This window comes from Haemaphysalis longicornis, unplaced genomic scaffold (genome assembly GCF_048455015.1).
Source record: "Haemaphysalis longicornis isolate Haplotype H1 unplaced genomic scaffold, Haemaphysalis longicornis Haplotype H1 scaffold_2, whole genome shotgun sequence".
Lineage (NCBI taxonomy): Eukaryota > Metazoa > Arthropoda > Arachnida > Ixodida > Ixodidae > Haemaphysalis > Haemaphysalis longicornis.
In genome coordinates this window covers 292020180-292164358 of record NW_027526295.1, presented here as the reverse complement: position 1 = coordinate 292164358, position 144179 = coordinate 292020180, and the positions used below count along the sequence as shown (strand labels likewise).

The window sequence follows — 144179 nt, the reverse complement described above, 5'->3', positions numbered from 1 at the left end:
GAAATCGTTGTGGGTGCCGTTTACAGCTTCGCTTTCCAACAACCTTCAGAGGATGAATTGGCGCGCTTTTTTTTTTGTAATGGTGGTCCGTACGTCTTTTGCAAAAACTTGACGCTCATAGAATGCAGAGTAATGGCGGTCAGATATGCGGCCCACCTGTTTACAAAGTCGCTACAGTGGACTACCAGAAGACGATCAGCCTCCCAACATTGTTGCTCCTATCTCGAACAACTAAAATCTGCCTCCCAAAGTTTTCAAAGCCTCTCATCGAACGCTGCGTACCGTAATAGGACTTGGTTGCTGGCTATTCATTGTAAGGAGCTGCGTCCGCCTCTCAATCTTCCACGTTTATCCTCTCTCAGAACGTGCTCAGCGCTTCTTCTTCCTTCTCTTCTAATTGGCCGCCGTCCTCCTCGCTCTGATGGTGGACTGGCCACTGACCGCGCTTGAAGCGTTTCCTTCTCGAAGCTTCGTGCCTCTAGTTGGTTCATGACAGACGACTACAAATACTGCGTGAAGTACGAGGGTTGCTTTCGGATTTCTCGATGTACCCCGATACACAGCGGACTGCGGTGTGCATCGGCCACGTGCCTTCACACCTTCCCCTCAGGGTATACAGATGCCGCTTTTAGGGAGTTCGCATTCCGGACATTCATTCTTTTCTAGCTTCCGTCTTCAGAACCACCTAGACGATCCCGGAGACGAAAGATTCAGTCCAATGGATGAAGAAGGCGACGCACCAAAGCCTTAATCGAGGCATGTCCGGCCTTGTGGCGGGAGGGTGGGGGAGACCTCCAACCGTCCCTCGGATATATTCCGAACGAGAGCAGAGTGCAGAAGGAGACGTGCACGGACGAAGCAATACATAGTTCGTTTCTCTGCCATTCGAGGCTGAACATCCAATAGCCAGCCAGCCTCGGTTAATTTACTTCAAGTCCACCTCGGGCGAGCCCCATTTGAGGGGGTAATAAGGCCATCTAAGTGCCTTCTGTGCGTTTGCCGAGGCAGCGCTGGAAGCTCTAATTATTGTGCCGTCTACTTACCCCCGCCGTGAAAGCGCGCAGACCTTCACGAGAAACTATTCAAAAGTGTTCTTTTCCCCAAATTCACAAAATGCACTTTCAATTTGAAAGAACTTGTGAGCGCGGGCAGCCCACTCATTAAAGACAGGTCGAGACGTGCCTTAATTGCTAACAAATCGTAACAGTGACACGTGCACTGCTTCGCGACACTTTGGAGTAAAATAAAAGGCTTTCGGCTGCTTCGTGTGTAGCTGTTGTAATTACTCGCCCGGTCAATTAACCCCATTAAACGACAACCTTGAAAAGAAAGTTTGTCCTCTCGCCACTGAAGGGAAAATAAGAAACGAAAGTAATCAGAACGAAATTGTTCAAAGCCGCCACTCGGTCTTTTACAAGGCACGATACGGAGAACAAAAATGACGCGGAATGAAAATTGTGACATTCACGGCGCTGCGGTTTTCTCCTTTTACTTTTTTCTTGGGTTCGATCGCCTGTCGACGGGGGAAAATGTGAAAAGTTTTGAATTCAAGGGGAACTGATGACCGCGGTTTTTGAACAGGCTGCCTTGTCACCGCTACCGCTTGAGCGGCAAGCGCTGTCATTAACAGAGGAGTTCTAGCGCAGTAATTCTGTAGTGACATTTATGTGACCAGGCTGAAGTGTTTTCTCCGTGCTTCTTTTTTTGTTGGCCTCTCGAACTTTTACCGATCGAAGCTCATTCACCGCACACAAATTTTGGAGTTGCTGTTGTTTTTGTCCGTCAAATCTACATGCGTTTGAATTTACGCGCCTTTAATTTTTAATTTCAGCTTTCTGAAACGTCAAATTAAGCACATGCAGCATTAAAACAAAACAAGCGGTTAGCAAGGACTTGGAAGCACAAAGAAAAGTGAGGCAATGCAGCGATGGGCAGTAATTGCTTCCCCTAAGGTTTCTTAGTGTCCCCCTACTTGTCTTACTGCATACTGGCTCTCACTAAACTGTCAGAAACTGTCATCTTGGCAAGTTTCCGCAACCTTCGGCTGGCAGCCTCACAGGCAGACATTCCTGCTTAAGCGTGGCTCTGCAGTCAACTTATTCTTAAAACGGTTAGCGCTAGCTTGTTCAGTTGTACAACAACTACATATCGCGTGCGCTTACTGTTTTTGCAGTGAACTTCTGGTGCGGTGTGGTTGCGTGATGAAACGTAACTTGAAAGTATTTCATTTATTGGGGCCAAAGGCTGTATTTAATCAAACGCGAATAGCCCTGAGACGTCTCATCAAATGCGAAACGTGACCGTACTCGTACCCGCCCAAAAAATGCTCGCTATTGTAAATATTATATATATATATATATATATATATATATATATATATATATATGTACAGAAAGAAATGCTGGCAGTCTACAACGCCAAAGAAGGCATAGGGGAATGGTTAGGCTATTTTTTACCGTTAGTGACGTTACATTATTATTTCTTTTATTAATTACATGAGGAAGAAAAAAAAGAAAAACACGCGCCCAGAGTATGGACTTAACCCACGCCTTTCGATTAGATCTCGAATGCCTTACCAATGCATTCGAGATCTAATCGAAAGGCGTGGGTTTGGTCCCCACTCTGGGCGCGTTTTTCTTTCTTTCTTCCTCACGTAACTAATAAAAAAATAATAATGTAACGTCCCTAACTGTACAAAATAGTCTAACCATTCCTCTATGCCTTCTTTGGCGTTGTAGACTGCCGGCATTTCTTTGTGTATTTCCTAACGAGCCCCTCATTTCCAAACCCTATTCTCTTGCGAAAGCTTAGCGAGGGCCTCGGTTCTGGCCGCCTTGATGCCAAGGTAGCAAAGAGGGTTTCCCGCCAGTTACCCGCTTATGACAGGCTGTAGACGTTCGCTTCACGCCCCGGGGGTTGAAAAGAAGGTCCCCTTCTCCCCGTGTAGTCTGAGTGGCGCTGGCTACCACCCTCAAGCGTCAGACACAGTTGTAGTAAATATAAATACCCCAGAAAGTGAAGGAGAACACAGTCGCCCAGATAGCCGAATTGATAAGGCATTCGAGATCTAAACGAAAGGCGTGGGTTCGGTCCCCACTCTGGGCGCGTGTGTTTGTTTCTTTCTTCCTCACGTATGTAATAAAAAAATAATAATGTAACGTCACTAACGGTAAAAAATAGGCTAACCAATCCCCTATGGCTTCTTTGGCGTTGTAGACTGCCGGCATTTCTTTCTGTTTTTCCTAACGAGCCCCTCATTCCCAAACCTTATATATATATATATATATATATATATATATATATATATATATATATATATATATATACATATATATATATATATATATATATATATATATATATATATAATAGCCTCTTCACTCTTCAACGACCAGATTGAAGCTCTTCCGCTAACTGATCAGGAGAAACTAGTTCTCAATATTTTTTAAATCGTAAGGAAAATGATCTTAGTAATAGCAGTGTCCTTCAATTCTTGTCTGGTCACGAAGCTCCCGCCGAAGTTTCATTCAGGGACAAAAGCTGCCGCTAGGATCGCCCCTGTTAACGTCAAGGCTTCGCCGGCGGTCGACGACGCTTGCGGGCCGGCTGTTTCGCCGTCGGCAACGCGCCTACTTTCATCTGCTCTTCATTTCCACCTGTAAAAACGCGAGCGAAGTGTGCATCATGCATGTTTTTGAGTCAGTTGTTGTCGCGTAGCTCAGCTGTGAAATTGAGGCAAGACCACGGGTGTTACTAGGGCGTATATGTTGCAGTGTTCGTTCGTTGCGGCAGGCACCGCTACGTTCTCGCTTTGAGAAGGCGGATGTTAAGTTCGGGCTCCGCATGTAATTAATGATGGCCGCCGGTGGCCCATGTATTGGCGTCGCCTCCGCTGGTAGCTACTTTCCCGTGTCCCTTTCATGTAGCCGCACGGACGCCAAGTTCGGAGACGCGGAGAGCGTGTGTTGTGCCCGTCCTTTTGTGTGTCAAAGGACGGGGGCGATTAGCCTGCGTCGCAGGTGGCTGGGTCATTCGGCATAACAAGCTGACGGGAAGCCGGGTTATCGTATCTCGTAGTGTTGAAAGCGCGCGCGGTGTAAGTTTGGAAATCTTCGACTCCGGCGGCGGCGTGGGTCGTTGACGGGTCAATCGCCTCGGAGACCACCGAGTGGGCCTGAAGCGCGTCTTCCGGTGCGACTTGCGGCAGGCCGCGGCGCCCTTCGTCTGGGAGGGAATTAGCAACCCTCATTGTCCTGCGCGTCGCGGGACAATGGGGGCGTCGCGGGAGGCGCCGCGCGGAGGGAGGTCAGCCGCGCGAGGACCGCTCCGGGCCCTCGGCTTGGCTGTTGTTTGTGCAGATGCCGCCCGCTGAACGTAATGGATGGTTCACTTTAGGCCGCAGATGTCCTGTATTTCCTGGCCGGGTGTAACAGCGTGCGTAGGAAACGCACTTTGAGTGCATAAGAGAGAGAGGGTTGGGTCACGTGACCGCAGGTGGGGACACATGTGTGATTGGCTGGTTCCTGTGGCCAATCAATGGGTTTCTATTAATTGTTTAAAGGGTTTTTCTCTCTTTCTTTTACGCCCCCTTTTTGAAGGCGGGGTTTTTGTTATCAAAACCGAAGTGTTGGGTTTTCTCGGAGGTCGGTCGAGAGGGGATCTAGTTTAGTATAGATCTCGGCCGAACAGGCTGCTGCTGTCAGAGTGACAATGTAACCGTCACTCTGACCTGATGTAAACTTGGAGTAGTGTAAATAATGTAAATAAACCTAATATCCAGCAAGGAAGGCAGTCCTCATCCCTCACCCGCTCCAAGCATCGGTCGTCGGTCATCGGAGCGAGTCGAGATCGTCCTCTCGGCTCGCGCATCAAAAGAACATCACTATTTCGTCTCCATCAGTTCGCCAAGAAGATGGAGAGGCGAAATTTAACTGCGGACATCTGACGTTTTCAATTTTTGACTAGCCTTTGCAGCCGCCTGCATGATTTGAGTTAACTAGCGCCAGAATTAAATGTGTATTCAGCCCTGGGCGACATGATGCGCTGAGCAAATATAGGTGTGCAAACATACAGCACGTTGGGTTAGCGCTGTGTTTGCGCTATTTTATAGCGCGCTAATAATGTAAAAAAAATATTCGAGATTCGGAAAGTTAGCGTGGACAGCAGGGAAAAAAACGCTCACAAAATGGAAGCAGCATAATGGGCGCGCGGAGGGTCCGGGGTAGGAGTAAATGCTGCAGCCTTGAGCGACTTTCTCGGCTGTCCTCATAGGCATAAGGTGTCAACAGATAAAAACTCGCCCGCTCAGCGCCTGTGACTACCCTCCCACCCAAACGGCAAGTTAAAAAACATTGATTGATTGATTTATTATGAGGTTTAACGTGCCGACGCTACACAGGCAATGGGGCGCGCGGCGTAGTGTAGCGCTCCGGATTAATTTTAACCACTCAGGTATCTTAAACTTGCGCCGAAATCTCGAACACACAAGCGTTTTCTCTTTTCGCCTCTATCAGAAAAGCGGCTGGGAACCCGCGTCCTTGGGCTTATCAGCACAACGCCTTAGCCCCTGGGCAAGCGCGGCGGTCAAGTTAAAATATATATATATATGCAGGCAAAGATAGCCATGCTCCGCTTTCCAAATTCAAAATGTCTGATTGGATAACCAAAATCACAGTAGCTGCTGTCCCATCGTTGTTCAGCGCCTAAACGCGACAACATTTTGCAGACGGATTTTCTCGTTATGAGCGCGACCGTGGCTTGGTCTTCGCAAATTACGCCGGCAGGTTTTCAAATATCCGGGCTATGGCATCGACGCGGAGCTTGTGCTTCTCGCGCTGCAGAAGCACAGATTGCCCTCTTATTTTGAACTCATCGGCTCGAATGATGTCCGTAGAATCGAAATGTTTCTCAAGCACACGAACGGCCTTCGACTCGAAGCTGAAAGCGTCCGTCTCCTGTCGTGGAATGGCTCGCTTCCACCTGTCGCTTTGTTCGCGGTCGCTTGGGAGGCAGAACAGCGAAGCCTTTTCCGTTGTACTTCGATAGCCAGAGCGGCAACCAGGTACACAGCACGTCAGAGGCATGGTAGTTCACATAGTTTGCCCTTCGTGATGAGTGTAGAAAGCCATATCACACAACAAACACCAGCAAGCTCGCGCTCAAACGCACTTCAAATGCGGCCGCCGCCGTCCAAGCCGCCTGATGATGCTGACGATGATGATGATTAAAGGCCTCCCCTTTGAATCGGGGTGACGGCGTGCGCCATCTAGCCTATCTTAGTAGTTTGAATTTAAATTTAGTCCCTCAACTCGGATTTCTTTTTAATTCTGCCCTGCCGCTACCCCTGGCTGGGATGTTATTTTATCGACTTCCCTGCTTGTTTTCCAGCAATACTCTAGCCGCTGCTTAGTAATACCAGAGTCCTTCAATGTTTTTCATTGAAGGACTCTGGTAATACCTACTGCTGACCAGTTAATGCTTCCATCAATTGCGAAGCCCAGTGCCTCAGGAAGTAGGACTCTCCCCCCCAATTCTATCCGGCTGAATCTTTTGGCATCCTATTACTATGTGGTCGATTGTTTCTTTATCCCTGCCACATGCAACACATGTCTCATCCTGTGACGAATATGTGCTCATGTAAGTTCGAGTTCTCAAGTAGCCAGCCCGCGCCTCAAAGAGCAACGCACTACCTTCACTGGACTCGTAGCGCCACCGCGCGGGAGCTTTGGTCCCCATATAAAGCTCTCCCATAGCGTTACGGAGAAGTTTCGTGACCCGAAAAGCATTCAAGAACTCCCCAGAAAAAGAATTCGTTAGGTGCTTTGCTATTAATTAAGACCGAGGAGCAGTGGGAGACCGTTCTGCGCAGCTCCGATCCGGACGTACAGATCCGGGTTGTCCAAATGGCCGAAGACGCCGCCGGAGCCCAAGGACTTCTGGCCGCCGTCTGAGGGGGTGAAGAGGCTAGGCCTCCTTTGCTTCAAAACCATGTTGGACAAATAAATGTTGTTTCTCTCTCTCTCTCTCTGGTAATATCCAAGCGGTTTAGTTTCAACGTGACCAACTTCCCTCACGAAATACAGCTTGCACTGTAGAAAATCAGCCTCTCAATAGCCCGGACTATGGAGTACTATGTCATGTAATGTTCCCCCTCGATACAGAGATTGCTTTAGCAGAACCTCCTCCCCCAGCCAATGATTTTATAGAAGAAACGAGCTCCGTCACTACCTGCCCCAGGCAACGTCATTGGCATTTCGAAAACACCAACGGCCGACAACAAAGGTATCCTAGAACGAGGTCTAACTTTCTGTCCCACAAATAACCGTGTGAATGAATACGAGCTACATAAAGATCATACTGAATTTTCTCGGAGATTGAGTCTAAGCGAGTTTTTTCGGAAAAGCAGGACCAACCTGACATTAACGAATGCACCCTACACCCTCATAGCACTTGGACTCCAGATGTAGATCAATCTCCAGAATTAGATGTGTACTTAAAATCAGTATGAAGAGAAATATTGGCAACAACTAAGCGATCAAACAAGCGCAAGAACCTAACTACGTCGGAAGAAGTTACCCTGAATAGCTTATCATCCAGAACCGACATAGTCATAAAACCAGCCGACAAAGGTGGTAGTGTAGTTGTTTTGGTAAAATACAAAGATGAAGCTTATAGGCAGCTCAATAACCCTTGCTACTACAAGCCCTTAGATAACGATCCTAGCCAGGAATACAGCCTAAAAATCCTTCAGAGCCTCACAGATTTGCGATCTAGAGAATTATTAAGGACCACTGACTTAAATTTCATGAAACCGAATAATAAGCATGCAGGACGTTTTTACCTCCTCCCAAAAGTTCACAAAGTTCACGTAGAATTATTGTTCACTGCCGACATCCCTGGCAGACCCATAGTTTCGAATAACAATTCCCCAACCGAAGCATCATCTGTTTCTGAATCATTACCTATCCGACATTCCGACTCTTCTTCCTTCATTCGTTCAGGACACCCCCCCCCCCCCCTTTCCTCCGCATAATAGAAGAGATAAATAAGGGTGGGCGCCTACCCAGTGGAACCTTCCTTGTTACTCTTGAAGTTGCCACATTGTATACAAACATTCCTTTCGTCGAAGAAATTGGAGCTATTTCAAAAGCTGTATTAGAGAACCCGCACCAACATGCGCCAGAAGTGTACATAACTTTGTTAAAACTAGTTTTAACTCTCAATTATTTTGAATTTGACTCGTCTTACTTTTTGCAAGTTTTTGGAACCAGCATGGGTACTCCATTCGCGCCGACCTATGCCAACATTTTCATGGGATAACTTGAAGCCACTCTATTAAGCTCTTTTCCGCATAAACCTCAGGTTTACCTCCGCTACATAGACGACATCTTCGTGATTTGGGAACACGGTCGCACGACTCTAGAAACGTTTATATCTCATCTCAATTCTTCGCATCCGACTATTAAATTCTCCTGCCAGTATTCTGAAAAAGAAGTGAACTTCCTAGATACTACCGCCATTTTAGACAACGGTAAACTTAAAACCACGCTTTTTAGAAAACCAACAGACAGGCAGCAGTACCTAGATTATAAAAGCCATCACCCGACACACTGCAAGCAAGGGATCTTTGTAGGACAAGCCACCAGGCTTAGAAGAGTATGCAGTTATGGCAGTGACTACGTAGAGCACCTAGACGAACTTAAGTCCACCCTTATGAACAGGAACCACCCCAAAAGCTCGCTCGATCAGGCGTACCAACGCGCGTCTAATCTCAAAAGGGATGACGTGCTCAACAAATAGCTACAAAACGAGAGCGCCAGGCCGGCTGCCCTAATAACTAAATTTTCAAACGCCCTCCCAAACGTAAACAATATACTGCGGAAGTACTACCCCATTTTAGCCAGGAAAGACCGACTTAGAAAGACTTTCCCGGAAGCACCAAGGGTTACCTACCGGAGAAACAGGAATCTAAAAGATACTTTAGTGCATGCTAAAACAGGGCCTTCAAAGCAACCAGTCATAGCCAGCTGCTCCCGTCACAGATGCAAGACTTGCAGGCACCTGCAGACCGACTGCATTGTAAAAAGCACAGCCAGTAATTATGTCCACAAGATTAATTCAAGTTTTACGTGCACTTCATCCAACATTGTGTATATGTTGGAATGCTCAATGTGCCACAAACAGTATATAGGCGAAACGAGTCAACATATGAGCCTACGTCTTAATGGTCACCGGGCAGATACTCTTAGCAAATCCTCCATAGCTGTAGCGCAGCATTTCAACCAACCAGGCCACAATTTTGATGACCTTAAGTTGTATATACTTCAGTCAAACTTTAAGTCTCCTAGGGACAGGAAATACCGAGAATCCTATTTAATTCACTAATTCAACTCCATGGAACCTACTGGAATTAATGCGTCTAGAGGCAACTTGGAATCCTTGCGATATTCACCGGGAATACAGAATTAGGCATTGTCTTGCATATACCTTATCCAAAGACTATGACCCCTCCCTCTGGTCTTTACCTGGTCACCTAATTTCTTTTATTTTCATTCCTTAGCTTCCAGCTTAATACTCGCCCGCATCCCTCCCACCTTTGCTTTTGGAATTCCATTTTTAATTTTATTTCTCCTTTTTTTTTTGCTCCGCTTTGTCTTGTGCCCCGTACATCACTCTAACTTTTTCTTCCTGTTTTTGAGTTTCAGGACAGGCCTGTTCCAGGAATGTTGCCATGGGCGACAAGTGCCATTTCAGTTTTCGGGTTATTGCTTTTTCTTTTGTGGGTGGGTCTGTGTGGTTTCCCTCCCTGTTCTTTTTCCTCTTTTTTTCTTTTTTCCTTGACCTAGTTATTTCCCCCCTTCTCTACCTTCTCTTTTGACCTGAGGCTTGAAGATATTTTCTGATAAGGACGCCACTCTCACCGCCTGGTCTGCTTCCGGCGGTTCTGAGAACCTTTCGGTATGCCCCGCGGCGGGTCAACAAACACCCTCTCATCCTTTCTCTCCGAAAATTCCCCGAATATCAAACCCCGGCTGACTTCCCTGTGACCTACTTCACGGCTGAAACTATACAACCTTCTTTGCCCCTCCATATCTCCCCCGACATACTCCCAAACCAATCCGCTTTCTCAATTTCACTTCCATCTTTCCTTCTCTCCTCTCACCTGGAGACCTACCCCTATATAAAGCGTGCCAGCCAGGCGAGAGATTGCCCTGACGAAAGCAAGTCTCTTTGCTGAAACGTTGGCAACAATCGTGCTTTTACCTTGTTCAAAGTTGTCTTTTCGATATATATATATATATATATATATATATATATATATATATATATATATATATATATATAGAAATAAGGGTTGACAGTCGAGAAAACCTCGGAAAGCAAAGGGGAGGATGTGGTAGATCATTGAAACAGATTAGGAATTTGGAAAGAAAGAAAGAAAGTGAAGAAAAAATGCCCGCCAGGTGGGATCCGAACCCACGACCTCCAGAATACCGGTCTGGTGCGATAACCACTACGCTACCGGCGGGGCGATTTTCCCATTCACTTTCTGGGGTATTTATGTTAGGTATGTTTGTTTCCTGTGCTTGGGGGTGGTAGCCAGCGCCATTCGGACTAATCGGGGTGAAGGGGACCTTCTTTTTAACCCCCGGGTCGTGATATATATATATATATATATATATATATATATATATATATATATCGACGACTGACTGATGACTGAGTGACTCATCAACGCCCAGCCAAAACTGTTAGATCTAGAGACTTGCAATTTCGCGAGTTTATTTGCGTCATTGAGTAGGCGCTCACTAAGGCGGGCTTTTCAGAAATTGCACTCCTAAACGCGTAAAAGGGCGACATCGTGGTTTCCCGAATTCGTGATTTTCTCGGTCACCCATTCACATATCGAAGCGCTTTTTGTTTATATATGTATCCCGTAAGAATATCTAAAAAGTAGTTTTTCGATATCGCCCTAACCTACACTAGCGAGGTGATTCCGTATTTCGAAAATAAAATGGTGCTCCTAAAGATTCTCAAATAAATCTTTCGCCGATTCAGTTATCCAACTGATTTTTGCTAGCATATGTTACTCATACAAATGCACAGAACCATTTTTAAGGATTTCGCCCTGCGACGCCTATGAAAGGGCCAAATTGTTTTTTTACAAATGACACGGCTGACGAGCCAAAAAGGCCTAACAGGTTACGTAAACGTATAGCCAAACTCCTCTTTCAAACGGCTACAGATTTCAAGGGCACATTCTGATTACGGTTTGGAGGTCAATATTTCTGAAAATTTTACAAATTCAACCATGGGGAGAGTGAAAAGCGGTAAAATAGTTTTTCAGATATTAATTTTTTTACCGCGCGCCATTTGAGATATTGGTTTTTGTTGAGATAGGCAACTTACTCAGGCATCTAAACACTGTTCTACGACATTTTTCAATGCCACCTTCCCAATACATTGTATGCAGTGCCGTTTGGCCGTACGGGGCCGCTGCAGTGCTGCGAGGCCGATCTCCACGTTTGTGGTGTTAGTTTTCTGCGGAGCCGGTTGCGCGTGTGATGTAGTACGTACGCGTTGGAGGAGCATATGCCGTGGCTTGTTTGTAGTTACCGCAAGTTACTTTGTGAGTGTTTCTGCATGTGCAGCAAACGATGAGGCTAAGCGAATACGCTCATGCCTTTCGGGCGTCGGCCGGGACAGGCACATTGCAAAAGTCCGTCGTTGCGGTGGCGTGGACCCCATGGCTCTACGCGACGATGAGCTGACTGATGATGTGTGGAAGTTTCCAAGCGTCGACCGCGCTTACATTAGTGACTACTTAATCCACTCGACAAGTTTCATTACGCGGGAGCAACTAAAAAGCTACAAATCGTTAGAGTCGCATAACTACCTGACGAGTGGCTTTGTTCATCCGGCGAAGGTGAAAGTTATCGGCGATAGCAACGTTGTCGTTGTCACAAATGTGAGAAAATGCATGTAAACACTGCAGCGAGTGGCACCACGTTTGTGTCTTGTGTTTCCAAGACTCGAGACTGCTCGGACGGTCTAACTGCTGATTTTGCGCGTGCTCGGTCTTGGCGCTGCTTGTACCTAGACCAAAAAAAAAAAAAAACGCACTGTTTGTTAATTAATAGTGTGTACACTGCTCTGTGATTCTTTAACAATGAACAAGACTTTTCCGCACCTGTCACTCGCGGTTTCTACCGCAACTGTCGACGATCTGTGGCCCAAGTTCACGCTAGGTGCCCAGTCAGGATTAGTTTCGTCCATGATGTAATTAAATTTAAAACTTGACATGAAGGACCTTGCGAAGGTGTCACACCTGTCCACTGAAAAGTTCTACGACGCTTCTCTCACCTGTTAAAAAGTGGTCGCCGCAGATGCGGTAGTGGTTCGCAGTAACGTCGAGGTCAGCCCTGTGAATGCGCTGCAGCCACAGGGCTTTGCGCTTCAATTAAAGTTCCGCAGTTTTCGGGCACTCGTTAAGCTTAGGCTTCGGAATTGAAAAAAAAACAATTTGGCGCACATTCTCGTCGTTCCGACCATTTTTCGAATGGTTAGAGCAACCGTACACAGCGCAGTTGACCATCGTGAATGCGCGCGCAACACCACAAACACCACAAACGTGGAGATCGGCCTCGCAGCACCGCAGCGGCCCCGTTCGGTCAAACGGCAGTGCATACTATGTATAGAGACAAGCTGGATTTCGGGAAAACACTGTTTTTACACATTCTCAAATAACCACACAGCCAGCTGATATCTCCCATTCGTTTTTTCTTGAAAAGGCTGCCCATTTAATTGCCCAAAAACCAATTTCAGGATTTTATCCTAGCATGTGGATAAGAAGGCCAGCGAGATTTTTTAATCTGCATCCCTTTGGACGTAAAATTCAGTTGAGTTTTCCCGCATTCGCTTAGCGGTCGCCATCTTTTGACACCTTCGGCCACTACGCTTCCTGCAACCCCGCGCCTCCCGTAGGGAGCCCATGTGACTTATGATAAAACTGTACCGATGAGCATCGTTCATATCTTCTGAGATAGCACTTCGTACGATGAAGAATACCCCTCACCCAGCCGGCCTCCATCGTGTGTTCCCAGCGCAATCTCCTGCCGAATTCAAGTTGTGTTTACAACCTGGCACTCTTCCTCATATCATATTCAGAGTGGCTACTCGGAGCCTCTGAGCTGAGCGGACGTGCTTTTTACGCGCTCCTCCGTTTCGGAGGGATCAGCTTTCACCCCGGCAGCAGCGAGCATCTCTCCGGGACCGTCTGCGCCGCCGGCCCCGCAGACGATCTCGTCTGGCGGCACTATGCTGCCTCCCGGACAGCCCCCGCTTCAAGTCTGCGCACTGGATCCTGCTGCCACCTCTACGTACGAACCGGATGCCCCCATCCAGCTGGATGACCAAGGTGGGGAGTGGATAACCCCCGGGAAAGCCCGCAAGCCTAAACTCACCGCCCGCCCAAGCCTCGACCTACATGCAGTCGGATTTCACCTGCCAGCTATGCAATCCGACGCGCCAAAGGAGCGGCTCGAAATTCTCCCCGCCGCCATCCGAGCGGCGAAGCTACCGGCGCATACATGCGCCGATATTTCACTCCACTTACGCCATCGCGACCGCCTTGCTGTTTTCAAAACAGAGCACATCGAAGTTGTGAACCGCCTCCTCCGAGTACAATGCATCACCCTGGCCGGACGCACTCATCAAGTAGCTCCTTACCTCATGGCCCCCACCAACTCGTGCCGCGGAGTAATCCACGGAATTGCCCCCGATGCCACGCCTGACGACCTTATCCGGGACGTGGAATGCTACCAGTCCGACATCCTGTCCGCCCGCCGCATGGGTAATACAAGCTCTGCCATACTTACATTCTCGGGCATGCATGTTCCATTTTTCGTCTACTACCAACGCATCGAATTTCGGTGCCGTCCCCACAAGCCTCGTGCCCACCACTGCACAGTCTGCCTGCAATACGGACACCGCACGCTGGCATGTCCCGGCAACCAGCAGCGGTGCCCCATTTGCTCCACCGTCACCACCCGTCCCGACGAGCCACATTCCTGCACACCTTGGTGTCTTCATTGTGAAGGCCACCACGCCCCCTTCGCTGAAGTCTGCACCATCCGCAAGACCCGGGATGAGGCATGTGCCAACGCGGCCCAGAAGCAGCTCCTACGGCACAGACAGCTCGAAAAGTACATCAAAGCGCCTCACTACCAACGAAGGCACCACCCCCTGCACCGTCAAAGCCGCCCACTTCGTCCGTGGCACTGCCTCCGTCTGCCACGGGGGGGGGTCAGCGATCAAATATACCCCCTGCACCATCAGCCCCTGCACCTAAACCCACACTGACTGCACAAGCGAAGTGTGCGCCAGTGAATCGAGACCTGCCCCCGCCACCACCTGTCGCACTGCAGGTAGGGCCGCCGATTACACCCGCACTCGCCTCCCAAAGTTCCCTCACTTCTTTTTCGCGTCGACCAGCTCGAGCAGCGGCTTTCCGAGCTTACCTCGCGCGTAGTTGCCCTTACATCGCTAGTCGAGAACCAGCAAACACGTCTCGAGGCGCAAGACACGCACTTCTAGCCTCGAAACGCTCATTACAACGCTCACGGAGTCGCTTAACAACCTAACTGCCACCATAAGCAAAAAATTTGATGACGCGCCAACACCCATGGAAGACACAAAGCCAATCAATTAAACGCGCGCACCCGGTTTCCGCTTCGGTTGTTGGGGTGGCCCCCAAAATTAGGCCCGCCACCCTTCTCGTCCCACCCAACATTTCCGAATAAGCTCCCCTGTGGCACTAAAATTGGTACAGTGGAACTGCCGCAGCCTTTCTACGAATCGCACGCCTCTGCATCAATGGCTCCTTACGCTAGCCACACTCCCTCACTTTCTTCTTTTACAAGAGACAAGGCATGCAAAAGTCATCCCTGGCTATCGAGCTCTGCATGCCGACCCTATTAAGCCGCTATCGTCCATTTACATTCGTAGGGATATCGCATATGAACAGGAAGACGTCCCCTCCTCATTACTTCCATACGTTTCGGCCCTCTCCTATTACCCAGAGCCCCAGCAGCCACCCCATACTCTTGTGAATGTCTACAATCTCCCCAATTCCGCAGCCCTGCTCTCTCCTCTCTTTCGTTTTCTTCAATCCTTTCCCAAACGGCGTGACATAATCCTTGGTGGAGACTTTAACGCCCCAAACACCATCTGGGGATACTCGAACACCCTTCGTTCGGGCCGCCTTCTCCACGCACACACCATGAAGGGCTCATATACACTCATTAATACTCCAGACACGCCCACACGAGACGGATACGCGACACAACACCCCACAACACCTGACCTTACCTTTCACAACGGACCGAATCCACCGGCAAGCTGGCAAGTCCTTCCGGATACCCTTCTCTCCGTACACCACATCATTGAAATTACACTCATGCTCACACACAAACCTAAGAAACGAGTTGTCACCCATACTAACTGGGACCGCTTTGGCCGCATGCGAGCCCAAGAACCAACAACTAACTAGGACCTGTGGATACGATCGCTGAAGAGGGCGCAGTCTGAAACCACCACCACCACCGTGGCCGACCCGCCGTTGGACAACCCCGATCCACACCTTATGCGTATGTGGAGACGCCGCAAACGCCTTCTTAGTTTTATACGTAACCAACCCCACAACACACAGCTAAGGCATAGCCTAGACACCCTGAACACCGACATACTAATTCACTGCTCCACACTTGATTCAGCAAATTTCCCTCCACACTAAATCCCCTTGGTTTCTTCTCCGCTCCCTTCTTGGTCCTCAGCCGGCTCCCCTCCCCACTCTCCAAAAGCACCTTTCGCTACACGACGCTGACTCTCTTATCCGAGAGGTGACCGATTTATACATTCCGCCACCACTCCCTTCTCTCTACCCTGAGTACACAGGGCCTCCAAACAGTGATCTCGATCGCCCTTTCACATTACCCGAGCTGGAACGTGCTCTGGCTCAAAATAAAGCTGGTACCACTCCGGGCGCGGACCAGATCTCCTATTCCATCCTAAAAAACCTCCCTGACTCGGACAAAGAATTTCTTCTCTCCCAAATCAATGAATACTGGAGCACAGGTACGCTGCCTGAGGATTGGATTTCTTCCACCATCTCCCGCATCCCCAAACCTGGTAAGCCCGCCACCCTCCCAAACCTTCGCCCAATTTCTCTCACCTCTTGTGTCGGGAAAACGATAGAACGCATGGTTCTCGCGCGTCTCACAGACCTTCTCGACAGTACCAACTTCCTACCCAACAATCAGATCGGTTTTTGCCCCCATATGTCTACCCAAGACCTTTTTCTTCTTCTTCAGCAAACTTTCTTTCAGCCCTCAGGGCCTCAAGTTCATGCTCTCGTGACTGTGGACGTACGCAAGGCCTTTGACACCCTCCTTCACGACGCCATCCTTTCCCCGCTCCAAGACACTCATTGCGGCTCCCGCCTCTACTCTTATGTTCGTTCGTTTCTTCGCTCCCGACAGGCTCGATTCCGACTTGGGACCACTCTATCCCCACCCATCACCCTTACCCGCGGTACCCCTCAAGGTGCCGTACTATCACCTACCCTCTTCAACCTCGGCCTTGCCCCCCTTGCCAGAGCCTTGTCTGAGATCCCCAACCTTCAGTCGCTTCTATACGCCGATGACATTACCCTCTGGTGCACCCATGGGTCTCCGGGGGAGGTGGAACAAACGTTGCAATCTGGCCTTGACCTTATTTATCAGTTCTTTGCCTGCTCAGGCCTGCAAGCAGCTCCAGAGAAATCAGAGCTGCTTTTACTTTCCCCCACTAAATACCAACGATCTGTCAACCCACTCTTGTCGCTTACCCTCGATGGCACTCCCGTCCCCCGATCTTCATCCTGCCGGGTTCTGGGATTTCCCCTCCAAGACCACTCCTTCTCCCGTGTAATAAAGTCCACGATCACCACATGCCACCAAGTGACTCACTTGGTCCGACGGGTGGTCAAGCGGCGTGGGGGCATCGATGAACGCAGAGCCAGTCAGCTGGTAACAGCCTTCGCCCTGAACAAAATCTTGTACTGTCTCCCATACTGCACATTAACACAGGCACACATGCGAAGTGTTCAATCTGCCCTTAACACACTTTACAAAGCTGCCCTGCGTCTCCCAACACACGCCTCTACAGAGAAATTATACGCCACAGGTATCTTCCTTCCTCTTCCTGATCTTCTGCGCCTCCACAGGGATCGACAGCTGGGCCGTCTGTCTGGCTCCGCGCAGGGCAATTGGCTGCTTCAGCGGGCGGGCATCAGGCCCATTGACTTTCCCCTGCACACCCCCCAACGGCCCCTTCCCAGTAACCTCCGCTGTGCCCCCATTCCCTCCAACATGACCCCACACCTTCACGAGGGCAGACGGCAAGCTCGCGCGCTTTACCACGACCCCTTCCCTCCGGACACTGTCACATGCTACGTTGACGCGGCATATCCCAGCTTGTGGCTCCACTGCTTGCGTAATTATGTCCCGCCCCACTGACACCCCAATAACGTCCACAGCAGGCCCTTACTCCCATCCTACTTCTCCCTTAGCTCTCGAACTCGCGGCGACCGTTCACGCAACTAGAGAACTAACTTCCCTACCCCCTTCCCCCCGCTACCGCATATGCTTCGACTCCATGGCGGCTATTCGAGCTCTTCGCGACAACCGAATTGCCGAAGATCTGCATGACGACCTCTCTGAAACTCTCTCGCTCCTCTCCCCTGCCTCGGTCGCTGGGGTGTGGGTGCCGGGCCACTCAGGGATTATTGGCAATCAGCTGGCTCACCAACTAGCCCGCGAGATTACTAACCGGGCGCCGGTGATCCCTTCGCCTTTCCCTCCCATGGCGGACGACGCATATTTCTACAAGAAAACCCTCAAAGAGCACTACCAACACCTCCGGCACTCGCTACAGACTCTTCCGCCACCACACATTACCCTATCCATTGCACAAGTGCACACCCTTCGGGCAATCCAGCTGAACACCCTCACCACTCCGGCACGTCTTTACCACTACGGCTATCGCTCCGACCCATACTGTCCCAACTGCCCCGCTACGTACGCAAATGTTGAGCACATCCTTTTCTCCTGCCCCGCTGCCCAGCAGTCTCCTCATTACCCTAACCCCCCTCCTCCGAACTGGCGAGTGTGGTTGGCGTCGGTGGCCCTCGTTGACCAGCGAGCCATGATTCTTCTTGCGGAAGAGTACGACGCATAGGTCTTAATCTGACCAGAAATAAAGTTTTTTCTCACGCTCTCTCTTCAGAGTGCAAGTAAACCAAGCTCCCCCTTCTTCCATCCACTTTTTCCACCCTCGAGCTCTGAAAGAACCTGGTGACTAACAGCAATCTGGATGTCCAGACAATACTTCCTCCAGAGCGATGGCTGCCCGCTCATGCCATGGCTTTCTGAAATTGGGAACCACTCCCACTTCGCCGGCTCAATAAAACTTTTTGCAATCACTGACTCACTCGCTCGAGCGCACCATCTTGGTGCAATTTGTTTAGCGAGAGTTGGAGTAAAACACGAGTGCCAGTCGTTTCACATTACCACGACGCGCCCGAAGTTGGAGCCCATGTACTGACAGCAGACAGGCGCTCCCGAATGTGTACCACTTCCCAATGAAGTAGCCTAATATGACGACTAACAAATAAACGAACTTGTGTTATACCTATTGCTGTCCTTAATACCTTAATATAATGGCCCACCCGGGCACCGCCAGGTACTACCGCTAGTATATATATATATATATATATATATATATATATATATATATATATATATATATATATATATATATATATATATATATATATATATATATATATATATATATATATATATATATATATATAATGGGAAATGAGGGGCTCGGTGAAGTAAGACAGAAAATAAGGGTTGGCAGTCAAGAAAACCTCGGAAAGCAAAGGGGAGGTTGTGGTGGATCATAGAAACACATGAAGAATTTTTTGAGTCAGAAAGAAATTGGTAAAAAAATGCCCGCCGGGTGGGATCCGAACCCACGACCTCCAGAATACCGGTCTGGTGCGATAACCACTACGCTACCGGTGGGGCTGTTTCCCCACCAGTTTCTCGGGTATTTATGTTAACGTATTTTTGTTTCCTGTACTTGGGGGTGGTAGCCAGCGCCAAACTGTGGCTAAACTCTCGCTAAACTCTGGCGATATATATAAATATATATATATATATATATATATATATATATATATATATATATATATATATATATATATATATATATATAGAGAGAGAGAGAGAGAGAGAGAGAGAGGGGGGGGGGGCCTTGAGAAACAGGTGCAGGAAGACGTTTATTTGGAAGCTTTGCAGCCGTCACCGACTCGGAACCAGCCTCCGATGACGATGATCTTCAGAAGAAGAGGATGGGCGGAATATTGCTGAGGATGATTATGAGAGGAAGAAGATGAAGCACAGGATGGTGCCCACAATGTACGAGGCGGTCACTGTAAATAGGACACGATGCTGAGAACGTGCTCACATAATTTCCCCCTCCGTTTGAAGACAGCCTTCTGGCCGTGGTTCGTCAAGAGAAGCGACGCACAAAAGGCTTGATCCGTGATACGTGCACCATTTCTGTGCCACGGTAGCGACGATCCACAGAAGCACTGCACGGAGTGACGCGGTAGTTCACTGGCAATGTTTCTTCTAAGATGGTGCACGGGCCTGTGAAGCGATGAAGAAATTTTTCGCAGAGACCAGGTTTGCGTGTGGGCGTCCACAGTAGCACCTCGTCACCAGGGCGGAAGCGGACGGTGTGGTGACTGGAGTCGTAGCGGCCCTCGCGATCGTGTTGGCTGGCTGCCGTGTTGAGACTATCAAGTCGACGGCAGTTGTTGAGGCGGGATGTGAACTTGGCGTGTAACGGGCTGGAGCTATGTACAGGAGCACTAAAGACACTGGCGTCCAACATGATTGAGGGATCGCGGCCGTAGATGAGCAAAAAGGAAGAGTAACCGGTAGTCTTTTGAACTGCAGTGCTGTATAGAAAAGTAACGAGTGGTAGAATTGTGTCCCAGTTGGTGGGGTCTGGCCGGATGTACATAGAAATCAATTCAGAAAGAGTCCGGTGGAAGCGTTCAGTCAGACCGTTCGTCTGCGGATGGTAAGCGCAAGTGGTCTAATGAACTGTGTTTGCAGTACGGCGAACTTCTTCAACAGTGCTGGAGAGAAACGTCTTGCCGCGATCGCTCAAAAGAACACGTGGCGCGCCATGGCACAACACTATATGGCACGCAAGAAGAAGTCTGCTACCTCGGCTGCACAACCAGAGCGAATGGGTGCTGTTTCTGCGCAACGGGTTAAATGGTCTACGGCTGTTATAATCCACCGAAAACCGGCAGCCATGCAAGGCAAAGGTGCGTAAAGATATATGCCAACAGTGTGGAAGGGCTCCGAAGGGCAAGGAAGCGGCTGTAGAAGTCCGGCAGGCGGAGATGTGGTCTTTTCCCGCTGCTGGAAAGATGGGCACGAAGCGATTTAGCGGGCAACGTAGATGGAGAGGCCAGGCCAGAAGAAACGAGAGCGGACGCGTTCGGAAGTTTTATGGAAGCCTAGGTGACCCGCTGAAGCATCGTCGTGAGCGGCTTCTAATATCTGCTGTCGAATAGCGCGCGGTACAACGGGGACCCACCTGTTGCCCGACGAGTGGTGATTGGAATGGTACAAAACACCATTCAAAAATTGAAAGTGCTAAAGCTGCCGACGCGCCCGACTGTTCTGTGGTTGGATTGCACCGGTAAGCCGGTCGATTATCGTGTGGCAGTATGTGTCTGCTCGTTGAAGGGTAGGCAAATGAGACAGGCTGTTATCAAATGCTGTGTGCTTCGCAGGTGCGATAGGGAGGGCCGTATCGGGTGACGATGACGCGGAAGTTGTAGACGACTCAAGAGGGCACCGAGAAAGTGCGTCCGCGTCGAGGTGCTTTTTCCCGGACTTGCAAGTAACGGTGAAGTCATACTCCTGAGGTCGTAGAACCTAGCGTCCGAGACGCCCTGATAAATTTTTGAGTGTCTGCAACCAGCATAACGCATGGTGGTCAGTCACTACTGTGAAGTGGCGTCCGTAGAGGTATGGTCGAAATTTCTGGACGGCCCAAACCACAGCGAGACACTCCTGCTCAGTGATGGGGTAATTTTTTTCAGCAGTATTTAGGGAAGGACTGGCGTAAGAAATAACGCGCTCTCAATCTTTGCCATCTGACTGCAGTAGAACAGCCCCAAGTCCGTGGCCACTGGCGTCCGTTTGGAGAATTACAGGTCTGGACTCGTCAAAATGGCAGAGGACCGGCCCAGAGGTCAGCGCGGTCTTCAGCTGCTGGAAAGCTCTTTCATAATCATCCGTCCAGGCGAAGGGAGTTCCAGAGTTATGAGTGTGTTGAGGGGCGAAGCTATGGAAGCGAACTTCTGGACAAAGCGCCGAAAGTAAGACGCCAGACCAAGAAAGCTACGCAGAGATTTTTGCTGCTGGGGCCGTGGAAAGTTAACCACAGCAGCAATCTTGTCTGGGTCGGGCCGAATCCCGTCGTGGCTGACGACGTGTCCGAGAACTTTTATGCTTCGAGAGGCAAAACGGCACTTGTTGGTGTTGAGCCGAAGGCCAGCATTGGCAAGGCATGTTAGTACCTCATCCAGCCGTTGGAGGTGTTCAGAAAAGGTTGAAGAAAGAATAACAATGTCATCGAGATAACGTAGCCCCGGATAACAGTGTCGATCATCTGCTCGAAAGTTGTTGGAGCGTTACATAGCCCGAATGGCATCACATTAAACTCATATAGTCCATCAGGGGTGGCAAACGCTGTCTTTTCTTTATCCGCCTCATGCATTGAAATTTGCCAATAACCAGATCGAAGAACGATACCGGAAAAATATTTCGCTCCTTGTAAACAGACCAAGGCATCATCGATGCGAGGCATCGGATGAACATCTTTTCGTCTGATTCGATTTAGTACACGGTAATGAATACAAAATCGAACGCATCCGTCTTTTTTTCTGCACTAAGGCAACAGGAGATGACCAAGGACTTTTTGATGGACGAATAATTTTGCGCTAGAGCACGTCGGCGACGTTTTCATTAATCACTTTCCGCTCGGAAGAGGAGACCCGGTATGCCAGCGGCGAATGATCTCTGACCCGTCTGTTTGAATTCGATGAGTGGCTACGGATGTATGACCGAGTGTGGTACTCTGAGAATCGAATAGCCATTTGTGCCTTTGTAAAAGGTCCAGCAAAGAATTGGCTTCCGGGCAGAGGTGGGAGCTGATAGTGGCGGAAAAAGCAGGTCGTGGTGAGCCAGAGGGCGAATTCGAAACTGACGGAATACAACAGAGGGGAACAACAGAGACAGCTTCAGTGGTAGCGATAGTAGTGCCTTGCCGTAAGAGGATTGCCTTAGGGCTAGTATTCATGGCAACGAGCGCGGCAGACCCTTGCGCAAAGCGCACCAGACAGGTGGTTATTCCGATACCTCGTGGGAGAAGCCGAGAGCGGGGCACGATGAGCACGTCCCCTTCAGAACATTTGCCACCACGAACAAAAATGGTCCTCTCATATCCAGGGCTCAGAACGTAACCCGCACTAGCCACCAAGTGCTGCTCTTGGACATCCGACGTGTCCATGCGGTCTGTCACGGTGATTTCAATGTCCGGGTACTGGCAGCAGATGACAGCGGAAGCGGATGAGAGAAAGTCCCACCCTAAAATGAGTTCGTGAGAGCAACTGGACAAGACTGCGCACTGGACTTGGGGCCGAATTTCCCCATCAATACACGTACGGTACAGTATCCGGATGGTTCGAACACAACTTGGTTAGCACCGCACATAGTAGGTCCAGTATAAGAGGTTGTCACTTTCCTGAGCCGCGAACACAAATTTTAACTAATGATTGATATACTGGCTCCAGTGTCTATGAGGGCATCAACATCAAATCCTTTAACTTTTAGGTACAGTGTGTTCGACGGTTGCGCTGGAGGAGTTTTCGACCTTTCGAAGAATGCAGTCCCCCTCCGAAAATTGCAGGCGCTATTTTCCCTATTGGTGGCCCATGCGTGGGACGCGGAGCGAAGGGGTGATACCGCTGTTGATGTTGCTGGCCCTGCATATTATAAGGAAATCTCGAATGGCGGTTCGCCAAAATGACGTTGATGTGAGGCCGAGCACAGAGTTGTTCTGCCAGAGTGTACGGGAGACCTTAGAAGTGTATAAAGCCCAACCTTCTCCACCTGACTGGTTAAATGTGTTGGAAAGTGTGGCATGGCTTCGGCCTTTTTAACAATCGCACACTAGCAAGTGACGTGCTGGTGTGTTTTCATGCTCTGTATTCCTTTTTTTTGCTCGTATTGTGTATACCGAAGACAGGCAATAAAAAAAAGCTCCTGGCCGAGTGTTCTGGAGCGCTAGGAATGTCGCAAGTTCGAATCCACGAGGGTAGTGCTTTTTTTTGTAAGTTGATTTTTTTCGTTTGCGGCCGATGTTTTGTAAACTGAGTTCACCATTTTTGGTCCGTAACGTTCACTCCTCCACGAGCGAGTTCGCACAGACTGGCACTGACGCGCTAGCGAGTTCTCGTTGGCGTGCTGATTTTGCCACAAGCACAGACTACTTGCGGGCAGTGGGCACATGCCAGAATCAGCAGACCCTTTACCTGGTGCGAACACGCTTTTTACAATATAGGCATGAGTGAGGCAAGCTCCGAATATGCGGGAAAAGCGCATGGCATTTCAGCGTCTGCGGTGACGCGGAGGGCGTTCATCCACTGCGTAGGCCTCGGCTAGTGATTGCTACGATTCTAAGCCGTCCTGGGAGGCTTATGTTAGGCATTTTATAGCCGACAACATAGCAGAAGCGTGGTACGACGATTACTGAGATATCGAGAATACCCATCCAACGATGCCGTCGGATGTCAAGGATGTTGTTTTACAGAACCGAAACCGAAACTTGTTTGAATGCTAACCTTGGACATCGTTCAATCAAGGTGCATCTCCTCCTGTCATCACAGCCTTTAGTTGGTGCGGCCGCCACAGACCGCGCATGGTAGTTTTTCTTCTTTCGGGCTTTATAAAATAATTACCGACTTATCAGCCGGATAAACGATGAAAAGTGTGGTAATATGAGCCAGTCTACGCAGTGCAAGCAAAAACGGGAGCTTGACAAATTCACTTCAGTGTCCCTTTAATTTCAGCTGAAATAGCTGGTTCGGCAAGCTTATAAGATATGCCTAATTTGCGTTTGCTTTCACCGGCCTCAGCCCATCGCAGTGCTGCCAAATATGACATCCCAGGTTCTTTTGCGGGAAATGAGCTAGTGGGTGGCATGGCCATTCTAATCTTTCCTAAATATATAGCTTATTTCAGCAAAGTTTACGTTAACAGTGGTGTCAGTATCATTCTAGCAAGCGAATCTTTCCAATGAATCAAACTTAATTGTGTTTTGTTCTCATGGTTGCTCATGGCCCCTTCAAAGCGAGAACTGAGTGCCTCCCTCACCCAAAACGCGCGGCAGTACACATTCGCGAGGCTTACGAGAGCAAATCCCCGCTGTGCACGGAGTTCGAATTCTTGCGCCACCCGTTTGGGCACTCCAACGTGTTCTTACCGAAAGTGCGGAAGCCGTACAATCCTCGCTCTCGGTGCATGCCAGAGTGGTCCGAGTATGCGCCTCGCCTTGCGAAACTGCCGTAGAGTCGCCGGGATCCTTTGTCTTTTTCAAAGCAAAGCTTTCTACCTCTACCAGCCAATAGTTTCTTCGTGGCGTGCGCGACAAGAAGCTCCCAACGCGGCTGATGAGGGGGAGGGCGGTTTTCACTTGCGGAGCACAGCGCAGATGGCGTGGCGAATGGGCGCTATTACCCAGCGTTCCCCACGTGCAAGTGTCTGCTCACGCCGGCGGGCGCGTAGGCGGGACGGCTTTGTCGTCTGCCTTAGAAACGGTTGTTTTGGCGCAGCTTCGCGTCATTGCGCACATCCTTCGCACGGCTTGATTAACTTGTGCGACAGCACCCCCTGGGTAACCCGGACCCGAAGGAATTAAGTGGTCATACAGCAAAGATGCTTTAAGGATTGCTTTGCAGGGCGGGAACACAAAATGTAGAGACCACATGCAGACATCTGGCTGCTAGAGAAACGCAACCTTTTACGCACTGCTTGCCACGAATGGAACTCTGTTTTATAAACTGGTGAATACCAATTCGGTTGTGTTTTAAGGGGCATTACAAAAGGAGAAAGGAGCAACTGGTTCTAATAAATAGCGATTATAAAAGTTCCCTCAGCTTTCTCGCAATTCTCAAACTTACTAAAATAACCAGTTTAAATCTGTATAAATGGGAATCACTAAGCTCACATGTCGAATTGTTTCGGTTTCTGCGCTTGTGTCGCGCGGGGTGTAGCCCCGAGCTAGCACATCAGGATGGCCAGGTTCCGCTGAGTCTCACCCTTCGAAAGACGCTCCTCTCCGTTTTCTTCCTGCCGATGCACTATCAGGGCTACAGCGGCGGCGCCCGCCGCTCTACCTCGGCCGTGGCCGACGCTGCCGCGTTCGGGACGCCGCCCCACGAATTCCAGGTAATCCCCCGCACGGGGCACCTTGAGCAATCTTGGTGACGGTACTGGCGATACTGCGGACCCCGAGCCCCCAAGCATAAGCTGGATCCAACCGTGGCGATGTGTTTATAGGTGGAGGCTTAGAAACCACGAACGGTGGCCGTCGGAGCCCAGGTCAAGCTCCGGCGGATGGGCTCCCTGTCTGTTCACCAGGCAGGGAGCTCCGGGACCTCTTTGACTACCAGGGTAAGGTCAAAGAAGAAAGTACCCCCGTCTCCCTGCTTTTTCCTATGCCATATGGATAATTCAAACCCCCCCCCCAGACGTGATCGGCCCCCGAAAAGGGGCCGCACCGAAGTTTCCTTTCCATCCCTTCCAACAATCCACATTCCGAAACCTGACAACTATCCTCGATTCTTGGTTATCGAGGCAGTTGACAAAACAAACCCTGTTTCTTCCATGTCCGTATTCTTGATCACTAAGTTCCTGGAAGGCATCCTCGGAAAATCGTTCGATGCTAAGAAACTCCGTACCGGCGAAGTGCTAGTCAATGTCAAGACGCAGCAACAAGCCACTAACCTCCTGTCGCAAACCTGCATGGCAGATCTGGCCATCAGAGTCACTCCCCATCGTAGCCTCAACAGCTGTCAGGGTGTGATCTCGGAGACCGATTTGTTGAATGTGACCGAAGCCGATCTGTTGGAAGGCCTGAAAGATCAGGGTGTAACTGCAGTGAGGCGTATCACCATCAGACGAGACAATAAGGAAATCCCCACAAAGCATATAATCTTGACATTCAACAAATCAAAACTTCCTGAGCACATCAATGCTGGCTTCATTAGGTGTGGTGTACGTCCGTACATACCTAACCCGCGCCGCTGCTACAAGTGCCAGCGATTCGGGCACGCTACAACTTCTTGTCGCGGCAAAACGACCTGCGCGAAATGCGCCGCACATGACCACCCTACTGAAAACTGTGACTCTACTACCTTCACCTGTGCAAACTGTCAGGGGCCGCACGCAGCATGGTCCCGCAGCTGTGAAAAGTTTCAATTAGAAAAGAAAATCATTAACATCAAGGTCACTGAAAACATCACCTTCCCAGAGGCGCGGAAGAGGTTCGCCTCTTTCCCTCTGGGGAGGTACGCCGACGCAGCTCGCCGGGGGGCGGAGCGGCGTCTGGTTTCTGCGGGGACCCAGTACCGCGAGTCGGACTTGGTCCCGCCCCCGCCACCCCCCCCCCCCCCCCTGGGTTGCCTCAGGCAGCCCAACCCGCCTCCGCACCGCTCGCTGAGCCAGCAGCGGCTGTGGGGGCAACCACGTCTGGTGGAAGCGATGCTGCATCCTCCACTTCCACTCCAGCGTCCCAAACCACAGGCGAGGGCGCAGAGGAGATGGACATGGGGGAGCCAGCGGCAGCTCCCACCCCCACCGCACCGCCTGCGCCATCCGAGGCGTTCCTGAATCCCTCGGTGGTTGCGGGCAAGGAAAAGCGCGCCCCAAAGGGTTCGCGGTCCAAGGAGCCTGATCCCTCAGGCGCTCCGAGGACATCCGAGGATGAAATGGACGTCGGTCCGTTCTTGTCTGCGGTGCACCGCAAGGAACGCGTCCCGACGGCAAAGCCTCCCGACAAGCCGAAAAAGACGAGAGTCACAGCCCCGAAAGACGACACATAAACAACACAGTCCAGTAGCTCCGAACACTTCATAATGGGAAGAGAGAACATAGTACAATGGAACTGCAGAGGCCTTCTGAATAATCTTGACGACGTGTATGAGATTCTGCATACCAATCAGCCAAGTGTAATGTGTGTTCAGGAAACACATTTGAATTCTAAACACACAAATTTCTTGAATAGTTACCTGGTATACAGGCAAGACAGGGATGGCTGCACACACTCTTCTGGCGGTGTGGCCATAATCCTCCGGAAATCCTTAGCATGCCACCCTGTCACTTTAAACACTATCCTTGAGGCTGTAGCAATACGCTTAATAATATTTAATAGGTTGATAACGGTATGCTCCATATACATTCCTCCTGATGTTACACTTTTGAGCTCTGACTCCGAGGCGCTGGTTGACCAGCTGCCCGAACCACACATTCTAACAGGCGACCTTAATGCTCACAACTCTCTTTGGGGCTCTTCCAGAACGGATGCCCCAGGTCGTCTGATAGAGAAATTCCTTACATCTTCTGGAGCATGCCTTTTCAACAATAAACAGCCTACATACCATAACATAGGTCACAACACATACTCATGTCTTGACTTGGCTATTGGCTCCGCAGTTCTCTTTCCTCTTGTCGAGTGGGGAGTGGGAACCGACCCATATGGCAGTGACCGCTTCCCCACCTCACTAACATACATAGGTAAAGGCCTATGCAGTCCATCTTCCCATAATAGGTTCAATGAAGCACGAGCTAACTGGAATACATTTACAGAGACATCCAAACTACACCACACATCCATAGGACACCTACACGTTGAAGAAGCTACCCAACTCCTCACGGCGCACATCCTCGACGCCGCCGAAAAGTCCATTCCCCACGCCTCTGGTGCCCCGCGCAACCAGAGGAGGCCGTGGTGGAATGAGGACTGTAGGCGGGCGCGAGAGGCCCAGAACAAGGCGTGGGGTATCCTTCGTCGGTACCCCACGTCGGGTAACCTTATTTTGTTCAAACGGGCCAAGGCGTTTGGAAAACGTGTGCGCCGTGAGGCAAAACGAGAGAGTTGGCGTACATTCATAACATCAATAAACTCCTACACAGACACACGAAAAGTATGGACACATATACGCAAACTCAAAGGACAACAGACACACAGCCTGCCCCTGGTCAGTACAACAGGGGACACACTGGAAGACCAGGCTGACACACTCGCACAACACTTCCAACACGTGTCCAGTTCAGCACACTACACGAACACTTTCTTGAAACATAAAGCCTCTTGTGAAAAGAAGTCCCTACACGACAAAAACAAATCACAGACTTCTTACAACTCCCTGTTTTCACTACATGAGCTGAGGGCTGCTCTGAGCACGTGTAAACCCTCAGCTCCAGGCCCAGACAACATTACATACACAATGATACAACACCTACACGCAGACACACTTGAAGCACTTCTACATCTATATAATAAAATATGGCTTTCGGGGCACATTCCTCACGCTTGGAGGGAGGCCATTGTAGTGGCCTTCTTGAAGGAGGGAAAGGACCCGTCGTCCCCCTCAAGTTACCGTCCAATAGCCCTGACGAGCTGCCTGTGCAAGCTCTTCGAGAAGATGATCAACCGCAGGATCGTGTACTTCCTCGAGTACAATGGTCTTCTCGAGAGCTGCCAGGCAGGCTTTAGGGTGGGGCGATCGACAAACGATCAACTGGTTGCACTTGCCTCATACATCAAGGATGCCTTCGTACATAAGCAGTACTGCTTAACTGTCTTTTTCGACCTCGAGAAGGCTTACGACACCGCTTGGCGTTATGGGATCCTTAGTGACTTCAGGTCATTCGGTGTTTCGGGTAATATGTTGAACACCCTTGTTAGTTATTTGTCGGAGAGAACGTTCAGAGTAAGAGTTGGTTGCGCACTTTCAAAGGTTCACGTCCAAGAAAATGGCGTGCCGCAAGGTGGCGTGTTGAGTTGCACTCTCTTTATCGTAAAGATGAACTCTCTTGGAAAGGCACTGCCCCCAACAATCTCTTACTCTATGTATGTAGACGACGTGCAAATATCTTTTAAATCATGTAATATGTCAATTTGCGAACGTCAAGTCCAGCTTGGTGTCAAGAAGCTTGCCGGCTGGGCAGACAAGAATGGGTTTAAATTGAATCCTGCAAAAAGCTCCTGCGTTGTGTTCTCCAGGAAGCGTGGGGTCCATCCGGACCCAGACATTACTCTGAATGGCGTGTCGCTTCCTGTGAACAAGGAGCACAAGTTCTTAGGTGTTGTGTTTGACCAGAAACTCACATTCATTCCACACATCAAGAAACTTAAACATAAATGTCTGAAAATAATGAATATACTTAAGGTTCTCTCCCATCAATCGTATGGCTCCGACAAAGAACTCCTACTACGGCTCTATACTGCTTTGGTTGGGTCTCGTTTAGACTATGGCAGTGTGGTATATGGGTCGGCGACTAAAACAGCGTTGCGAATGCTTGACCCAGTGCTACACTTGGGGCTGCGGCTTGCGTCGGGTGCTTTTCGCACTAGCCCTGTCGAGAGTCTGTATGCCGAGTGTAATAAGTGGAGCCTTGAGAACCAACGGACGTACATGGACTTACTTTATGCTTTTAAAATTTCATCGCTGAATAACCATCCTTTTTATCCTGTCTTTAACGACACATCCACATCTGTGCTTTTTGTAAATCGCCCATCTGTTCCTCTGCCTTTTTCACTTCGAGTGAGAGAGCGAGCCTCGGATCTGAGCGCTTCGTTTTTAGACGTGTACAGATCATCCTTTTCAGACATTTTACCTCCTTGGAAAGTTCGTCCTGTGTCCTCCGACATTTCTTTTATGAAACTTGACAAAAATCGGGTACCGCGAGCTGCAATACTGCAGCACTTTCTGTCTCTGCAGTTTAAATACCCACTTGCAGAATTTTAGTGACGCTTCTAAAACCTCCACTATGGTCTCCTGCGCTGCTCATGGTCCGAATTTCAGTGCAGCCAGAACCATATGCGTCCACACAACAATTTTCTCAGCAGAAGCATATGGAATTTTATTGATTGTACGACACATACTTGAAAATCCAATTCCGAAGTATATCATCTACACAGATTCCTTGAGTGTTGTTCGCGCACTGTCATCGCATACACCACCCAAAAACCACATTGTTAATCTTGTATTTAACACTATCATGTCTGTGTATGCGCAGAAGCATCAGCTGCTCCTCTGCTGGGTCCCAGGACACGCTGGGATCGCTGGAAACGAGTTGGCAGACGAGAGGGCAGCTGCTGCTGCACTCAGGAACACTGTAGACATAACAACCGTACCATATACAGACCTCAAGCTACACATAAGACAACACTTGCGTAGAACATGGCAAACACACTGGAGTGAACAGATAACAAGTTACACGTTATAAAACCACGCTTGGGACCATACACCACTGACACACGCAGCAGACACACAGAAGTCGCCTTGGGTAGGCTGCGGATAGGGCACAGCCATGCGACGCACTCGTATCTGCTGACTGGATCTTGTAGACCCCAGTGCAGCAGGTGCGGAGAGGCCCTATCCGTAGTGCACATACTAATCGCATGCAAGGCACTTCACACCACACGACGCAAACTTTCCAGAAATCTACAGACAACAAATCCCACTCCACCCATCGCACTTCTTAGGCAATGAACCAATGTTTACTATCAAACGTGTTTTTAATTATCTATCAGAAGTTAAATTTCTGAATCTCATATCGTATCATGCATAATCACAACCTGGCCCTCTACACCAGCCATCCTCATTGTCTTTATTTGTTTTTACTTCTGGTGCTATTCACTTCTAGTATTGACCTTAATCTGTGGTAGGTAACCATCTTTTTTTTGGCGCTCTTTGCCCCAGTTGGCCTTGCGCCATTAAAATGCAACCATCATCAATTCCAGGTAATCGCTATCAAAATCTCTGGTTTCACTCTTTGGAGAGCCACGTGTGTGAATTCAAGTGACGTCGCATGGGCAATAGTTGTGGGTGTCGTTTAAAGCTTTGCTTTCTAACCACCTTCACAGCGTGGATTGGAGCCATTTTTTTTTCCGCAGGATGCGCCATTTCCCCCGGCAGAATCCAATTCACTTTGGTTTTTCGCTCATTCCCCCCAGCTATTTGCAGCCTCATGTATCAATTGACTCGTCGGGCTTGCCTCCTCGGTGCGCTTTCACTCCTTCGTTTTGTGAACTCATAGAGGGCTAAATAAACGCATACAATCGGTAGAAAGAGAGAGGTAACCGAAGAAAGGCGCACTGTGTTTTGCGGCAGACTACGTGATCATTGCCTTCATTTTCATCTCTAGGCTTGCGTTCGTGCTATATTCCATGACGTTATTTTTCTGCCCGGCTATCGCCTTTTCTTTGCCCCTTGCATTCACATTGGCGCGATTCTGCGCCTCGGTTTAAATGAGCCCTCGTGTCGTATGGGAATCCTTACCGTAACGTCGTTCGCTTTGCTAACGAGGTGCCTCGACGTGCTTGCTGCCGCCGAAAACGAAACTCGCGGCGCCTCGAGCAGCTCCGCCACTTACGACGCAAGAAGTGCGTCGCGAATACGTTGTTAGTTCCCAAAATGGGCTCACGCGTGCAGAATCCTGGTACTTCAGAAGACGCTAATAAGAGCACGCTCCCTAACAAATCGCCGTAGGAGCCCAGTTAGCGCAGAGACAGGACCTAATGAACTTAAAAAAAAAGTAAATCACAAAACCGAACTTACTCAGTAGCCTCGTACGCGTTCTCAAGCGCGCACGATGGACGCTGATTTACGTAGACAAAAAAATGTCATCCAAAATTCGAAGTGTAGCGGCAAAACGCATATGCATGTGCCACAGAGGGGGAAAAATGAAAGCCGAGCTTCATGGGCACGCGAACCCAACGCCATCGTAAATTTGTAATTAGGCGAGGCAGGTCGGACAGTTAATCTCTCTCGTCAGTTCCCTGCGGCTTAGGGCGCCACGATGTCGTGTGGCGCGCCTAGTTTTGCACTTAATCTGGTCGTGCCTACCCGGCTATTCTTAATCTGCCTTATTACGACTCTCATTTTTCAGTGAAAGTCTTCCTTTGTTAAGGGAGGCGCTGCACGAGTTGTCATGCTTGCGTAACGCTGCCGGTGCTGCGATGAGCTGGTGCAAGCGAAAAGCACACGCACACGTTCGAAATGAACGCGGCAGCGCGGCCGTAATGGGGATCGCAGGCCCTGCCTCCGAAAATTACGCGCAGGGTGAAAAAGGAGCTGTTGTCGCTTAACTGCGTAATTCTCCCTCGCTTTGCAGCGTAACGGTTTCTCCCGGAGCTAATGCTACATGAAAGGATACTCGCTACACAAAACAGCGCTGACTGAGGTGAGCGCGCCTATAACTATTCGCTCATTTTTAACAGGACGCACAGAGCAAATCAAGATAGGTGGCCTGGAGTCGGACACCTTCCTGATCGGTGAAAGGGGCACTCCGGAAATGGCAGTCCTCTCTCCACTCCTCTTTAATCTCTCTCTTCTCCACCTACCGCAGAAACTACAACACATCCCAAACCTTGAGGTAGACTTCTATGTCGATGACATTACCTTATGGACCCCCAAACCGGACGCCCTGGGCAAGCTACAAGATACGCTCCAAGAAGCCGCAGACATAATTACTGAACACGTGCATGTCATGGGCCTCAAATGTGCGCCTCAGTAGACAGAACTGCTGTTTATGAAGAGAGGTAATTCTGAAAACCCTGCAATCCAACAAGTCTACCTCACCATCGAAGACCAAAAGGTATACCCTGCATGCAAGCCAGTCCGGATTCTGGCTCGCCACATTCAGGCCAACAACAGATGGACCCATCAGATAAACCTTCTCAAGCAACAATTAGACCAACTAAGCCACATGATCCGGAGAGTTACGACTAGACATCGCGGAATGAGGGAAGCGGACACCCTACGCCTGGTACAAGCCTTCACCATTTCCCGCGCAGTCTACGTGACTCCCTACATGAATCTTTTAAAAGCTGAGCAAGCCCGACTGGAAACTATACTCCGAAAAGTTACAAGCACAGCCCTGCATTTTCCAGCCTCGTCATCCACGCAGATACGTATGAAGATGGGCGCCCACAACACCCTTGCAGAATTCGTTGAGGCTCACCACTTAACCAACTGGTTAGACTTGGTAAAACACGAGCAGGAATGACCATCCTTACTAAACTCAACCTCAAACCCATACACATTGGTGAAGCACCCAGGGAAATACCACCTGCCAGGGAGGTCCCTTATCGACGTCCGCCCAATACCAAAAAACATGCACCCAGCGAAGCACAAGGCCAGGCGAGAAGCCCGTGCCAAAGCACTCAGCAAGATGCTCCAGTACACAGCCCCCTACACAGGCACAGCCCTGGTCTGTGCAGGTGAAGTTGTAGCCGTGGCATGTACTGGGGACGACAACTCGAAAGTCGCTTCTCTTCGCACCCCTGTAGGAGAAGAAATCCCGATTGTTGAGCAGGTGGCCATTGCTGTCGCCATCATCCAGCACACCCGCTACATCTACACCGACTCCCGAGAAGCCTGCCGTGCCTGCCTACGTGATCGTATTTGGCCTGATGCTCATCATCACAATCTGAAGGTAAGCGGACCATCAGCATCATCTGGACCACCTCCAATAATAAACGAACCAGCGCAGGACAAACTCGCGGGAATACCATGGACTAGGTCAGGCAGGCACGCCCCGCATTCGTAAAAAAATATCGTCAGGCAAGACACGCGTCAAAACTGAAATAATTACAAAAGGAAGCCTTTTCGTAAAAAAATATCGTCAGGCAAGACACGCGTCAAAACTGAAATAATTACAAAAGGAAGCCTCAGTTCCAGCCGTTTCTTGCGTCGTCTGCTGCTAGACGCCGGCAATCAGCTTATTACAGGGAATTCCCTAGAAGACGACGCGCGAGGCTACAAAAAGCCTGCTCGCTTCAACAAGAAATTCCCTAAATGTCCCCAACTTTTTGTCCCCAACTGACAGTGGTTTCAGGAGCCGATCAAAACGTGGAATATTCTTCTCCTTTTAGCCGCATGCAGCGGCGCCGGCTCGCCCGCCGCCGTTTGCATTGCCGGATGTATGCAAACGTTTCGTTTCCGGCTACGTCAGCCTACTCCGCTGCCATGATTGGCTCCGGTTTTGCGGGGCCATCGCGCGACGGAGCGAATCGCCAGTGGGAACGTGCCTTTAAAGAACAAAGGCCAGACTGCAATCCTAATTTTTTTCAGCATTCAAGTGTTTCCATGCCCTGCTGCTTACCTACTGCAGCGCACTGTTATTCACTTTTTCAAACTGAGATGGCTTCCCATTGAGATTCTAATGAACGAGCTTTTACTGTGTGTAATTTGCACATACACACGCATACGCGTTATATACATATATAGCAGGATAACGTGCACTTGTCAAGAACTGTTCACAAATCGACATTTTGATCAGAGGCCGACTATTTTCGATATATATATATATATATATATATATATATATATATATATATATATATATATATATATATATATATATATATATATAACACAGAAATAAGGGTTGGCAGTCGAGAAAACCTCGGAAAGCAAAGGGGAGGATGTGGTAGATCATTGAAACAGATTAAGAATTTGGAAAGAAAGAAAGAAAGTGAAGAAAAAATGCCCGCCAGGTGGGATCCGAACCCACGACCTCCAGAATACCGGTCTCCAGAATACCAGAACACCAGACCGGTATTCTGGAGGTCGTGGGTTCGGATCCCACCTGGCGGGCATTTTTTCTTCACTTTCTTTCTTTCTTTCCAAATTCTTAATCTGTTTCAATGATCTACCACATCCTCCCCTTTGCTTTCCGAGGTTTTCTCGACTGCCAACCCTTATTTCTGTGTTATTTTCAACGAGCCCCTCATTTCCTATATATATATATATATATATATATATATATATATATATATATATATATATATATATATATATATATATATATATATATATATATATATATATATATATATATATACAAGAGAAGAAAAACTTCGAACAAGGTAAAAGCACGATTGTGGCCTACGTTTCAGCAAAGAGAACTTGCTTTCCTCAGGGCAATCTCTCGCCTGGCAGGCAGGGTTTATATAGGGGTAGGACCCCAGGTGAAAGGAGAGGGAAAGAGGGAAGGGAATTTGAGCAAGCTGATTGGTTTCGGAGTGTGTCGGGGGAGAGATTGAGGGGCCAAGAAGGTTGTCTAGTTTAAGCCGCGAAGTAGGTCACACGGAAGTCAGCTGGTGGTTGATATTCGTGGAATTTTTGGACAGAAAGGATGAGAGGGTGCTTATTGACCCGCCGCGGGGTATAGGAAAAGGATCTCAGAACCGCCGGAAGCAGACCAGGCGGTGAGGGTGGGGTCCTTATCAGAAACTATCTGCAAGCCTCAGGTCAAAAGAAAAGATAGAGACGGGGGAAAACTAACTAGGTCAAGAAAAAAATAAAAAAGGAGAAAAAAAAAAACAGGGAGGGGAACCACATAAACCCACACACAAAAGAAAAAGCAATGGCCCGGCAACTGAAATGGCACGTGTCACCCACGGCAACATTCCTGGTACAGGCCTGTCCTGAAACTCAAAAACGAAAAGATAAAGTTAGAGTGACATACGGGGCACAAGACCACGCGGAGTAAAAAAAAATAGAAATTAAAATAAATAAAATTGAATTCCAAAAGCAAAGGTTGGAGGCATGAGGGCGAGTATTAAGCTAGACACTAAGGAATGAAAAAAAAAGGAAAAAAAATTAGGTGACCAGGTACAGAGCAGAGTGAACGGTCATAGTCTTTGGATGAGGTATATGCACGAAAATGCCTAATGCTGTATTCCCGGTGAATATGCCCTTGCGATATTCACCGGGAATACAGCATTAGGCATTTTCGTGCATATACCTCATCCAAAGACTATGACCGTTCACTCTGCTCTGTACCTGGTCACCTCATTTTTTTTTCTTTTTTTTTCATTCCTTAGTGTCTAGCTTAATACTCGCCCTCATGCCTCCAACCTTTGCTTTTGGAATTCAATTTTATTTATTTTAATTTCTATTTTTTTTACTCCGCGTGGTCTTGTGCCCCGTATGTCACTCTAACTTTATCTTTTCGTTTTTGAGTTTCAGGACAGGCCTGTACCAGGAATGTTGCCGTGGGTGACACGTGCCATTTCAGTTGCCGGGCCATTGCTTTTCCTTTTGTGTGTGGGTTTATGTGGTTCCCCTCCCTGTTTTTTTTTTCTCATTTTTTATTTTTTTCTTGACCTAGTTAGTTTTCCCCCGTCTCTATCTTTTCTTTTGACCTGAGGCTTGCAGATAGTTTCTGATAAGGACCCCACCCTCACCGCCTGGTCTGCTTCCGGCGGTTCTGAGATCCTTTTCCTATACCCCGCGGCGGGTCAATAAGCACCCTCTCATCCTTTCTGTCCAAAAATTCCACGAATATCAACCACCAGCTGACTTCCGTGTGACCTACTTCGCGGCTTAAACTAGACAACCTTCTTGGCCCCTCAATCTCTCCCCCGACACACTCCGAAACCAATCAGCTTGCTCAAATTCCCTTCCCTCTTTCCCTCTCCTTTCACCTGGGGTCCTACCCCTATATAAACCCTGCCTGCCAGGCGAGAGATTGCCCTGAGGAAAGCAAGTTCTCTTTGCTGAAACGTAGGCCACAATCGTGCTTTTACCTTGTTCGAAGTTTTTCTTCTCTTGTGTTCTCTACCATCTTCAAAGTTCTACTACTCCCTATATATATATATATATATATATATATATATATATATATATATATATATATATATATATATATATAGGGTTTGGAAAATAAGGGGCTCGTTAGGAAATACAGAAAGAAATGCCGGCAGTCTACAACGCCAAAGAAGGCATAGGAGAATGGTTAGACTATTCTTTACCGTTAGTGACGTTACATTATTTTTTTTAATCAATTACGTGAGAAAGAAAGTAAAACACGCGCCCAGAGTGGGGACCGAACCCACGCCTTTCGATTAGATCTCGAATGCCTTACCAATTCGGCTATCTGGGCGACTGTGTTCTCTTTCACTTTCTGGGGTATTTATATTTACAACTGTATCTGACGCTTGAGGGTGGTAGCCAGCGCCGCTCAGACTACACGGGGAGACGGGGACCTTCTTTTCAACCCCCGGGGCGTGACGCGAACGTCTACAGCCTGTCATTAGCGGGTAACTGGCGGGAAACCCTCTTATGCTACCTTGGCATCATGCTGCCAGAACCGAGGCCCTAGCTAAGCTTTCGTACGATAATAGGGTTTGGAAAATGAGGGGCTCGTTAGGAAATACAGAAAGAAATGCCGGCAGTCAACAACGCCAAAGAAGGCATAGGGGAATGGTTAGACTATTTTTTACCGTTAGTGACGTTACATAATTTTTTTTAATCAATTACGTGAGAAAGAAAGAAAAACACGCGCCCAGAGTGGGGACCGAACATATAGTGAGGACCGAACAGAGTGGGAAAAGTGCACCTAAGTTCGGTTTCCTCCAACTTTACTGCCTGAAGAGCTGGAATTTACATTTGGGTGCGAGGGGCTCACACCTATTGATAAGCCACCTTGAACTGGCCCACACTTGATGAACACCAGTACTCGACGTTGCAAATGCAGAAGTCCTAACTTGACACAGTAAAACAGCAAGGGAAAGACATGAAGGGCAAAATACAGATTCTCACCAGAGGGGTGGGACCATGTGGTGTCCATTTATTTAAAGGGACACTGAAGTAATTTGTAAACATTGCGGGATTACTAGCGCAAATTCTAGTCCGGAGTCCATAGGCCCTGTTTCGACCACTCTGAGTGCGTTTACGCGAATTTAGTGGAAAAATCAATTCGAAAATGCTGTTCTCATATCTAGATCTGCATCCTCGCCCATTTTCTGTGGCGTTTCGTGTGACGTCAGGAGATGACTTGGCTTGACTGCGCTACTGCACGGCTCGCCGACCTTCCGACAGAGTCAGTCGGGCCCATAGAGTCGGGCCAGCCCAGCGTTTAGTCCGCTGGCCGCCGACGAGTAGTCGCAATTCGTTGGCTCAGTTGAAACTAATACCCCTGTCACACGGGCACTTTCAATCGCGATTGAAGTGAATCACGATCGAATTTTCGAGCGCGCTCGACGTACTGCCGCTGCTACACGGCCCGTTTCAACCGCGATCGAGAAGTTGCACCGGTTGCACTTGTGTACGTCAGATGGCGCTAACAATGTACTTGCGTTCGTTGAAGATCGCGTACATAAACATGCAGGGTGGCAGGAAAAGAGAGAAGTGGATGGAGATTAGTAAGCAGCTAGAAGAGGAATATATCCATGGTAGGTATACGCTGTGACCGAGACGCACCTACGGGACTTGGAGGAACCTCCGGTAATCGGAGAGAATGTATGGGAAGGTTGTAACAGGACGGCTGGATTGAGAAAAGGCGGAGGAGTAGGTATACTTATACGGCAGGGGGCTAATTGGAAGAGAGTGAAAGAAGACTGTAAAGAACTAAAGAACATATGTGGATGAAAGGGATAGTGGAGGGTAGGGAGATGGCTTTAGGGGTGTCTTACCTGTGGACGGGTAAGGGTAGGAAAGAACAAAACGGAAAACTGGTGGCGTGTCTAAAAAAAGACATCGAAGATTTGAAACGTTCCGGGGAGGTACTATTGGTAGGGGACATGAACGCCCACATTGAAGATCTAGACGGGTACACAGACTTCAACGGAAATCTAATGCTAGATATGTGTGAGTATGAGAAGCTGATCATAGTAAATAGGGAACAAAAATGCGAGGGTCAAATAACGTGGGAGTGTGGTAGGAGACAGTCGAGCATTGACTACTGCCTTATTTCAGAGGGACTTTATGAATGGTTGGATGGAATGACCATAGATGAGGAAGTGGGCCACAGTCTGAGCAGTGACCACAAGCGCATAAACCTGAGTTTTGGGAAACTGGGGGGCGAAAAAACGGGTCGACCGGGGCAGCGCACAAAGTTAAACAGCAAACAAATTGCTGTTATAGCCAAAAGCATAGAGGCTGACATAGAAAGAAATCCTGGAGAAGAGTGGGAATATGACAGGCTCATCAAGACTATGCAGGAAAGAATAGTCAAGGCAGAGGGGGCCAATCGATGGAGAGGAAAAAAACACCCAAAAGCTGGTGGAACAAATAAATCAAGGCGGTGATAGAGAGGCGTAAACAGGCGTCTAGAGAGCACAGGCAGGCCAAAAGGATGGGGAGACATCAGGAGGAGGTGGTCCTAAAATGGGAGCAGTATAAGCAAATGAAACAGGAAGTGCAGCAATTAGTGCAGGCGAAAATAAAGGGGGGCAGCGAGCGATGGGTAGCGCAAATACGAGGAAGGGGTAGAGACGCGCCGAAAAGGTTTTGGAACCATGTGCAGGCATTAGGGAAACGTACGAGTCCCACAGAAGGTGGCACTATAGAAAACGAGCAGGGGCAGATGCTCAAGGGAGAGGAAGCATTGGCATACCTACACAAAATCATCACGAAGAAGTTCGGTAAGGTGGATGAAGAGGCCCCGCAGCGACACAGAGATGTCGCGGCGGGTAGGCCGGAATGTCTGTAGATAGATGGGAACAAGCTGAAATGGAAAAGAGCAGAAAAAAAGGTCCCCAAAAATACCGCGGCAGGCACGGATGGGATACCGATGGAGTTGATTAATCAGTTAGGACCAAAGAGCAAGGGAAAGCTACTGCAAGCCATCAGAGCAAGGGTAGAAGAAAAGGCAATACCGGTCGCGTGGCAAATGAGCAGAATGAACTTAGTGTACAAGGGCAAAGGAGTCAGCTAGACAAACCCGAGCTCGTATAGGCCAGTAACCGTCACGTCAGTGCTGTACAGGTTAGCAATGCAGGCAGTGAAGTTCGAACTAGAGCAGTGGGTGGAAGAAAATAGGATATTAGGGGAGGTTCAAAATGGGTTTCGAAAGGACAGAAGACTAGACAACTTATTCGTGGTAAGCCAATGCATAGAGGTGGCGAAGATGCAAAACCGACCTTTGTGGTTAGCCTTTCTGGACATTAAAGCGGCGTATGATAATGTAGACAGGGAGCGGCTTTGGAGTATCCTGGAGGACGAGGGAGTTGCGGCAGAATTCATTAGCTTACTCAGGGAGCTATATCGGGAGAACCAAGTGCAAATGGTGTGGGAGTGGGTAACATACAATAGGCCTGTATACACTTACGAGGGTTTGAAACAAGGATGCCCTCTCTCTCCGCTGCTGTTTATGATGTGCATGGCGGGGTTAGAAAGGAAGCTAGAAATCAGCACGCTGGGGTTCGACTTATCCTACATGAAAAACGGGCAGGTGGTGGAACAACGGGTTCCGGGACTAATGTATGCAGACGACATATTGTTGATGGCGGACAACCGGATAAGTATGCAGGGCTTGATGGATATATGCGATGAAGAAGCGACGCACCCAAGGCTATCCTTTAGCAGAGAAAAATCGGGGATCATGGTCTTTAATGACGGCGAGGAGAACAAAACAGTATCAGTGCAGCAAGTAGAAATACCATTGGTGAAAGAGTACAAATTTGGGAGTATGGCTGAACAACAGCGAAGATTACAAGCAGGCGCATGAGGCTCACCTTAAGACGAAAGGAAGACGGAACGCGGCTATAATGAAGCGTAGAGTCCTCTGGGGATACATCAAATACGAGGTGGTAAGGGGAGTCTGGAAAGGGGTCATGGTACCAGGATGAACTTTCGCAAATTCGGTTCTGTGCATGAAGCCAGAAACCCAAGTGGGCCTGGAGGTAAATCAGAGGGCGGTTGGCAGATTGGTCTTAGGGCCCACAGAAAAACTACAAATGAAGCGGTACAAGGGGATATGGGCTAGTCGTCTTTCGAGGCGAGGGAGGTGCAGAGCAAGATAATGTTTGAATGGCGACTTCGTGACATAGAGGACGAAAAATGGGCCGCGAGGGTGTTTAAGTACCTGTATATGAGGAGCGTGGACACGCGGTGGAGACGGAGGACCAGGCAGCTGACCAAGAGGTATACGGAAAGTCAGTACGGAAAGTGGGCGTTTACACAAGTTAAAAAATTACGCCCACCTCCACTCGCAGGAACCCTGATGTGATGCAACGCATCTAATGGGGGGTTCGATTGGCGTTTTCCATCGTATTGATTACGCATATAGCAGGGATTCTCACGCGAAGGGGAGGTGGGCGTAATTTTTCATTTTCACCATGCAATGCACATGCAGTACACGTATGCTCAGGTACGGTCTTTATTGCAGACGAGAATGAGTGCCTTGTGGTCCGTAAAGTGCACAGTTAGGGGCTCGACGATTGCATCAAGCAATCGTCGAGTACTGCGAGAGTGCAAGCGTAACGCGGACGACCGTCGACTGAGACCGTCGGAGCGCGGCATGCCGCTTTATATTCACAGCGCCCGAAGGAGAGGAGAGCGCGGAGAGAGAGAGAGTACTGCACATGCGCAGCGCGCGCAGCGCCGAGCGCAGCGCCACCCACCGGCGCCTAGCAACGGAGCGCGCTGCGCCAACCCGCAGCTGTTTGGGAGAGAGTGTTCGCTATCGGAGAGAGGAGAGGAGGAAAGGCGCAGCTGTGCGGACAACGCCGGACAGACGCAGGAAGGACAGAGGGGCGAGCATGAGATGCGTTGCATCTAAAAGCAGCAATACCGTGGGTAACGGAATACAAATACCTGGGCGTATGGTTAAACGAAGGTCAGGCGTATCTAAAAACTCACCAGGAGCATTTAAGAATGAAAGGCAGGAGAAACGCCTCTATCATGAAGCACAGAGCACTGTCGGGACATAACAGATATGAAGTAGTGAGAGGAATCTGGAAGGGAGTAATGGTACCAGCACTCACCTTTTCAAACGCAGTAGTGTGTGTCAAATCAGAGATTCAATCAGGGTTAGAAGTAAATCAGAGGGCCGTAGGTCGATTGGCATTAGGAGCACAGAGTAAAACAACAAATGAGGCAGCGGAGGGAGACATGGGATGGGCATCCTTCGAAGTGAGAGAAGCACAGAGCAAAATATGTTTTGAAGAACGACTTGGAAATATGGATGATTAGAGATGGGCGGCCAAAGTGTTACGGTATCTTTACATGAAAAGCGTGGACACACAGTGGAGGAAAAGAGCCAGAAGGCTCAGGACAAAGTATAGGAAACCTGGAAGTGCAGGGGAAACGACCAAGGCAATAATAATGAAGTGACAACGACCTGGAAAAAGAGGATGGATGGGAAGATGTCCTTAAATATCTACAGGATCGGGAAGCAGGAGATCACAAGGGAAAAATTATTCAATAATACCAAAGGGAGTGCATTGCTTTTTGAAGCCCGGGCGGGTTGCTTGCGGACAAAAACGCTTATCCGCGAGCCGGTACAGGAACTATGCGCAGGCTGCGGAAATGAGCCAGAAACCATGCGACATATTGTAATGGAGTGCAAAACAAAAGTATCCGTCCAGTCCTCAGTGATGGAGCCATCCAACTTCCGGAAGCCCTTGGCTTTAAGGTTAGCGGAAAAGTGAAGACAGCAGTAGAAGTTAGTAAAAGGTTAGAATGTTGGTGGGAAAAGAACAGAGAACAATCTGGGACGAGATGTGAACAAAGAAGTCAGACTAGCACAAAAATTTCGTAAAGTATTTTCTTTTTATTGATATTATTATTTTTTATTTATTTTGTTTTTAATTTTAGGCGAGGTGATTGTACAGCGGCGTTGCGACTAAAGGCCGACCTCCATGCAGCGAAATGTAGGCGAAAAGGCGGCGAACGTCGCCCGGCGGCGGCCGCTCCGCCGCCGGCGTCGAAAATACGGCTGTTCGTCGGCGATCTACGCGAGCTAGATGTCGAACGCGCGGCGGCGAACGCGACCGGAAGCGGCAAACTGCATTTTGAGGCCGCAGCCAATCACAGCCTCGTACTTCGTTGTACTTCCTGTCCTGTCTTCCATCGGCGGCGTTCGCCGGGTCACGTTGCATGGAGGTTGGGGTGGACGAAAACTGAGCGGCGCGGGCGTCCGCCGCGCCAAGTTCACCGAGAAACTTCGCTGCATGGAGGTGCAACGCCACCCCGTTACAAAGGGGAAGCCAGTAAGCATCATCATCGGCCGGCGTCTGGTAACTTCGCGCGGTCGTAGGTATAGGTAACCAGTGGCGGTCCCAAGGGGGGGGGGGGGGCGAAGTGGGCGATCGCCCCCCCCCCCCCCCCCCCCCCCCAAAGAGGTCCTTAGCTTCTTTTTTTTTTTTTTTTTTAAGCCTTCCAGTTGCGCGGGGGTAAATCCCACTTGTGCGAGGCCGCAAGCGTGTTGTGCACGTCAGAAATGCGGGTTTGAGCCAGCCGTTGCACCACCTAAGGGCGCCAAAAACCCACTGTGTCGCTAACACAAATCACGGTGATTTGTGCGCAAGCGGGTTACAACACATTAAGCGCACACGCCTGCATGGTTATCACCTCCTCCGCAGAATTGGCGCAAGGAGAGGAGCGGTTTTTTATTCCACCCCCCCCCCCCCTCAAAAAAAAAAAAATTCGCCCCCCCCCCCCCAAACCAATTCCTGGGACCGCTACTGTACGTAACTATGGAAATGTTACCGCACGCTTGTTTGGGTCAAGTTATTTGACACTATTTGTGGCATTAGTTGAAGTTTTCACGTCCTGTGTCATTACTGAGCGGGGACGAGAGCATCCCCGCTTTCGTTCGATTGCGCTTGAAAGCCTCGATCGCGCTTGAGTAACCAAGATTTAGTTCGAGCGGGATCGAGTTCGATCGCGATTGAAATTGCCGTGTAGAATGCGCCAGATCCGGATTCAGCTCTATCCCGATCGCGACTGAAAGTGCCCGTGTGACAGGGGTATAAGCCACGACACGTTTGTGGATGGAAGAATGTGCCTATCTTTACTTTGTTAGTTTGTACACTGTATCAAGCTCCAAGTCTTGGTCGCTCCACACAAGCGCCCATGCGATGCATTGCCGACTGGTACGCTAGTGGGAAAATCTAAGGCCACTTGAAGGCGGGAGAAGAGCCAGCGAAGTCAATATAACTACTAAGGATATCAACTGAAACTTTTACCCTACAGCGTAAAACTAGGGTGCAGGAAGCACATTATTGCGCTGGGTGAACAAGCACAGCGGTCAGCACGACGACCACACAGCTGCGAACGCTTTTCCGTCTAAATGCAATTGCTAGACGTGAGATATTGCAGAAGCTGCTTGAAATGCTAAAACTAAATAAAAGTGTAAACTGGTCATACTTTACATACCTTGTTTTCTCATCTTCGGCAGCGCTGGCCCGTGGCCGAGTGGTCTGGAGCGCTAGGTACATTATCTTGCAATTCGTAAGTTCGAATCCCCGAGGGTACATTCGTTAAGTTGAATTTTTCACTTTCGGCCGACGTTTTTTATACTGAGCTCACCATTTCTGGGCCGTAACGTTCACTGCTCCACGAGCGAGTTCGCAGAACGCGCGCAGATTGACACTCGTGCTAGCGAGTTCTCGTTGGTGTGCTGTTTCCAGAAGCATCGACTGCTTGCGGGCATAGGGCACAGGCCAGAATCAGCAGACCCTTGGCCTGGTGCGAACACGCTTTTTACGATGCAGGCATCAGTGAGGGAAGCTCCAAATATGGGGGAAAGGCACTTCAGCGTCTGCGGTGACGCGGAGGGCGTTCATACACTGCGTAGACCTCGGCTAGTGATTACTACGATTCCAAGCCGTCCCGCGAAGCTTATCTTGGGAATTTTACAGCCGACATGGCAAAAGCGTGACGATTATTGAGATATCGAGAATGCCCATCCAACGATAACGTCGGATGTCGAGCACGTTTTTACAGAACCGAAACCGAAACTGGTTTGAATGCTAACCTTGGACATCGTCCAATCACGGTGCACCTCCCCCCGACGTCACAGCCCTTAGTTGGCGCGGCCGCCGCAGACCGCGCATGGTAGTTTTTCTTTTTACGGGCTTTATAAAATAATTACCGACTGATCAACCGAATAAACGATGAAAAGTGTGTTAATTTGAGCCAGTCTACGCAGTGCAAGCAAAAACGGGAGCTTGACAAATTCACTTCAGTGTAACTTCAACAGCCATGCTCTAGCAAAAGCTATGCCAGACTTCTGGGGTTGGCATGTAGCACAGCATATTTATTTTCTCACAAGACAAACACTTGGATTTATTTCACAACATGCCAAGCAGGTTACAAGTGCATTGAGATTAAATGTTAGGGTCTTGGAAAGATGAGTGGCAATGCAACATCTAAAATCTGGCAATACAAAGTCACAAGTATTTATTACAACTTTTTAAGCACACTGCAAAAATATCTGTACTGGGTACACTTGTTAAGCCTCCAACTTTTTATACCTCATTTTTATTTTTTCTTTGCTCAGTTTCGCATGAAGCAGGGATACTCTCTCTCTACCTTACCAGGGTGCATTATGAAAAGCTCAACTGTCTTGATGCTCACATGGTTAGCATAAAACTAATGCAACTCTTCATAACGTACTTAATCCAAGAATGTGGCAAGCAGCAAATAAATCATGCTGCACATAACACGAATGCATGATGCCGCTATGGGATAACACTAGGAAAAAGGCAGACTGGAGGACTAGACTTTGTTCGAACAATGGACGCGTATGACATTGAGCGATCTGAGAGCACGCAGGCGCATCGAGTGGCCATACAGATTGGAAGTTGTTGGATAACAGGCAATGTAGTCCAACAACAGATGACAAAGGCACGAGGAAAAGCGGCTGCTAGAACCAGGAGAAACCCTGCAACAATAACTGTTCTGAAAATGACAAGCCAAGCAGTGGGCTTATATTAAATATATATATATGGATGTGTGTATACATATATATCACCATTTTTAACACAGCGCTGGCTGCATGCTATGGACAAATTGTAACTTTTGTTGTACGTTATAAAAAAATTCAAAGGTTGAAGTCAACCCATATATTCAGGTGTGCATGCTTTTTCTCATTTCTGCCATCATTCTTCATCTAATTATTCCCTTGTTTCTTCACCCACTTCATGGTGGCACAAGTAAGTGCACTGTTTTGCCTTGACAGATGCACCGCCTGCATCAGCTTTGGCGCTGCACCAATTTCTATGGCTGAGCTTTACCCACACGGGGCACACACCACGCTTGCGCACCAGACTGAAAGACCAAGGGGAATGCGAGCAGGGGGTCAGCCTGAAGGGCGGCAGACGATGCAGTCTGACGAGCACCACCACCACACAAACCTGGTGCAGCTGCCTAGCCCAGCATTGAGGAGCTTCACAACCCAACAGAACGCTGCTGCAAGCTGATGTCTGGAGACAGCGGCACATGCACTTGCCGATGACACGTGCCCATGATCGACAGGCTTAACACGTCCCCACGCGAAACTTGAAACCTCACACGCAGAAACTACACTACGGAGTAGCTCAGTTATTTGCGTCCGCATTTAAACGAATATAATGGTGATAGGCGCAGCAACTGCCAAACAGAATATGAAGCACGAGCACACCCTAAAGGGGGTTTGCATGTCTTTGCAAGCATAGGGGCCATTCAAATGCTGATGCCAACTCGAATAAACCTGGATGAAAAATCAACGTGTTCAAAAGGAGTTGCTTCTATCAGCCGGCCAAATAAAGACACCCTGCAAAGCAGTGCCCAGATCCCCTGCTGAGCACAGGACACCTGCTTAAAAAGGGGCTTAAACCAAAAAACAGCTCAAAAGGAAGGAAGACCAAGGAAGACTTTCCCACTGATATGCAGCTTGCAAAAGCAGCCGTGATCTACAAACGGGGTGACAAAAACATCTTTGGTAACTAACGATCAATATCAGTGTTTACATTTTTCTCTCAAGGACTTGAACATATCCTTCATCAGTGCCTCCATAAATTTTTTGTCAGGCACTGTGTAATAACTTAATGTCAATATGGGATTACAAAAAATATATCGACTGAACATGCCTTCCTTAACGAATAAAAATACACCCTGAATAACTTTGAAGTGCAAAATCTCCCAATTGGCATCTTTGTTGATTTCAGCAAGGCTTTAGATTCCCTAAATCATAATCTCCTATTCACAAAACTGGAACACTATGGTGTATGAGGTCATGCCTTGAACCATAGTAGGTCTTATTTAGGGTCACGAAAACAGTATGTTTAAATTAACCACTGTTCCTCAGATGCCTTATATATTACACATGGAGTTCCACAGGGTAGTATTTTGGAGCTACTCCTGTTCAATATATTTATGATATTTGTAACGTTAGGCAACAGGCAAAGTACATAACATATGCTGAAGACCGCAGCATTTTCCTATTGTCTCCCGATTTAAACCAACTTACTGACACTGCAAATTGCACGATACAAACTTTAGAACAGTGGTCTTTTTTTTAATGCATAAAATAATTGAGGAAAAAAACGAAAGCCATAATCTGCCGCAATAAAGGTAGAGATTTAATTGTTCCACCACCTATTTTTGTGACTGGTGGTGTCATTGAGCATGTTGACAGCTTTAAAATTCTTGGCATTACATTTACACCTAGAATGTCTTGGGATACCTGTGTCACTCATGTTTCAATGAAACTTTCCAGACTTGCCGGCATTAATTTGAGCCACAAATTTCTGTTGCCAACGAGAACTAAGTTGATTTTGCATTATATATTTTTTCACTCATGTTCGAATTATTTTCTTGTCTGGGGCAACATCGCAGCATCAAAGGCAGTGGAAACCTGGTTGAATGTCCCCGGGTTTTACAACCCGGGTTTTACGACAAACAAGTTGAGTCTCAGCTGGGCTTAAGCAATGCATGAAAAGCCTCGGTTATCCAACGCAATTTCACGACTGACCCGCGTTATCCGACAACCGACACAAAGTGCACGACTGATTGGTGGATGAAATTAAAGTGCCACGAGCCCGTTCAGAGGACCTTGAACCCTCTCAATAAGTTTTATCCAGCATCTTTAGTTTCCCTTCCCTCCTGCAGCGGCCAGCTTCTCCTCACTATAGTTTCTTTTTGTGATGTTGCGCAGCGGTCGCAGGGGCTCTGTGCAGGTGCACATTTCTCCTACTCGGCAGTGAATTGCCAACGAGGTAACGCCGGCAGGCTTAAGCTTCCCGATGTGTTTGTCAGGATCGCTTGTGCCATGATCCACACTGGCTGGCGGGAATTGCGGCAGTGGACTGGACCGCGGTAAAAGGTTCACTTTAATAGTGCGATTGGCACGTGCATTTCTATATTCTTTTTGCCTTTATCTTGTAAACCTGTCAGGCGAAAATGTATGTATAGTCCCAATTGTTTGGTTTTTACGACAGCATTATACGACGCTTTTCCACGGTCCCAATAAGTTGCGTAATCAGGGTTCTACTGCATTCAAAAGCTATTAGCATTGCAAAAGACAATGCTTCGTTTAATTATTAATGCACCTCACAACTCCCCAAGTAGACCTATTCCTGCTGAATTAAGCATAATACCAATCAAAAAAATTTTTTACTACAGAATTGCATGTTTCTATAAAAAACTGACTGGCATAAATGACCCGTTTTTCTCAACTTTAGTAGCCCTTACAAGCCATCAGACGCCTTATCTCATGCGAAAAGCAAATGCTTTTGTGTTGCCCCGACACTGGCAAAATTATGGCTTTTCCATACTGAGATATATCATTCCCAAGTACTGAAAACAATGCCCTTCGACAACATCAACATTGTGTCTTTTCACGCCATTCACCCATCGTTTGTTTAAAGTTGAATTGTACAGTGCATTTCTTTCTTATCAAAACTGTGCGGGTAAACACATTCATGTTGCCCTATTGATAAATGATTGTGAAGCACAAATCTTTATTGTGCAATCACTTTTGCACAATACTCTTGATAATACTGACTCTAGGTTGTATTTATGCCAACCAATTTTTGTCATTGTTTCCAACATGCAGGGGTGGCGAAACTAGTCAAGCGGTGGCAAACAGTGCTCTTTCCTTGCCAACCTCAATTTTCCCTCTAAAAGTGAAAATAAAAGTTGACTGATTGATTGACTAGACACATGCAGTCCTGACTGCAAACTTAAAAGTTTTATTACAAGAAGCGCATGTGCGCAAGGTAATACTCAATTAATACGTGTCTCAATTTATAATCTCTAGCCCTGCCATTTTTTGTATGTGTTATTTTGTACACATGTACAAAACCCCTTTCTTCTTTTCAAGAAAACTTTTAGTTGGCAGCCAGCGATGCGTGTCTGGTCTTCCTTGGCCCCGTCTTTTGCGCTGCTTTTCCCTTCTTCCATTCAAGCAGTATGCACCAAGTGGCCTGTGCTACCTCTGTTACCGGAAAGGGGGCAGCAAGCTTGCGCAGGCCGTTTTTGACGCCTCCCGTGAATGCTGAAGTCGCAGCATAGGAACGCTGCAGGCTGGGAAGACAACTTTGCCTGCGTCGTATAGCCACCGTGGCGGGTGACTCAAGAGAACCCCAAAGCGCATTTCACTCAAATGTATCACCAGTTACCATTTTGCCAATGCACTAAAAGCTTTGCTTGGAAAAACTGACACGAGGAAACGACAGAAAATTGAATGCAGTAAAAAAAGAACCCCCAGCAAAACCTATTTTGACAAGACGGAAGGACAACAAGGTCATCCCTGAACTGCACACATGTACGTATTGCAGGAAAATTGAAAGTGAACTAACAATGGCCTTGTCAACTCGTGGAGCACTTAGCACCACAATTACACCTGCGTCCACTGCAGGATGGAGGGCTGTCCCAGACTGCCAACCACTCCTGTCCCGAGGTGTCCAAATCTATCCTGTGCTTCCCAATGAGCATCAAATTTCATGCTCCATCACGACAACTGCCAGTGCAGCCTCTAGGTAGCGCCTGTGTCACCCGAGTGGCGTGCCCGGCCACCTCTTGATGTCTGCTTCCTGGTCCAAGTACCCGCTCCCTAAGCATTACTCCCGCCATCCTTCCTACGGCTCGTTGGGATGGCCCAAATCTTCCTTCCACTAAAACTGCTACCGCATTTGTAAAAGTGCGCTATGGAACGAGTAGTTTGCCACCGTTATGTTTCATTTGAAATGTCGCAGCTTGTGGCGCAAAATTGTTCTCATTCTCCCTGTGTTATACTGCCAACGCCATGTAAAAGATCACGGGCCCAGCCAAGCTGTTAAGCCTGCTCTTAGCCCATGCACCCCTCCAGATGTATTTCTGGGAAACAAACTTGACTTTCCAGGCATTCAGTAAGGAGCCAAGTTCCTGCACCTTATGTAACTCACCACTTGGGTGCACATTACTTGTGTAGCTTTCTTTATAGTAACACAGGCAGCTTGCTGTTCACTGCTTTAGAATGCTCGCTGAATGCTCCCCAGCCCATGGCAATCCTATGCCAGATTTCCTTGTCACAGCCTAGATTGGCATTGACCACTTATGTAAGAATGCTATGTTCATAGTCTGCTGTTTAATGGCCCCGGCTTGAGGGGGTGCTACATGCATGAATATTTAACATTGCTTTTGACTAAACACATTTATCTTCAGTGCTACAACTATGCTTTCCGAATAGAGTTCATTTGCAGCTCTTCTAAACCACTGAACAAGACTGTCATCCAGTCTCCCCACTTACTGGCGCCACTGACTTCTCCCAATCAAGCTTTCTAAATGTCCCTTTAGACATGCTGTAAACTATTCCAGGCTGCTTAACGCAAAATGCAGGCCATGTTCAACTGCAGAGAAAAGTGCTTTTTACGGCGTGGGTTGAACCATGCCTTGAAGAGACCACAACGACAAGCCAGAACCTTGCCTCAACTGAAAAATTTAGTAGTATATAACTCATGAACTGCCATTTCCAAGGACGCATTCCACATTTCAAATTGCCCACTTTAAAATAACCCTGATGATGTACTACCAGAACTACTTACAGCATTCTTGGCAGAGAAAAAAAATGCTCTTAGGACTCTGGCACAACCTCGTTAGTTCATGGTGTTGAAAAAAATCGTACAGCGCAAACAAACGGGATGGAGGACACAGGCAGCACATTTCCCCTCTGTGGGGAGAATGCAAGGAGAACCGGCACGAGTGCTGGAGGATTTACGAAGACGCCCCCTAGTCTGGCCAGCAGGTGGAAGAACGCAGGGCAACAGACCGAGGCTGGTGGCGCAGACTACGGAATCCGTGGGAAACCAAGCCCCTGTAAGTGTCAAGGGTCTTGCGCTGCTCCTGTAGCGGCACTAAGTAGCGCCATGGTTCCCGAATATTTTGGAACAGGGACCCAAGTTCAGCTATGAGCCTGTGGCGAGTCACCCACAGCTGCCTGCCATTGTGCACCATGTCGCGGAACGCACATCTGAACAGGACTGGGAACAAGCGAGGAGCAACGGGATCACTCTGTGCTGCGCCCCGTAAGTGGGAAACCTCCGGCTAAGCCCTCCTCCGAGAACGCCGTCGGCTGTTCGCATGGAAGAAGCCCAACATTACTGCAGGCAGACAAGAAAGGCGGCTTTGTACCGATGCCCAAGGACCTTTTTGGTACAAAAGCTATGCAGGCTGCTGAGAGTAATTCCAGAAGCTTACAATCTGTTTCAAAACGACAGAAGAATCCGGCATGCCGGAGGAGTGCCAGTCGAAATCTTCAAGAAACTCAGTGTACAAAGCCGAAAGTGGTTCTTTGCAGCTGCCAAGACTCACAAATCCATGTGCCCCCGCAGGGTTACCATTTGGGAAAGACAGCTGGCCACACCTGGTCTTTTCCCTCCAGAGTTCAGCAGATGGGGTTTGGAGAATGCGCCAGTGCAGTGTGCCACGACCGCCTTCTCCGCATTACTCCATACATCAGGACCAGTGCTGTTTGCGAAAGGATGCAAATTTGCAGAGAAGTTCCAAAGCGCGGCTGGTATCAATAGCCAGCAGTTTTTAGGATCGCTACAATTTCATTTCAAGTCCATTGCCATTCTTTTTGAAAACGAATTGTATGAATGTAGAGGCTCTTCTGTTGCACCCGCCCTCTGTGACATCTGGCAAACCGTGTAATGCCCTGTATTTCAACAATAATGCAGATCTTGCGAAAGTTACAAACGCAATTGTTAAAATAACGTATATGGAGACAATTGGTTGGACGAAATTTTGAAAAACTAAAAGATAGGAGAAATAGAAAATAGGCAAAACGTATAGTGCATGGCATTTCCATAACAATGCAGATTTTGCAAAAATTCCACCTATAATCATTATATCAGCGTAAATGAAATACCCTAAAAAATAATAAAAATAATAAAAATATTACGGAAACTGGTGAACCGTGTAACGCCCTGGCTTTCCACAATAATGCAGATTTCGTGAAAGTTCCAAATGTAATCCTTATAATAACGTTAGTGGAGATAATTAGTTGGACAAAATTTTGAAAAACTAAAAAATTTGGCTGGAAAAAAATCACACTCCAGAGAAGCGGCATAAGAATTCTACAAATTAGTAGATAACTCTCTAAATTTCTGAAGAATTTTTTGACAGCACAGAGCCAGACTAGAGTGGGTGGTGCTTTCGCATCGTTCCACTACAGAGACGTGGTCCTGGGCTGCATTTCCCCCATGTGTGCTTCTTCCCTGCAGCGTTCGCTCAAGAAGGCTAATAACGTCAATGTCCAGGGGTCGTCACGTTTGCCTTTCCCCTGTGTTTAGCTTCATTACCTAAATGCATAATGCATCAAACTCGGCATTTTTAAAATCCTGCATAGGGTTGCCACCTGCCCGGTTTTCGACAGACCCGATCGAATGTTTTAGACAGTGGGCCAGTTGTGTCTTTTTCTTCAACTTCAAAGTTTCTGAGGAAGCTGTATAGCTTTCCTTTGTAGCCGCATGGCTGCATTCAGGTGGATGTCAAACTTTCCTTCGCAGAAACCTTGGGGATTTCCCCTAAATCCGGTCGTGCAAGTGCTCTAGTTGATTGATTGATTGTGGGGTTTAACGCGCCGACGCAACGCAGGCGATGAGGCGCGCGGTAGTGGAGGGCTCCGGATTAATTTTGACCACCTGGGGATCTTTAACGTGCGCCGAAATCTCGTACACACGGGCGTTTTTGCTTTTCGCCTCCATCAAGTGCTCTAGTTTGAAATGCCAAACTGAAGGCTTAAACTAGCAACCTGAACTGTTCACAATTGCAGTTTAATCTTGTTAAACTGGATGCACACAATAAGCTTCCTGAGTCTCCTTGCCTCCTTAATTAGAAAAAATGTGTTAAAGGGGCCCTGAATACAAAATACCTGTTTATTTTGTCGGAAAGATTTGGTGTTTCATAGTGCCCTCAGCGCTTGTCCGGCAGCAAACTATGCTTTATTCAATGTGAAATTTAACAGTTCAAGCCAAAATTTCAATTCTACCACTGCATCACGTATTTTGTAACGTCGTGAATGGCATATCCAGGATAGGTATATGAAACAAAAAACGGTATGTTGACCAAGGCAGCCAACCATGCTTAGCGTGGTTACTATCTGCCTTCACAGATGGTGAACTATACTGTTCAAGGACCCCTGTCCACACACGTTTTTTGTTTGTTTGTTTTGACCGGACTTGCACCTGGCTATTGCTGCAGCTGATAGTAATTGTGTCATGAAATATTGGATATCACTCGACAGCAAGGGTCCCGTAGGCAGCAGCACTGCTTATGCCAGTTGGCCCGGGTCGTGTCAGGCGGCCCAACGCACTCGGTGGCTGGGCAGTGTCGGCCGGCATAGTGCAGGCCGCACACCCTAGTGCTTCTATGTTTACACGTTCGTTCGTAAATTCCATTGTTTACCCCAACGTTCTCACTGCTATAAAAAGAATGTGAACTAAATTCACGCACAACCAGCCCATTGTAGGTACAAGCTTATAATCTGTTTAATTTGCATTGGAGTCTGTCGGCCTCGGCCAATTGCCGCAAACTGCCCATAATACATCGCAAGGTCAGTGCGGAAGAGTCGACGGTGAGTGGTGTGGCCATTCTCTGTTTTCCTTGTTATAGCAGCTTATTTGAGCGAAGTTTGCGCTGAAAGTGTTGTTCTAACGAAGCAGCCTTTCGAATGCATCAAACTTGCATTTTGTCTTCATGGCCCCTTACACCGATTTCTGCCAACATTTTTGTTACTTATTTATCGCTTTTTGCTCCAGCAGAGAATCTTTAAGTAGGCTCCGATGCATTAAGAGTCGCAATAACATGAGCCCGTGCGCTGAGCTAGTGAGTACAGGAACATGCAACTACAGAACTCCAGAGCAAAATAAGTTACTGCTTAAAACATGCTCCAAGCCTTGGCACTGTGGAAATAGAAAGCTCACGAAACATAAGCTTTAGCCAGTGCTGAATATTACTGCGAGTCAAACACACAGATCCTTAATTTTGTGCTAAGTGACCTTGGGCACATCAACTTCTGTCACAAGCAGAAAATCAATGCAGGTCCGAGAAGCCGGAAAAAAAAAAAAAAAAAGAAAATGCAACTGAGTGCGACACCCCATGTTGCCTAACTACGATAAAAGCTAGAATATAAATGCAGGTCTTGACAAAGGTGGGTGTAAAAGAACCACCACTGAGAAAAGTTACTTCACCCAAAACTGACAAGGCAAGCTTGGAGTGAAGAGACGTATACAGCGTTGCAACAATAAATAAGCGTTTTTCAAACCACTTTTTCGTTTTTCCTCCATGTTTCTACAAGGGCCTCATTTCTTTAATAACTAAAATTGTGATAGCATCTACCTGTTATTTAGAGATAGAATAAAAACGATTTCCATTCATGGGAAATCCGGTGGCCATAATGTGAAAATGATCCACTTGAATGTTGATGCCACCTGGCGTATCCAAAACAAAATGCACAATGCCAGCTGTGACTTCCACAGTAAGCTTGGGCGTAAGCCACAACCAGCACTGCACATTTCGATTTGGGCTTGCTAGGTGGCCTCAACCTTCTGCATTAATCATTTCAACAATATGGCCGCTGCATTTCCCGTGAGTGGAAATCGCTTTTATACGATAGAGCGAGATGGGCCACAAAATGTGCCCATGGTCTTACCCTCGCACCAACTCGCACGTGGGGAAACAGTGTCAACGCGTGTTCACACCAGGTGGAAACACCCGCACAAATGCTGGAAGGTGCAGCACACTAGACTGGCTGTGTTCAGAGATTCAACGTGCATAGAAAATCCACCCGAGCAAAGCTTTCATCTGAGCCCACACAAAACGCAAGAAAGAAAAAGCAGTGCTCAGAAATTTTCATTTTCTTTAGACCCCCATTGGTGACATTCCAGATCCAAAGTTTCCTTCTTGCAGTCAACACCGGCACTGCATTAACGAGGCTGTGGCGCACACAGCGCTAACCAGTCACACAAGGGCTGGCTCCACAACGAGAACTGTGGGACCAGATTCCCCACGACCACTAGCAAGCACCAACTGCTTCGCGACGAAAGCGAGCGTCTTTTTTCCCGCGTGCACATGCAGTCTTCCCTGCAAGCAGATTCAGCTCCGAAGAAAACACGGTGAACGGGAGGGAAGCGTGACGCAAGGGTGTCACCCGCAGACGAGCACAGCGCTGTTCCTTAAACCTTCCCCAAGGGCACTGAAAAACACACAAAACAATGTCTGCTCCATCCGCAGGCATGTTCGCTGCATGGATACACAACAGGAAAATAAGGCTGCAGATAATGGTGGTTCGACAGGTGCACTTCAACTGTCTGTAGCACGCGAGCAAAAGGAGAAGAAAAAGCCCACAAGTCTCACAAAAAGTGTAGCCTCACAAAACTGACAAATATAAAGCACCTGAAAAGTGAAACAATGATTGCATAACTGTGTAAAGAAAGTAAAAAAAAAGGGGGTGTGCGTGACTCGTACATGTTCACGGTGGGAATCCGTGCGCAGGTGGGCCCAGGTCCCAGACGGGAACAGTAAGAGGGGAAAAACGCCCACTCTCACTGGGACTAGACATCTACTGGCAGGCGCCGAAAAAAGAGGAGAAAAAACAAACAAACAAAGAAACATGAACACCAAGTGCCGAAAGACAGGAACAGTCAGAATGGGATGGGAGCCCAAACTTCCCAGCAGTGGAGGACATGTGGCTGTGCGTCCCCCTCTCCCTCGTCTGCTGCTCAGGTCTGCTACAGCATGCCCGGGGAGTCGCGCTCCTTGTTTCCAGACTTCTCAAAGAACATGTAGTCCTGCAGAGGAACGTGCAGAGGAGCAGCTTCAGGGCTCTGAGAAGGGCGCGCGACTCAAGCGCAAGTATGCAGTGGTTCACCCAAACCTTCCAGCAGGACACAAAGCATCGACATCGTGTTGTCAGTTTCTTTCATCGATACCTTGAGGCCTGGCCAAACCAACGTTACTAGAATAAGCTCAGTTTCGGAGCTCCACATCCCCGCCAGCGGAGGAGGGCGGGTCGAACGGCGATCGCGACAACTAGCGGCGCTGCAGTCAAGTCTTGCGCTACTCTCGGTGCGTCGTCTGCTTCGGCGGCAGGCCGCCGCGCAGACGTACTGCGGCAGCTTTCTAGTAGAGCTATTGCTAAAGTTAAACATCGATCATCTTTCCAGTCGACTAGCTTAAATGCCTTCGTCCTTCTAGTCGACGTTACCGCATCGCATTTGTGCACTGTTTAAGTGGAAATGCGTTGGGTCGCCTGTATGCACTGACCTGCACGCGCAGCTAATTGGCTAGCTAAGAATCGACGGTCGGCCTATATTTCAACTGTCTACATTGCCTTTAACTTCATGCACGGTAGTTTCTAAGCCAATTACACTTTTCAGTGTAGTTTTTATAACTACTGCACCCTCTTACCTCGACAAAAACGACCCAACGAGTTTGTGAAAGCAGTGCCTTTATAAGTGCTTTTATGTCCACGCGGCAATACGACAGTTTTTCTGAATCTCGTCGGTGCGAGGTCCCGTTAACCAGCTTCCGATGTAGAGTTCCTATGCTAAACTTTTATATCAACTGGGCTGGTCCCACTTCATCTCGTATTTGTGCACTCTGTGGTGCATACGAGCATTAGATCACCAAAGATGAAAGTTCGCTTCAGAGTTCTGACGCTCAGTTCATCTGTGAAAAACGCACTTGAATTTTGTGAGTTCGCATTAAAGCTTGAATGCGCTATTTAAAGGTGCTCATGGTACGCCTGAATTCACAAGGATCTTTGACCGCCATTTTGATGTCTTGAACTCAAGAAATCCGTTCAGCTGGTCATACAAGACATTTCTCCGAAAGGCGAATCAGGCTTGGCGCGTAGCTAGCGCCACCCAGAAAAGAAAGCACTATTGTAGCCATTACTAGACGAGCCATCAGCCACTTAAAGGCTGGGGGCAATGCCGCCATTTTGAAGTGTGTGGATAGTGGCCTGCGTGCGGTGTGGGGTTTGGTTATGATAGCGCAATGGCACCAAACAAGCGGTGCCATTATAGTGACGCTTTTAAAAGAAAAGTTGTTTTAACTGCGGAGTTGTCGTCGAACGTTCAAGCCGGGTGGGACTTCGGCGTGGATAAAAAAATGTCCGTCGTTGGAGGACGCAACGGGAGAGGATATTTGCGTGCGCCGCAACGAGGATGGCATTCACTGGACCACGAGAAGGCTATCACTATGAAATAGATATGGCATTGGCTGACTTCGTTCGGATGCAGCGAGCAGCTGCCCTTCCAGTAACGACGGAAGTGCTCCAGGCAAAAGCAAGGGAGCTTTAAAGGGAACGAGGCTTATCGTGGGCACACTTCAAAGCCAGTCGGGGCTGGCTTTGAATCAAATGTGCTTGATGGTAGTGAGGACAGCACACTGTTTGAAGATGACAATGATAAAGAAAGCGACGAGGCTAGCAGCGATGATGACTCAGAATGAGCAACACATCTTCAAGTTCAATAAACGTGTTTTCTTTTTGTGAACACTTACCTCGCCTTTTTGTTCGGCCTACATTCGAGGTAATTTTTTTTTTATTTCGTGGCTTCGGACTTTCGGGGGTCAGCTTAGAATCGGGGCCGGCCTAGATTCGAATAAATACAGTACCTATTTCGAAGCTTCAGCCACCCTCTTTCGTACACTGTTGAGGAGGATGGGTTATCTAACAATGGCATGGCACAGGGCACACGTTTTGCAGTGTGATGAAATGCAGATAAATTGGTAGTGCTGGCCACTTTGGAGCACAGGCGATCTCTTGTTGGCAGCAGCAGCTAACCTGGCAAGCAGAGTGGTGGCCCAGAGCGACCCCAACGTGTTCTACAGTGGGGAACTTGAGCAGCCTAACGGCCAGTGGCCAGCCCTGCGGTACACCCGTCGAGAATGAGCCCCCGGGCAGCAGCAGCACTCACGATGAGGAAGAGCGCCCCGAGGAGGACGGCCTTCATCTTGACGTCCAGGTCCATGGGGAAGCTGATGCCGAAGTTGTCCGTGTCCGTGAACGTCTCCTTGAGCAGGCCCGACCACTGCTTGCTGATGCGGCCCACTTCCACCGAGCCGTCCTTGGTCAGCACCTGGCCAGAGGGGGAAGCAGGCCAGGGCCAGCTGAGCTCCCGGCTCTGCTCGCTCCCCGACCGACAAGGCACAGGGCGAGCCAGAGGACCAGGCACAGCTCGGTCCCTTTCCAAGCCACAAGAAGCTGGCCTCGGCCCATCCCTGTCACGGGTGTGTGCCATCGGGCAGGGGATATTTCTGAACGACCCACACCGAGCAACCGCTGAAACCCACTCGCTGCCCCCTGGGGATGGAACTGCCGTCTCCGAATCCTACGCCTCATGTCGGGCCCTTTTCCTTTCGCGAGACAACTTTTGGTGCACACAAAGTATTGCTGCACATCAGTACAACGCACCTTCCATACATAAGGTTTTCTTGGCGATACTTAGGATACTTTACTGAAGGGCCCAGCCTGCCCCATCACTGTACCTCGTCCAGAAAGTGCTGGGCTCTGTACAGGCACAGCCCAGAGTGGGCTTTTCCTTCTTGATCACCTCAGACTTCCTCCCCAGTGGCTGTGCCATCTCAGGTCCCAGCTCAGTAGAGTGGAAGCTTCGGCGCGTTGGTAAATTCATTTTAGAAAAATGTTCACAGCGCGGGAGACGAGGACGACGAAGAACACAGGACAAGCGCTGATTTCAACCAAAGTCAGCACTTTCAGGTTGAAGTCCGCGCTTGTCCTGTGTTCGTCGTCGTCCTCGTCTCCCGCGCTGTGAACCTTTTTTCAGGCTGGGCTCCTCACTCACCCCTGGACCTTGCAGTGGTATGCAATTTGTACAGGCTTCAAAGGCAAAATTAAAGGGTTTTCAAGGACCCTCAAGGACCCCATCCAAGGTTTTCTCCAAAATTATTTATCACTTTTTCAGCACACTTACAAAAGTTGTTCATTGCACAATACCTAAGGAGATTAAAGGGACCCTGCAACACTTGCCATCAACTACTAGTAATGTATTTTTGGATAAAGTCTATTGTCCAAGAAATCTCCTCCCGCAAGAATTATGAAAATCCGTTCACAATTAACGAAACTACGCGCGATGAGAAATCGCGCATAATCGTTCCCTCTCAACTTGACTGCGAACAACGCGACGAAAGCTGTGCGCTCTCTCCCGGAGAGGGGGGCGGCTCGCGGCGTTCTTGTAGGCGGCCTTCGAGATATCACATGCCGGGTAGTTTCCTCCTTTTCTCCGCAATGCGGAGGGGCCTATTTTCGGTCTGGTGCCACAAAAAAGTAGGCATGGGTGCCTGCTCGCAAGTGCGCGCTCGGGCTGGTAGGGCGTTTTTGAAGCAATAAACGTTTGTAGTCGAGTGGTCCCGTTGAAAGGGAAGTATCGAGCTCATCACTCAAACTCCGCGCATACTCAAAACACAAAAGAAATGGCAAAACTGTGCCTACAGGTTTAGGCATAAAAGAGGTTCGTACACAGCGATGACGATGACGGAAATGGGATAATCTAGCCGCGAAGTTGACCAGTGACAGCCGATCGGGCAGCTATGGCCTATGTGACGTCCCTTAGGCCATGCCAGGGGTTGCATAATGAGGACAACTGAAGAGAGAGCGGTTGGTTTTTCCGCGTGTTTCACATCGATTTGCGCGCTCACCGCTTCACGTGCACGTGTAATATTTGGCTCAGGTATTCCTGACAGTGTAATCTAAACATCACGCAGGTTTACTTGCACTGCTCAAAGAGTGTTGCAGGGTCCCTTTAAGGTGGCGGTCCCACTCCCTCGGCTCGTGCTGGCAGTTTTGGACGATGTTTGCGCAGCCGCTGCTGCGATTCAGTTTGCACCACAGACATGGCTAATGTATCATTAGAAAGCAGAAGTCTTCCAGTTTCTGATCTCACTAACGAGTGTATTTTAGCTCATTTGGCTTTAGAAGAAGAAGCCAAATCGCAAGAGAGAAAAATCGTATTTTTGTTTCACTTGCGTCGGCATTTGCAAAATTATAGAAAACTATTTGTCGAAGTACATGTGGCTTTGTACTATGAGCTTAGAATACATGTCTATGCAGATAATTATGGCAGGAATTTTCGTTCCAGCGAATAGATTTTGTTATAAGGCCGTTGGAAAAAGTCTAAAATAGTGAAACTTCACTTGCAGTAAACTTTTAAACGGCTTATTGTTGAGCAATGCTTTTTCATGTGAGTGTTGCCAGCTTATGTATTTGTACACTATTTTGGACGACGATTTCCAGACGAACCAGACGATTTCGGGAAGGCGAGACGCAAACGATGCTGGGAATTTCCTGTTCCCGTCACGGTCCGGCACTTTGCTCCGGCGGGAGCGGCTGCGTTCTAAAGGCAGCTTCGGAGTACGTGCTCTTCGTGGAGTCTGCGTGCTGCGCGGTGGAGCATGGTGACAGCTCCAGATCTGCCATTGAAATTCAAAATAATTTTATCGCTCCGTCAAAACGCTCCCTCAAACAAAACACATGTCAGCTGCCTGGAAGCTCTTGGTCGCGGAGAGAAAGCTTTCACGTGTTCTCCCTTTTGTTCGCTAATCCCCAAGAAGAAGAGGGCTTCACTCGGCCGGAAAAGAATGTTCGGTACAGGGCACTGTAGAGCACAGGGCGCATCAGTCTCCGCGCAGTTTCGGATCGGGTGTACACCCTCGGGCTTTGGAAGATGTGTCGAAATGCCAAGTGGTCCCACTTTTGAAGGAGTTATCCGCTTGCCACTGCGTACCACTTTCGGACGGCGAAACACGCTGCGTCTTTTGTTCGCTTGTTTGAAGGTCGGCTGGCTATGCTAGAAGTCAGAGCAGCTGGGTGTCTCTCCGCACGGCTTTCGTTTTTTTACACCTGCACACACACACCAACACACAGACGAACACAAAAAAAATAGGGGGGGGGGGGGACGCAGAATGAAAGCTCACTTTCTTTTTTTTTTTTTCCACGCCGTCCCTTCTCATTACTTCAATACAGTCGCGACACAGTCACTGGCTCTAATGGTGGACGAAATCGAGCTGTCACAAGTCAACAGGTGCTGGCACAAACGTTACATTTGGTCGTTAATTAGGCAGGAAAATTTAATAAACCCAGGTTGGATACCTTCAAGCTAACGGCGCTTGTTTGTTTGTTTCTGGTATCATCGGATGTCTTTTTTTAGGACCTTTCCATGTACGACTTGTCAGTGCGAAGATATCAATGAGCGGTAGTCACGGGAAATTCGGTTATGCTTTTGTTACTATGTATTCTTAGCCCCATTAACGGCAGGGCTTGCTACTGTAGATGGAGATGAATACAGCGAGACGAAAAAGGAAAACAAAGGAGTAAAAAAAAATAATAAACGAAAACAGGCAATATTTTTGAAGCCTTGGTGATACACTGCGGTTACATCTAGTAAACACCCATAGTAGCGATTGTGTAAATGCACGCGAAGATTGATTGACAATAATATTGACAATGGACCTTTTTCCAGTAGCGATCTGCGCATGCACGCGATGCCGGTCCAGCCCTCTCGGCGGTCGCCCCGGGCAGTACAAACAAAAGAGCACTGGAAAGGGTCTACTGCTTTCTAGAGCAACTAGCACTGCACCTTTCTATCCCTGCTTTTTCGACAGTGGCAGATTAGTCTCGGGTGGGGGCGGGGCCAACGGGTAAAGGGTGGGTGGGGGAGGGATTGAGCGACGAGGGTGTTCTGTGCACGGATTTTTGACAGCGATATTTTTTTTTTTTACAAGGGGGGGGGGGGGGGGGGGCCTAAACCACTCTCTCCTAGCATACAAGCGTGACAGCGCACCGTCGTGAACTGCGGCAGAAAGGGAAGAATCATGTTGTGTACACTGTTGATAGCTAACCACCTATATAAGGTCCTTCAACAGGGACTAGTTCTGTCTTCTCAGCACTGACGGAGATCGTGCGGCAACGGTAAGCAAACTTATCACCAATATTTTCACATTCCTCGCTAACCTTTTGTGTACAAGTGCTGGGCAGATTTTTTAGCATATTTGGAGATGAGGCCTTTGACTCGTTATCTTGAGGCTCTTGGGGTGTAATTGAGCAGCCAGTACCAATGTGGGTTGTGGTCAAGTAATGCAGTCCATTCTTTTGGCGAAACACAATTCCTTTACTCTTTTCTTTTGGCTGATGCCAGATATGTGTTGCTTTTCAAGTAGTAAAGACAGCCAAGTTCATGGTGGAAAATCTAATGGCATCGCTAGTTTTTATTGGATGGGGTTGGGCACAGAAGTGCGTCCCTCGTTGTTCGGCAGAGCTCATACAGTCTGTGCTGTCTGCTTGCAGATGTTCACCAACTCCCCTGCAGCGCTGTGGGGATACCCGCTAGTTGGCGACAGCATGCCGACCAGGCTGGCGGTGCAAACCTCGGGCTTGCCTCGTCGCGCAATAGGCTGACAAGACTGGCGGCACTGCTTTATCTCATTCAAAGCTGACCTGCTAATAGGTGTAAGCGCTGAGTGTTTCTGAGAGCCTGAATTTTTTTTTTTCGCACCCAGAGAGCCTAACACTTGTGCCCGGTTGCCGTGTGCGGAGCATGATTGCGTTGCCCAGGAACGTCCGCCACACGGAGCCGAGGGTTCTCCCCATGATCGGCACGAACGACCTGTGCCTGGTGTGGACAACAGATGCAATTCTGCATTTGAGCTGAGTGTATGCTCAGAATTTCTGCATCACTGCACTGCCATTCTCATATTTTTTACAGGCCAGAACCATGGGCAACGCACACCGGCTGATTGCAGACCTGGAGTTGGTGTTGGAGTCGCTGCTTCATCGAGGATGTGAAGTCACAGCACTCACACTGCCACCAATGGCCCGTGCTGCGCGGTCGAGTGCACACTGGCGCATTTTGAACGCCGTGAACGCGTGGATAGTCAGGCTGAATATGGGTACGACTGTCTCTCTTTACGAGAGTTTGCGGCGGAGAATAACGTGTTCGTTGCGCTATTTTCACGCAGACGGAGTGGTGCCTGTTGAGCTCCACGGCCTCTTTGTGCTGGGCAGACGTCGTGTCCGCTATTGCCTGTACGAGCGGTAAGCTGTCCCGGCTACATTGGTTGTAGTATAATCAACAGTGACACACTTTCAGACGGATGGGGTCGGACCGGCGCTTGGACATGCTTCACTGGAACGCCCAAGCCATGGACCGTGTGGCAGTGGTTCTGCGCGACGCCATCGGTGGCTAAACCCCCCCCCCCTCTACTACCTAAAAAAAACCCGGATAAGTATCAGTTGTATTGCTTTGAAAAGAACTCATGATTTGACAATCTGTTTATACGTAATTTTACACCGACCGTACATGTAGGACTCAATTTTCGTTGCAAAAGCACGTGTTATAAAGGTTGACTGGAAGCGATTGTTGATGTGACGCAAAATTTGTTTATTTTCTTTTCCTATTGATTTATTGATTTCTTTTCCATTTCGGTTATACTATGTCCTCTTTCCACTTCACCTATGCATAAACTTCATTAGTACGCAGAAAAAAAAATGTATAGTTGAACGAAGTTTCGTGACCATCATATTACCGTTTCGTTTTGCTGGTCGCATCCGGCATGAGTATTTCCAGCGTACTTTTCTAAGAAAAAATCAAAACTGTTCCCGAGAACACCGTATTGTCAGCCAAAGATTTCCGTGATATTTTATAACGCTTGTTTGTTATTGCACTAGCCTCGCTGCCTCATTGCAGGTTAGCTTGGCCCCTTCCGATAGATCATTTGTTTTTGTTCATGTCTAGCGTACCCGTATCTCACCCATTATTTTCTCCTTTTTTACAGTAGGGTTCGGCCACGGCCAACTCTCACTGGGAAGCAAGGGTGAATTGAAAAGTGGATTTCCTGCGATCTCCTGCGCTTGCCTGTGAGAGCTAAAGCCGTTGAGCGTCGTATGCTGCAGCTGACAGAGAGCCTTGGCACTTTGCCCTCCTCGCACCAGCAGCTATGATGTTTATGTTGGAAGCTAAATAAATATTTTATCAAGTCAAACTGCTCCTGGTTCGTGACTCAGCATGGTATGCTCAGTTTCATCCGGTGTAAAGCCGGCACCGCAGTACTGCAAACATGTGGGCTAAAAGGTTCTTCGAAATGTGGACTGCCGCTGTGACATGCTGGTTTTATTTTCGAGCCGATCACGTAGTGTGCAGTGAGTTATTCTGCGTTGGTCCTTCTGTGGTCTAACCGTCATGTTCACAATTTCGCAATGGTAGCGCGTTCGGTGCGACTGCGGCGCCCAAAGTTCGCGGCAGGGCGGGCGGAGCTCATGGCAGCACTCCGAGGAGTGCAGCCACTCGACGACTTTCTGTAGCCCCAGGACACGGCCAGAGACAGGGACAAAGTCCCCGAGGCCCTGGGGGAGCACCTCGGGGCTCAACACTGCACTCCGCTTTAGCGGTTGAACTACAGCGCAGTCTCTCTCTCTCTCTCTGTGCGTGTGCGTGAGTGAGTGAGCTTGTGTGTGTGAAAAAGTGCGTGTGTGATTTCTTTTTTTTTTACATTCAATTACCACCTCCTATCTCGATTATCATGTACACGTTCTTCTCCCTACCCACGCCAGCAGGCGTTCCGGTGTCCGCCCATAGGCTAGACAAATTACCCTGGTGGTGGATTTTCCTTCTCTTTTTTCTTACAATAAATCAAATCCAATCCAAGTTGCAATTATTTTTGTTTACCTTCGCAGAAAAAAAAAACGTTCAGTTTGTGATGACAAAATCAAAGAGGAGAAGAGGTCACAAAAACACATGATATGGAAAAAAACATTCCGCACAGCAGCTCCAGGATAAGTTGAACACATCTTTGCAGCACCTGTCGCTTCCCTTGTCCGGACAAAACGCTCTCGGAATCTCTCGACTTGTATCCTGAACATGCATGAAGAATTACTGCATTTGCTGCCGGGAAGCAAAAGTGGAAGACAGGCCACTTGACACTTGCTCCCATGGAATCGTTGCAGTTTTAGATGCGGGGCATCTCTTGCTCTGAGGCATGTCCCTCCTGCGTCGTCGGCGTCCGTCCGCACGCCACCTGCACATGCGCGACTCTCCTCCGTTCGTCTCTCCCACAGCTGTGCGCAACACTCTCGCCCCGGCGCATTAGCACAACGACAGCTGGCGCGCTTGGTTGGCGCTGCGTTAACGCTGCGTTAACAGCTGCTCCGGTGCGCACGTGCGCGCATGCGCGACTCTCTCCCGCGGTCTCCTCTCCTTCAATCGCTGTGAATATAAAGCGGGTATCGCTCCGCGGCGGTTCAGTCAGCGCTCGCTCTCGTTCTTCTCGAACATCGACGATGAAACCAAGATTCGACCACTGCTGCGGCAACCGCTCACTGTGCACTTTACTGACCATAAAGTCATCATTCTTAAATGTAATAAACAGCTGGGTGGTGGTCGCTAAAACGCGTGTACTCTGTCATTTCGCGTATGCATGCGCCGCACCACACCAGGGTTCCCTTGCGGGGAGATGGGTGCAATTTTTTCATGTGCAATTTTCGTTTTGTGCCCGAGCTTGCTTACAGCCCTGATTTTGATTGCGTGTTCTGATTCGGGCTAAGATTGCCATGGCATCAACAGAGGCGACAGGACTGCACACTGCGAAAGATGAGGACAGAAGAAAAGATGCAAGGCACCTGCCGACGACTTCAACCGCGCTTCATTGACCGAACCGCCCGAAATATACGCATCAGACGCAGATAATTTGCACGATATCACTTTTTTCACTCCTTACACCTAAGCTCTCTTTGCTCTTTTAGTAATGTGCGCTGGCAGTCTTGCCAACATATGTATCGCTAAATTGTCCAAACTTCCACCCTAACAACAGTGAAAAACAGCAAAATCTAGCTGATGATCAACACCCTGTTTTATTTGTGCTACGCACATGTAGACATCTAGTGCACTTCAGCGCGGTTTGGGATAACAAGCGAGTCGCAACAGCGAAGGCACTACAACCAAACCACCCCATCAACGCATCCACCTGTGTACAACAGCAAAGAAAATTGGTTTGGCAGCCACAAAAGAAACCCCCCCCCCCAGGAATTGGAGGACGAAGAGAGGGGACCTCGCATTGTCTTTTTTTTTTCTCGCAAAACCCACCTCGGTCGCTTTCTCAGTCGTGGGTCAGTGGCGTAGCCTGGTGGCAAAATTTGAACTACCTTCAAGATGGCGGGTGTGGAACCACCACCTTAATGCACGATACTCAAATAGGTGCTAACAAGTTCATGAAAGCTCCCCCAGCTTTACACTTTACTTATCGGTTGATGTTTAAAAGTTCTTTCTGCTTTGTTTTTGCTCTTTTTCTCGGGCTGTTTGGTTCAAAAACGTTGGCAATGTTGCCTGCACCTCCTGCTCTATCAGCAAAGGTATCAGCTGGAGACATTATAAGATCAGCAACTATTGCTGCAAGCTTTGCCTTTGTTTTTCTTGTGCAGTCAATCTCTTCCTTGCCCTTAAGTCTTTCCTGTTGCCTCGCTCCTGCAGGCTGCTCTTTTCCCATTTACTGTAAACAATCATTAGCAGACCCATCAAACAGGACAACCTAGCATTTACACTTCTCTATGCACAGATGAAAGGAATGAAAGAGAAAAATGACCCAAGACCAGGCCATGCCATGTAAGCAAACTGTTTCTCTCCACAACCGAAGCCGTTTGCTATCTCAGAACAGGTAATTTGAGCACATTAACAAACTATAAGAGGAGCGAGGTGTTACCACCTTTAACGTCCACAAAATCGCAGCATCTGTTGCTAACTCGTATGCTTTGCACCCACTGAGTGTGCAGGGACCGCACGGATGGATGGGGCGCTCATGCACAGCACCAGGTGCTCTTTAAGGAGCAAGTACCTGCTGTCTTCATGCTGCCATGGCTTTTTGGCGCAGACTCTCCCATCGACCAAATGTTATTTTCCCACATGGTCATTTCACACGATTTGCTCTAATTGGGTCTGGCGAAACCCTGTCTTGTACAAGTCCTTGCTCAGCCACGACTCCTGAAAAGTGCACTTCCCAGGCACGATGATTTTCGGCTATGTGGACGTGCAAAAGCAAACGCAAACGGAGCACACGAGGCCGGCAAACAAGCACTGCTGAGCGAGAGCCCACAGGCTACAATGGAAGCAAAATGCAAGATGGCAAACAAAAGGCGGATTTCGTGGGACTATTGCCTCGAGGACACACCGTGGCGCCACCTACGAGTGACGTCACTTCTAGGATGCCGGGTCGTATTGTTGTCTGCTACAACACATTTCCTGTGCCTATGCGAGTGCTTCCTTTTTTGTTGTTGTGGCCACTGTCTCCTCCGTCCGTGTGATTTGATGCAAATTACCCAAAAAAGTGGTCTGCAGACTGATAATCCAGGCAGGCAATCAGAGACTCGCAGGCCCCTGGCAACACCGCCCCATCTAGGTACTTGCTACCATCGCCACCGATGGCTTGTACACAGCCAGCTAACGCCAAGGACGATGCACCTGATGCCGAGAAAAGTACGCTTTAAATTCATTAGGAAATACTTACGACGTGACATGTACGAGACTGTGTGGAAGGAAACAGCTTGTAACAGTGACGGAAACGCGTCGCTCACTTATGATCTCACCGCACGCACTGCCCGCATTGCCTAGCAAATGAATGACTACAAGAGAACAGTGATAGGATAGCTTCGCAGCACATGCGTAGAAGTGCTGCTATGATCTGCAGTTTGGTTTAAGCAGTGCCTATTTCCCCTACAATGTTTTTTTGTACAGTAGGATCTCGATGATATCCCGCGAAAAATATTCGTATCATCCGAAATTCGTATGAACCAACACAGAACAAAAAATTGAGCACTAAAAAAGTTTTTGTTTATTTTTCTTACAATTTCGCGTGAAGAAATCCGTTACTTTTTCGGCTTTTTTAACCTCCATTTCGCCAAGCAGTGCTTTCTGGAGCGTGTAAAACTTCGCACTCATCTACTCACTCGCATTGCCCAAGCTCACTACATGCCTCAACAGTCCAGGTGTGAACCGAATGGCGCGTTTTTGCACGCGATATGCACGTGTCGGTGTTGCGCAGGCAATCTTTTCACGCCCGCGTCGATGATTCCGCGCCCACCGCAGCTTCTGCTTCGTTCACCTTCTGCCTCGCATGCAGCAGTGGAAGGAGCCTGCCGACTTGCCCCAATGGACAGGTGCCCACCTCATGGCAGCAGTTTCGAAGCACTAGAGACAGTCGGCTGGCTCCGCCGCCGGAGATGTTTAGGCTTAGCACCCCGGCAGAAATTTCATGGGCACTTTCACTAGCAGCGCAGATGATGTTTTACAGTATCGTTTTCACCCCCATTATCAGCTCCTTTACCGCACAAGCAACTTCGTGTGTGCCTTGAGCGGTATCTTAAACAGCGATTAGAAGCGGTCGCCCGAGCACGCCGTACCACTCCGCGGCCGAAGCTGCCGCCATGTTGCCGCTGCAGGCCGCGCTGTGCGCAGCATGCGGATGGTTCCACGGTGGCATTGGCAGGCCCACGGAGAAAGATATAAAGAGGAGCGCCGACTGTGGCCCAGAAAAAATCTTCTGCTCGGGCCGATAATGTCCAAGCGCCGCCGGCCGCCCAGCTTTCCCTTTGCTCTCTTCCTCCTTCGTTCGCCCTCTCGTCGCTGTGCCTCTGTACATGGCTCTTCCCTTCTTCGCTCTCCCCAGAGGTATCTTTTCTTTCGCAGCGACGTCTGTCTTATGCCTGTCCTACTATGCAGGAGGCAAGCGTGCACGCGCGGAATTTAAACACCCGTGCGCGGCCGCAATAGACAGCGCAGATAATCGCACGCCACCGCATACATGGGGATCGCTTATTCTCTATCATTGAACGTTTATTCTGACATTATGAAGACCCACTTAAAATATTGTACTAACCCAGCAGATGTAAGACGCCACTGAACGACGACGACTTCAGAAGCACCAAAGAATGAGCAAGAGCGCGATTCTGCTTACGACGAATCGATGCAGCGCAAAGATTACCCTCTGTTGTTAGCCCGCTCTCCAGCCGCATGCTTAATTAATTATTTATGCTGCTTCTGCACACGAACAACGCTTACAAGGGTTGCCCGGAGTCACCATTGGCAAACGGCAATGATGCACATTTCTGTGCCAATGATTGAATTGGACGGCTACCCTGTTGTATCAAGTATACAAAAACACTGTCAGCTTTATAAGGAACCAAAGAATAGCAAACGCAATCTTCATTGTAGCTCATGCCGCAGCTTACCGCCCGATGTTCACTGTCGCTCTACGGTCGTGTTATCTCGTCGATAACGCCGCAGACTCCAAATAAAATGCTGCGATTTGTATGGCTGCAGTTTTTTGGCCTACCAGGGTTCCTGGCGTTTTTTTTTCTTTAAGCGGCTGACCAGCAAAACAACCGGCTCGTTAAACCTTTTCTTTCGGCGAGTCATCACCACAGAGATATAGGGTCCGGACGAGTTCAAATATCGCAAACTGAAGGCTTGTGAAAAGACCGCACTGTCAGGGACTTGATCTTGAGCAGATTGCTACGTCGCGAGCAGTCGCGGGTGATGTTATCGCATTTCTGTTCTTTTCTGATGAGCGTGTAAGTGCCGGCCCGTGTTCTAGGCACACTCTGTTTTGGACGTAAGTTGGAGAACTGCGAGAAAGCTGATGGAACTTTTATAACCGCTAGTGATAAGAACCAGTTGCTCCTTTCACCTTTTGTAAAACCTGTTAAAACACCGCCGAATTGGTATTCACAAATTTACAAAATGGAGCCATATTTTCGGCAAGCACTGCGCAAAAGGTAGTGTTTGTATAGCAGCCATATGTTTGTATGTGGTCTCTACATTTTGTTTTCCCGCCATGCAAACCAATCCCTAACGTATCTTTGCCGTACGGCCACTCAATTCCTTCGGGTCCGGGTTACCCAGAAGGTGCTGTCGAACAAGTTAATCAACTGTGCGAAGGAGGCGCGCAATGAACGCGAAGCGGCGCCAAAGCAGGCCCAAAGCAGTCCGTGCCCAAAACTAGCGTCGCCGAAGCAGCCGACAGAGCCGACGGAATGCGTTCCGCCAACGCGCCCGCCGGCGCACGGGGAACGCCGGCCGCTTAGCCGGCCGCCCATTTGCTGCGCCATCTACATTATGCTCCGCGAGTGATGAACATTAAGAGCCTGCCGGAGAGAGCGAAGGCGGCGCTCCTGTTTATCTTGCTCCGTGGGCGTGCCTGTGGCATGCGCGGCGCATTTTTGGCGAGCAGAAAACAACAGCCCGGCCGTTTGTGGAGAAAAAGTGACAAAGAGGGGAGACAGAGAGCTTGTATGTTCGCCGTCGCTTGCTCGCTCGGTAGTCAGTCGCCTCGCCGGCTCTTTCATATCATGGGCCGGGCCGTACAGGTCCGTTCGTAACAGCCGAAATTTTTCCCATTGTAAACAATGCCATTTCACCGGGACTTTTCAGAAATTCGTATCATCCCTAAATTCGTATTACCCAGAATCGTATCATCGAGATACCACTGTAGTTATGCCCGGATTTGATAACAATCACTGCCGTACCCTGCACTCTCCACGGCTGATATTTTTACTTTTCGCAACAACTTGTCCGCAATGTATGAATGGTACGAGTGCAAGTTTTCAATGCCTTTGAGCGGGTTTGGACATGGCTATATTTAGTTTTCGTAAGGACCTCGCCGTGGAAATTTATAATTGCAACGTGGACTTTTGCCTGTTTACAGTGAGCCTGCCTTTTTCTAGCATAAATTTCGAAACTCACAACGGCTCGCAGAAGGCAGGGCTGTGTACGAGCCGAAACATTTCGCTAATGATTTGGGCTAATGGGGAGTTTTAGAATAGGAGAACCGAGTGTTTGGGGCCCCAAGAAGTTTGGGGAACCCAAACGCAATTCTCCAATAGCTCACAGCCGGCTTCGAATGCACATAATGGAATGTTGGGAACTTTAGGATTAGCATCGGGACAGATATTTCATCGCATCTATCATTACAGTTGGAATGACAATCCCTAACACCACTTTTCAGCGCACTGTCACCCCGTTTCTCGTATGTGGAACTTCGTATCCGCGGTGATTGCCGTTTAAGTGATCGATGATCAAAGGAGGCAATGCTTTGGCCGATTCTTGTACGCAGGTATTGCCATCCTTCGGCCACTCACCACACCACACATGAACGGGTTGGAGCTGCTGGGACTAACCTCTGCGGCCGGTCGACGTAGATCGCGGCAGGTATTTGAGCATCTCTTTGAAAAGCCACAGCTGATGACACTACCGAGCACAATTTTTCAACACACTAACGTCCACTTTCACCAATGTGGAATTACTTTTCCAGAACTAGTGTGATTTTAAAGAGCGATGACAAGTTGTAGCTGTCGCAACCTGCGTTGGTTTGAGCTGCTCCGTCAGCCATGCAGGCAGGCACGGCGGATGTGTGTGCGGAGCATTTCGGCGAGCAGTAAACGCTTCATGATTTCCTGCTTTATACATTTCTTGCAAACAAGGGAAATCTAGAAACTTAGCTTGGCGATCGTCGTAGTCTACATTGTTGATCGGGGAAACGAGTCCCGCAGCTTGCGCTTCGGACGCATCCGTCATACGCCACCACACTCAAGTTGTTTGCGGAAAATGTACCACAGTTGATACGGTTATGAAGTCCCTCCCCATGAGGTCAAACTGCGCTTGACGCGCTGTGAATTAACTTCAAATGATGGAAATTAACACGAAAATACTTTTAAAACGCGCTTCCTGAGCGCAGTGTCACGTGCTGCAAGCCAACTATGCAGCAAGATAGGGACGGTGATCCTACAAGTGATGCCAAACGATTGCAGCACCGGCCTCTCCAGTGGTGGGCATCGCGGCCAATATCCCGACATGGATTTAAATGAAAACTTCCTGCTCCCAATGTTGCCTGGTGCTCAATGAAAATCCACTAAATGTGTTGTAATTTGGCACAATACACTAAAACTTGATTGTTACAGTGTACATTAGTTAAAACCTAAAATCCATAATAAACATTTTAAATTCTTGTGAAAAGACAGAGCCACTGATTATCCCCGTGAAAATCAGGGGTTTCCAAGGACCGCTAAAAAATTCCAAGACTTTAAAGTTTTAGGAAGCGCCATTTCTAAATTCAAGGGTTTTCAATGTTTTAAAGGGCCTGTGCAAACCCTGTGACAAAGAACTTGCATTCTTAGGACTACAAAAAAACAAAGCAGCGTGGTCATGATTGCTGTCTCACAAGCTGTGCATCCCAGATTTTATCCCCGGCACTGACCCAAGCGTTTTTGGTTTCACGCTAATCCTCATACAAATGGCTGCGTGATCAACCTCGCGATAGTGTTACAGAGTTTCAGCAAGGGGACAACAGTTTGGGTCATCCCACGCAAACCCTGCTACTGCCAGCCGATGGCTGCCTCTGGCAGGGCCCACCTTGAACTCGACGTCTCCGCAGATGCTCCAGGTGCAGAAGGGGCCCTCAATCTTGAACACGCACTCTCCGTCCGCGTTCTCCACGCGGAACTTGGGCGTCAGGATGCTCCACTCCTGCACCACGTAGCCGATGGGCGAGTACGGGGGAGCGGACACCTCCAGCCTCTGCGGCAGGGGGAAGGGGGGGGAGGGAGAGAGGCCGCTGCTGCATGGCTGGGCAGACCTGGTCCGCCGCTAACCAATGGCTCCCCAACGCAGTCTTCCCCTCAGCGCAGGCGCAAATGTCATGCACTGCACTAATGCCAACATCTCACAAAGTAGGACCGACCTCATTCACCCAAAGGGCGTGCACAATTAGGCGGACTACGACCTGCGTCACAGGCGAAGGAAAGCATAGGAGAGGCCCTGATGTCACGTTTCGGTGAAGCTGCTCCCACCATTTTCGGAGGTCGCCCTTTCACGTGCCACTGCCACCTCTTTTGTTTCTGCCCAACATTGGCTGAGTCGTATTGGGCTAGGCCACACCGTGACGTAGCACCTCGGTGGGCTGACCTTCAGTGCCGTTGCTAGGACGCGGTTCCCAGTGATCTCCGACGAGTGTGAAAAAACCACGGGACTTCCTCCACACGTCTCCCAGTGCAGCGGTGGGGGCCTCACCCAAGCTTTTTTCCCTCCATGACCTGCACTATTAATCCGAGGAGGGATAAAACCAGCTGCCGACACACAGAGGCCAAAACAGCTCTTTCAAGTTGTGCCCACTTGTCCAAATTTGAGGCAAACAACGTGACAAGAATGCCCATTCTCCCACACTTCTTGCCACACTTCATGCCCATTCTCCACTTCTCCCACACTTTCTTGCCACACCCATTGCGAAGTGTGAGTCGTAGCGTGCTGGCTAGTGCGCACCATTGGTTGCACAGGGCAGCTCTCAAAATGCGACCTGTACTCTCACTTCTCAAATGCTTTCAGGTTATGTTAATTTTGGGCAAACTAACTGAGACTCTTGCATTGCCTTCCTGCCGTTCCATCATCTCACAACCAGGTATCGTCTATATACTCCAGCCTTCATGTGATTTTTGGGGCCACCAAGACAACAGGAAGTTTCTTCAGCACAACAGAGGCAGTTCCCAAAAGACACGTGTCTTCTTGTGCCACCCAAGGCAGTGCATAAACAAAACAGGAACCTGGCATGGGGACGCCTGACACCCCCATTGTGTTGGTGCACTATCCACCACAGAGGCAAACTTTTCCCACCCTTCTGTTTATCCCAGAGCTCAAGGGACACTGAAGACCACCAGCAAGTTGGTTTCACACGAAAGTCTGACCTTGCCATAGCCATTTTAGCATTGATTCGGTGCCAAAAGATGCCTTAATTGCTGAAGAACCACTTATCAAACGCTAATCAAACGTGACGCAAGCAGTGGCTGCAGCGGCCGTTTGTGCCATGATAAACCGGAAGCAAGCAAGGCAGCGATAATGCAGGTTGTGTTCACTGGCGAGGCACGCATGCAGGCAAGCGTGGGCGTGCGCCGTCACTGGTTACGTCTGGCTCCACAGGATGGTCCGTGCTAAGCACATCATGTGTGTTGGACGTTCGCAAAGTAATGCCTCGACTCCAATGTTAGTGCAATTAATAACATCCCTGTTGACACAACCATTGGAATGGGCTTCAACGGAGCACATGACACACGCCGGTGCTTTTTTTTTTCTGCGGCATGCGGCTGCAGTGGCACAAGCCGCATCATGTCTGTGGCGCTTCGGCCATGTCCGTGGTCGTTTCCAGTGTACCTAAACGAAGAATTTGACAGCTAAACTTTTCAGTGAATACCATCTATAGAAGCAACCGGATACAATGCTACCATGTAATGAGGGGTTTGGTCCATTTTGGTCAAATCAGTTATGCTTTCCAGAACTCCTGCGTCATTTGCAGCTTTGGACCACAAAGCAAAATGTTCCTTCATAGGACCCGTGATCAGTATTGACACTTTGTTGAAAAACAAAAAAAAAAAACACATCCTTTTGAGGCCCGTGACTGTTGGCGTCGAACCAACCACTCGTGTGCAGCTTGCATGCTTCCTCGAAAAGCGGTACCGCTGCCCCAAGTATGGTTGAGTGGCGCCACACAGCGACAGCCAGGGAAGATGCTGCACATGCCAGATGTTTTCACCACTTGCAGTGCAATTCGGGCAGCGTAGCCAGTGGCCGCAGTACCTGGCTTCACGTCTTCGCTATTTTCTACCTTACCTTAAAAAAGCTACGCGCAAGAGTGGTATAGTCGTGTCCTCAGTGAGCTAATCTATCAATCTAGAGCAACGTGTACTTTGACTTCAGTGTCCCTTTAAGGCCAGACAGTGCAAGCAGCTGACACTCAAGCAAGCCACCCGGTACCTTGCACCAGCTCGCACAGCAGGAGTTCCAGCACGACCCACTGTGTGTCACTGTGTGTCCCCACCGCGGTGGCTCAGTGGCTAGAGCGCTGTGCAGCGGGGCCCTAGGGTGCGGGTTTTATCTCGGCCGCGCTGGCTGCTTTTCTAATGCATGAAGCAATAAGTGAAAACGGCCATGTGTCGAGATTTTGGTGCACATTAAGGGGGGACAATGCTCTTAAAAAAACTTTTTTAATTTTTAAGTAAACTCTGTGAAACTTGTCAGCCTTGCTGCGTTTCCCCACTGATTTGAAATATGGCATTATTTCTTTAGTTGGTCAATTAGTTCCCGAGATAATTATAGGTAATTAATTATTTTAGGAGGAACAATAGACAAAACTGTGTTGGTCATAAAACTAATCTTTACATTTTCCAACACTATGAACCCTGGTGAGTGCAATAAGAGAATCAGTTTTTCGATGCATCGCTCGGAACTAATTTGACAGCTCATTAAACCTTGGTAGTACCAGGGGAAAAAAAAATTTTGAATGCCTATTTCAAGCACTGAAATTGAATGAGCTGTAAAATTAGTTCCAAGCGATGCATCGAAAAACTCATTGTCTTATTGCACTCACCAGTGTTCATAGTGTTGGAAAATGTTAAGATTACAGTTTTATGACCAACACAGTTTTGTCTATTGTTCCTCCAAAAATGGTTAATTACCTATAATTATCTTGGAAAATAATTGACCAACTAAAAAATTAATGCCATATTTGAAATCAGTGGGGAAAACGCAGCAAGGCTGACAAGTTTCATAGAGTTTACTTGAAAATTAAAAGAAATTGTTTTAAGAGCCTGCATCTTGTATTTTGTCTGCATGGCCCCCTTAAAGGAGTACTGACACCAAATTTTGATACCTAAAAAATGATATAATTGGCTTCAGTAGTTTGTACAGATGCCTCCCAGAAATTTTTGCAGCGATCCGAGGCCGGAATCACATCTAAAATCGATTTTGATTGTCCAGGCCGCGAGCTTTCACAAATCGGCAGCACTAGCGCAATCGCTTTCGGCGTGACGAAACATTGGCCTGCGTGTCTGGCAGGTTCAGGGTGACGTTTTCAGAACCAGAAACGATATCCTGCGGTGCTGTTGTCGGTGGTATTCGTTTGGGCAGGAGACGTGGGCGTAGCTGTGTGAGCAATGCTTGTAAACGTTGCGTGTTCGACATCTTTGCTCTTCAGTTCGTTGCCGGCGCATGGTGTTCGGCACTGGTGCCGAAAACTGCGCGATGTCGACGGGCACCGCGGCGGTGCGCGTCGCCGAGCTCGCCCAAGTTGTACTATGGCAAGCTCGCGGTATGCGAAGTACTGCTCGTGGAAGCCTGTCTGAGCAAATCGACGACGACGCCAAGATGCATTATTTTCCACGCGACGACATGCAGCGCTAAACGTGGACTGAGTTCGTGTGCGCCGGCGGCCGCAAGAACTGTCGCCCAAGCCAGCGGGCTCGGGGTTGCACGGGTCACCTTGGGTGTTGGGAACTTAGTATCGTGGCGACTATTTTTTTGATCGCTGGTATCTGCACAACTGCGAATGACCATCCCTTACACAACTTTTCACCACACTATCATCCCCTTTTTCGCATATGAAGGTTTATTTTGGCAATAATTTCCGTTTCAGCGATCGGTAACCAAGACATCTGCCGCGGCCTGTTTTGATTCTAGCGCGCAGGTGGCGCCATCTTTCGGCCGCTCGCCGCACCGTGCTGCCGGCAGTGCTGGGTCGGAGCGCCGAACCTCCGCTGCCAGTCAGCGTAGGCTTACCATTGCGGCAAATATCTGAACGCCACTTTTAAATTCAGCGCTGATAACAACTCCTAGCACAATTTTCAACACACTAACATCTACTTTCTCGCATGTGGAGCTTCTTTTTCGTGATCAGATTGATTAGAAGAGTGGCGACAAGCTGTTGCTATCACGGTCTGCGCCGGTTCGAGCCGCAGTGATATTAAAAAACGGACGACAGCGAAGACGTCGCCGGCCTAATCGCCTGGCCAAATAAAGTTGTTCTGTCTGTCGGGTGGCAGTGACTCATCCGAGTCTGACGATTCAGACGACATGTCGACTGCGCGGGCGAGTCGCGGACCATGTGCAATCGTAGCAGACGATGCGGCGAACGCATGGAGGAAAGAAAAACGTCCCTGACGTCACGGGTGAGACCGTGACGTAAGGCTGCCCGCTTGCAGGCTGGCCTTCGAACGGCCATTTTCCCGCGCGGCGACCAAATTTGAAATTGGTTGCAATAAACGTGAGATAATTAATTCTGTGTTGGCGGCTGACGGCTTTCGGTTCGATTTTCGTAATTACTGGGCCAATAGGTATTCTTTACAGCATAAAAACTGAAAGCGAGAAATTTCGTGTCAGTACTCCTTTAAGGGGGCCATGCAGACAAAATACAAGTTTGCTTTATTTCGAAGATTTAGTGGTTTATAGGTCCCTAAGCACTTGTTTGGCAGCAAACAATGCTTTATTCACCAAGAAATTAAACATTTAAAATTTCCTGCTAAATCGTGTGTTTCCGTGATGTCGGCAATGACATAGTAAGAGCAAGACCATAAAACTAAATATAGCCTGCTGACCAGGGCTGCTCACATCTCACAGACGGCCGTTTGGTTATCATGTTTTAGCACCCACTTTCATAGATGGCGCTGCAATACTGCTGAAGTGCCAGTGTTCGAACTTTGCTTCTGGCCGGACTTCTATACCTGACGTATCTTTATTACGGTTCATACTAATCGTTTCCTAAAACTTAGGCTATGACTCGACAAACATGGTCACGTGAGCGACCGTGCTGCTTGTGTCAGTTGGTGAGTGTGGTTTCAGACCAGTCCAGCACATTTGATGGCTGTGTTAGTGGGTGTCAGCCAGCAAAGTGCCGCACTAACTGCTTCGGTGTTTACGTGTTCGTTCGCAACTTTCGTTGTTCACCCACGCTTCTTACTGCTATAAAATAAATGCACCCTACATTTAAGTGCAAATAGCTTGTTCAGCAAGCTTATAAGCCCCACCTGATATGCGTTTGCTTTTGCCGGCCTCAGCCAATCGCATAGCAGGGCTTATGACATCATAGGCTCTGTTTTGGGAGATGAGCTAGTGGGTCGCATGGCCATTCCCTTTTTTCCTAACTGTGTAACTTACATGAGTGAAGTATACGTTAAAAGTGGTGTCAGCATGATCCCAACGAGGCAATCTTTCGAATGAACCAAACTTGTGTTTTGCCTGCATGGCCCCTTCAAAGATCCCCTGCAGGTGATGGAGGGGAGCCCTCCACCACAGTGCAATGCCTCACAGCCCAGGTGAAGCTTGTTTAGCGCATTAGACCCCACAGACAATCAACTGTGGGTCACCAGGGAGCAGTGATAACGAGCTCGTGCCTCCTATGGACAGGCAGAGTTTACATGACCATCGCTGCGCCCTTTGTGCCTGCTTACCAATAAGGACTCTCGCTCGTAACGAGCAGCGAGTTGGGCATGATCACCAAGTTTGTTACTGCCACGGTTCAAGGGGCAATCCCCAAAGAGGATAGGGATATTGTGTGCGGACAAAGAGTCGAAGACGCAGAAGAGAACGGAATCTAAATGAGCCGCGAACGAGCGGACCAATAGGAGAATGCCACGGCGAATAATTGCGAGGCAGCAGCGAATAGAAGAGTGACAAGTGCAGCTGGGCAAATTAAGCCTATCAGAGCACAGAGTGACTCCCCGGGAGAGAACATTCAAGCCTGGACAAGCGGGCTGAGGAGGCAGGCACGAGAACAGCACGGGCAAGCAGCACGAGAAGCCGACGGTCTGGGAGAAGCGAGTTAGGCCTCGACAATGTCACGCAAGGCAGGAGCAGGCTGACATCGCATTGGTGCCAGCCTCCGAGTCACACCGCCAACCTGTGCCCCGGTGGCCCCAGTGGCGAGCGCCTGGGTCCAGCTGCTACGCCTGTCGGCCGACGCTCAGACAGTCCCGACACAGCGACACTTTGGGATCCTCCCAGGTGCTGCCACAGCGACGATCCCCAGGCTACCACAGGGATAGCCACCAAGAACCCCTGTCGAGACGAGCGGCACCGATGCCATCCCCACCAGCCCCACATCTTCCGCCGCATCGCAACCAGGCAATGTCTATGCCACATCAGCGCTGGCCACCAGGGTAGGCCAGTCCAATAAGGACACGTAGTTGTGCAATAGTTAGAGGACCCTTGCACAGGACTTTGTTAACACTGTTACTAGGATTTGATACGAACTGTAGCCAGTTGTATGGTGCTGCTTGCTCGGTTGTTTGTTTCATTTTTTGTTGTTTGGGTGTTAATGTGATTAAGGGGTGTTTGCGGTGTGTGGTGTACAACCAGCTCTCCCTGGTCAGTATCTCTGAACTGGCTGAGACATTGACGTGACCATTAGTAGAAAGCTCCGCGGTACACGCTTGCTGTCATTTCTCGTGGCCTCATTGACTTGCCACCCCAGTCAGTCGGGGCCTCCTCCAGGCTCCTCCCCTCCCAGAGGCTGCCGATTGTACCCGAGGCGGGCCTCTCATGTCCCCACTTTCAGAAGCAAACAGAGGGCAGGACAAGTCTCAACATTTAATTGGCTTCTACAAACTCGGTTGCTGCCCGTCTCAGACCACAAAACCTTAAAGAACAATGCAAGCGTCTGCCACTTCCTGCAGCATTTTGTTATTGAATAAGGAGTGCCTGCTGGGGGTTCTCACTAGGACACTGTGTAACAATGTGAGCTTCCATTTGAGCTCGTGTCATCGTCAACAGCCAAGAATTTTCTCCCCACCTGCCACCCCTCCTATCAAGCTGTCCTTTCAACAGTCGTGGTGAAACTCCCCGACAGATTACAATGAGAAAAGTTTATAACTTGCCCCTTTCTTCTTTAACAAAGGAGACCAGGACTCCAACAAGTTTCAAAGAGAATGGCCAAGACTTCAGGCGGTCACCTCCTCCCCTATTCTCTCAAAGTCAACACCCATACACAGCACTCTGTTTACAAACTTCACCCACTGCTTGTTCGAGACCAACGAGAAAGCACGAAAATTCCAAGGTACGCCCATGTTTTTATGACAAGCTACAACTCATTCTCCTTTCCTCCACTTTCATTCAATTCATCTCCCACCACAGGTCAAAAACTCTAGAAAAAGGGGATAAGGTGCAGGTTGGTTACACAAATGCAACCCCCCCCCCATCTCACACCACCGAGGATTTACTGAGGAAGAAGAAAAGCCCCCCAATGCCAAGGTATATCCTTTGCACGGACAGAAAGGTTTTCATTTGCTCACGGACATACCATATTTACTCAATTCTAAGCCAATACTCTTTTTCTATAAAAGTGCTGTACAAAAGTCAAACATTGGCTTAGATTCAATGATATACTATATTCAAACGTGCTCAGCACTCATTCAAATAAGATAAGTTAGCGCCACCTGGAGGCCCCGCTAAGTGCAGCCCTGCAGCCACTAGCATCCGTCGCCGTGACAAACCAAAGTGCAAGCAACAAGCTGGCATTTTAAAGGAGTACTGACACGAAATTTCTCGCTTTCAGCTTTTATGCTGTAAAGAATACCTATTGGTCCAGTAATTACGAAAATCGAACCGAAAGCCGTCAGCCGCCAACAGAGAATTAATTATAGCACGTCTATTGCAACCAATTTCAAATTTGGTCGCCGCGCGGGAAAATGGCCGTTCGAAGGCCAGCCTGCAAGCGGGCCAGCCTTACGTCACGGTCTCACTCGTGACGTCAGGGACGTTTTTCTTTCCTCCATGCGTTCGCTGCATCGTCTGCTACGATTTCACATGGTCCGTGACTCGCCCGCGCAGTCGACATGTCGTCTGAATCGTCAGACTTGGATGAGTCACTGCCACCCGACAAACAGAACAACTTTATTTGGCCAGGCGATTAGGCCGGCGATGTCTTCGCCGTCGTCCGTTTTTTAATATCACTGCGGCTTGAACCGGCGCAGACCGTGATAGCAACAGCTTGTCGCCACTCTTCTAATCAATCTGATCACGAAAAAGAAGCTCCACATGCGAGAAAGTAGATGTTAGTGTGTTGAAAATTGTGCTAGGAGTTGTTATCAGCGCTGAATTTAAAAGTGGCGTTCAGATATTTGCCGCGATGGTAAGCCTACGCTGACCGGCAGTGGAGGTTCGGCGCTCCGACCCAGCACTGCCGGCACCACGGTACGGCGAGCGGCCGAAAGATGGTGCCACCTGCGCGCTAGAATCAAAACAGGCCGCGGCAGAAGTCTTGGTCACCGATCGCTGGAACGGAAATTGTAGCCAAAATAAAGCTTCATATGCGAAAAAGGGGATGATAGAGTGGTGAAAAGTTGTGTAAGGGATGGTCATTCGCAGTTGTACAGGTACCAGCGATCAAATAGTCGCCACGATACTAAGTTCCCGACACCCAAGGTGACCCGTGCAACCCCGAGCCCGCTGGCTTGGGCGACAGTTGTTGCGGCCGCCGGCGCGCACGAACTCAGCCCACGTTTAGCGCTGCATGTTGTCGCGTGGAAAATAATGCATCTTGGCGTCGTCGTCGATTTGCTCGGACAGGCTTCCACGAGCAGTACTTCGCATACCGCGAGCTTGCCATAGCACAACTTGGGCGACGCGCACCGCCGCGTCGCCGCGGTGCCCGTCGACATCGCGCAGTTTTCGGCACTAGTGCCGAACACCATGCGCCGGCAACGAACTGAAGAGCAAAGACGTCGAACACGCAACGTTTACAAGCATTGCTCACACAGCTACGTCCACGTCTCCTGCCCAAACGAATACCACCGACAACAGCAGCGCAGGATATCGTTTCCGGTTCTGAAAACGACTATATGACGTCACCCTGAACCGGCCAGACACGCAGGCCAATGTTTTGTCACGCCGAAAGCAATTGCGCTAGTGCTGCCGATTTGTGGAAGCTCGCGGCCTGGACAATCAAAATCGATTTTAGATGCGATTCCGGCCTCGGATCGCTGCAAAAATTTCTGTGAGGCATCTGTACAAACTACTGAAGCCAATTATATCATTTTTTAGGTATCAAAATTTGGTGTCAGTACTCCTTTAAGTGCAGAGTGCTTTAGGCGCTCGCCTTGTCGTCCTAGCTCACTCACTTGAACCAAGCATATCACCACGGCGTTACGGTGTAGCCTGTCACAGTCCCTTCGCTGCGGCGTAACCCAGAGGCTTCAAAAACCAAGCGGCTATGCCAGGGTATACGTAGCGTGAGCTAAGGTTCAGCTGGTTATTAGCTTTCCTGGCTGTCTAGGATTAGCTAATTATCATGCTTACTGCTGCTTATCATCTAATCCAAATCCAACCCAATCCAATTTAATCCAATGCAATCAAATTCAATCCTCGCACTTGCGCAGCACGGCTCTCCAGGAGCTACGTGAAACTGGTCAACCTCGGCCAGTGTAGCCAATCCAATCAAATCCAATCCAAGTAACGCTATCGTTCGCAGCGTACCCCAGAGGCTTCGAAAGCCAAGCGGTTTATATAGTCATAAGCAATCGAAACTCGTGAAATGCTGGCGTTCGTCATACATCTTCCCATTGTTCAGCGCAAAGAAAACTATAGGTACATAAATATACGCAATTAACCGGCAGCGCCTGCATTCCTTTAGTTAGGATGCCCGTTGGGTTGGTTTTTACGATAGTAAATGCAAAATGTGGCAGTGCAACGCTGGCACATGCGGGGAGAAAAGCACAAAGAGAACTTAACTCCCGCTGGCGCAGTTTCAGGGAGGGGGCGTGCGAGCACTGCAAAGGAGGGAAATTTGAATGGCATGGGGTGGTAGCAGTTAGCGGATAACGGCGATACACCTCATTAGGGCGAATCACTGCTCTGCACTTCACACACGTGGCATTCACTCACTACCCCCCCCCCCCCCCCCATCACGCTCTTCGCCTCCCTGTCTCACTTGTCTCTCGATGATTTGGACGGAGGTTTGTATGCAATCCAAATTTCCCGCCTTCGCAGTGCTCGCGTGCACCCTGCCTAGAACAGCGCAAGCGGGATTTCTGTTCTTCTTTTGCTTGCTTTCATCTCGCACATACCGGCGCCTCACTGTGCAGTTTGGAACGTGCCATTTCTGGCGGCCAATTTTTGAGTCTTTCAAAGGGTGAGGATGAGGGCGACACGCGCGTCACCTCTCTCACAGCTTCCCCCTCACTCTTGTTTCATGCGTCGCCACCAAAGAGCGCCCTCCCCCTCTCCAGACGCTGAATCCAAACCACCATCTGTCTCCTCTGTCTCCACGGGTGGGTGTAGCTTAGTCGGCACGATGACGGGCTGTCGCTACGCTTCTCTATGCGGACTCAGGTTCAATACCTGGCGGTGCCAGTAGTTTGTTTGTGTAGCCAGGGTGTAGCCTGGGATGCTTGCTTGTGTACCCAGTAGTAGCCTGGGAGTTTTCTGCCGACACGGACACGAAATTTCCTTGGCTGGTTTGAGGTATACTGCTTGGCAGTAAAAAAATACCGAGAGAAAGTAGTGAATGCACGTGAGTGTGATCCAGCTCTACCTTCGAGACCCCTCTGCCCAGCATTCATGGCGTGATCTCTCGCGTGCTCGTCTCCTCGCCAGTTCCCGTGCATTCGCGCCTGAAGTGGGGAGCACAGACGGCGAGTTCGTGAAGCCAGTTGCCGCCGGTTCTAGCGCGTGCTAACGCAGCTTACTTTGGGAGAGATGTGAAAGACTGCGGACAAAACGATCCGGGCCTGCCAGTCACGGAGGACTTTCAGCGGCAGGTTCGGAAATCCATGCGAGGTGCAACAGCCAGGCCTCCGACGGTGGGAGAGGGGCCGCCAGCTCTGCTCCAGCCTTGCATCACTAGTGCAAGCTGCGCCAATTTTTTTCTTTTTTTACGCTTTCCGTATCGGGTTGGCAGAGTGAATTCGCCTGCTTGGCGCCACTGTATCAGTAGCGGTGTCATTAAGCGACCCCTTTGAACGGAAGGTGGTGCCAGTGGCAGAGAACTCACTGAACCTCCAGGCAAGGAGGCCACTCAGCCGCGATGGAAGAAACAGCCACAATGGAGGTGTTCTCGAGACAAGCCTCAGATGGCACCCCGGAAAGCCTCAGCACCAGCTTTCAAGGAGAGGAGCGTTGCAAATGCACCTGACAGTACCGAATATTTCACCGACTCCAAGAGGGCAACAGCTACGAGGACGACAGTAACAACAAATCCAGCAACAACGGTGGCGTCGAGTGAACCAGCACGTGGCTAGTAAACGCAGCTTGTTTTTTGGCAGTTGCCCTCCTTGTGTACGTGGGTCAACTTACATACAAACAATTTTCTTTTTATTTTCTGAAGCTCTGAATTTCAGGGGTCAACTAAGAATCCGGGCCGGCCTAGACTTGCGTGAATACTTTCCGAGGCATCTGGACATGATAGAGGAGGACGAAGAAGCCGGATAAAACGCCATGAACATGGAAGGCTATGGAGCCATCAGGGGCGAGACAGCTCAATCAGATTTGGGAGCAGTTTTTTGCACCAAGATGCAGGTGCAAAGTAATGTCGTTCGGGAGATGCGGCGCTTTCAAAATCCCGTTTATTTCATCAACTTGCACAAGTAGTTTGTCGCCTCAGTGCACATAAGTATTTTTTCTACACGTCTTTGCAATGGTTTTCGATAGGAAAACTTTGAAAACATGTGAAATACAGTGTAGACCATTTATAACGTAACCGCTTATAGTGCGGGACCGGATATAACGCGGGTTTTTGCGACCACCGGTTTGCCTCCCATAGAACTCAATGCATAAGCATACCGCTTAAGATGCGGTTGGCCGAAGCACAATACCGTTTATAGTGCGGTTTTTCGGAGGGCCTGCTGATCGACCGGCGCAGCTGAGGCATCGTTTTAGGGTAGCAAAAGAAAAAAAAAAAGGGTGAAATCGGCCATCTGACACAGCGTGCACCCCTTGCCCTCCTCTAACGTAGACACCCAAAGAAAAAAAAAATAGGCACCCTTTAGTTCGTGCGTACTTGATAACCACAACTGACCTTGCTTGATGCATCTCGGAAGATAGCGACAGTCTCCCCATCCGCGCACGGCAAGTTGATTTTATTAATCGTGAACCGCATGGCCCGTTTTCGCGCACGAATCGTGCACATCAGCGTTGCGCTTTTTTTTTTTTTTTTCGTGCTCGTGTCGACGATTCCGCGCTCGCGGTGGCTTCTTCGTGTGGCAGTGGGAGGAGCCTGACGACTTGCACCAATGGGGAGACGCGTACGTAATGGCGGGAGATTCGAAGTGCTCCGAGCCGGCTAGCCCCGCCAGAGATGTTTAGGCTTACCACCGCGGTATTTTTTGATGGGCGCTTTCACAAGCAGCGTGGATGGCAGTTTATATTCCACTTTTCGCCCACATTATTAGCTCCTTTCTTGCATGAGCATCTTCGCTTGCGCCCTGTGCGGCATTTCAGCGAGCGGTTAGAAGCGGTCGCTGGAACTTACTGGAACTGCCTGCACCGCTTCACGGCCAGTGCCGACGCCATGTTGCCGCCTTTTACTGCGCCGCTCACACCACGCCAGTTGTATCCGCGCTGGCGTGCACTGCACGTTTTCGCGATACCAAATCTACCACGCGGTTCACGCTTTAGAACGTTGTTGCTGATAAGCCACCGCTCTTTCCCTTTCCGAACATTCGAGCCGCGCGAAGCCGAAGATTTCCACCACCAGTACGTTGCGCTGATAAGCAGCCGCCTTCGGCATCGTGAACACAAGGTGGGGTAAAAAAAAAAATCCCGCTGGCGTTCTTATCACGTCTTGCGGCATCTGTTCATAGATGCTAAAAACGCAGCCATGGTCTCAAAACAGACACAACGGAAGTTAAAGCCGCGCTTCCCGTTTGCGAGACTGCGCTTTTGCCCTGCAGCAGCGGCTGATGTTAAAAATAACACGAAATATAGACCGTGCCTTCGTTTTTAAGTGCTGTGCGTTTGAGTGATGATAAATATAGGTTGACTTGAGAGATAGGTGGCGATGTGGTTGAGTTAGCGCGTGTTTTGGTTATAGTGCGGTACCGCTTATAGTGCGGATTTTTGCGGCTCCTGTGACATACATTATAAGCGGTCTACACTGTATAACATGTGCTACCCAACATTGTGACTTTCCAAAAAACTATCTCAGGGACAATTTTATGCTCGTTTTTCTTATTGAATGATCAATCAGTTAAGCCTTTACAAACAGCATCACCTTGGGGGTGCTGGAACATTATGCCGTCAGTAAGCATTTTTCCCCACTGAAACTGACAGGTGCAAATCCTTGGCTCTCAGCCTGTTTTGGAGCAGTCTTGCAATTTTCAAGCTTTTGGAGCAGCCTGGCACAGGAAAACAAATTTTCATCAAAAGTGCGCCATATGCGCAGCCGTCTCCCCCCTGAGCCAGGGCCATGGCAGCCATGCTCCCCGCGCTTGCAAAGGAATGGAGACGAAGCAGGACAGGGGCTGACGCTGAAGAAGAAGAGGAAGACGCTATCGATCACAAGCCTGCTACCACCGCGACTTCCCTTTCTGCGACTTCTGTAAATAACCTGTAAACACACCTCAATGCACCAGCAGTCTTTTGCCAACCTCGCTACAATACGTACTAGCCAAGAACTTCGCTACCAAGCTGGAAAATAAAACGATGGTTCTGGTTCACACATTTGTCAACACCCCTGCGCATACTTCTCTCAAACTGCCAGCGAAGAAAGCCCCAGCCAGGAGTGTTCTTGCCATGGTGTGCCTAACCTTCAACGGCAGCACTCAACCATATGCGGTAATTCCACTGCTGCTTGAGCGCACCTTGAAGAAGCTGATGTCTGCTCATTGGTGCAATGCGAGAGCAACATGGGAAGGCCAAGAATCAGTCTCCCTACAGAATCAAGCTTCCCTGGAACAACACAGGCGAGCACAAAACAACCGCTTTGGTATTACGCCAAGCGTTTGCAGCCCTCACGTCATACAGTTAAGCCTCGATATAACAAACTTCAATATAACGAAATTCTCGATATAACGAAGTTACAAGGCACACACAACTTACTTCCCATTAGAAACCATGTATATTTTATCTCGATATAACGAAGCAAATGTTGCTGTAATTTCATTACAACGAAGTCTCTGAACTTGAAGAAAATTTACCCACGAGGACAATTTCCCCGTGACGACGTCTGAGGGGAAAGCGTTGGCAGCTCGAGCGACTTGGGCAACCCACGCGGCCGGGCCTCCCGTGGCGCGCGGCAAGCAAGGGAGAAGCAGCGAAATCCTCCCGCTGTTGCGAATGGGCATCCCACCGCAGCCACCAAGGTTGCGACTCGCATCCCAGCTTGTCTCCAATGTTGGTGATCAGCCATCCTGACGCTGTCTCCGCTGTTAGGACTGGGCCCGCTCACCGCAGCCACCACTCTTGCGACTGGCCATCCGAGCGCAGCCACCGCTGTAGCGACGTTGCCTTGATCCGTCCGCTATCGACGCGGCGTCAGGAGGCGGACTCTTAGCCTTCAACCCAGCGTCCGGGCTAATTGTGACTCATGCGGCATATTCTCCCCTGGTGAGCCTGGGGAAACATTACTGCGTTGTTGTTGCCCTAGCAACGCCACCGCCATGTTGGCCTTGAAGGCGTTATAATTGCCATGGTAACAATGCGAGGGCGCGCAGCTTGCGTGGGGAGAGGTAACGCTCTCCCTTCTCATGCCGGTTGGATTCCTTCCCCCCACCCCCTGTCCCCCCCCCCATTCCCACCCGGCAACCGCCGCCGCCACGCCGCTGCCTCGAACGGGCAAGCCTCGCCGGCCTCGCTCCGTCGGCTTGAAGCCACGCCGCCTGAGCAGTAACGACGCCAGCTCGAATATCACTTGAACACTTTATTCGCGTTACGTGCGCGAACGCTACGTGCGGCGAGAAACACCAATGACCAATACAACACAGACAAGGTTGTCTGTCTTCAAGCACAGCACACGCACAACACAAGTCCTATCCTTCAGCTCAGCTTCACGTACGGCATACGAACGACGTTCTCACCTTTTGCTAACAGCACTCGGAGTCTTCGCGTTACGATTCATCCTGGTGTTCTTGGCGTCCCTTTTGTAGCACCGTAATGTCTGAGGGAGCACATACGAGAAATAGCCCACTACATGAAACGCGCGTCGCCCTCGCCGTCACGCAGGGAAACCGTTCTCGCGCATGCGCAGCAAGACGGGGCGACGGGGCTGACGGCGCGACGCGGGGGTGAGGGAAAGCGCTCCGTGAACGAGCGAAGAGAAAAACGGGAGAGAAAGAGAGCATTTTGTTTCCCCAGCGCCACTGGCGTTTGGCGCGCAATAATAGAACCGAAACTAGAAAGAGTAGCATCGGACTGGCGGCGTAGAGCAGAGCGAGGAAGTTCTCGAGTCGACGAAAAGTTGAAGCAACATTTATATGCAGTATGCACAAGGGTAAGCAAACGTTATATGGCTCCCACAAAGGCGACAGCACCTCTCCACTCAGTGCCTCCGAAAAGTGCCGCCGAAGAATGCCGACGATAAGTCATAAGTGCCTCCGGGCGGGTTTCTAGACCCCCGGAAGTTCGTTTGAGCCCCGAGAAGTTTGAATCGCTCCAATCAGGACTCTCGATGGCTGAAGTTTCAAATCCAACGAATCGTAACGAAGCGACACATACGCCGTCTCCGCGAGTCGGTCGTTCACCCGGTGCAGGATTCGGCCGAGCCGCCGCGACGCTGCATACCTCCTCCCCCCATGCTCCTTTGCTGTGACCCAAAGCACCCAAAGTGGTCTCTCTCTTTCTCGTGCCTTCGCATCGCCTGGTGCGTTCTCTCGTCGCTTTTGTTTCCCGCATGCGACGCCGCCACGAGGGGCTGTAAGCGGAAAGCTATTTCGCTTGAGCAAAAAGCGGCGATCCTGGAAGCCGTTTCGAAAGGGGAAAAGAAGCTACATTGCAGCTTGATTCGCGATATCACAAAGTATGCTGTCAACAATTTTAAAAACTAAGGACATGATTCTCACCTCTGCAAAATGTGGCCGGTCAACATCAGCCGACGCGCCTGAAGCCGCTACTTGGCTGGAGAAAGAAATCCCGAAAATATTGATGCAATACCAGCCATCGGAAGTCTACAATGCGGACGAAACAGGATTTTTTTATCAGATGCTGCCAAATAGGACACTAGCACTGAAAGGGGATCGGTGCCACGGCGGTAAGCAGAGTAAGCTGCGTATCACGGCTCTTCTGTGCGTCAACATGGATGCCAGCGACAAGCGGGTGCGGGTGAAAGAAGGTCACGGACTACTTCCAGAGGAAATAAAGGAGTGATTGCTTTGGTTGGTACCGAATTTTGATGCAATGAAATTTCATTATAACGAAGCACAGTGCCGATTTTTACGACTTCGTTATATCGAGGTTTAACTGTATTACATTCTACGGTGCAGTTGTATGAGATTCTCAACCCACCCATGGTTCAGAACCTCTGTAGCACAGATTAGCACTCAAGTGTGGATTAATCAATCTAGGGTGCAATGAACACTGTAATGGTCGAGGGTTTAAGAGGGAACACCGATCTTGAGAACTAAAATTCAACAAAAATAACTGCACTATTTTATTTTAATTTTGTTTCACATCTAGAAGTCCCAAAGAATACACCTGAAGAGTATTACAGCTGTACTCTTGAGTAATTACACAGCTCTTGCACTTTGGAGTACCTTGAATTTTGATTTTTGCTGATGTCCCCAAACTTCCTGCACTGTTTTCTCAGAACCATTTTCGTTTCCATGAGGTCAACTGTTGCCCACAAAGCCTTAGGATGAACAGGTCAGATCTGCTAAATTTTTGCTGCATTAAGAAGCTTGTGAATTTTAATAGTGTATGAAATAACACAAATATATATAACTTTTCATTTATAGTACAAAGTTTTGTGCAGTTTAGTTCCCGTCATCAGTTTTCTCTGACTCTGCATTTCACATCGCTTCAGCTTCCGTGGCAACGAAGCTGATAATATGGCTGTGGTTGTAGGTGCACTCCCTAATACTTCCGGACTACAAGGCATGGCAGAGCATGTGGCGGACAGGCCACAAAAATATGCGATTTCAGGCTTACGCCTCGTAGGTGTGTCTTGCGCTCAGGATGGTGAAACACCCTCACCATCATCATCACCAGCCTATCTGCGCCCACTGCAGGGCAAAGGCCACTCCTATTATTCTCCAATTACCCTGGTTCTGTGCTAACTGCGACCAATTTATCCCTGCAAACTTCTTGATCTCATCTGCCCATCTAACTTTCTGCCGCCCCCTGCAACGCTTGCCTTCTCTAGGGATCCACTCTGTTACCCTCAATGACCAACGGTTATCTTGCCTTCGCAATACATGCCCTGCCCACGTTTTTCTTAATTTCTACTAGTATGTCCTTAACACGGTTTGTTCCCTGACCCACTCCGCTCTCTTCTTGTCCCTTAATGTTATACCTATCATCTTCCGTTCCATTGCGCGCTGAGTCATCCTCAATTTAGGTTTAACCCTCTTAGTGAGCCTCCAAGTTTCTGCCCCGTAGGTGAGTACCGGTAAGATGCAGCTGTCATACACTTTCTTCTTCAGGGACAGTGGTAGGCTGCCATTCATTATCTGAGAATGCCTGCCGTATGCACTCCACCCCATTCTGATCCTTCGAATTATCTCTGCCTCATGGTTGGGATCCGGGGTCACAACTTGGCCTAAGTAGATATAGTCGCTTACCACTTCCACTGCCTCGTTACCTATCTCAAACCGCTGTGCTGTCCCGAGGTTATTGATCATTAATTTAGTTTTCTGCATATTAATTCTGAATATCTCTGCCTCGAGGTATCCAAAACCTTTACTTATCTCAGTGGGTGAAGGGTTGGCCGCAAAACTTAAACATGACGCTAAAAACCAAGGGCACGCACAAAACGCTGACGAACCACGTAATAAGAGAGTGGCAATACCATATTTGCACAGGATATCCCATAACATTAAAAAGATTGGGAAGCGCGCCAAGGTCGACGTTTTGTTTACCGTGCCAAATAAGCTATCGCGGCTCTGCAAACAGACGAATCCGGTTGGCCAAAAACCGAAAGGGTGCTCGATAAAGCACGAAAACCAGTTCGTACCATGCGCAGAAGGCGTGGTGTACTCCTTTCCGACTCGGTGTGGCAAGCTGTGCTGTCGATGCCAAACCGGTCGATGCATAAACTGCAGGTTGAGGGAGCACAACTATAACGTGCGGCAGAAACAGGGCCACATTGGGCAGCACTGTCGTGACTTTGGATGCGTGCCTTTGTTTTCAGAGTGCAAGATTTTGTTCAAAAGCAAGAACCAAACGACCAGGGAAATAATGGAAGCGCTAGAAATCCACAAAGCCAGAGACAGATGCATTAGTCGAGCATCAATTGCTTTATCAGCAAAAGAGATTGCTTATTTGGAAGCCCGTGGCTCAGGAAGGGGGCGATAAGATTGTGTAGTGGGGAATCAAATTTTTTCTTGTTTCTGATATGCGTCGCGTAGGTTGTCTGTTACCATGTATGCTTTGTTATAAATGTGTGCTTCTTTCAATAAACCAGTAGTTGCAAGTTAGCGCTTCGTCCTCGTGCAATCTTTGTCCTTCGTCTTTTTTGCGCTATACATCGGTTAACAATGATCGACCAACTAGCCCAACAACGTACTTTACTAGACCCTAATTTTCAGGCCCACAGTTCTACTCTGTTTGTCCAGTGCGGTAGGCATGCTTTGCAAGTCGTCCCCTGAGTTACTTAGCAAGGCAACGTCATCAGCAAATCTGAGGTTACTCAGGGATTCTCCACTAACACTTACTCCCACCTGTTCCCAATCCAATGTTCTGAATACTTCTTGTAAACATGCTGTGAATAACATTGGGGAGATTGTGTCTCCTTGTCTGACGCCCTTCCTTATAGGTATGTTACTGCTCTCCGTATGGAGGATGATGGTATACCAGTGGACCCACTGTAAATATCCTCTAGTATTCTTACATAATACTCATCTACGCCCTGGTTACGTAATGCCTGAATGACTGCTGAGGTTTCGACCGAGTCAAATACTTTCTCATAATATATGAAGGCTATATATAGGGGTTCAGAATACTCAGCGCACTTCTCTATCACCTGACTGATCGTGTGAATATGGTCCATTGTTGAATAGCCTTTACCGAACCTTGCTTGTTCTTTAGGTTGACTGAAATCTAATGTTGCAGAAATTTTGTTAGCGATTATCTTGGTAAGTACCTTGTAGACGACTGACTGTAAGCTGATCGGCCTGTAATTTTTCAAGTCCTTCATGTCACCTTTCTTATGGATTAGGATGATGTTCGCGTTCTTCCAAGATTCCGGTACACTTGCGGTCATTAGGCATTGCGTATACAGGTTTGCCAGTTTTTCAAGTACAATTTCTCCGCCATCCTTCAAGAGGTCTGCTGTTATGTGATCCTCACCAGGTGCTTTGCCCCCTTTCATTTCTTTCAAAGCCTTCCTTACTACTTCTGTCGTCACTGGTGGGATGTCTATCTCCTCTGAGCTACTTTCTCCTTCGGCATTATCCTGGATGTCCTGGCAACTGTACAGATCCCTATAGAACTCCTCGGCTACTGTGACTACTTTATCCCTTTTTGTGATGACCCTTAACATACCGTTAGCCGAAATCATTCCCGATCACGCACCTACCCGCATCGAAACCGGAGGCCACTGTGACTATGTTATCCCTATTTGTGATGACATTGCCTTGCTTGTCTTTAAGTGCATGCATCTCATTTTCCCCCACGCCAAGATACCTCTTCACTGCTTTCAGGCTACCTCCGTTCTTTACAGCAAGTTCAATCCTCTCCACATTATACTTCCGTATGTCAGCTGTCTTACGCTTATTGGTTAACCTCGAAAGCTCCACTAGTCCTGTTCTGTCAGCTGGGTTACAAGTGTGCAAACCTGAGGCAGACCCGTCCAAAGGTAACAAAACTGCCTGTCCTCAGGACCAGTGCACCACCCTGACTGAGCTGGCTTGCTGACGGTGCGAGTGAGGAGGAGCACAGAGAGCAGGCGTTGCGCTACACGCCCGCTTAGCCCTGGCCTGGGGGCAGCCGCCGACCTTTGCGGAGCCCCCGGAGCCGAGCGGGGGCCCAGGCTCACCTGCAGGCAGCAGGGGCAGCAGCAGGAGCTGCAGCGCAGGTCCCTCTGCAGGTGGATCACCTCGTTGCCCGCATTGTCCGTCAGCTTGATGTCAAACGGCCGGTTCGGTCCGCAGCAGTTCCGCGAGCAGCAGTCCGTGTCTGCACACACGGTGGGACAACAGCCTGCACTGGCAGCCAGCCCCACCAGCCGCCAAGCACAGCACGGCGGCTTCCAGGAGCCGCAGCCTGTGCTGCCCTCTTTTGAGCCGACCCTGGCTTCCCACCCCTTTCGATCGGGCACTCGGACGTGCCACACTTGGCTCCCTTCTGCTCGCCGCAGGTCCGTCGACTCACTCGCTTTGCTACTTTGTGGCCCTCCCAGTGAGAGGCTGGGCATTTCTGAGAGCAACACTGTGTCACTTCCTGGCTGGGGCTAACCTTTCTCCTTTTGTCAAGGTCACCTAGCAGGAGCAGACCGCGTTCAAACAAGGAAAAATTGCCCACTGCTAAAGCGAAACTGGGGGTGGTGGAACTGATTTCAAAGCATGCCACAAACATTGCCCGAGACAGACAGCAGCATGTGCCAAGAGCATGGTGCACAAAACTGTAGCAATCTGTGGTACAAAAGGCCTAGCAATGCATTGTCACTCATCTTTTCCGCATGTTCTGCCAAAGAAGGCTGCACACCCTTCTTTGCAGTCCAAACTGCACTGTCCAGACAGCAGACCCCAAGTGCCCCTAAAGAAGGGTTTCTTCGGCTCCTCAAGTGACACATCCAGTCACTTAACAATTTGTACACACACAATAACTGCTTCATTACCATGAATAATGGGCCGCCTTATAGGTGTCTAAAAAGATTTTTTTTCTTTGCTAAAACACTTGGTTTGGCATATAATGCAGTGACCTAAAATATAACTGATTGAAGGACCCTTCCAACAATGCTGGTCTTTAATATGTTTTCATACGTAATGGTTTAAAGGGGTCCTGAAATACCTTCCGCCGATGCTTTGATGTACATGTAACCAAATAAAGCAATGTATTAGCAATCTCCTCCAGCAAGAATTTTGTTAAAGCGATGAGTATTAGATGAGAAATCGTAAATTAAAAACCACGCATTATCGTCGCGCTGCATTTCCTCCTCCTTTCAACTTTTCTTCGCTGTTGACGGTGCGCGAGCCTTCTCTCCCATGATGCTGCGCTCTTCAGCGGTGACGTACTTCCGCTATTGCGCTCCTCAGACTGCCGTCTGCTACGGGCAAGCTCTTTTGGCTTTTTAATTTTGTTGACACCATGGACATAAATCCCGCACTCCGCTAAAGGCTGGAAAAGCGAACGAAAGACCTGGCCGCATGTGTGCGGCGGCCTGGCCTTGCCCTTTCGCGGTGTACATTGCTGCAGTTGCGATCGACAGCACGTGACTTTTTATCGGCGGCGAACTCGCAGCCGCACGGGGAGGATCGTGCGCTCATTCCCTTTGATGCACTGCACACTGTTTATCCCAAAAGCCATCTCAGATTGGCCCCGCTGGTGCCGGGTCTCATTTTGTGGCGGTGGTAATTCCTACCGTGCATACAGAACCCGTGCACAAAACGCGCCGGTTCGGATCGCTTTATCAGTGGCGATGAACGGGAAGGCGCAGAGCAAACCAGCGCCGCACTCGAGCAGCGTGCACCTGTGTTCTGACAAGCTGCACCCATATCTTGTGAACAGTAGTAATAAAGAGTTTTAGAATAATGTACACAGGCCTATGCAAACAGTTAGCGAGCCCTATTTTTTGCATCGTGCGCACTGCGCATGCGCCGTACTTTAAGATGCTCCTGCGTTTAACAGACGGAAGAATAGCGGACGCTATTTCAGCAAAGTAGCATGCGTACGTGAGGCCGCTTGCGTTTCCAACATGGCGGCAAGTAGCGTGGCAACCATCCACGGTTGCGCTCGTCTGTGGACAGTAATTTGCTTCCAATGAACCAAGTTCTTTGCCCCTGTGTTTTTAAATATGTCGAATGGTTAGCACGTCGCCCTCACGCAGATCTGTATCATCGTAACATCGCTGACTGCCCAAACGAAGCTTGCAGCTAAACCAAGCCAGCGACCAAAGCCACAGAACAGGTGCCGAAGCTGTGTGTTTGTGTGTGCCTCGCCTTCTCGCATCAGCCCGGACCGGCCAACCAAGCCCTATCCTCCTACTCTGGCCCCTCAACCCCAATCAGTAGCCTTCCCAGCGCTTCAATCATGTGACCAGTTCAGCTTCGGGCATGGAGGAAAGCTTGGGGCGACGCGTGGTGGAGAGCGGCAACGTTGGCAAAACATGCTCTGCCGTGGCTCAGAGCTTTCTAGCGCTGGCGTGAGCGCCATTTCTTTGACAATCTCAAACATCGGTTGCCTTGGCAACAAGGCACAAACCGCTCTCGAAATCAGTTACGGTTGCATGATCCCGGTTCAGCTTGGGGCCCCACCTCGCGACATGTGGGCACTGCAGGCGCACCACTCACTCCCATTGGGAAGTGCGCGATGCGTTTGGCATTGTAAAAATACAGGAGGTGATGGTGTATGTGTTGTAGACGCATTTGTTTCGCGATGAAATGCGACGCTGTGCTTCTGCGGGTGGATAGTGCTTCCCATGGTCTGGATTATCTTTCTCGAGCGACGTACGACTCAGCCTCGCATGGTGTATGAGCAGTGTGCGTGGATAAAAGCCTTCTCAGCTTGCGCGCCAGAGTTAAGTGACTTGCTGTTCGTCCCCGCAAACTGTGCATGAGGCGAGTGCCGAATTTACGACGGGCAGGAGGAGGCAACCGATCATCTGACAATCGCGGTTCAGACTTGCAACGCATGTTGTGACGTTGTGTTCGTTCCCCCCCCTGTCACTTCCCCTCCTGTCCTGACTCCCCCCCTGCCACTTCCTATCTGAAGGCTGGCACGCCAGTTTTGACGTCAAATTAGGTTAGACGGGAGATAAGAACCGAGGATTGATCACTTCCAGTTAGTATTGTTCGCCATCTTCACAATTAGGCACATTATTGTCCATTATTATGAAATATTGTCAATTCGCTGAATTTTTTTCCCTTTGCCTGCAAAGCGCTCTTCCCCCCACCTGATTTGCCGTCCGGCCCTCTACCGTGTAAGCATCGTGCAACTCAGCCCTCCACTTCAAAAGGCCACTGACCCCTGACCGAAGCATCGCATCAGGCCGCTCAGCAGTTCTTGGGTTTGTTGCGTGGTCGCCGACCGATTCACTCTGCATGGGAAGAAGCTTCGCAAATCAACCATTGCAGACGATTGTGTCATTTACCACCGTATACGCGGTAGATCTGATCAACGTGCCCTCCAAAATGATTTAAACGTAATCGAAAATTGGTGTTCTTTATGGATGATGCAACTCAATATTTCCAAATGTAAATATATGCAAGTTTCCCGCAAGCGTTCCAACATAAATTATACTTATTCCCTGCAGTCTAACCATCTCGCTCTAGCAGAATCGTACCGATACCTGGGTGTACTCATCAACAGCAAACTAACATGGACTGACCATATCGCACAGCTTACGGCCGATGCCTCCAAAACATTAGGTTTCATCAGAAGGTCCCTGTCCTGCTCACCGGCCTCAGTTCGTAAACTCGCCTACGAAACCTACGTCCGCAGTAAACTTGAATATGCTTCTCCAATTTGGAATCCACACCAATCTTACTTAATAGACGCCTTTGAAGCCATTCATAACCTCCCAATACAATTTCCGCACAAGTGTTACTACTATAAAATTATCACTGTCCCTCAACTCCCTGGATCTTAGACGAAAAATAGCACGCCTTTGTTTATTTCACAAACTGTATTTCAATTTTGCTTACTTACATGGCTCCCTGCTTCTTCCACCAATTCGAACTTCGTGCCGTCTCTTTAATTCTTTGAGTGTCCAAAATTTAAAAGGTTCAACTGACGCTTTCAACAAATCCTTTCTTCCATTAACAATTGAGGATTGGAATCGGCTTCCAAATGCAATAGCCAATGAGCGTAATACTCTAAAGTTTAAAACCTTACTCGAAACTCATTTGTCAACCGCACCGCCGTAATTTCTGTGTGTAACCAGTTGCTTTTTTCACATTTTTATGCCACTTTGAATCATGCTATTATAGTTGTATAACGAGTTATGTTAATATTATTGTCATGTACAGTTGAACCCCTTTATAAAAGACACGTACCAAAGCGCAGTTTTTGTCTCTTATATGAGATGTCTCTTATAAGCAGGGAACCATGTTTTCACTCACTAATCAGACCCTAGTTCAATGTGGGCACTGTATGACTAATATAAGCTCAAAACACTACAGCATGTTTCAAAAGATTCATTCTAATTAATGTTTGGCCCCACAATTTATGAAACTTTGTTTGCTTCATGTCTGTATTTACACTGTTTTTTACAACCGACTCTACAAGCTTTTTTTCCTTTCCTTGTTTGTGGAAGATCAATCGTAGATGAGTTCACAAGCCTGATGAATAGCCAGAGCGCACAGCTTCTTCCGGTGTGTGCTCAGGCTATTCATTACACTTGCAGGACTCAACATCTGCAGTGCTTCTTGATTGGGAGCTACGCGAGTGGGAGAGCCTGCATGTGCGATCGCGCTCCAGGATGGCAGTAAGCTTCAACCACTTCTGTCAATTGCATTTCCATTGGCAGGGCTTCTCTTCATCACTTCATAGCTGACTGAACCACTGTGTGTTTGCTAAAGTTATAATAAATAGCGACTGCAGGTGTCTGTCGTCCACCTGTGTTTCCACAATGCAAGAAACTGCAATTTGTGACTGGTGGCACTGCATCTGAAGTTAAAATGTCTGTTACAAGCGAGATTATCGATTAAATGACTTGTCCCTTATAACCAATCTTCTACATCCAATGTCTGTTATAAAAGAGGTCGATTTAATGGGAAAGATAGGGCAGCCAACCATGTGGGTGAATAGTGTCTCTTATACCCATTTGTCTCTTACATCAGTGTCTCTTATAACGAGGTTCAACTGTAATTCCAATTCTTGAATTGTATCCTACTTTATGTTCTTGGCCTGCAATTGCCTTCGCGTATGCCGTTTGACCCCCCCCCCCCCCCCTATGTAATACCCCGTCAGGGGCCCTTAAGGGTAATTAAATGATGATGATGATGAACCATCTTGCTTTAAGGAAGGGACGGACTTTTTTTGCTGACGCACCAAAAAAGCAGGAGTGTGTGCAAATGCAATGGTTATGGGGTGAATGTTTTAAACTTGCACAAGAAGGTGGGCAGGGTTCTGGAAATCGGCCATTCTGGCAAATTTTCCGTGCTGACTGAGCAGGGTTAGACGGTTGTGTTGCTGCAGTCAATCGTGCGGCGACAGAATCCTTTGCTGGCCGCTCTCCCGGCACAGGGACACGGCACATAGGAGGAGAAGGGGGCACACACCTTCGACGGCCTTGTACACCTTCTGGCCCATGCTGTTCTTGATGGTGTACTTGTTCTGGGTCTCAAATCCCAGAAATGCTGCAAATGGGAAACATCACCACTCTAAGAGAGGATCTTTTCAAAATAACACAGGCTCGTCCAGCTCCTCAAAGCCATATAGTACGACTCACTGCTGAAAAAGGCCCCAAATTTTGTTATGGCCCAAATATTTCAAACAGTTCTGCATTTACCTTTGCTCAGTAACCTAAAAAAAAAACTCGAGGACAAGAATTCTTACTTTTCCTTCAACAATAACCAAGGGAGTTCGGCTTGTGACAAGCAAAATCACAATTATTCCCTTTGCAAGCTAACATTTTCCTCACAATACCAAAAAATATCATACTTCCTGGAAGCCACACATCATCTTGCTCTAAACATATTTAGCAGTTCTGTAAGTTTATCTACCTTGCAGGAACAGCACTATAAATTTTAATACGCAGAAACTCCTATAGCAAGAAAGGCTGATGCTTTTGAAAAGGCGAGGCAAGAAGCATTTCTACACAACCAAAGGAACAATCCCAAGATACCTCGTACACTGTGGAACCCATAAATTCAAAGTGCCCAGCCTAAATACTCAGAAAGGAAACCATGACTAGCCTACACTGGCCTTCAGCACACAAATGACACTACAAAATGCGACCCCAAACCAGCACTAGGGGGTGCATGAATAGCTCGATATAGCCAACACACAGCACGTTCCCTTGGCACATTCTGCCTGGTGGGAAGCCAACCTTCCATGACGGAGGAGTTGGCGTTTAAGGGTCCCCCCACCTGCTCGAGAGTGCAATGCCAGGAACGGCTGAGCCAGACACCACCCACACCTGCATGCCGCAGGACGCTCCACAGCGAGGCCAATGTCATTCCCATTTCCCACAACTTGTGCAGGCGTTGCACAACAGCTCCGGGGAAGGGGAAAGTGGGAAGAGAGCTGCTCCACGGTGGCAGCCTGACGAGGGCCCACATTCTCAAAACAAGCTGCTGCAAAAGCCACACCCCTGCCTACGTTCTTCCCATTCGTCTAACCTTAGTGCGTGCTGCATGCATCGAACTTGGCACATTCGGCGCACCATCGAGGCAACCTTTTAATTGAAGTTGTTTGTGGTCTTCACAAGAGCATCACTAGCAGGACTTAATCTTCCCCGCGTCCCCTGCACTGTTCATGTACGCCACACCAGGTTGAACTCAATGACAGTAAGAATGCTAGCCATAACCACATCAAGTAACTGGTGGATATGACCATTGCAAGCCCAAAAATTAACACAGTATGGCTGACGTACAACAGTTAAATAGCATAACCCTGCTCCTACCAGAAGATGTGTGCTGAAAACATTACAAACGAAGAAGGGGAAGCTACTGGCAGCTGCCTCCTACTGTAACCATCACTGTATAGCAGTTCCGTCCACCAATTAAAGGGATAATTCACGTCCTGCGATCCCCACCTAAAGCACTGCACATTCGAAGGACTGGTTGCGAACCACCTTCAAACGATGACACAATGGGACTGGACTGCCGCCACTGACCCCTGAGCCAAGAACGAGTTGAGGGCTCCCTAAAGTGACTCATGGTGCCGACGTACGCCCTCAGCAACTCTGCTGGCTTGTAGCAGACACCTCTTGGGGACCAGTGAAGGACTGTAGCTTCAACTCTGTGCCTAGCATGACTCTTCCTCCACAACCCAACTGGGCAATAATGGCGCCGAGATTTGACATGGAGGCCCCTTCCAAACGACACAGCCTTGTCTGAAACAAAGTCACCGCACTGATCGACGACATTAAGCCATCAATCGGTAAGCTGGTTTACCTTAAGAAAAGCCCAATTGGAAAACATTCGATTCTAAATAGGCTAGACCGCGAAACTGAACACCTGGTAGACCTAGATCATTTAACAGAAAAATTTGAAAGCACCGATGAATATAAAGCTTCCGTCCAAGTGACCAAATTTAGAATGAACTGATTGTTTGCAGAGTTGCAAAACTATTCCCACAATGGCATGGTAATAAAAAGCCCCAAAAGAGCACAACAGCATTGTAAACAAAAATGACTGGGCAGTGCGGAGCAGAGACAATGTCCACAGAAACAGTAACTCGAAGGCCCCTTGCAGAGAAGCTCGTCAGGAGTCCCACAAGCTGCTCCCTCCAGAGAGGAAACGGACGCAAAGAGGCGAATGGTGTTGCTGCTGTGCGGACAGGTGACTTTTCCAACAGTGAACTGCCTCCATTTCCGCCCACAAATATGACGAGTGTTCGAAGCCACAACAACGCTGTGGAGTTACCCGAAGAATGATCGGATTCGCATGGTTTTGATGGCACAAAAACACGTTCGGTGCTCAACGAGCAGCCCCACAAAGGCCAACACGCACCATCAAAGGTGAACCAAGCATCCCTTCAGAATCGTCGACAGATTGGTAGAACCTCACACTAATGCGTGGAGCCTTCAGATACAGGTTGACATCGCGGTACCTCAGGCTCGGAGGTGGTCAAGACTAAACATGATGATTTGACTTCAAAACAAAGACAGAGAAAATGGAGAAACCACGCAGCCCTACGACCAGCAGGTACAAGTACACTAAACGAGGCTCCACCAAAGTGCATGACAAAGTGCTGATTGACCACAAAGACGGGGAAGAAATCAAAAGCCCCTTGGAGGAAGATTGTTACTCACATGGAAATAGCAATACGTGGATTCCTCTAAGGCGTTACGACCGATCTGAAGCTCATGCCACATGAAGCTTGCAGGTATATTACCCGACCGTTATCAAGGACAAGCAGTAATCCACAAGTACCCCTTATCTAGACCTCTTTCCACAGAGTGTGTGCGCCACAGGTGCTAGAAGGAAGGAGAAGTGCGGACCACCATAGATCGGCTTATACTGGCGTCAATTCTTCTCATACGGACCCCTTATACGACCTTGGACAGAATGTCTTTCTTGGCTACATAGAAGACGGGGCCGTGTTGACCGCTGAAAACTACCCAACTCCTCACCTCCTGTTCAGCATCTTCCTCCAATCATCGCGTGGCTGGGAGGACGTTGAAAATATTACGAAGGAAGAAGAGGCAGCTACCGGCAGCTGCCTCCTACTATCACCATCACTGTGGAGCAGTTCCATCCGCCCATTAAGAAGATCATTCACGTCCCGCGATCCCCACCCCAACGTGGCAGGCGCCTTTCGGGAATGAGGAGCCAGTCATACCTTCCAGCATCTCCACCTTCTGGTGCACCAGCAGCTGATCGATGGCCGTGAGGTACTCTAAACCGGGCGGGCAGCTTGGAATACCTCCCATGGCCACTGCAGGCACGAGAACAGCACACTCAGCCACGGGTCAGTGCAGGGCACACCGTCCACTGGCAGAGAGCAAGGGTGCCCCCAGGGGCAATGTTTACACTTGCGCACACTCCCAAAAAATGCTGAAATACCATGGCACACCATCCGAACTCGCAAATGGGTATATTACACACCTCGGGGCAGGGCTGGGCAGTATTGCGATACTAGCATATCACCAGTATCTTACAGATATTTCTGGGTATCTCTATTTCTTTATCGAGACGCACCTGAAAAGCGTACGGTATAGTACACTTGTTAAGATGAACTCAGTTATGGTGAATTTCACAGTTCAAATGAACAACACTCTTGATCTCTTGCAACATGCACAATGCAAAAACAGTCTACTTAAGACAATTTTCTGATAATACAAACAAATTTTCAAGGTCCTTCGTCTTAAAGGGCATTCACACGACAGACATGTCCACAGCCGGACTGGTGGCGTCGCGACATTGGCAAACAGTGCGGCTCAAGGAAGCATTCACACCAAGGATAAAGCAAGCAGACGATAGCGCGTATGGTCAGAGTGTACTCTCAACGCATGGACTGTCTGTGCACAGCGAAAAGCACAGAAGGTTCGAGTGGTTGAGGGTAGTGGCAAAGATGGACGCCGACCGAAAGTGTCGGAGCACGGTGATGCGATGGCCGTAGTGTTGGCCACAAGAAGGAGCCACGCAAGATCACATATACGTGCTGCATGAGAACGTATATATGCAGGAAAGGTGTGGTGCCCACGTTTTCTGGTTCTGCGTTACTTGAACTCCTGCTTTCTTCGCTGCCGCTTCCCGCACTCCACCTTTCTCAGCTTTCTGACGTAGCTCCCGATGTTGTTGCGGGCTAGCATCGTTTCCGGTTTCGGTATCGCTGCTGGGCAGGCAGTTGACGAACGCTGCGATCAGTGTTTCGCCCACTTCTGTTTGTGTCTGACATGTCAAATGCACCTGGAGCGAAAGCCCTGTACCGACATGCTTAATTGCCGAAACAAGCATGCGCCCCGCAGTAAAGGGCCCAAGAGTATAAAAATGTCAACAAACGAAGACGTAGTGGCAATCTCGATACGCCCGCTGCTCTGAGCAGAGAGGCAAGGTTGCTAGACTATCCAGCCTTGTGCGAGACAAAGCGCAGTATTTTGCCGAATTCGGCCGCCAGAATCGCGAACGGAAATGAAGCCTTGCATTGCCAGCCTGCGTCCTCCATGGTCCGTTCGCTAGGGTCACAAATCGGTGACATCGTATCACGTGGTACGCATTCCGCGGCCCGAATCAGTGATTTCGTCTGCCGTGTGAATCGGCCTTTAGCGGGAGCTCACTGTATTTGTGTCTCAGTAGTGAGACTCTTTCAAGGTGTGTCGAATATGTCACGATACACACTTTTATACAGTCCTCTCATTTTATAGCACCTAGACTCTTTACGGCAGCAGACAGTTTTACGCTAACCAGGCACCGATAAGGCAGAAACAATCGTTGATAAGGTGACTGTCTCCATAACGAATGGGCGTGTGTGTGTTGGGTTCAGTCAATCACACGGAGTAAAGAAAGAATCGCCTTACACGCTGATGGGATGCACGTCTCTGCAGTCTGCAAGGTCAGGCAAAGTACAGCATGGACATCAATGGCTTTGCGCCTTCATGCATGCCACGTGCAGGCATACCATATAAACCGGAATATAGGTCAACCCGGTATATAGGTCGACCCCTTACCTTGAGGTAGGAAAAGTTGACAAAAAAATGATTCGGGACAGAAGCGCGCACACAATGTCTATATTTATTTTCGACACCCATCCGTCACTGCCACCCACTATGCCTGCCGAAGTCACTCGTCCGAGCTGTCAGAGTCGTCCGAAGAATGACTGCTTCTCCCTGTCACCTTCAGTGAAACGCCAAACTGGCATTGCACCGCCATATTCCCATTGTGCTCGGCGACTCAATCGGCTTCAGCTTAAGCGCAGCGGTAAACTGGTGCCGACTTCCGCCGCTCATCTAAGAGCAGACACGCACAGAAATGCACGCACAAGACGAGTAAAACACGAAAAACTGGAGAAAAAAGAAAAGCAAATAAAGGCTTGATAGTGAGAGAGAGCAGTCCGACACAAAGGGCGATGGCGACACTACGCTTGCACATTGTTGCCAGACAACAATTTACATTCTTCCAATGACCGCTATATACGACGAGGGGTGACTTTCGTGCGGATTTTTTTGAAAAAAACTCGACCTATACGTATGCCGGTTTAGACGGTACTCGCGCTGAATTGGGTTTCTTTGAAATGTGCGGCTGACAGGGGTCGCTGAGGTAGACACAAAAAGTGTTTCCCTGCCACTTATTCCAGGTTGTTTCCAACGATCCGGTGGCTCGAGAGACATGGCACATTTACGAGGAGTCGTGCGAGCATAACTAGCACACTGCCCAGGGCATTTGTCAGTTCCTTAAACTGAATGCAACGCGCGTCATCACCAGGTATCACCTCCCCCTTTCTTCTTTCACTCGGAGTTTCACTATGGTTAAAGCAGCAGCAGGCACCACAGCTGGGCACCTTAGTTTCTAGAAACCATTTTTTTATGACTCCTGTGATCCTCCGCGACAAAATTTTGTGGACTTTTAGGTGCAAGGATTTTGTTTGTCTTATCGTCCTGCTGGCTGCAGAAGCATATTGTCCCGGCATGGCCTGTTGCACGCACCCGGCCACAAAGAACAAAAGAACGTGGAGCAACCCACCAACCAACAGCGCCCAGCCAACTACGCCACGTGCTGAAGAAGAAGGGGGTCCACCAGCGGCGCGAGAGAGAGATCGGGGGCAGCGGCACTAGGGCGTTCGTTTTAGTGAGGCACAAGTTCACCTTTTAATAAATCTGTTTGTCCTTTTACCGCCAACATCATCATCTTGAGTTTGTGCCTCGCTACAATATTGTGGTCATATTTGTCGAATAAAAACAGTCTGTCTAGCCTAAGGGGAAGAGTTAACTCTTACAAAGAAACTTTACTTCATCAATGCTGCCACGATGGCAGCCAAGACGCAAGGTTCTTGGAGGAGTTCATCAGGGCGAATCCGCACTCCGTACACCGTCAAAAGATCAAATGCCGAGAAAGCGGCCACACAGAACGATATGCACAGTCTGCAGAGCTGCTGCCTTTACTCAGGCGCAAGTATTACCGCAAAAGCTTTCCCAGTGGGACCAATGGCGTCCTGTCAGAAAACACACGCATTTCCCCACAGACCGGTTGGTTGACTGAAAAGCTCTCATAAGAGCTGTGGACACGTGCGTGAAACTGGGCTGCCATTGTGTCAAAACGGTCAGCTGAAAATCCCGAAGAAGGAGCGGCTCCAGCTAAGGCACTGCACTCGTCAGTCATGAAGCAGATGTACGATAGTACACCACATCTCATGAACCCCGCATCAGTATACATCTAGATCATTCGTAGATGTGTATACTTAGTGCACGAAAAATCACTGCATGGGTGTGTCCTTCGTTTGTGATTTGGGCCTTTAAAGGTTTGGCAATCAAATAGACGCCGCACTTTCCTGGCATTGGACAAAACTCGCACTTTTCTCAACTTTTTTCAGGAAGGAATAGTAAATTTTGTCACCTCCTTGCGTGTAAAAAATAAACTGGTTTATTTTTCTAATGATTTAGTCGTACCAGTGAATCGTATATTGTTTCAAATACATAACGCTGAAGAAAAATCCATTGTCAGATGGAAAGCTGCTGAAATTTAAGCAAAGTATTCCAGCTACGGTTTCTGTACCTTTAATTAATCTGTACTCTGGAGTATTTCTTTTCTTGTATGTGCATAACTATCTCCAAAATATCCCAACATGTCAAAAATAAATGTATCTGTCTGTATTTTACGCGTCTAACACAGATATCCCGAAAATTTCTATTCTGGAATAGTTTTTGAAGCATTTCTGGCCAGCCGTGCCTCGCTACACCCATTCGAACCTTTGCAATTGGCGGTGAGATCTTTGAGTGGCGCCCCCTGGCTCTGACGTCGGCTTAGGGATTCGCGCCGCTGTCGTCTGCTACGCTCCGCTTGTTAGGGGCAGCAGTGCCTGGGCTAGAAATCGGCCGCTTCGTTGCTGTAGTCCGTTAAAAAGCGTATTTCTAGCGACTCAGTTACTTTGCCAGCTTCTGACGCATCTGAATAATTTGAAGCTGTATCCCCCACGAGAGATAGAGAACAACTTTCTTCAGAGTATCGGTCAGAAGATCGTGTGTAACTCGTCCTTTCTTGCTTATTCGCGAGGATCAGCGATCAGAGATTCTCGATAAGTATTCAAAATGCGTAGGCTTCCCTGCAGTATTTTTGAGATGCTTCTGTGAAGACTCAACAGTCTAATACTACGTACCAAGCAGCGGCCTCTACACGCTCATCGCACAGCAGGAAATAAAGCGGCTTTCTTCTGTTTCTTTCGTTGTTGTCTTGTATCGGATTAATGTTTCTTGCTTTTTTTTTCTGCGCCGTCACAAACTTCTTATTAGGCGTTTTCGGGATGTTTGGGAGCCTCACAAAGGTCGTGTGGATATTTCCTTCATTTTGTATGGCATACATTCCCTTCTTCACAAATTGGCTTTCATTACGGCTGCGTGCAATAAGGTGCATATCTGCAGCGTGCTTTGTTTATTCACATGCAAATACAATGAGAAGGTTTGTGCTACGCCACCGCGATCGCGCCCTAAACAACGTGGTCCACAGTACTCGAAAGCGGCTTTTGTGCTCCGAATTTCTATCGTAATTATATCGTTATCATAACGAACTGACTCTCAACTTGAACAATGATGACATGATTACCGTGTTAAAGGCATGATATACTCGCTAACTAACGTAATAAATAGTATACCTGCATATATTACAAGACTCGAAACCGAAGAAGTCCAAGTAGCTCTTTATTGCTTTTCAACCCTTCCAGGCGCGAAGAACAAATCCTATTCTACTCGGGATGGTGTTCTATGATTTGAAGAAAATTACTTTTACTCTCTTGTCCTGGACTGAGGAGCCGGCCCACTAACCAGATCGATTTAATTGTTAAACAAAGTTTTCCCCTCCTCCCTTTATTCCTCCTCTTCCTCTTGAGTGCAGTTTTCCTATAACGCATATCCGAATATCGGGAAGATATGGCTGTGCAAAATGTTCCGAAATATCCCTCCAGGTCTTAACAAACTATAAATTTGTTACTTACCAGGTCTTAAGCAAACTATAAATGTGTTACTATAAATTTAACGAAGACGTGACTCGTTTTGCTCAATAAACCTCCATACTGGTTAGATGCCTGGTATAGAATCAGCACGCGCGTATATACACACTGGGTTATTTGGAACTCAACCTACAGTTTTTGCAGTCTATAGTGCATGTCGGCAAACTTTCATGCCTTGACAACGTAAAGTGATGTGACAAAACGCGTTCGAGCGTTCGGCAAGGTTGCAAAAACTGTTTTACCTTATATATGATTACCGGGAATAGTGATGCCTTCTGCCAAAGCCGACAGCCCTGAAGGCCTAGAATTTGTTTTTGGTCTTCCATTTTCGCTGTTGTCGGTTATTAGCAGCTGACTGTTCCTTTTGTTCGAATGCTTACATGAGAAGCTGACGCCTAGCTCCGACTCTTCGCGCTCCGCACAGGACCGGCTTCGCAAGGAATGGGGTGGCGCCGGCAATGTTTCTCCCGTAGCGGTATCCAAAACTATACTTTAATTGACACCATGAGCTAGTATATGCGATTTTAAGCCTATTATTATGATAAAAAGTTACCCACACGCGAATTCTGGTGCGGACAAGCATCAGACGTTGACCGAGCGCAGCAGGGAGAGCGATCCTGAGTGAAGCAGACGACAAATGCGAGAATCCCTAAGCTGACGTCACGGAGGCGCGCTTCGCAGCGCCGCCTGTGTTCGCGCTCACCGCCAATAGCAGAATTACTCGCAAAGGTGGCACCTTCGAACAGCATTAGAAACGCAGAACCTGGGACGCATTATAAAGAGTCGGCCAGAGAACATATAAAGAAAGCAGCAACAAGGATGGTCCTCAGGAAAATCCTCTAGCCTAAAAGAGACGGATGGGCAGTTTGACTGCACCAACCACGGAGTGTCGTGCAGAGGCAGCGTACAGGTCAACTTTTCGTCAGTGTGTATAGTTTCATGCGCAGCTGTTTGTGTTCATTTGTTCCAGCATTTCAACACCCTGTTTGAACAGGCATGCTGTGAAGTTGACATTTCAACTGGGGCCCACTTTTACACGCCGGCGTCTATTCCAGCACTGGAACCCCTGGCAGTACTGTGCAGGTGTGCGGCCATTCAACATCCGTTGTAAAACACAGCCGTTGGCCGACGCGCGTTCCACGCTGCGGTCACAAATCAGCCCGCTTGAATGCTGACTGGCCCACAATTCATGCATGTCTGCCAACGGCCACAGGCGGCGGCCTTTGCATGCCGCTCTTCATTTCCCTCATTCACTCGCACAGCCACGCAGACACTGCAGAGCAGTGGGGTGATTAAGAAGAAAGAAAACCAGCAAAGGCATACGGCGCATCTAAATAAAATAGTGCACAACGAAAGAACATAAGCATAAACAACTGACTTCAAGGTGACAGGCTTGGTGATGCAGATGATGAAAGCGGGAAGGCAGTTCCAGTGCACACTGGAAGAGCCATGATACTGCTTAGGTCTGCAACTGGTACACCAACTTTAAAGTTGTGGTCGGCACAAGGTACATAGTAGTGACATCAGCATAGAGTGATTGTTTAAGAATTTTGTTTGTGCGAGAGATATGAAATGTACGCAAGCTTGATACAATAGGTCAGGAAGACTGGTCATCAACATTTAACTGTTTTTTCATTTATGTCGCACTGCTCGGACACGCACAGTCTGGCAGTATGAGCCTAGCACCACAGTTTTGTAACGATTCCAGGATTAAGGTAAGCAAGTTAGCACCAGGGTTCCAGACGGATGACGCATGTTTGATTCTCGGTCACACGAGTGGCTTACGCAACAGTAGTTCAAACAATGGCGATGCGAGAAAGAAGCTCCGACCATGAAACCAAAGCTTCCAGTTGGAATGGCTACAGGTGCTTTTGCTGCCCCGTGTGCACGTAGAGCTTGAGTGCAGGCTTTCTAACGAGCTGCTGACCGTCAGGCTACTTGCTGGCCAGCTGCAATGTTACTTCAATGGCCGCGCTCTCCTCAATTTCAGTTTCAAAACTAACAATTTTTGCTGATCACTTGCGGCATCCAAGCGCATATTTCAGCTGTTATATTTTGCATATCGCTTTCTTTTCAGGCAGACTGTATGGAAATAGTGTTTTCAAGAGGGCAAAATTTTCAGTTCAGTTGGCCTTAAAGCGAGGCGCTACACCACCAGGCAAAAGGAACATCTGGCGGCCCCATCTAAACAAGAAGAAAAACGGGTTGGGGAGGAGTTAAGGCGCGTTTATACTCCAACTTCTCCGGCGGATTGGCGTGCGGCCATGCGGTCAGCAATGGCACATCGTCTAGGCTGCGCCAGTGGCCACGGATGGAAATGTCCAAACAGCTCTTTATTCTTTTCCAATTCTTCCAGGCATAAAGAACAAATCCTGGTCTACTCGGGATGGCGTTCTATGAACTGAAGAAAATTACTCTCAACTCTCTTGTCCTGGACTGAGGTCACCGCCCACTAACCAGCTCGATTTTACAGTTAAATAAAGTTTCCTCCTCCGGCTCCTCCTCTTGAGTTCCGTTTTACTACAATGCATATCTGAATATCGGGAGCATATGGCTGTGGGAAATGTACCGAAATATCCCTCCAGTTATGAACAAATATAGTGTTACCTTATTTTTACAGTAGATGCGACTCGTTTTGCTCAATAAGCCTCCATACTGGTTAGAAGCCTGGTATAAAACCAGCACTGTAGGTTATTCTTGCGGCGTACATTTTATGCAGCCCCTAGTGCATGTCGGCATACTTTCATGCCAGCGTAAAGTGATGTGATACAATACTTTTGAGCGTTTGGCAAGGTTGCAAAAACTGTTTTACCATAAATATGAATTACCAGGCATCGCAATGCCTTCTGCCAAAGACAGCAGCCCCGGAGGCCTGTAATTTGTTTCGGTCTTGCATTTTCGCTGTTGTCGGTTATTAGCAGCAGCTGGTCGGTTATTAGCAGCTGTTTGAAATATTGCTTGATACAGAAACCGATGCCTAGCTCCAACTCTTCTCACTCCGCACAAAACCGGCGTCGCAAGGAATGAGCGACGCCCGCAATGTTTCTTCCGCAGTGGTTTCCAGAACTATACTTTAAATTACACCTTGAGCTAGTGTACGCGATTTTAAGAATATTATTATGATAAAGAGTTACGAAGACACAAAATCTGGTGCGGACAAGCATCAGACGTCAACCGAGCACAAATAAACTGCAGGTAGAGTGAGCCCGAGTTAGGCAGACAACAAATGAAAGAATCCCTAAACCAACATCACGGAGGCGTGCTTCGCACCGCTGCCCGTGGTCGCGCTCACCGCCAATACTTAAAGGGACACTGAAGTGATATGTAAACATTGCGGGATTACTAGCGCAAATTGTAGTCCGGAGTCCCCAGGCCATGTTTCGACCACTCTAGGCGCGTTTACGCGATTTTATTTAGTAGAAAAACTAATTCGAAAATGCTGTCCTCCTCTCTTTACGCTCGCCCATTTTCTGTGGCGTTTTCGTGTGACGTCAGGAGGGGATGAGCTGGCAATTGGCTGCGCCACGGCTGCGCTACTGCACGGCTCCCCGGGCGACAGAGTCAGTCAGCCCAGCGTTTCGTCCGCCGGCTGCCGGCAGGTCGTCGCAATCAAGGAGGTTAAAAAAAAATTGCTTGGTCGCAATTCGTTCGCTTAGTTGAAACGAAGCCAGGACACGTTTGTGAATGGAAGAATGTGCCTTCCTTTACTTGGTTTGTTTGTACACTGTATCTAGCTCCAAGTCAAGGTCGCTTCACACAAGCGCACATGCGACGCTTCGCTGACTGGTACGCCAGTAGGAAAATATAAGGCCTCTTGAAGGCGGGAGAAGAGTCAGCGAAGTCAATATAGGTACTAAGGAAATAAAATCAACTGATATTTTTACCGTACAGCGTAAAACTAGGGCGCGGTAAGCACTTTTTTGCGCTGGGCGAACAAGCACAGCGGTCAGCAGCACGACTACGCATCTGCGAACGCTTTTCCGTCTACGAAATGCAATTGCTAGACGTGAGCTACTGTGGAAACTCGGGTGACGCTTACTGCACGATCGCAGTACAGCAAATAATCACCTAAGCTGGTTGAAATGCCAAAACTAAATAAAAGTGTAAACCGGTTGACAATATATACCTTATATTAGCAAGGCTTTCGCGTCCCGCTCCGTGGCTCAGTTGTCTGGGGCGCTATAGGTATGTCAACGCAAATGTTTTGCAAGTCACGAGTTCGAATCCCCGCGGGTACGTGCTTTTTTTTTTTTTGTAAGTTAACTTTTTTGTTTTCCGCCGATGTTTTCTATATTGAGTTCACCTTTTTTTTGGGCCGCACCGTTCATGGCTACACGAACTAGTTCACAAAACGCGCGCAGGCTGGCACTGGCGCGCTAGCGAGTTCTCGTTGGCGTGCTGTTGCCATAAGCACCGACTGCTTGCAGGCAGTGGGCACAGGCTAGAATGAACAGACCCTTGGCCTGGTGTGAACACGCTTTTTACGATACAGGCATGAGGGAGGCAAGCTCCAAATATGGGGGAAAAGCGCATGACATTTGGGCGTCTGCGGGTACGCGGAGGGCGTTCATGGTTCATGCACTGCGTAGGTCTCGGCTAGTGAATGCTACGACTACAAGCCGTCCTGGGAGGCTTATCTTGTGCATTTTACAGCCGACAACATGGCAGAAGCGCGGTACGATGATTACTGAGATATTGAGAATGCCCATCCAACAACGCCATTGGTTATGTTTTACAGAACCGAAACCGAAACTTGTGTGATTGCTAACCTTGGGCATCGTCCAATCACGGCGCCCCTCCTCCTAACGTCACAGCCTTAGTTGGTGCGGCCGCCGCAAACCGCGCATGGTAGTTTTTCTTCTTTCGCGCTTTGTAAAATAATTACCGATTTGTCAACCGGATAAACGATGAAAAGTGTGCTAATTTGAGCCAGTCTACGCAGTGCAAGCAAAAACGGGAGCTTGACAAATTCACTTCAGTGTCCCTTTAAAGGGACAGAAAACTGTTTTTTGTGGAACACATGTTCTTCATGTGAAATGAAAGCTGCGTTACATATACTATGCTAACCACAAGGGGTCTCTAAACAAAGAGGTGGAAAAAATTTTACTGTTGCATTCAAATTACTATAGTCTGAAAGGTGGCGACACATAGTGTCTAAACACGACACTACATTACATGTCCGAATAACTCCGTCAATTTCAATACGTGATTGAAAAACCACCTACAGGAATGGGAAAGGTTGCCCATCATCGTTGTATTGCCGAGGACAAGTTTTCAAACACAGTTAAAAGTGCGTTGACGCACAACTCGCTGTCATGGACGTATGGCTGGCAGATCGAAAAATACCGATTCCAAAAGCTCTAGGGTGCTATCAGCGAAACCGTTCCAGGTTAAGGTGCTTTAAGGCATGCCCTTTCATTTGGGATGCAGAACACGTCCTAGACAAAAATTGGTTGTCTGCCCCCCAGTGTGGTGTGCGCAGCCCTTTGCGAGCATGCGGGCACACATGGATGTGGCGAGAGTGCTCCGCTGCGGGTGCTCCTCCCTCCAGAGCCTAGCGGTGGGGAACAGGGTGAACTTGCCAATGTCTCCACCGGGGCCCCCAGGCGGCGGGTAGCCCCCCGCAGCCGGCGGCTGCTGCGTCACAGGTCCCATGGGCATGAACTGCACGTCTCCTCCCCCCGGGGGGTACCCCATGGCTGGGGGGTAGCCTCCCTGCATCGGAGGCGGGTAGCCCTGCACGGGTGGAGGGTAGCCCTGGTCGGGGGGAGGATAGCCCTGCGGTGGGGGGCCGTATCCCGGGGCCGGTGGCGGGTAGACTCCCTGGGCAGGGGGGTAGCCTCCACCGTCGGCCGGAGGGTAGGGAGGATAGCTCATGGCTTCGGCAGCAACCCTGCGTCGAAACCTGCAACTCAGGTCCCATTGTACTGCAGTGCTAGCACTTTGGAGACCAACCGCAACATGAAATATTTGCACAAAGATCACGTGGCTTCAACGGCCTACTTCTGGAAGTGCCTCCTTTCTACTACGACACCAGCATTTGAGATCACACTTAAGCCAGTGCCCACTTTCAGGAAAAATAAGCAGTCGCTTGACATAGCCTAATCACGAGAAAGAGATTGGGCGCAGAATTTTTACGGTTGGGATGCGCTTGAAAAGTACTGAGAAATCACAAGCAGTAAGTTCCCTCTGTCATAGAGAGGTTGAAATACCACAACCAATGTGTACTTCCGGTCATGACATATGGGGCAGAAACTTGGGGCGTTACTAGGGACAATGAAAGAAGGTTTACGTCAGTTCACTGGGACGTGAGAAGGAGGATGCTGGGGTAAACACTTATGCACAAGAAAACTACCTTATGGATCATGCAGGCAACAAACTCGCGTCAAAAAACTTTAGCTCAATGATAGCACTAGAAGCGAGATTGGGCCGACTAATGTGATGTGAATGGCAAACAACCGGTGGACCATCCACTTAATGGAGTGCACACTGAATGAGAGCAGGCACATCCGGGGGAGACCAACGGCCCAATGAAAGGGGGAAATGCAAAGATTTGGGGGCACAGAATGGACTCGGAGGGCCCGTAACTAGAGCCCCTGGGAGGGGCCTTGGTCCTGCAGTGTGGCTCGAATGGGCTGTGACTGATGAACGTAACGAACAACGAGGGACTCAGTGAATAAACGCATTAGCAATCTAAAACACTAAGAAAAGTACAGTGATTACTTTGTTTTTTTAATGAAGATGACCATTTTTGGAGTGTTGGGCAAGAAAAAGCAGGAAAACTTGCATCCCAGGTGAGGACCGAGCCGCCAAGCCTCAGATGCGGATTCGATGTATTAACAATTCGGCTACTGGGGTACCTGTATGCTCCACCCCTGTCCGGAGTGTTTATGCACATGTACTCTATACTGTGCTCAGGGGTGGGAGCAAACACCCCTCGGGAAACCTTAGGGGCTCGGGCTGCCGGCGTCTCCTGTAGTCGCGGTACTGAAACACCCCAACACTCGTTTTCCAGCACCTCGTGCTAGAAGGTTTCATTTCCATGGGCAAACACGTGCACTAAAAGAACACACTGGGACACTCATTTTCCAATGCCTCGAGCTACTTCTCTGCTTACTTCTTAGCTCGCTGCAATGACAACTTACGGCCAGCCTGTCTCTCATTTAATTGCTTAAATCCAGTTCAACGCAACAGAGAACGCCACCACATCAGCAAGCGCGATTGCTCTTTCCGCCGGCGCTTCTCCAGCACCCAATCAGCGCGCACCATGTGGCAAGAGAGAGACTTACAATCTTTGAATACCCTTATACACTGCATGCTTCGCCCCTCAGAAGGTTTCACGTGAGTGGAGATGGCCCAGGATTTTTTAACCTGAGTGATGCTATACGCAAGACATCGTGCACCTTGCCAGCAATTGCCACACGCACCACCGCACATATTCTTCAGCATCAGTTCCGAAGTGTCCGCTTGCCTCCATGTTGTCAAGGTACTGCCTCCAACCTCTATACAGAGCTACGAGTTCAAGTCCCCATTCATCTGGGCCTTCTGTTTTCTTTTTGCACAGGCTACCCTTTCTCATTGTACCGCTGGTTTTACGCATTACTTTTCTCAGTTGGAGTGGGGCTTCGTGCGGCTGTCGGCACGGGGCAAGTAAAACACCGCTCTGCACTAGGGAAACTCCCTCCTTCGAGGGAACTGCGAAATTTGTTTCATTTATACCGGCCATTCGAGAGGCTTAGGTGAAGTGGTACCTTTTATGTCGCAGGGCCTTAAAAAATGTTCATATTTCGTAAACTGACGAAGCCATGCGTACAGCCAGGCAGGACTGCACGATGTCGTGCGTACAGCCGCAACCTTTTAACCTCGGGGCGGTGACTCGAGCGCCTACGGCCTGCCAAGAGCGGTCTACAGGCGGGGGCCCTCTCGGCACCAAGGTTTCATTTGAAAAACCGTCAAACTACTTCCTCTATCATTTCCTTGGCGTTCTAGGCTTTCTTTGGTGTGATTTAACCTGAAGCTGCGCTCAGATCAATCTACGATGCATTTCCCGTTTGAGTTCGGGGCGGGCACATGCGGTGGGCAAGGTCGCCTCCAAACGACTTTATAGGGCGCAACCGTTCAGCTGCGAAGGAATTCACATGGCGACTTTGCGTGCGACTCGCACGATGGGCTGCGTTCGCTTGCCATCATACATTGCGCGCATCCCGCTGGCGTCGAGGAAAAGCCGTTAAATAGGTCTGACGCTACTGGCTTTTGGACACACTTTCTGCGATTGCTCCAAACGGAACTTGACCGCAGGCGACAGCCTTGTGGAATTAAATGAGACCAAGAAGCAGTCACCCCCCACACACACGTAAGCGCGACGGAGACACGAAATCAGGTTCGCCACCGGCATGCTTTGAAAATCAGTCCTAACAAAATGCGAGAAAAGAAGTGAAAGTGGCCCGTACTGCGTACGTATTCACTTACCCTGATGATTAGCTGGTGAAATGCTATACTCGTGAGACGCCCACTAACGATCCGGCTCGGACTGTAAACAACCCAATGCAGACACACGTCGAGCGAAGGCGAGAAGAAAGGGGCAAAAAAGCGAGTGAGAGGGCGAATGTCAACAGCCGCACCGCTGACCTCTGGTACCCTCTCTTCCATGCTCTTTATCGACTAAAGCCGAAGTCCCTCCGAACAACGTTTTCCTAGTAACAAAGTTAAACTTTGTGAGTGACATTTTCTACTGTACGTTTCTACAGCCTACCAGATTTCTTTTTAATTTTCCTTAAAAAAAGTTTCTGGTTTCGGTTTCGATTTTTGCGGCGCCACAAAGCAGACATGCATAACCTACACTCCCAGTTTTTATTCAATTGCAAAAGAACTAGGGAATTTGTATAACCAGGCCTATTTTTTCTATGAAATGCGACCTCCACGCAAAATGTGCATGAGCGCAATGGCGCTAAAATTTGGCGTCAGCGGCGTGCGCTGCATACGGTGGCATAAAAATTCCCGTTGGCTGAGGCGTCAAAATACCTATTCACATTTTTCATTCAATTGGATGAGAACGCGGGCATGCGGAAGCCTGACGTCCTATTGGTTCTGCGACGGTGCGACGTTAGTCCTCATGTTTTCAGGTCTAACCGGCAACCGTAGCTGGACGTAGAATGAGTTAATTTGATCACATTAATCCTCACTTCGCTATCCTCAACGTTAAGTCTACTTAGTGTAAAGCAAATAGACATAGGCTGCGTCTGCTGCAACCCTGGGCTTCCGAGCCGATATTCTCCCAAACTGGCGGCTGCACCCCACGGAAGTGACGTGCGTCAACAAAACAATTGCGTAATTGCATTACACTGCAATTATTTCAATAGTATTGCATATATTTTTGGCATTGACAAACTAATATTACAATATCAAGATTTATTTTTAGCCTGAGTTTATTGTCTGCCAATATGACGTCACTTAGTCACAGTGACGTCATAGACATGCTTTGTAGATGTTTGCATTATATTTTTCTCTGCGAAACTCGAGTTGTTATTGGTCTTGACACTCGCGCAGAAGAAGTTGTGTAAACAAAGCACTTTTTATAGATTTACAACGGGTTTTACGGATGACCTACGGCCGAGCGGCATGGAGAAAAGGCCGAATTCGATCGAAGAGCGAATTTTGGCCCCGTACTGGCGTACGTACGGGTAGAGTTCACTCTAGTGCGGGCTTGTCTGTTCCGTGGTACGTCTGTTCCGAGTTTTTTTTTCCGTTGGCCCGTTTCAAATATTCCGGCTTTGCACGGTGCCGAGGCAAGCAAGAATGTACGAGCGTCGGCGTTGTGTGGAGTCACGAGTGGTGCGGTGCTGCGCTGTGTTTTCGTTTCATATGAGGTGTTCAGCTCCAAGCCTGTGTCTCCGCTCTTGTATCTTCTGCAGTAATTCACAGTCTTCGAAGTCCAATGACTATTGGCCCCGAGGACATACCGTGGCGCCACCTACGAATGACGTCACTTTTTGGACGCCGGGTCGGGTTGTCGTCTGCTACAACCCATTTCCTATGCGTATGCGGCCGCGTGTTTGTGTGTGTGTGTGTGTGTGTGTGTGTGTGTGTGTGTGTGTGTGTGTGTGTGTCTGTGGCCACCGTACCCTCCCCTCCCCCCCGCTCCTTGTGGATTTGATGCAAATTACCTAAAAAAGTTGTCTGCAACCCGAATAATCCGGGCGAGCAATCAGCGACTCGCTTTTTCCCGGCGACACTTCCGCGCCCCACAGCTCGTACGCAGCCAGCTAACGCCAAGGACGATGCAACTGATGCCGAGAAAAGTACACTGTAAATTCATTATGAAATAGTTGCGACGTGACATGTACGAGACTGTGCGTGCAAGGAAACACCTTGTAACAGCGACGGAAGCGCGTCGCTCACTTGTGATCTCAGCGCGCCTACTGCTCGCCTTGCCTGGTAAATGAATGAATACGTGAGAACGGTGATCGGATTGCTTCGACGCGCATGCTTAAAAGTACTGCTATGATGCGCAGTTTGGCTTAACCAGTGCCTATTACCCCTACAATGTTTTTCAAAGTTATTCCCGGATTTGATTAACGATCACTGCCGTAGCCTGTACTCTGCACGGCTGATATGTTTACTTTTCGCCACAACTTGTCCGCAATGTATAAATGGTATACGAACGCGAGATTTCAACGCCTGCGAGCGGGTTTGGACATGGCTATATTTATAGTTTTCATTAGGACTTCGGCGTGGGAATGTATAATTGTAACGTGGGCTCTTTTATGTTTACAGTGAGCCTGCCTTCCTCTAGCATCAATGAAACTAATGATTGCTCACAGAAGGCGAGGCTGTGTACGAGGCGAAACAAGTCGTTAATGAATTAGGATAATTCGGAGTTTTAAAATAGGAGAACCGAGCGTTGGGGGCCCCCCAAAGTGATGGGGGAACCTAAACGACGAAAGGGTCTTCTCGAACCGCTTGGCGCCGGCTTCGGATGCACGTAATCGGATGTTGGGAACTTTAGGCTTAACGTCGCGGCAGATATTTCTTCGCCGCTACAGTTGCGAATGAGAGTCCCTAATACAACTTTTCACTTCACTGTCACCCTCTCTCTTGTATGTGTAACTTTGTATCCGCGTCCGTTTAAGCGACCGAAGATCAAGAACCTGCCACGGCCTCGGCCGATGCTTGCGCGCAGGCACTATCCTTCGGCCGCTCGCCGCACCGCGCGTGAACGGGCCGGCGGTGCCGGGACCGACCTTCGGGGACGGTCGGCGTAGATCGCGGCAGATATTTGAGCATCGCTTTGAAAACCACAGCTAATGACACAACCTGGCACAATTTTTCACCACACTAACATCCACATTCACCGCTGTCGAATTACTTTTCCACAACTAGCGTGATTTTAAATAAATTTCAGTTGGAAGTAGCGCTAGCCTCTGTTGTTTAGCTCCGCCCTTCGTGTAATTTTTTACGCTTTACTCGTCAGCTAGCTATCGAGTTCGAAGCCTCGCGTGAACCAAATATTTCTTCGTTATAACCGCTACTTCGCGCGGCACTGAGGGTTCCGGTTTTGTTATAAAAGACACGCCAGACAGTGGAGCTGTGTGTGCCGTTGTTAGCGCATCTACGTCTAACTATATCAGACCAACTGGCTGTCAGATTGCTTTGATCAACTTTGGAAATGAAACAAGGAGGTCACAGAACGCTGTTAAAGTGTATCAACATCTTTCCTTACTCGTAAGTGTTTACTGTTGCCGAAAAAAGAAAGCGCGAAGAACCGATAAACGTCGCTATTGGCAACTGTGACTCGGTCTCGCGGATGCCCTGTCAAAGTTACCGCTTCTGATGGAGGGGAGCATCCGTCACAGTACAAAGTAACACCTCAAGTTGGCCGTGATATACAGCTCGTTTCACAATGAACACGGGGCGCAAATCAGCCAGGCTGTAAACTGTATCCACTCATTTTTGCGCGGTACGCGCTATCGATTCGTGATTCCTTTGATCCGGAAACCTTTTTTCTTCGGACGTGTTCCTAAACTCGGCGATAAAAACAAAATGACCTGTAAGCCTCGAAAGTACCAGAACTTGGAGGCATGGCAATGCAGGAAGCTAATAAAAAAAACATCCCCCTCGCGAGGGGCACGATCAAATGCACAGCATTTCCGAGGGGGTGCGCCGGCAAGTCGTATGGATTACGTATTGGTTGTTGGTTTTCTTGTTACACGCTGCACGTCATCAAATTTGCGGTGGGCTACAGCGGGGCGTCCCGGCAGCACGAGACGCGACCAGCGCTGCTGGTCTCTCGATCATAGTCTCGATCGCGGGACCTGTGTCGCCATCTTGCGGAGGCGCGTGACAACTTATGGCGGGTCTCTCGATCATAGTCTCGATCGCGGAACCTGTGTCGCCATCTTGCGGAGGCGCGTGACAACTTATGGCGCTTTCGAAACAAACCATAAATGAGTGAAGGATATAAGGCGCTATCGGTGCATCGAAATCCGTGTTGGTTGCGTGGCTCAATCGGTAGTGCGCCCGGCACTTGCCATTGCGCCCGCGGCGTCATGGGTTCGAATCCGGGCGCCGGAAACTGTTGTTACTTTTATAGTGTAGTGGCCTGGCTGCGGACTAGGCCGAACGCCGCGTGACATTGTGAGTTACTAAAATGCTATGCATTTAAAAGCGGCGACAAGTTGTTGCTGCCGTGACCTGCGTCGGTTCGAGCTGCTCCGTCGGCCGTGCGGGCAGGCACGGCGGTGTGCGCGCGGAGCGTTTCTGCGAGCAGTAAACGCTTTATGATTTCTTGCTTTACACATTTGTTGCAAACAAAGGAAATCGAGAAACTTAGCTTGGCAATCATCGTAGTCTACATTGTTGATCGGGGAAACGAGCTGCAGCTTACGCTTCGGTCACACACGTACGCCACCACGCTCAAGTTGTTTGCGGAGAATGTACCACAGTTGATACGGTTGTGACGTCAAACTGCGCTTGACGCACTGAGAATTAACCTCAAACAACGGAAATTAACACGAAAATACTTTTAGAACGCGCGTCCTAAGCCAAGTGTCACGCGCTGCAAGTCAACTGCGCAGCAAGGTAGGAACGGTGATCCTACAAGTGACGTCAAAACGATCGCAGCGCCAGCCTCTCCAGTGGTGGGCCTCGCGGCCAATTTGTGGCAGCAACGCGAAGTGCTGGTCAGCGCTTGCGCAGAGCGCAATGTTTTCATATCAATTACGTACGTATCAGAACCAAATGTTGTCCCAACATGTGCAGTAAGGTACGAAGCACCGTGTTGCCTTCAGGCAACGGTGTAATTAGTGTCGCATACTGACGGCGATGGGAGCAGTCATTGATTTTACCCAACCGGCCGAACGGCTTCCGCTCTCTGACTACACTCGGTGACAACTTAAAGGAGCACTGACACGAAAATTTTATGTTACACTTTTATTGCTTTTATCGATGCTTAATGGTCTGGCCAACCTGAAACAGCACTTCAAATACTTCAGCGGGCGATAGTTCATTACATTGAACGGCCTGAAAATCGTTTGTTTCAAATTCCCGCGCTTTCATCCCGAACGGCGCATATGACAGACTCCCTGCCTGACCTCACCGCTTTGTGCGGACGTCACCGGCGCCCGCTTGAGACGGTGTTGCGCCCGCTCGCCGCTCGTGGGGCCGCGCGCGTGAAGTGACGTCACGAGTTTTTGATGAGCGCTGTCGCGTCACTTCTTTTTTCTTTCCTGGAGTGATGTCACGCTGATGTCCATTTGCTGAGTGCCGCTCCGCGCGCTGCTCCGTCGGCGCGATAAATGAGATCCAATTGAACTATGTTCTTCGCGTCCCAGGCCGCTCATATTTCAACTAGGGTATTCTGTTGAGTGAAGGAAGCGAACTGTGCAATAATATTAACGCCGAAAATTGGTGTCAGTGCTCCTTTCAGAACGGCACCGGAAGTTGCCGCTGCGCCTTATCACCGTAGCCGGATGTTTCTCCGCGCGGCGCAAGTAGGGCGTTAGTGGGAATATTTTGAACATGGCGTGAGCCGTTCCCGTGATTTTTTGGACTTAATATGCTTACAAACGACTCCAGTGACGACAAACAAACTGCGTGAGACAAGGCAGACGATATCACGCATTCGTAGCAAACCCCTTTCAAAACGCGCGCGCACTGACGTCACGGGTCCGGCGCTTTGGCGGAGTGATACACTACATGAGGTGGTGCCGTTCTTGAGTTGTAACCGAGTATAGCCAAAGCCACTGGTAATTATTAATAATGACTCTGGCTAGTCAGTGAGCGGAAGCGGTTTGGCCGGTTGGGTAAAAATCAAGACAGACCGCTCCCATCCAGTACAGCAATCCTCCCTGGTGTCGTTCCACAACTGCAAACGGATCAGTCTGTTCTGATTTTACCCAACCGGACAAACCGGTTCCGCTCACTGACTAGCCAGAGTCATTATTAATCATTACAGTGACTCTGGCTAGTCAGCGAGCGGAAACGGTTTGGCCGGTTGGGTAAAAATCAATATACCGTTGGACTTTTTCTAGATTTCAGAAAGGCATTCGACTCCATTAAGCATGACATGTTGTTTGGTAAGCTTCCCTTCTATCGGATTCGAGGTGCCGCCTTGAATTTGCTCCGTAATTACTTATCCGAACCTTTTCAGTTTACCAGCCTCAATGGCTACCGATCGTCGACAAAAGGTATTAAGACAGTCTTTCTTGGGCTACTTAAACCCAGAAATTTTGGTTTGTCTATGTCTGTCTGTCTGTCCGTCTGTCTGTCTGTGACATGATTCAGCTACCCGGCCAAATCAAAATTGATATTGCGCAATAGTCTTATATACTCACAGCCACATGTAAACGTCTAAGCACGGTTTATATGTTCATACGTGTCAACTTCGTTGGACAAGAACAAGACATTACGCAAATATGAGACAAGAAATTAGTACACAAGGGATATTTACAGTGTTCCTTTATTAAAAAATTCAGGGATGCTTGGTTTTTCGATAGCAAATGATATTCTACATCTACTGCAGAAAACCGCCGCCTCCTGGCGGCATATGAAAAATCACGCGGCAACAGCAACGAAAGGTTCCACTAGCTAGGTTCCACGTTCTGCTTGGAACGCACGTGGAGCACGGCCATGCGGCTCTATAAACCTTCTAGTCGGCCGCCTCCATTCACGCGTGTTTCCGCCGTACTGCAGCGCTGGCATCGCGGAACCCGGCCTGTAGCAGTGGAACGCGGTAAATTCAAATCGTCTTGCGCAAACCTTTAGTGTGTTTACCTTGAAATGAGCGCGACGGTACAGGAACAGCATGAGAGGTGAGCGGGAAAGCAAAGGGGGACATTTCCTTGGCAAATGTCTACAAAGACTATCGTCTTTTGACGACATTTGCAACGAAAGGAGCAGATACGCGGTCAATTTTTTCCTGTGGTGTCCCTCAAAATTCCATTTTGGGCCCACTGCTGTTTATTTTTTACATTAACGACATTGTACAGTGCTCACGGATTGAAACGCGACACTGCGAGCGCGCGGCCTGCGGTACATGCAGCGCCGCCCGTGGACGCCCGTGGAAGCTAGGTGTTTCATTGTGGTATTGACCGTACGCTTACTGCTTCCGGTTGCCAATGAGCGGGACTGTGGTTCCCCGCAGCGACAGCAGGGCGCTGGGAGCCTGGAGCGCTGGAACGTGTTTGTGCGTCGACGGTAGTATAGCCTGGCGGTCCGCGCAGCCAATTTCGCGACATCGCCTGCTCGCGCGCTGTTCTTACGCGTGCCCTTCCGATGTGACACAGATAATGTGCATGTAAGACACTGTCACGCTTATCTGAATAAAACCAGCGTCTGCACGAAGGGAGAGCCAACTTTATTCCATGATATAAACTAAGAAAAGAGGAGAGCCGACGAAGTACTAATGCACGGCACCAGACGCGAACGTGCCTGCAAAGGCGTCTTTCCTTTTTTTTTTTTAGTTTACATCCTGAAATAAAGTTTGCTGTTCCTCCGCACAGAAGTCTATTTTATTCAGATGAGCGTGACTGTGCATTACATGAACATTACTGCGCCGCATCGAAAGGGCACGCGTAACAAGAGCGCGCGCACACGATGTCGCGAAATCGGCTGCGCGCACAGCCGGGCTACTACCGCCGGCGCACAAACACTGGAACCAGCGCTCCTAATACAGGAACTCTAAGCGCTCCTACGGTGCCTGGATGTTCCTCCTCGCCCGCCCCTCCGTGAAGGGTGGAGCAACATCCTTTGCAGGGTCCCTCGCCGCCTCGACCGGTTTTCGGAGCCACCGACCGCCATTACCACGACCGGCTTTTAAAGCCGGTCGTGGCCATTACGAACCCCGCCCGCTACTGTAGCAGTCTGGCCGCGATTAGCGGCTCAAAATGCCTTGTTGCTGCGTGCCTCTGTGCACAAACCACTGCAGGAATGGTTGGCGAATGTTGGCGAAGGTTTCTGTGGTGGTATCTTGTGCAATATTTTTAATTGATCAAGTGAAGGTGCTGAACCAGACACGTACTTTTGAGATTTCATTGCATCATTTTGAGTATTATAACGAGATGTGGCTGTGTGTAGCAAACTGGGAGACTTGCTGTCGTAATCAGTTCCCTTTGAATTATATTTCATGACTTCTCGCTTTGTTTGGTTGTGTTTGTTTGTTTTTAACTTTTTACCAAATGATCCCCAACTCTTTTACTTTTAATTATGAATCGATTGTGAATCGATTTTTCTTTTTTCTGATAGGTTTCTTTCAAGTTCCCCTCCTCCATTTTTGGAGGTAGGTCCACTGGAGCTGTGCGCGGGCCCGGGCCGGCCCGAAAGCCCGAGCTCGGCCCGACCCGCGGGCCGGGCTCGGGCCGGGTAGCACGCATTATTTCGGGCCCGGGCCAGACTCGGGCTTGAACCAAAATTTTGTCGGGCCGTGCCGGTCCGATCCGGCCCGGGCAGTTCCTGAGGCACGGCTATCCTGTGCAGCAAATTCTAAATGGTTGGCGCAAGAGAATGTTTTCTTGTTGATATTTCAGGTAAAGTGAAAAAAAAAAAAAAAAGGAAGCGCTGATTCACTACCGCACCGTTAAAAGATATGATAAAAAGACGATTGCACTTAGAAAGCCTTCACATCAAATACGAAATGTCTGGGTACCATCAGCTTAGTTTGTGCTGCTGGGCACGAGGTCGCGGGTTCGATTCCCGGCCGCGGCGGCCGTTTTTCTGATGGAGGCGAAAAGCAGAAGCGCCCGTGTGTACGAGGTTTCGGCGCGCGTTAGATCCCCAGGTGGTCAAAATTAATCCGGAGCCCTCCACTACGGTGCGCCTCATCGCCTGCGTTGCGTCGGCGCGTTAAACCCTACAATCAATCAAACCATCAGCTTAGTGGGAGAGAGCGGGCCAGAAAACGAGGGCACTCCAGCCACCGACTACAACATGATTGTATTTGCTCTCTCCTTTTCAAACTAAAACAATCATAACAAACGTGGCCTGGATTTCGCAGTGTGTGCAGAGTTTGAAGAACCAATTTTCTAAGCAGAGCCCATAATTATTTCGCGCAAGAATTTTTTTGAGCCATGACTAAAGGCAAAAAAGAACAGAAGCGCAGATAAAATCATGCTGCCAACGTAACTAGAGGGAAAGACAAAATTCAAATGGTGATACCGGACGCATCGTCTGATCAAATTTCAGCAAGGAATGGAAGAACGCAAGGTGCAATATCTGTTGAAGAATTACAATAATAAAAAAATTCCCTTACTCGGAATCATTTAAGGTATCCTCGGGTGTGCCTTGATTTCGAAGACTGGCAAATGAAGTGGCAAATGAAGTTACACGGCTACCGAAAATACAGCTTCTAAGTGAGGATAAGTTGTACAAAGTTCGGTCCAAGTTTAAAGGAAATTTAAATCTTAGACAGTCATATTCGCTTTGTGCTTACGCTTTTTAGGTTAGCAGCAAAATTCTTCAAGTTCATGTTAATATCCTGTCGGACTAGGGATGATATTTACAACACTCTAAAGTAGTCGTGTTCACTTTGTGCGTACGTTTTTTAGGTTAACAGCAAACTTCTTCAAGTTCATGCTTATATCTTGTCGGACTAGGGATGATATTTAACAACACTCTGGCTAGCTCGGGCCGGGCTCATATTTTAGAAGTTTGTCGGGCTCGGGCCGGGCTCGGGCTCAGATTTTAAATATTCGTCGGGCTCGGGGAGGGCTCGGGCTCAATTTTTATAAATTTCTCGGGCCCGGGCCGGGCCTGGGCCGTGTCTCTATTGGGGCGGGTTGGGCTGGGCCTAGAAATTTTGGCCCGTGCACAGCTCTAAGGTCCTCACCCAAAATTAACTTCTGCATGTTGTGCCACTATTTACTGTACCTATTAAATGGCTTCGCCGATTAGGCAGTTTTGTTCATTTACAAAGCGTTTACATTTGGGGCTTCTTGGCAGATTTTTCTTTTTTTTTCTTTATGTGTTAACCGCGGTGCTTTAGATAAGCTTCTGCTATTTCGTTCATTCACTTTTAGCTTTTGTTTTCTCCTTGGAGAAACAAGTACATACACTACTACAACAACTGAGTCATCGCTTCGCCATTTGCGCATTATCTTGCATATACAAGGTATGCTTTTTGCGGCTATGATTTTCGGCAAAGAAGGCTCATGATTAATATCTCTTAACTGCGAAATCAGACAGACTTAGTGGAAGAACAGAGCGATTCATGTAACATACCTTTCCCGCGAGGTCTTTGCACAATACATTGCCGGTCGAATGCACTTATAAGACGCAACTTTTTCACAGATGAGATTTAAAACCAAAACTATCGATCAAGAAGTGAGCCTCATTGATGCATTATTATGCGTGTTACATATAAAAGTGTAGAGACATTGCGCTGACTTAAGTTTACAAAACAAAAAAGTGGGAGACGCACGTACGCGGTAGCGCATGGATGCGCCTCTGTGTGCCGTGTTTCTCCCGCTATTTCGTCTTGTCGACTTAGCTAGCGCAGTGTTTTCACTGTTAAGACGTACAAACAAGCCCACAAATCAGTTCTCCTTCACTCTGGAAGCGCTTTGTGGGCACGGAATGCGTGTGCATATAAGAATCTGATAGCACATCCCCATGCTTGCAGCGCGCTGCCCCTGCAGCGGGAACCAACATGGCGGCTTCCGTAGCAGACGACGCAGTTGTCTCCACCCGTCAGGGAGGGGCGGCGAGGAGGAACATCCAGGCACCCTAAGCGCTCCAGGCTCTCAGCGCCCCGCTGTTATGGTGGTTAGGCCGCTGTCGCTGCGGGGAACCATAGTCCCGCTCATTGGCAACCGGAAGCAGTAAGCCTACGGTTAAAGCGCTCTCACCTTCGTGGTATACCACAATGCACACCTAGCTTCCACGGGCGCCTACAGGCGGCGCTGCATGTACAGCCGGCCACGCGCTCGCAGTGTCGCGTTTCAATCCGTGAGCACTGTACATATTCCTTCACTCCTGTTATTACGCTTTATGCCGATGATACTAGTGTGTTTTTTCTGGTCTGTCTTTGCGTAACTTAGAAACATCTGTTATTAACTGGCTCATTGAGCTATCAAAGTGGTTGACTCTAAATAAACTTGAATTAAACGTCAGAAAAACAAAATATGTTGTTTTTAAACCCAGAAACAAGCTCGATGATTATGAGCCTTTGGTAGAATTTCGGAGCACTTCTATCGAGCGGGTGCCGGCTTTTAAATTTGTAGAAATTCTTTTTGATGAAAACATCAGTTGGACTCTTCACATTAGTAAGGTACACGCGGTTGTGTCACGGTCTGTTGGTTTGCTTCATAAAATTAGATGTCTGGTCGCGATCTCGCTCATGCGCCAAATCTACTACGCGCTAGTGCAGTCTCATCTTCATTACTGTCTTTTAGTATGGGGAAGCACGGCGGCAACTAATTTAAACAGAATTCTAGTACTACAAAAAAGAGCTCTTCGCTGCATTGAGAATGTACCTTGTACGCACCACTCTGCCCCGTTATTTCTGCAGCACGGTATTCTTACAATACGTGAGTTGTTTGAACTCAAGCTTAGTCTTCGGCCGAGTTGTTTTAGGACGCCAATGATCCGAACAAGCTATGGTATGCAAAAATTAGACCACCAAATTCCCACCTATCTAAATAAGCACCCAGCTGTTGTAGAATTACTGCAACACACCACGTCTTGGCTCGCGCTAAAGAAAAAAATTAAACATTACTTAATGTCGGGAATTCTGTAACGCTACTCCGTGTAGTTTGTATAGCGCTACTCTGTGTGGTTTGTTATAATTTTTGTTGTGCGCCTGTTGTGCTTGCTGCTATATTACTTTTGATAAATGTACAATTTTGGCTTTTCCTGCATTTTATTGCAATTAAGTGTGGAATTGCGTAGCGTTACTCTGTGTAGTTTGTAATTATTTGTGTTGTGGGCCTATTGTAATTGCTACTATACTATTTTGAAAAGTGTATAATCTTGTTTTTTCTACATCACCTTTGTATAGCTAGTTGTCATTGTTTTGTTTCTTACCGTTGCTGTGCAATGTTGCAATGTTACATGTCCGCGGTTGATGGCCGCCGTCAGGCAGAGTTAATCTGCCTTTTGCCTCTCCTCCCGAGACATGGTTTGTTTAAATAAACGAACTGAACTGAACTGAACTGAACAAGATAGGACGGATTCAGGCGCCCGTATCAGTCGTATCTTCTCTTCGTCGAAGTACCTTTTGTTTATTTTTTTCGTCGACTGCAAATTTTGCGGCGGCATTATATTACCCGCTCAGTCATACGTCCTTCGACTGCGGCATGACCAACGTCAGGTGTGGTCACGCACTGCCTGCTGTTTCACCGAACACGCTGCCACAGAACAGGAAGGATTTTGGCTTCCTCGTAGCTCGTAGACCTGTTAATGCATAGTGAAGACAGCGAATCTTCAAAACCACTTAAGAATACAATTGTCATGCCAAGCCCAAGCCAAAAAGGGGGGTCTTCCCATAAACCTCCACGACGACATGGATTACCAGGCGCAGTTTCCTCTCTAGTATACTTACTAAGAAACTCTATGCTCCACGTAGACGACGCATCCGCTTACACCACATAGATACAAGGGACCCACCATCGTTCCTTCCTAGGCCTCACCCGCGAGGCGAGTATTTTCATGTTCATCAAATCAACTTTCCTCATTATCAACTCATATCTTCTCATCTATGCCCTGCAACAAAATAAACGGTCTAAAAGAAAAATACGCCTGTAAAATTACATAATTCTATTTCAGTACCACGTACTCGCGCCTTCTCATTGGTTAAGCGTGCTGCACAGGGGACCAGACAGACAGGGAAACATCTGCGAAACACATAAGTAGGGGTCTAGATTGTTACTTAGCGTACTCCTATTCTGGCACTAGCGTACTAAAACAGCGGGCGCGCTCGTTCACGTTAGATACCCCAAATAACATATTGACAGAAGGACAAAGTTTCAGCGTTAAACTTGGTGACCGTGGTGTAGAGGCATAGTTTGGCTTTTACACTGAAAATGACAAATGTCATATTTATCATCATGAATTTATTCGGTGCTGGATAAGAGTGCCTCGGCTGTGGTCTAGGGGGAAAGAAGGTTTGGCGCAGCGATTTTCTTCACACACAAGGGAAAAGTCTAGCGGGGCGAAATGATTACCCAACCTGCTCAAGTAATGTTGTAGTCCAGGCGAGGTTTCCAGGATAGACCTGGTTAGTTTAGCCTAATACAGAAATTTGGCTGTCTCTTGTACTTTAAAGGGCATTCAACAGTCTTTTTTTTATTGAAAACTTTCCCCACACGCCAGTAATTACGGCATTGCTGTCTTTCTTTTCTTTGACGAATAGCCCTGCTTAGAAATGTGTGTGGGAGGAGACAGCTGTAGCCACGGGTTTCCAAAGAAAGTTTTTCTTCAGTCTGTTTGCAACACGGGAGGGCGGAGATTTTAATCGAAGCCAAGGAATCCCGGAATACAGATGCCTTCAATGGGGCGAGGCCCATATAATAAGCCTCTGCTGGATAAATAAAGATTTATTCTCTCTTCCTCTAAAAATAAAGCCAGCCAGGCTTTAAAATGATGTCAGACCTAGGAAACGCAACCTCGCTTTCCGAAGTAGCCAGACCATTATACAAAATTTTGACCATATCGATTCATAACGTAACAATACTATAAACGAAATTGTTCTTTAATAAAAAATAATATGAATTCAGTCTTGTGCGTCACTTTCTTTAAGCTTACTTTTCGGGCCAATCACTTCACGACAGGGCACCCTTTCAGCATAAGTTTTATATTTGCAACGATTTTGACGCGCCGAAACTTGTCGGAAGGCGAGAGTTATACTTGAGTTCAGTTTGTGAATACGGAACCCACGTCCCACAGCTTCCTCGTTTCTTGGAAGGCCTATTGCCCCTTCACACCCTCGTTTTGCGATGACTCCCTCACTTCAAGGTGCACCGTGGACAGAAGACATGCAGGGATGGGCCGGGTGGACGACCGGCAGGGTGGCACTGCGCGATACGCTCGTCATAGCGGGCACGTCTTCCAGTTTCTGCTTCTCTTTTGTTGCGAGTTCCTTGAAAGTGGGTTTTGTTTGTTACTGCAACTTAAAAAAAGCCGGTCGATAGCCGCGGCATCGCCTCAATGACGTACCCGCCGCTGTGGCTCACTGGCTAAAGCGTCGCGCTGCTGAGCCGAAGGACGCGGGTTCGATCCCGGATGTGGTGGTCGCTTTCCAAATGGAGGCGAAAAGCGAGAACGCATGAGTCGAGATATCGACTCACGGTGAAGCACCCCGGAAGGTCGGAATCAATCCGGAGCCCCGCCTCGTAGCTCCAGCACGTTATACCACAGAAATTTGAATGACGTCATTTAAGCGTGCATACAATGCCTAGAAAAAGAAGCAAAGATCTTTTGAGCAAGTTCCTGATTGTATGGTGGGCGTTCAGAGCGTATATCTATACAGAAACAACGTTTGGCCCGGATGTTTTGTGACCCTCTAATCTAAGTACTGGGTGCGCTCTCTGAACGCACTCTGAAAGAATTTCAGATTTTGACAAAAAAAAAAAATGTTGCAAGGTCCTTTTGAAATTCACATGGAGTTACCCGAACAAAATTGCAAAGCACTACATACCGCTTCTTTTACTTGGCGGCCACTGCTGTTCATGTAGTTGGAGCGAAGCCCGTGGAAAGCTATCAATTAAGAAAGCTTACGCTCGTATTGCATTCCATGCCCCAGAGCCATGCTGTGCGCACACTGTTCGGCCCTTTTGGTAGCCCAGCTTTGGTCGAGTTTGGTGAGTTTCCCGTACGTTCACGTGGTGGATGGCTCGATGTAAGTTGACACTCATGGAAGGCACGTACCCAGGATTTTTTTTCGGGGTGGGGGGCCCAACCTACGGTAACTTTTCTATGAAAATTAGGGGAGAGGGCGAGGTACCGGCCCTTGCAGGTACAAACACGATGAACACCCAACGTTTACCGCAAAGGCGCGTAAACCTGCAAAGAGAAATTACATAAAGTGTATCCGCTCTTGCAATGGAGGCGAAAAGCGAAAACACTCGTGTGTTCGAGATTTCGGCGCACCTTAAAGATCCCTACGCGAGGTTTGCAAAAGTAAAAAAAAAAACAGCAGTAATTAAAATATTTACAGGAATAAATACGCGTACCGCACAGTAACTATACATTCCCTCTGCTAATGTTAAGGCATATATACGGACCATCCTATACGTTATACGCAGTCGAAGTCGGCAGAAACAGAAGTGCATGTAGGCCCTCGAGAGTTCAGATCTCCGTAGCAAACCTCTTGCGCTTCCATATTTTTCTCCAATCAAAATCTGTGACTACTAGTTATGAAGGAAGGAAACGAAATGCTATACAGATCGCAGATGTCATACGCCTGATACCGGGTGTTGTTACCCTAAAACACACTCAGAGTTCTACGTTTAACGGTCTACCATTCAAAGCGCCAACGATTCAGACCTCGGAAATTGCAGTATCGAGACGCACTGGGCTGCAGTGTGTATATGTAAATTAAAAAACGGTGGCAAGCGTCAGCGCGTCAGCGCTTACCTATGAAAGTTTTGTAAAGAAGCTTATTTCCAGGGATGTGTCGTGTCGTTTCCTCGGTGTCGCAGCGTGGCTTGCCCTGCTGTCTTCGACCTTTGCAACGGCTCAGGATGCAAGGCGGGAATGAGCTTCTCCTCCGTCCTCTCGTTCGGCCCATTGGTGAAGTAAACTCGTTGCTATCTGCAGATACCTTGAAGATACTTCGACATCGCGAGACTAGTATATGTTTAATGCGCCTCGTATTTACATCCTATGTACTCCGGGTTTTATAAACTGTCTAATAAAAAAACAATTCACAGTACAATGGCGAAGCTGAAATTTCCCTCGGCCAAAAGTCTGGTTGGTGTACGTCGAGATGTCCGGCACGGGTTCATTTTCAGTAATCACCTGCTGCACACCCGTCTCTCTCACGTTGACCATTGGCCACCTTGACTCTGGGCCCTTCCCTGCTCAAGTCCGGTGTTCTCGAGGTCTATTCATAGGAATGCAGCTCGGGGTCTGCAAACCCGCCGTTGTGCACAGGAGCCATTAACCACAATGGCTGTCAATCAACAATGCCGCTGTCACTGGCTTTAGTTGTCCGACGGAATGCCGCCGGTGTCTCTTGCCGCCATACAACTGCGATGCGCGCCTTCACTTTGTCACCATGCTGTCGTCGGGCTTTGTAACTTTCTTGCGCTTCCTTTGTCAGCGATCTTTCTTGTCCAGATGGAAGCGCCGACTGTGGAACAGGGCCTTTGTACTCCCACGGTAATTTTCCCTAAGCGGGTGTAACAGTCGTTAGAGGGTGCCAAGTACCCAACTCGCGCCACTCCGCTTGTCGCCATCCGGCTCCAAGCCTTAATTTTGTGTCGCCTGGGTTTGTTCGCCGGGCGCTGCACACGTGTGCGAGCCAGACGTTCGCAGGCATTCCGTAGAAAAACCCTACAGTGGGTTCCTCTGCGGCAAGCAGATTTATTACCGACAAACGCAAAAGCAGCATTTCCACGAAAACCAGTGGAAAACGCGCTGTGAGTTCGGCTCAGTAAAGGAAACGGTTGAGCCACAAACACCAGGCATGGGCGACAGTATCCGCCGAGACAACATCGCGCTAGCACGGAGGACTTTGTTGAATGTGTAAAGACAAGACGTTTTCTTCCCTGCCAAAGCATATGCGACCCGAGCCGCTGAAACCGCCACCCTGGCGAAACAAGCGATAAGTAACTGCTGTCCGAGAGGACCCAAGCACCGATTGCAGACGAACAGGGTAGTGGGGGCCCGCCGGCAGCAGAGCACGAAGCCAGTGTACAGTGTTACTGGCTTGCGTGTAAACGGAGCAAACAAGCCTCGCCCGTTTTTTTTGTTAAATCCCGCATTGACCACCAAATGAGGCGTCTTTTCTTGGAAATGAACCTAATCCACAAACCAAAACTAAGCCAGATAAATCTAAACTGCCAAGGAAATCGTGACAACTTCCTCCTAGAAAAATGTGGCAAGAAAATAGTTGAGACAATGCCTGCAAACGTGTACGCAGATCTTACTTCGTATAGAAAACGAGCCAGATCCTGCTGTGGCGCGGATCAAAGAGAACCAAATTCATTTTCCCAATGGGATTTCGCTTTTGGTGTGAATGTCCAGGATGTTTTGTGGGTGTTTTCATCAGACTTTTTTTTTTGCTTTTGAGAGCTGGCTTATCATGAGTTCAGACAGCTATTAGGAGATCGGCGAATGATCTGCCGCCAGACGTCTGCGATAACGTGAACTGTATAAGTGAACGAAATAAAACTTAGAGATGTGAAACCATCATTTTATCTCGTCTTCCTCGTCCTTACGGAGTAAATCTGGTTATTATTATTATTAATATTACTCCCATATTTCCCATTTACGCACCTAACAAATTAGTTGCCGCTTACAAGCCATGGCAAATCCCCCCTCTCTGTGAGTACGAGCCACTTCATTAATATGAGCAGGCTTCTTGTGAAGTGTTTTGGAAATTTATGACAAGGCAATGAAGAGCTGCATGAGTGTCTTCAGGCGTGCTCGAAAATGTACCCTACGGAACAATGCGAAAATAGCTGCTAATGCTGCATGCCAAGAGGACTCACCGGATCTTCATGTGTCGTTTTACTGTTCTTGAAGATCTCTTGCATATGTTTATTGCCTTTTCTGCTTAACACTCTATCGTACCCTTCTTGAAACCTTATGCAAAATTGCTTGCTTGGTGATCTAGCAACACTGATGTAAACGAGACCGTCGGCCATATTGGTACGGGCGCCGATCGGGAAGTCTCGTATTTTTTACTGTGGAAGAGTAGGTGACGGTAACGCGGTATGGCTCAAACTGGACGGCGTTTTCCGGCTCCCGACCGCGGATTGTGGACGAAGGACTTGTCTGCGCTGCCGACTGTGTCTGAAGACTCATACCACTTGGCGTGCCGCGCCAAAGACCTATCCGAGCGGCAGCGGAGCAGGGCATGCCGCCTAGCCACCGAGGCGCATTGCTCACCTTCATCGGTGCGGACAAACACGTGCGACTCGCAGTAAGTAAATCCTTTTTTGTTTTTTACTTGACGCGAGTTAACCGGTATGAGCATTTGTATAGCACTTTGTTCACCGTTGTTTACCATGCAAATGCGTAGCGGCGACCGTGTTGCAGTAACCCTGAAAGAGGAAAGCGACAATCGCCAGACCGTACCGCTAGTGGGTGGATTAGGTATTTTCAAATGCTGTACATTGAATTTACGGGATGATTTTTGGCGAAGATGTTTACGGAAAGGTTGCAGCCGTTTTCCGTGATGGTCGTCCGCCCGCGCGTTTGCCGCAAAGCAATCGCGCTTTGCGGCGAAGTCAACTACAAAAGCGCACATACGCCTTGAATTTTCTTTTTTTGTGTGTGTTCATTATTTATTACGCATGTTCTGCCGCAAAAATCTGTTTGTGTGTCTTTCTTCTCCTTTTTTGGCGGTGGGGTGGTTGTGTTTGTTTCTAAAGCGCATGTTTTTGGTGTGCACGAATAGATAATACAGTAAAACCTCGTTAGCTCGAACTCACTGAACTAGAAGATTTGTTTTAATTGGATGGGTCATCGGTATAGCCCGAATGTTAACCTGTTTATCTCGAAAGGTTCTGGAAGTGAGTTCCAGATAATCATATTATTGCTTGCTTAAGTTATGACGAACACGATTATGCGGGTACTGGTATCATCACCCACGGTGGGGTTTTTAAATGTTAAACTTCCATCTCTTGAAAATGCATTAGCAAAGCATGCAGAGATACTTGCACGCTCGAACTTGACAAACAATTTTGACATCATTGCTGTTTGAGGTGTAGATTATTGACCTTGCAACAGTGTTAAGCAAGACACAAAATCTGGTCATTTTGAGTCTGTTCCTCGCGGCCACTTCTTTCTGCTCTGTCCCTTTACCATAAATTGTAGCGGACTAGTCCTGTTCTTCCCTGAGTGCTATTTACTGTTACTCTCTCTGTTATTGCAGGTTGGGCCTCATCCATGTGCTCAGCAGCTACATTCGCTCCCAGAAGAAAAGTGGCCGGCCCTATGTTGTGTGCCTCACGTTTGAGACGGACAGTGGGGGCGATTGTGAGGCAGCGTGCGATTGCCCGGCGGGTTGCAGTGGAGCATGGAGTCACATCCTGGCTGCTGTGCACCTACTCGCTCTCTTGCAAGCCGAAGGTTGTAAGAGGCGCCACGGGAGCTTGCGTGCACTGAGCTGCCACAACAGTGGGGACGTCCGAGACAGCAGGGCATGAAGCCAGCGAGTGTCCAAGACATTGACTGGAGAAACCCGCGAGAAAATGGCCCCTTCCTTCCCTTGCCAATGCGTCTGTTCGATGCACGTCGAGTACAGGAGCAATGCGAGCAGCAACAAGTGCCGTGCAGGCGCTTGGGAGAAAACTTGGTAGCCTTGGGAATGGGTTTTTTGTCCCAGTTGTGCTGGCCTCACCCCCCACAGTGACAGAAACAAGGATTGGCATGGCACCTGAAGGATCACCTATGAGCTACCAGCAAGCATTCATGCCACATTTCGCCGTGGTCATCTCGCGAGTACGCAGAGGCTGGTCAACGTCGTGTTTACTAGACCGCGGCATGCAGGGGTGCGCGAATGCTTCCCTTTGTTCCATTTATATCCACAGTTTGCTATACTGCACACGCTATAAATCAGCGAAGTAGTTTAATTTACTGGGATTTTCACTGTGGATACAAAGAATGCAAAAGCATTCAAGCTGATGCGGGGCGGCCTGATGCAACTCTGGCCGTTTACTTTTTTTTTTAAATAAAACTTAAAAATTGTCTCAGCTACCTGCATCAATGGCCACTATCATTACGTCGGAGGCATGCATGCAGCATGTAACAAACTAGAGGAATGAGTGTGTATTTTAGTAGCAAAATATTCGACAGTAAATACATCGTGGCTAAAATGACAATGGGCACCAAGTTAACTTGACGTAACAACAAACCTTTCAGCCCGGAAAATCGGGAACCAAGTGCAAAAGCTCGAATTTTCCACCGTTAGATCATAAAACAGTGTACGCCACTTCTGCAACGACACGCGGCTAAATGCAACGTAAAAGAAACCAACAACACACTCCCATACCGTGCGCGCCCACCACTGAGGAAATTTTCAACCGCGCCGTGACGGCGTAGTGCGGCAAGAAAAGTTTATTTACAGCCCTAGGCAAGATAAAGGCTCGTGTAGGGGCTAAGCGGTACGATTTAACAATGAAATGAAGCGGGCGCAGAGCCACAGGGACGAGTAAAGAAACAGCCTAATTTTGGCAACGTGTGGTACTGTTTTCCCGGGCGAGCGCCGCTGTCAGTCGCATGAATAGGTGGCGCATGCTCAGGCTTCATTTAGAATACAAAAGCTGGACCACAAAACTCCAACGTAGCTGTATTTTTCCTCCGGACAGTGACTACGGAATCCCGCGCTTAGCGAACCAACGACAAATATTCGCTCCCAGCGCACCGCGCCCAGCGTGTCACAAAGGTTGCTCGCGCCGGCATAGTTCGCGTCAGAAAGTTCGTTCAAAAGCGTGGAGCTTCACGTGCCTTTTCTCCATTTGGACCGGTATTTACGCATTGCGTGCACTGCGGCACGAAGCAATGCTCCGGCATTGTAGTCCATCTCCAAGAGCGCTCAATGCCCGCCTTCTGTTTTGCTAATTGGTGTCGGTTTCAAACGACCGTACCAAAATGGCGGACCTAGTTACCGGAGTCGACGTGAGATGGCGGGGCGCATTTTGCATAGGGTCTATTGCAATAAAGTTTTCATAAGAATGCCGCGCCAACTTGACTGTTTCAATTGAGTACGAGCCAAATCCGAACTTATCCTAATATTGCTCAAAATCTCCACATAATAACTACTTGTCGCCATAGATTACCCTAGGGGACATGTAAAACATTTCATTTAATAGTTTTGACGGCATTGCATTTAGATCCGGTTCCAAACTTTTGTTTTTTTCCCTCAAATTCTTGCTAGGTGGATTTGGCTCATTAAAACAAAAACGCCTCAAATAGCTCTCAAGCTAAGGATTTATACGGCGGCCTTTTAGAATGTGTACGAGGGGAGAAGAAAGGTGCGCGAGGAAAGGGGGGTATGGCCCAGAAAATTTCGGGGGGGGGGGGGGGCAGACCCCCCCGGCCTCCCCCCCCCCCTCTGGGTACGTCCCTGACTCGTGGAAATCGACTCGTGCACTGTTCATATCGTGCAAACTCGGTTAATTTCAAACAAGACAAACGACATCTTCACACAGTCGAGTGCACATATTCTTTCCACCCCTCGAGCGAAGTCTCAAATCGCCTACCATGGTTTCCATGTTTTCCACCTTATCATCGTGTTTCTTTGGCTGGTATGCGGCTTCAAGTGACCCATAAACCATTGTGGATGCAGGCCAACGTGCACGGTGCAAATAAGATCTCGGCTCGAACGTTTTTTTTCTTCTGCAGCGTACTATCCCAAAATTTTTGTCGCTGTTGATGCAGAGAACACTTTCAGACTTCCGTTTGGCGTCGTGCTCTCGTGGGATTTGAGGACTGTCTTTATGTTCTCACAGGACGGCGATGATGACGCGGGTGGAACCTAGGGATGATCCCAACGTGCAAGGAGAAAGAAGCTGTGTGCAACGCGTAGACTGCGCGCGCGCTCCCATCGGTGGCACACAAGGGCGTAGCACGGGGGGCGGGGGGCTGCGGGCCCGGCGCGGAATTTGCAGTTTTAAGTACATTCTTGCTTATATAAAGCTAAAAACAAGGGCTACGTCAACGTCTGATCCCTGTGCCCGCTCAATATGCTTTACATGTCAACATATACAGCCCGGGTGCGTTTCGCAACGGATACACCGAGCAGCGCCGCGAGCAGATCGAGGCAGTCCCGCTGTTTCGCTGGCGGAACAGCACGGCCGGGAAATGGCGGAACAGTAGAAAGAGCCTCATATAGGCATAAATGTGGTCTGGACTTTAGCGTGCCTTGTCTTTACACTGGTACAAAGTATAATCACATGACAGAGCATGTCACTGCATTTTGTTCAGTCAACTATCAATCCTTGATGTGCTTATTTTTCAACCGACATCGCATTTCATTGACTATTGCAGTTCCATAATTTCTTCTGTATGAAAAGCGTTGCTCTGCCCATCTTGTATTTCCTCCACATCAACAAAACTGTACAATTCTTTTTATTGCGGAGCTGCTGATTCTAACCCCTCATTCTAACCTCTAAACTTTTATTGCTGATTCTAACATCTTGGTTAGAATCAGCAATAGTTTACTATTAACAAAAAGGCGATTACTTAAGGACGAAAACGCACTTTTTATAGCTTTACCGCCATAATATACGAATGTACCGCACGTACAGTCCACTGCGATTCGAAGGTTTTCGCGGGAAAGCTACTCTTTCAAATGAAGCTGACAGAACACCAGCTTTAGCAAACCTTTCATGCCAGTTTCGTTATCGTCGGCGTAGATAAACGGCAACCAAGTCTGTACTTGATAACAACGAATGCAAAGCTTGAAACCCAAAGGGTGACAAGTCAGTCGTGCGGGCCATTGCTGTAGCATGGAAGAGCCAACAAGGGACAGAAGAGTGCGAAATCTTGATTTTCATGGTTCCAAAACGAAAACGTAGGGTGGTGGCACGCGTGGCCGCTCTATGCTGGCGCGATAACCTTCAAATCATGTTCGACTGTACTTCATAGCTGATAAGAAAACTTATTAGTCCCTTTCCTAAAGGAAAATCTAAAACACGCGAATCTTGATAGTAAACACCCAGTGTTGGCCTCCACTTCCCCCTGACGAACTTCTGGTACCGCGCGCCACTCACGAACACACTCATGATCACGCTCACGAGCGCGTGCCCGCACAACCGCCTGCTCCACGGACGAACGAATAACCCGTGGCCTACCCATAGACCGGCGAACGGGAATTTAGTCTATCATCATTATCATCATCATAATCTAAACTCCTCAAGGTGGACTTTACTGTTAGCGTTCAGCGTACACAAATCGCATGATAAAGTCAGTTATTTCAAGCTTCATTTGAAAAACAACGCGCAAGAAGCCTAGCCTACCTATTTTCCCGTCCCATCTTCTGGTCGACCGCGGCCCCCCCCCCCCGAAAAAAATTCCTGGCTACGCGCCTGGACATCATCCCCATCCCCCACAGTCCGCCTCATCATTGCCCTGCCGCAACGTAACAGTATGCGATCGTCGAAATACACGCCCGAACACCGGACAGAATGCAAGGCAGCACGCACACGTTTACGTGGACGAATTGGGAGGATTTTAGAAAGCAGCGCGATCGACAACTTCACGAAGCAGAAGAAATCACGGATATCGAAGCGTGGTCCCGCGCCTTGGTAGAGGACGCCAAAGCGTCGACCAAGACGAGCGAAACCGACATCGACACCGACAAGATGGACAGCCGCCTGGCCCACCTCATAGAGGCGAATAATTCGATCCTGACCAGATGGAAACACAGAGACTCGACCGGAGGCCCAGAAAAAAAGGTTGCGGAGCTAAACCGCAGCATCTAGGAGCACTGCCTCACGCTCAACCACCACCAATGGGATGAGCTGTGCAATGCGGTAGACGGCCAACTGCACAACAGCAAAGTGTGGAGCCTACTAAAGCGTCTGCTGGATGAAGCAAACACCAAGTCTCACAAGAGAGACCGCCTCGCCCGCCTGCTGCAGAAGGAGCTCGGGGAACGTGGTAAAAATGCGGTGGCCGCCCGCCTGCGCGCAAAATACGTGCCGCAGGTTCCGACCGTGCAGCACGGCCCGTACACGGGCGAGCCCCACGAAGAATCAGACAGAGACTTCAGTGTGGAGGAGATCAGAACAGCACTGCACGAACTCAACAGCAGGTCGGCACCGGGCCCAGACCGGGTGTCGAACCGCGCCCTGAAGAATATCGAGGACCACTCGGTGGAACAACTGACCGACTACATCAACGCCTGCTGGCGGCGAGGCAGCCTACCGCGCCAGTGGAAGACCGCGAAGACGATCTTAATCCCGAAACCCGGCAAACCGCCGAGCTTCGACAACCTCCGCCCCATATCGCTGACATCGTGCGTCGGCAAAGTCATGGAGCACGCACTGCTCAATCGATGGAAAGGGTACCGGAGCAGAAAGGGATCTACCCACCGCCCCTCATTGGCTTCCGCCAACACCTCGGCACGCAAGACGCCATGATTCAGTTGAAGCACCAAGTGCTTGACAATAAGACCAAGGGAACCAGGGCAATCCTCGGACTCGACTTAGAAGCGCCTTCGACAAGGTCGCGCACTTGGCGATCCTGCAACAAATTTCGCAACGAAACCTCGGCCTGCACACCTACAACTACGTGAAAGACTTCCTGACGGACAGACGCGCCGGACTAGTGGCAGGAGATCTCCAGCTGGAAGAGAAAACGTTGGGCAGCGCCGGCACCCCCCAGGGCTCGGTCATCTCGCCCACACTCTTCAACCTGGTCATGATCGGGGTGGCAGAGAAGCTGCAAGACATCGAAGAGGCCCGGCACACTATACACGCCGACGACATTGCTCTCTGGGTGTGCAGAGGCAGCGACGGTCACATCGAGTCGACACTGCAGTCTGCAATCGACGCAATAGAAACCCATCTACAAGGCGCGGGCCTGCGGTGCTCTCCCAAAAAATCAGAACTCCTGCTCTACCGCCCGACGCAACGCGGCAAACTCAAAGCCCAAAGAAAATGTGAGGAAATCAGTCTACGCACGAGCGACGGCACGGTCATTCATACAGTCCCGAAAATCCGAGTCCTCGGCATGATAGTCGACACCAGGGGCCATAACGGCGGAGCCATCACCAGACTAATGCATAAGACGTCCAACGCCACGAGACTCATCAAGAGAATCACCAACAGAAGGAGCGGAATGAGGGAGGAAAATCTAACGCGTTCATCCACTCGTTCGTCGTCTGCCACATCACTTCTGTCGCTGCCTTTCATAACTGGTACTAGCAAGAAGAAGACAAGATCAACGTCCTCATACGCAGGGTTTACAAGATCGCCTTGGGCCTGCCGGAATCCACAGGACATCTACAACACACTGCATGCAGGAAATCGCAGAGGCACAGCGTACCTCGTAACTGGAGAGGTTGTCCGGCACGAACGCTGGCCGCCACATCCTCGAGACCCTTGGCATCGGATACCACACACAGCAGGGACATAAAGTCACCGTCCCAGACACCATCTGGCAGACACTTAGAGTCGATCCGATCCCCAGAAACGTTCATCCGGAGTACAACCGAGGCAGAAGTGAGGCCCGAGCCAAGGCTCTCCTGAACGCCGACGGCAACGATCTGGGTATGCGATTTGTGGACGCCGCCGAGTACGAGAGAGGTCCCGGATTTGCCGTGACGGTCGGCAACGATCTGGGTATGCGATTTGTGGACGCCGCCGAGTACGAGAGAGGTCCCGGATTTGCCGTGACGGTCGGCAACGATCTGGGTATGCGATTTGTGGACGCCGCCGAGTACGAGAGAGGTCCCCGATTTGCCGTGACGGTCGTCGATTGAGACGGGGTGACAAAGATATCAGCAAGCGTGGCATGCGAGGAAATAGCAGTGGCCCTCGCCCTCACGGACCCTGCGTGCAAAACGGTCCTATGCGACTTCAGACAAGCGATCAGGAACTTCGCCAAAGGACGGATATCGCCGAGAGCGGCCCGAATCCTAAGCCGACGCCAAGTCCACGGAGAACTAGAACCACGAACCCGACTCCAGTGGTTCCACGCACACATGGGGGTAGTCTCCGAGAACCGTCGTAATGGCAACGAGACGGCACACGCCAGTGCGCGCGAGCTAACAAACCGCGCCAGCGACGACCGTCCGTGGTACAGCACCAAAGATCGAATGACGAGCTACAACTAAATCATCAAGGCCTTCCGCTTGGCCCGACGGACCTTCCCTTCGCCCAGCGACAATCTGGACAGGTCACAGGCGGTCGCACTCAGGCAACTGCAGACGCGCACTAGCCCGGCACACTATCACAGAATGTATCCGGAAATTTACACGACCAACACATGTAAAGTCTGCTGCAAACAGGTAGCCACCTTAACCCACATTCTCTGGGATTGTACCAAAGATCTGCACGGTGCAAACTCCGGAACCCTCCCGCCGCGGCTGTCCGCTGCCTTGTGCAGCCCCAGCCTCGACGACCAACTCTGGGCCGTCAAGCAGGCCTGTGAGGCGGTGAAGCGGCAGGACATCGACGCCCCCAAACGGGCGAAGAGGACCAGCGGCGACGACCCCAAGCGGGTTACTTAGGCCCGGTCAGCGAAAGCTCTGCAGACAATCAATTAAGTTTTTACCAACCAAATTACGCTCCAAAGTGTACTCGTAAAGCTCGTTTGCAGAAATGCGTTAAGAGTTGCATGCAGTGAAGGGGTCATTCCGCATACATATCCATGCATGATTCTCACACACATAGTTGCTGCAGCAGGCGATGCACATTTTTTGAGCCTTCGCGCCTAAACTGAGAGAAAAAAAGAACGGACTGCTTGATGAAATTGCATGGAATCAGGAGCTTAATCGGAAAAATGCCATGGGCAAAACTTCGCCGGGCGGTGAAGAGGAGAACGAAGCGCTTTTTTGGTGGAATCGAGGGTCGCACTCCGCGCTCTCCGGAGAATCGCCGGCAGTCCTGCGATTCGAATACCTCGCCTCTTAGTCGCCTGCTCATCCCCGTAACAGAGCAGGGTGTCGAATTGGAAGCGAACCGAAAACCGGAACCGAACTGATATTTTTGCCGGAACTGAACCCGAATCAGAACAGTTATTTTTTCAGCACGCTGAACCCGAACCTGAACTAAACCGAAAAAATAAATAACGGTTACCGGTTCACGACAAAATGGTTCGGTCATCTGTTGTTGATGCAGCGCGGTCAATGTCATTTGTGGATTTTTCTTCTTTACGTACCGTAAGCTTCGGGATCGTCCACCGACTTTTACCCCTTAGATCAATCGCAACAATATCAAGGCTTTGCCTATTCGGGGTCGCAACTGGAGGAAAGAAATGCACACCAACATTGAAATCATATGCGGCTGCTGGTCGCCCGCAGAACATGTTACCCTCGACTGCATGCAGGGGATATAAAACATGCTTTGCTCTTCGGGGTGCAGGTTTCGCTCGACCATACAAGAATTGTATATCAACCCGATATTAACAATAAAAACCAAGTATTCGATTTCTAATAGCTATCTTGCGAAATATCTTACTTTTATACAATGCAAAAAAAAAATTAAGATACAACTTTTCTTAACCCGTTATGCTTTCTTGCCAGGGCAATGACCTTTTAAGTGTTAGCCCGCTAATTGGGTGGATGAATAGAACTTTAATTTTGTCCAAAAGGGGCAAGGTATGATGGGTTATTGGTCACGAGGGGTCGCGACAAGACCATACGTTCGAACAACCTCCAGCACACTTGTAAGCTCTAAAATTGCATCGACGGGTCAGTGCTGAGCATCGCGCCCTCCTACCGCTCTTAAATTTGCAGACCGCTCGAACAGTATCCTCGTAGCAGCCACTCAAAATATGGGCTAAATCTGCTTGTACAGCGTTCCATAAGGAGAATTCTGGCCGGAATGTTTCCGGTTAGGTAAATGATAATTTATAGGCGTTGCAGAGTGTATTAGTCTCGAGTGGCATTCAGGTGACGTGCTCAGTTTTGCGGAGTAATCTATCCTGTGGACAATATTTAAGTCTCTCAAGGAAATAGGGCATAGCGATCACATGATAAGTTTCCATGCGTTACTTGGTCTACCTGAGGGAGAAGCCATCCCCTGTCTGGTTAATGAAAAACCCCTGTATTAAACAAAAAGTCCCGCGCCATATCCACTAACGTGAAACCTGGAGAGGAGCGAAGCGAGCAGTCTACAAGTGTATTCTTGGCGCCTTGGCGTTTATGCCAACGGTGATGAAACCGGTGGGGGGTAGAGGTATACAGCTTTGCTATAAAGGTCTCTTGTCTTTGAAGCACGAAGCTCTCTAGCACGAGGCGTAAACAAGTGTCCCGATGTTATAGTACCGTGACTACA

General features: G+C 48.9%; 1 protein-coding gene and 1 pseudogene across 2 annotated transcripts; one reads left to right on the top strand and one right to left on the bottom strand.

Moving 5' to 3' along the window:
• The first annotated feature begins 15824 nt into the window (after window positions 1–15824).
• Window positions 15825–18276, top strand: LOC144168674 (uncharacterized; annotated as a pseudogene).
• Window positions 18277–45484: 27208 nt separating this feature from the next.
• LOC144170856 (phospholipid scramblase 2-like) lies at window positions 45485–116200 on the bottom strand. Of its 2 annotated transcripts, none has more exons than XM_077700879.1 (8): window positions 116044–116200; window positions 113157–113467; window positions 102259–102354; window positions 99030–99107; window positions 93626–93765; window positions 73102–73266; window positions 58615–58776; window positions 45485–56481 (listed from the first exon to the last, which is right to left on the bottom strand). In XM_077700879.1, the coding sequence occupies exons 2-8, from the start codon at window positions 113449–113451 to the stop codon at window positions 56422–56424; spliced, it is 996 nt and encodes a 331-aa protein (XP_077557005.1). In that variant the 5' UTR covers window positions 113452–113467; window positions 116044–116200; the 3' UTR covers window positions 45485–56421. The 2 variants fall into 2 exon arrangements, with proteins under 2 accessions (XP_077557005.1, XP_077557006.1); XM_077700880.1 differs by having other exon boundaries at window positions 113157–113479; window positions 116044–116194.
• Between the last annotated feature and the right edge of the window lie 27979 nt (window positions 116201–144179).

Bases quoted from the DNA above. Each gene is read 5' to 3' on its own strand.
- LOC144170856 (XM_077700879.1), bottom strand. From the start codon at position 113,451: ATGAGCTATCCTCCCTACCCTCCGGCCGACGGTGGAGGCTACCCCCCT. The intron at 102,355-113,156 runs GCAAGTTCACCC...TCGTGCCTGCAG, and splicing joins GGGCCCCGGTGGAGACATTG to TGGCCATGGGAGGTATTCCA. The intron at 58,777-73,101 runs GTGGGCCCTGCC...CCCTCTGGCCAG, and splicing joins GCGGAGACGTCGAGTTCAAG to GTGCTGACCAAGGACGGCTC.